Genomic DNA, 121,896 nt, shown 5'->3' with positions numbered 1-121,896 from the left:
GAGCGCGCGCTGAAATAAAAAAGACAGTGTTTGTGGGACCTGTATTCAATTAGAAAAACCAGACACAGCTCAAACAAGTGCGTGCTGACTAACAGTTATTCTTTTGATAAAGTCAGAACATTAGCAGCGTCATCAACGGAGCTTTCGTACGGTGCTTTTACTGTTAACAAATGAACAACTCTGAGAGTAAAAAATCTGTCTGAGTGTGATGATTTGTCAGCAATAAATGGTTTTTTTGAATAAAGATAAATTTTATGCAAAGAGATTTCAGGTTTCAGCAGCGCGGGTGGATTCCTGTAAAAATTTTGGTGGAGATGTATGTATACAGAAAAGTGTTGACGCCTGACATAGCATTAAAACAAATTTCTCAGCTCTACGTTTTATGAAATAAAACAGTACTCTCAAAAATTTAATTATTACCACTCAAAAACAAAAATATTTGATTCTGACTTGTCAATCTCGGCTTTTTATAATTGTATAGTTGTATATTGACGTATATTGACACATTGGCTAAACTGTATGGAGTGCCACTTAAAAATAAAAATAAATATTTATAATAGATAATTATTACATTTTAAAAAGTGTGTTTATCTGTCATTTTGAAAAGTGAATATTTATTTTTATTTTTTATTTAATATATTGATAATTGTCATTTTGAAAAGTGAATATTTATTTTTATTTTTTATTTAATATATTGATAATTGATTTTATTTTTAAATGGCACTCCAAGTCCTCCATAAAACTGTACATTTGGATGAAACACACACACATATACATATATAGGGTCATGAAAATGATCCTCTAATTGTACATTCATATTGGCTATTTGATCAGAAAATGTTGAGATTTGGCTTGGAATATCAAGCAGCCTTAATACCCCTCTCGGATGCAGCAGAACGGCAGACTAATAAAATAAGAAATATGGTGCAGCAAAATTTAGGGCAGCAGTACTTCATTAATGACATTCAATAAAGACAGTAAAAATTGACAAAGACGAGCCTAGCCAGCAGGCTGCCAGTTTCACCAGTGAGTATTATTTTACGAGCTTTTGCCATGATTTATTAAGCCATTGTGGCCGCAGGTTCTTTTTCCACTAAAAATAGAGCGGAAGGCTCTGGGCGAAAGAATCTGTAAAGCAATGATGTCAATGACCAACTATTCTGTTGATTCCAATATCGTCAGCAGGATGCCACATTATGCATACGTGTTTACATACAGTATATTCAGTACGCATGCTTTACTGAAGATAAAATAACGACTGCAGTTCTCAGGTCAAAACCCACAGTCACGGGTTCCTGTGGAGCAAAGAAACTGCAGTGAGCACTGTGGTATTTACCAGCAGACTGTTTTCTCTGAGAAAAAGACTGTGACCTTCAGGGACGTGCTTAACACTATTGGGAGCACATTTTCTGAATTCAGTTCTCGAAGAGGAGACAGATAAGGACAACATCAATTCAAACCTCTACATACTGAGCGAAAGTTGAACTTGCAATCTTTTCATTGAACACCTAGACAGCGATCAGTAAGTATGGAGAACGTTTCAACTAGTAATGCAGTGCAGAAGCAGAAAGAATAAAGGCGCATTCACTCACACAATTTCATGCTCAGATTTGCAGCACCAAAGTGTCCCAGAGTCATTCGTTTTCAAGGAGAGCTGGCGATTTCTAGAGCTTGACTTTTTGTGAAGTATGGACTGGTTTTAGGAAGGCCTCTGGGGCATGCAATATAGTGTACAAGTCATACATTATGCGGTCATATAGAAGTGGTGATTTTAAAAATGTTGCTAAAGCGTCATGTGTGTGAATATGTGAAAAAGAGCAAGCAGGATGACATTCAAAATCTCATACAGCTAAGTAAATGACAATTTGCATTTTTGGCTGAATGTTATCCACTCATTCCTCTTGTCCAATCAGAAGACAATACATGTTAAAAATCTGCAGCACCAAAGCTTCCTGAAGTCTTTAGTTTACAAAGACAATTGGGGATTTGCAGAGCTCGACTTTTTTGCAATGTGATGCCTGTAAATGGGAGTCATCAAAACTGCAGGCAGGGTTTAAGAAGGCCTTTGGGACATGGCATATAGCGCAAGTTGTACAGAGTGCTGTTATGACATTTTTAAGATGCTTTTGCCACCTTTTTTAAGTTTGAAAGTGTCAGTCACAATTCATTGTAAATACACAAAAAGACAAACCAGGAGAATCCTGAAAATCACACAATTTACATTTTTGGGTGAATCTTAGCCACTCATTCCTTTTGTCCAATTGGAAGGCATGTTTAAAGATTGTTCAAGATTTGCAGCCCCAAACCTTCCAGATGTCATTAATTTTCAATGCTAATTAGCAATCTCCCAAGTTTTACTTTTTTTAAATGAATGGACTATAAATGGGAGCCATCAAAAGTGTGGACAAGGTTTAGAGAGGCCTTTGGGACATGGAATATAGCATATGACTTATGAATTTTATAAGACTTATGAGTCTTATGAAACATTTATTATGCTTTTGCAACCTTTTACAAGCATCAGTGACCATTCAGTGTAAATAAATGAAAAAAGCAACCAGGGAGACATTCAAAATCTCATATGGGTAAATAAAATTACAGAATTTGCATTTTTGCGGGGGATCTTTACCACTCATTCCTCTCGTCCAATCATAAGACACCAGATTCTAGGCGAGATATAAAAAGTCATGTCATGGATTGCTTGAAACATCATGTGCTTTGTTTGTCCTTTTTCTTTTACAGCCTCTTTACTGCCCTCTAATGTTTTTATTTGTCCTACCCCCTCCTCCATGCCTATCACGCCATCCGCCATCCGTCTTTTCAAAACCACTACTCTATAAATCTGAGACGAACCTGTCATATTTCTCCTTCACTCGTCTCTGTGCTAGCTGCCAGGACTTGTTAACATTATGTGTCTCACAGTGCATGTAAAGCACACAACGTGCTGTTTACTGCACGTTAAGTGAGTCTATCAAATATCATCCCAAGTCAAAGGAAACTGCAGAGCAGCATCTCCATAACTTCCTAATGCGAAACTTGGGGGAGGGAAAGGACATGAAACCAACAGGATATTAACTCGAACTGTCAAATAAATGCATGAAATTAGGGTATTCCAATGACAATATAGCAAAGGAACCTGTTTTGCAATCGTAAGACTTTCTGAAGGTGGTTATGAAGCTCGCAGTTATAAAATGTTACATTGAACTCGTTGAGTTTTCTCACCAACTCAGCCTGAAGTCGTACAATGAGCTCGTCTCTCTCCTTCAGCTGCTGTTGCAGGATCTGGTTCTCTTCTCTCCCAGGATCCTGCACACAAAGCACACACAAACACGGTTTAAAAAAAAAAAAAAAGTCAATCTGCGTTATTCAAGCTATCGCCCCAGTTTGAATCTACAGCCTCGTGTGTGGGTGTAAAACTGCTGCGGTTGAGAGGTGGAGGTGTGCTTTCTGTGCCGTGGTTTCAGTCTCCTCTATAAACTTCACCTGAACTAGCAGGCACTTTCCCACGACCTTGTGCTGTCAGCATTTATTATGTGAGGCTGGGGGAGGGGAGGGAGGGACTTTAGCTTCAAGGGCAGCAGAGGAGAACAGAGAGGCAGGGGAGCAGAATATGGCCTCCACAAATGACTGAAAAGAACCGCTGGCCCCAAAAACGACATCTCTCCTTTAAAAGAAGCGCTCGATGGAGATGAGACAGCGCTGGCATGAGGTACCCGGACACAATATGCATGAGTCACGAAACCTTCATGAGAGATCAGGGAAGGGGATTATGGTCTTCAATGCCACATACTTGGAGACATCGTTGTTCAAAGCTCTCTGGCTTTGGCTTGAATGAGCTCCTTTTGTCAACATTACATAAACATCTCAAGGGAGCTGTTTTCAATCTTTGATGCTTCTCTGTAAAGGAAACTAATTTCTGCCTGGAGATGATGATGACATACAGTACAAAGCGACTAAACTAGAATCATACAGTACTTATACATTTTTTTTTTTTTTTTATGAACTGCTGCAACCCCATCAGCAAGGCTCAAGTATCTCTTCATCGCTACCAAACCGAAACATGTTCCTTTGACCTCAAATACTGGATTTCATTTAGCTGTATAATAATGGCCATTAATTATCATTAATATTACAATACCATTTTAAATTGCCATTATCACAATGAGTCACTTCTGAACTAAAAGCAATCAATTACTGTTGGTGAAAAACATACTCACCAAGTCTGCTACCATTCAAAGGTTTCAAATCGCTATGAAATTTATATCTTTGTGTAATTTATGCTTTTATCTGCTAAAGTTAGTGTTCATTTTAGCCATTTTTAATTTAGTCTTTTAAATTAGTCTTATTCCTGTTTCAAATAAAATTAGGCTGTTGAGTAAGTGCATTTATTCAGCAACCACATTCGCAAACAAAACAGTCAAGATCTCATGACAGAACAGACAGGCTGAATGAAACTTTCGTTTAATCTGAACATCTCACATGGACATCACTAAACTTCAGCTTAGTTTGTCTGTGTTTATGGATCATCGTTGGGCTTCCACAATGAAGAGCTAGCGCGTGTGCATGGTTGCCAGATTGCAAAAATTTTGCAGAACACCATGCAGAAATAAATATCTTTTAACAGAGAAGCTCTGATTTGGGGATTTGAACTCTTTATATCTGGCAACCGCACACATGAAAGCTTGCGTAGTAGAGGCGTCTACCGCAGTCCCAAATAATATTTTGTCCACTTTTTTTTCTCAACAAAAATAAAAAGAAATTTTTGAAAACTCCTGCCAGGGTGAAGATTTTCAAAAATTCCGGATGCAGTTTTATCGTGTAGACAGTGAAAGAGAGATTTTGGCTTGTGATTTTGGAGCATGCGCTGTTATCTCCGCCTACTGGAAACTTTTTCAGGCTTCTGATTGGCCAACATGGCTTTACAGTTGAGATTATATCGCCACCTGTTGGCTTGGTATGCTCTTGAAAGTGCTTCATAGCATGCTTTTGCGTTTTCATGTGGACGAAGATTTTTTAAAAAACGGAAGAAGGAAAAAATATATATAAAATATATTATAAAAATACCCGTGTACATGTGACAACATTAGCTAAATTTTGCCTTAAGCACAACCTTAAGAAAAAAAACAATAAGCACATTCTTAAGAAATGTGTTTGGGAATACAAAATATTCATAACTTTTTTCCCAAGTTAAAAATAATTAGAAAATAACAGTTAATGACACCAAAATAAAATGTATTCTTAAAGGGATAGTTCACCTAAAAAAAATGACAATTCTGTCATCATTTACTCACCTTCAAGTTGTTCCAAACCTGTAGGAGCTTCTTTCTTCAGCTGAGCAAAAAAATATATTTTGAATAAACTAAACAGTTGACAGTAGCCATCAACTTCCACAGTATTTTTTTTTTCATACTATGGAAATCAATGGCTACCGCCAACTCTTTGGTTAACAACATTCCTCAAAATATCTTCTTCTGTACTCAGCCCTTCTGCCCTTTCATTCAATTTTCATTTTTGGGTGAACTATCACTTTAAGAATGTTTTGTGAATATGGCCTCTGGTCTTAAAGAATCTTCCACTTGCAGCAAAGGCAGAACTTCAGCCTTCTAACAGACAGTTTCTTAACAGATGTTTAAGAGAAGTTTCTTTGTTTCTTTCTTCCCACAGAAATTTTCTAACTGTTTACCATTGAGTCCTTAAATCTGTTGCCCAATCTACCTTTTTCTTCTTATTTGCCAGTTTCAGAATTATTTTTTTTTAAACACTGCCTAAAGGCCAGTAGAATCTAAGAATCTCACTGAAATTCACTGTTACAACTGAAGCTGAAGTTTAGTGTGCACTGTTCAATGAAGCATCCAGCTGAGCACCAACAAGTTTTTTTGTTTTTTTAACTACAGACTGAAGCAAGGCCATTCACTTCTATCTTTGTCCTGGTTAGATAGTCTGCGTTCTTCTGTCGAGACAGCAGTGCATGAAACAGTGTTCATCCAAAATTTTTAGAGATATGAATTTTTGTTTATGCATTTTAAAACCCTTGACTTTGACATTTGAAAGACACTGTGCAATTTCCACACTTCATTAAGCAGCACAAACATTTTCAACAGTGTCTCAAACACCAAAATGTACTTTTGACTGTATTTATTAAATGCTACATCGGCTGAACAGAAGCATTAGTTTCTTTCAGCAACACAAAAAAGTCTTTATGATGCCAAACCTTTCAATGGTACTGTATGAATATACACTTTCAATCAAAAGTTTAGGGTGCATAAGAATTTCAGCTCTTATGCTCACCAACCTAGGATTTATCAAAAATACAGTAAATATTGTGAATATTAAAATTTAAATACTCGGTTTCATTTGTTTATAATAAAATATGTTATTACATTAACATTTTTAAAACAAAGCTTACTGACACCAAACTTTGTAGCATACATAAAATAAAGTAATTAAAAATTAATAATTAATCATTAAAAAAATACAAAAAAGGTCATGTCCTGAGCAATGCATGCAGTAAACAGGCAGAATGTAACCTCCAAATCCCTGCCTGTGGGGAATATTTAATTATAACTTAATTATAGAGGTTTAACAAGAGGCATTTTATCTGTACAGTGCCATGGAGGACCTCTAGAGAGGCGTTTGGTCACAGTTGCATACGCACACACGGATACATAACACACAGGACAGAGAGCTGGGTCTCTACCCCGTGATATAAAGCTGCATTTGAGTGGCTCCTCCATCTGTCTGTCCTAGATTAAATACTTGAGGCAAGAAGAGGACGAAGGACCTAATAAATGAGAATGTCCTACTATCACAGAGCCCTGATCATAAAAGGCAACACTTAACATTGTAGCAAACGATGCAGTCAAAGAAATAATGCTTTGTCACCAAGAATGCGGTGTGCATTCTGTTTATCAGTCTCATTTCATGCTGCAAATAACCTAGTGGTAGGTCTGGGCTATATATATTGAATATTCGCTTTCCTAAAGACAACATCATTTGGTTAGTTTTGCAATCCTTCCAAAGACAGAGACATTTCAATAGTATTAAACTTCAGTCACAGGACAATGTTAGAGCTGCTATTCTATGTTCAATTCATTCCCGTGAATCAATTCAATTTGATTCAAATTAAATGCTTTAGTAATAATTTACAGTACGAGTAGGTAAATACTGGTATGGTTTATTGCTACAGAGTATTGTTGTCCATCTGTCAATCCATTTTCGAGGGGATGCTGAAGCCTTATATATTTTTTATTGGTTCTAAATAAATTATTAAATATCACTGTTTCTCAATTCAATTTATTGAAGAAAGTGAGGAAAAATGCCTTAATTCTGGTCAGTTATTATTATTATTATTATTATAATAATGACTTTTTTTTACTGTATTTTACATTACTCTGACTTTCATCGGCTACCATGACTGTATGGTCAAAAATATAATTCCACCAAATGGGAAGGAAAAAAAAAAAAAAATATATTTCAAGGTAATATACAAAAAAAAATTAAAAATTTAAGATATTTCAAAGGTAATACACACACACACAAAATCAAGATATTTCAAGGTAATATACACAAAAAAAATCAAGATATTTCAAGGTAATATACACACTACCATTTACCAATTTGTGATCATTAAGAAAGAAAGAAATATTTTTATTCAGGACGGACTAATTAAATTGATCAAGAATGACAAAAATATTAAGCAGAACTGATTTTACATTAATAATAATAATAGGAAATGTTTGTTGAGCATTGGAATAATTCTAATATGATGATTTCATCAGCATATTAGAATGATTTCTGAAGGATCATGTGACACTGAAGACTGGAGTAATGGCTCATGAAAATTATGCTATGCCATCACAGGAATAAACTATATTTTAAAATATATTAAATTATATAACAGTTACTCTAAACGGTAATAATATTTTACAATATTACTATTTATACTGTATATATACAAATAATTGGAGCCTTGGTGAGCATAAGAGACTTTTAAAAAATATTTTAATTTGGTAGTGTATGTTCTTATGTATTTGTCATCAAACGGCTAATTTTTTGCCATATCGCCCTACCTGACTGTTTCATTACCAAGAATGGTACAAGATTAGAGAAGTGCAGTCTTTCACAGATGTACTTTAACGGTAGGCATAAAATGAGTAAATGTGATAGATGTCCTCAGTTATTCCTGTATAAGGAGGTTTGTGATGTTATAAGCTCAGAGTGGCGGGTGCAACTACACCCGCTTAACAAGAAGTTATTAATGCGCAGCTGACAGGGACACCAGGACGAATGACTTTGGAACCCCAGTCCAAGCTCATTTTCCCAGGGTGCAGAGCAAGAGGCTCCATTATTCCCCTAACCGACATCACACTCTCGCCGCAGGAGAACGCTTTTCACAGGCTCTTATTATTAAGAAGGTGGGGATAACAAATGTTTGGTGAGAGAAGTTTTCTGTTAAAAGTAGGACGTCAAGTGACACAGTTCCGTCTCAGGTGGGTTCTAGGGCTTTATTTTTAAAATCTGGAATTTTTTCCTTTTTTTAACGGAATGAATCGGGACAAGTCCCACCCCTCTCCTGTCAGTTGAACACAATGTCAGAATGCATGGGGTCCTATTCTAAGCATCTCCCGCTGCGTGGCGCTAGGCTACGGATGAGCCGGAATGTCACGTGATTCGCTGCCGCAACCGTCGCTTCTGTTAGCACTCCATGTAGGTCAGTAAGGAGGACAGAGAAAGACGCAGACCTCGTTTCCACTTCGCAATATTTTGAGGCCGAAAAAAAAAAAGTCCTGATGAAAAAACTAAATCCTCTTCATACAAAATTATAAACAGTTCCCAATGACAGTCGTAGCCCATCTCCACAAGATTAGGGGACATAACCAAATAATCTCATCAAGATAGTGGGAAAATTGTATTGATGGTGGAGGAAAAGCTTGAATGAAAAGAGTAGAGTGTGTTTAGGAGAGGCACAATGGAGTTAGAAAATGAACTACATAAAAATGGAGAGACGTCTGTCTCTATGCAGGCCTTTAGCACTGTCGTTATGTTTAATCTACAGGCTTTGAAATCTTTTTCTCAAGCTTTTCAAATCAAAGTGTGACCCGGCAATAACACAAAGAAAGCAGCGCATCCACGTTATTAATGGAAAAGAAACACATTTTGACAAAACTGATTGCGGGCAATTACCTTAAAGGGGAGTGACTTCTCACTGCAGGGGCTTATGGGTAGAGAGTGAAGGCTGCTGGCAGGACTGATCTCAGTGCTCTGAAAGGCAAAGATCAGACATCTTAATATTTAATGATAACATGAAAAGAAAATAACTACTGAAAAAAAAGACTAAAATAATATTCTGCTCATCTCACTCTGAACTAGTTGCCTCTGAGATTACTACACTTGCCAGTCCTATAAAGTTTGGCTGTGACCCACACACAGCCAAAGACTTCAAAATATAATTTGCGCTCATTGCTTCACCAATTTCATGAACAAGAAAATACTAAGTGTGCTAAGAAAACTGTCATAAATTCAACTTTTTAATGTACTATTGTTAATTTAAGTTTGCTCATGTACATTTATAATACATTTACTAATATTAATTTAAACAACTTAAAATGTTCAAACGTTTATTTAGAAATTAATATTAATCAAGCTCAATAAATGCTTTAAAATAATTTTTCCTTGTTCATGATACCTAATGCACAAATTGTACCACACTGTTATTACTCTAAAACTCACTAACGAAACACACTGGGAAATTAGCTCATGTCATACATATTAGGTAATTATCCCATCCAAACAGAGGAGCAGACAGCCCTGTCCTCTCTGGGCTGTAGCCTCAAACGCTTTTCTCCATCACATTACTGCTGTCTCTTCCCCATATTAATGTGAGGAAGAGAGATGCAGACGCAATGACACTGTTAGAGACGCAGAACACTTTAGTCTGAGTAGAGCGGCGTGCAGACAAAATATTGAGACATAAAAAGAGTACCATAAAAATGTTAACTCCTTAAAATTTTGGCCAAAGAGAAAGAAAGAAAGAAAGAAAGAAAGAAAGAAAGAAAGAAAAGAAAGAAGAAAGAGGAGAAAGAAAAAGATATGCAAAAGAAAGAAAGAAAGCACTGATAAAGCGGACGATAAAAATGTTAACTCCTTAAAATTTTGGCCAAAATAAAAAACCAAACAGAACCAAAAGAAAAGAAAAGAAAACAAAATAAAATTAACTTATATGGGTCATATTATGCCCTTTTTACAAGATGTAGTACAAGTCTCAGGCATGACCAGAATGTATCTAAAGCTTCAGCTCAAAATACAGCGCAGAACATTTATTAGTCCATGCTGTAAATACCCCTTTTTGGATGGAAGCAAAAACATGTTTTCGTGTGTGTCTGTGCCTTTACAGCTTGTGCCTCAGTTACTACAGCAACAATAAACAATGTTTAGTTTTAATTATCATTCATATTGCGCTCGTCAATTGTCAAATACTTACAAAGTTGTTTCAAAAACACAAAAAGTTCACACAAACACAGCTCCATTATGTCTGCCCTGGGCGGGAATTATTTAAATTAGAAATATTGTGATGTGTACGTTCCCGAAAAAAAAAAAAAAAAAAAAAAAAAAAAAAAAAACTAAGGACTGTAATTGACTGTACAAGTTCTCTGTGATGTACATCTGCATAAAAAATAATCTTTTTTAAAGCAGCACTTAAAACAAAACAAAAAAAATATAACTTCAAGCAATAAAATAAAATAAAATAAAGTAGGAGTGCATCTCTGAGGCAATGCTTTCTTTCTTAAAGCAGCACTATTTATGAGTGTGTGGAGGGCCCCCGTGACATTCAGTTATTCCACCAGCAGGGAGGGGAAAAAAATACCAGGAAAATGAGGTGACTATAATCAACTAGTTTCAATGGGTCTATAAATTTCAAACAAGGTGCAATATCACAAAAATTACAATGTAATTTTAGTAAATGCTTCGCAGCAAATGTGAATGAATTTTAAGCAGCATTTCAGACTCCATAATTATTAAAAGATTCAAGACTGATCCAGCATGTGCTGCTTTTGATTAATGGGTTTTCTACGCCTGCATTTAAAGTACAAGGAGAGGACAAGAAAACTGTAATGAAAAGTGCAAGCATATTGAGGTTATCAAGGTATGAAAGCAAAAGCAAGACAAACGTTTCACTAATGCAGATTCAAACAAGATTCAGTGCATTCAAACAAAAACTGCTAAACGACAAAACACCACAGTTACAATTATTTTCTGAAAAATGCAAAACAGTCCCTTAGGAATTTACCCTGTTCAATGTTTAAAAAAAAAAATCTCCTCACAAAATAAAAAAAAAAAAACAAATGTTAAAATGGCTACATCTCAGCTGATTTTGCTGGTGGGAAACGCAATAGTTATGTAAATGAAACAGGCAGGACGCACAAAAAAAAAAAATAAATAAATAAAAAAAAACAATGCCAGTTTAATCCACGAAGGATGCCATGCCAGGTTCTGAATGCCAGTAGGCACAACAGTACATAATGTTCAAAGGTATAACAGCTATTCAATTCCTATTATAGGAACTAAGTGTGAGCGGAAATAATAATAATAATAATAATAATAATAAATATGTCTGAGAGGTTAGACGCTCTTGATTTAGGCTCTGAAAACAGTCTATAGCTTTCCTATTATAGGAACTAAGTGTGAGCGGACAATCTATGTACCTTTCACATATTTACTTCTTAACATTTGGTTAAATCAAAACCTCTCTGAACATTCTAAACCAGCATCCTCACTGCGCTGCCCTGAATTAGTCAGGAGCAAGGAATAAAAATTCCAAAAGACACATGAAGAAACAAAAAATAGGCTGTGCATAAACTCATTGGTCAAGCAAATAAGACCCACCGCAGAAATGCCCAAGTCATTGTGATTCTTGTTACAATGTAGTTTACAAATGCTGAAGGAAGATGGCTAATTTACATGTTAATGAGAACAGTCAGTAAAGAGGCCAAAGAACTTCCTATTCAATATTCATGTTCCCCCGCTGTGCGATGTTATTTGGACTTTCACCGAGGAAAATGATTGTTATTGTGAGGGAATGTAAAACAGAGTTCATGCAGCTACTACTTGGGGAAAGTGGAATGGAAATGAGGTTGTTCTGGTCAATAAATTAAGTTGGGTTAGCATTATTAACTGTAAGGGATAAAACCAAAAGTTTTTTTTATTATTATTATTATTATAACTGTGGTGAATTCAAAGAGCATTCAAATAAATTCCCATATTTTTACCATAACAGACACTCCAAATAATGTTCTGAAAAATGGGAACGCAATATTAAAGTTCTATACTATTTTTTTTCTAAATAAATAATTAAATCACAAAGAAATTAATCATTTTAAATTCTACAAGTGAATTTACAGATCACAACACCAAAAGTGAATATCCATTTTGAGATTTCTTATAAATGACATTTAAGAAAGTCATATTATTAGTGTTTTTAAAAATACAAAAAATATTAAAAGAAAAAAAAAATAACTGGAGTGAAATGCATAAAAATTAGGGGAAAATGAGCATGCACTATAAATATACAATATCAACTGATATAAATATCAATAGAAATAGAAATAAAATATGGGTTTGTAAACAATATGGCATCAATAAGTCTCTACAAAAAAAAATTAAATATACAAAAATAAAAAAGCACATCCACAAGGTATTTGGATACTTTAGTTGCACATAAAAAAAAAAATCTGCAAACAAATGATGTACCTGTACAGTAGTAGTCTAGCTGTAACATTTTACTGGCTGAACAAATAAACACTCTGACACTCTTTTCCTCCTCTCACAGCCTTGTTTTCATTCGTGTCACATTAAGTATAGTTTCTACTCTAACCAAGGTCTATATACTGACTGAATATGTCTCTTCTGAGTATGAGATCCTCCTGGTGTTCGCCCTGAACGATGAGGCATGAAACAGCCAGGGTACGGAGAGCTCTTCTACCTGTTCTAATGTACTCGTGATGAAGGCCATGGCAGCTTCATGAATCAACTGTCAGGGTGGAACATTACCTCATGCAGGGTCCTGCGTAACCGCAGCAGAAGCGTTTTTACCGCTGTGCAGTCCGCTTGCATCAGCCTGAACGGCAACGCTTCCAACCCGGGCAAAGGTTCATCATCACAAGACAGACAGAGGGACATCGGTCGCTGCTCCCTGGAACGATAAAAAGAAAACAATTTCCGTGAGCAAGAAACAGTCTGAGATTTAGGGTCATGTAACCAGAAATCCCACTAAAAAAAGGATTTCCAACTTATACTGGCAAATGAATGTGCATTCAATGTAATTTACCAGCATTTAATGCAATAATACCATTTTCTATCCTGTTCTCCTCTGATTGCGATTTAAACTGGAATTAAATGTAAATAACCTCATTTTGTCTATTGTTTGCATTGTGCAGATTTCTGCGCAAATGAACAGATCAATCATTCATGTAGAGAATGGGATGAAATTAAACTTGATGAGAAGCACTTCTTAAAGACTGAAAGGCAAAGGTTCAGAGTGGAGAAAAGCCCCTCGAGAGACACTTGAGAGGATAGTTGTACCCTCTTCATCAGGCCTTTCATTGGGTCTAAGTGGATCCTAATCTATACATAAGAAATTACAAAACATTACTTGTTCCAATCTACTGAGATCTTGACTGAATGACACAGCATCTATATCAGGGGAATTATATGACGGGGAAAAATTTATTTTCCAAGGATGAAGTACACAAAATCAAAGACTTACCACCCAAAGGTAAGGCAATATCTTTTCTTATCTTAAGAAAAAAGCTCTTACGCTCTTCATTTTTGAAAGAACAAAAGCGCACTGTATATCAACGGCGTAAATCAAAGTTATCTTCAAAGGAAGCACAGGGTATTTGGACCGATAAAAAAAATCTCTTATTGAGAATCCCACACAAAACATGAAGAGAAGCCTCTTGCTAATTACGACTCTGATTCTGCTCAACAGAAAGATCACATTGGAGCTCCAGACTTGTCTTTATACGTTTCTGGGCTTCAGATCGAATTTAATTCAAGGTGCTTCGGATATAATTAAGTATTTATTCTTTTTAAAAGAACACCGATAATAGAAGATCAAAAGGAACCTTAGAGTTTTTGATTAGAATTAAGCATTGATTTCTGGGAACCCCTCCAACGAGAGCGATGCAGAGTCCGTAACACAGTCAGGCTACCAAACAAACGTCTGACACTTTTGTTGTCGTTTTTCATTACCACACTGTTTATTTCAGGGCCTTTGTGTTTAGTGTCCTTGGAGCTGCAAGAAGAAATGAAATTTCACTTTGCCACTGCATGGCAGGTTACAAGCTTTCCATTTCACACTTGTCAATTAATATCACGTTCTGAAACATCCTCTCTGAAAAATGGGAATATTTTTTCTTGTTTCTCAATCCATAGCATCAACTGGTAAAACACTTACTATGCATCCTCAAGGAACATATAAACTGTTTCTGCTTTGTGAATTTACAAACGATTTCATAAATGGCTTGGGTTGCTAAATGCCTCAGAAAGCATAGACACAATCCTGACTTATTCATGATCTTCACGCTGAGACATGGCATAGGAGAAGGTGTTCTTATTCAACATATTCATTAAAATATTAAAGCCAGTATAACTCAGTGTCTGCACAGAAAGCCAACAGCAACAGCACACTTCATTCTTTGTTTTTGCCTGTGAGAACCGACTATGGCACCTAACGGATTCCTCTAATACTGTATCTTACTGTGAGTCAACTGATGCATTTGTCAAAGCACGGCATGGAAAATCGATCATTCCACACATGAATTATAAAAGCAGAATTATGGAAACACTATGCTTATTACTTAAAAAGGAAATCAGACTGAGCACTGCAGAAGTGTGTAGAGTATATTGTACCTTAACAATTCTAGATTTCTAGAGGCTTTTAACACTATTTTAACACCAGAACTCTTTGCCACTTTCAAGCAATTTCCAGACACATTAAAAACGTAGACCTCCAATAAACAGAACTGTCAGTGTCATTATTCTGTCTGGAAGGGGACGTCATTTACTTGAAAGAAGCGCTATGCATCAGTTAATTATAGATTCAATCATTAATTACAATTTTAGATGGCAGGGCCTCTGTGATTCGGCTTAAGTAGTGTGATTGCTACAATAACTAGAGTAATTTAAAGTTGTGAGGTGAATCTCACACTGTGACAACACTTAGCCTGTGAACATGCAAACAAAAATGAAGCCTCGCTTTTGACTGATATTTAGTCTGTACTTCCAATCCGATAGCCGTGGACCATCATGTTAATTTACAATAATAAATCACATGCAGCCTTTAAATTGCTGCATACGTAGGCAGCCCAAAAAGTTTTGGAACAAAGCCTGCACATTATTTATGATATCATACAAACCATTTACATTTAGTTGAGGCAATACTGTTATTTATCAGGTCTTGGGACACACTTTGCTCCGAGATGTACCTAAAAGCTGCTGACCTCAGGGACTTTTCATTGTGCTTCAGTTGCAGCTTTGTCTCAACTTTTACACTAACACACTTTAAAAAAATATTTAGCAGTTTAGTAGTTTCAAAGAATGATTTTAAGTTGACAAATTGAATTTGTTCATTCAGTTTAACATTTTAAGTTTTTACTGTCTCAACTAATTTGTAAGTTGACTGAACTAGAGTATTTGCCCCTCAACATAAATAAAAAAATAAAAAATGTTTCGCTAGATAAGACCCGTATTCCTCGGCTGGGATCGTGTTGAGCCCTTTGAAGCTGCAATTTGGACCTTCAACCCATTGGTTCCCACTGAAGTCCATTATATGGAGAAAAATCATGGAATGTTTTCCTCAAAAACCTTAATTTCTTTGCAACTGAAGAAAGAAAGAAATGAACATCTTGGATGACATGGAGTGAGTAAATTATAAATTATATAAATTATAAATTTTTATTCTGGAAGTGAACTAAACCTTTAATTTAACCATTTAAACTTTTTAGGTAATTTTTATAAGAGACTACATGTTGCTGAGTAAACCTAAATTTGAAAGTTTACTGAATCCTCTTGATTGCTTGAATAATTTGATACAACAAAACAACATTAGATTTAAAATCTTTAATTCTTAGAACAAAATATTAGTTGAAACAACAAAATCACTATCTTTGTAATAACTGAAAATCGAAGTTTCAATGAGCTCAAAATTTTAAGGCAAGTGCAGTAACACCTACCTATTTCACTTTAATCATTAAAGGGGTCATCGGATGCCCATTTTCCACAAGCTGATATAAATACTTAGGTTAAAAATTAAAATCACAAAACACATTTTCACTAAAACCCCTAAATGGTAGTGTAAAATAACAACCTTTTTACCCTGACAAAAACAGCTCTTTTCAGAGCAAGCAGTTTTGTAGCATTTTTCTTTAAATGTTAATGAGCTCTGCTGACCCCGCCCCTCTCTTCCGAACCACTCTCTGAGGGACTGTTTACTTTAGGCGCATTCATCGTGAAACTTGCTAATTAGCACAATATTAGGAAAGGCGATTTTCAAGGATTCATTAAAAAACCTTATAAATACTAACAACTTCTGTTGGTGAAGCTGGACCACGAATGATTCACACAAACACAGAGGCATCCCTTCAAAAACAAATAAAATCCACTGTGTCTTCAGCGGCTCAGATGTCGGGAATAATTGACGACCCAGCGACTGTCAACCAAACTATCGTGGGAGGGGCCTTTCTCCATTTTGGTGGTGAAACAATGGCGGACTGATGACAGCTCACTCAGGGCGGGTCTAGGGTAAGACACCAGTCTAGACTGTGCTGAAACACCACTGTCAACCAAACTATCGTGGGAGGGGCCTTTCTCCATTTTAAAAAGGGGAAATTATTTAACGAGATTAAAAAAAAACAACACTGGGTGGATTTTTATCATTATAGGGTGGTTGTGTACACACACTGACTACACACATTTCAATTCAAACAACTTGCACCACCCCACCACACCCTTTAAGTCACCTGCACCACCCCACTACATATCACTTTTCACTTCTGCCCATGATCTGATTTTGCCCCTGCAAACACCGTCACCTAGTCTGATCTTTTATGCATATGACCTCTACTTAGCAGGTTGACGTCCCCCCCGTGTGTGCTCTCATTTAGATGCTTCATGTTATTTTAAGTTTTTGAGAGGCAGAGCACCAGAGTTCTGTACTGGCATCTGTCAGATGTAAAAGACTCCCTCAGATGAGTCAGTGTTCTGTGTTACACCTATTAGCACAATTTTCTCATCAGGCCATTAGCATCCTCATTAGCATTAGGCAAGACTGGCCCTTTGTTCTTTTAATTGCATTTTAATTTTGCACTAGAGGAGCAAAGTCCCGCCTATGTTCACAGTTGCACAGACATGTATTTGGAAACTGGTGATCTGAATGCTTGGCTTCCAGGAGCAGGGTTCAGATCAGAGAAATGCTCACTGTCCGTCCTAGTATAGTTATTATTGTAATGTGAGTGATCCAAAAACGTGTGCCCTTTTTCTGCTGGCAAAACAAGATACAGAGATGGACTGCTGTAAACACTGAGAGAGTCCATAAGATGGATTCATCTTTGATGTGATCATCAGAGAGAGAGATAAAAGTGAAAAGTCAAAAGAGGTATTAAATGAATGTAAATGATCTTCCCTACCAGCCAAAGACAAATTTTCACACTAGGTGTGGGAGGTATGACCAAAATCTTTTATCACAGTATGAGTAATTTTATATCATGTTAACGGTATCATTCACAATATAGTTATGTTTCCTAGAAATACCCCCACTAATTTGTTATTAATTTATTTTAAAATGTAATATATGGAAAAATTATTATTATTATTATTAACAATGTTAAAATGCTACATTTATTTGTGAATTCTTGAAATTATTTTTGATAATTTGAAAAGAACAGCATTTATCTGAAATAGATTTTTTTTGTCACTTTTAAAGCAATTTAATCATCCTTGCTGAATAAAATTAATTGTATGTTTGTTTGGTTTTTTTTTTTTGCTTATTTATAATAAAAGTAAGTTAAAACCAATTACATTATATTACAATATTACAATATATTGTGCTATATTGGTATCAGCCATTAAAAAAAAAAAAAACTAACATCAAACTAACATTGCATATTAAACAGACCACTCAGTTCTTCATGCCATTGGAAATTTTATTTATTTTGACAAACAAATACAGACTACAACAAATTGATCAAGTCCTATGAATGCAAGGATTTCTGGCAGCAATACTAGAAGTCAACAGTTTTTCACACTGCCATCAACCATCTCCATCAAACTCATTTTTGAGCTTTGACTCATTTTTATTACGATGGCTAGCTTCAGGCCAGGATCAGCTACCTCGGCGATGACATCATCTCTGTTTGCTTGTTTACTCTGAACTTTTCAACCCCAAACATCTGAAAAGCTTAAATGTGTTAATTCTGATCATTATGTGACGTCCCTTGTGGCTTAATTGTGGTTTATTCATTTCTAGCAGGGAATTAAGCGATGATGTCAGAGCGAACGTGGTAGTGGTTGCAGGCGGTTTGTTGACATTAAAGCAATGTTTCTGGTTGATCAAATATTAATGCCTTTAGAAGAGTAGTCATTTGTTGAATGTCTTCCATGAATGAGCTTCATTTAAAATTGAAAAATTCGTTGGACATTTAACGTTAAATCTTTGTTTCTCCCCTCTAAAAACATTAATAGCTCAAGCTTTAAGAGATTTTCATTTTCTATTAGAAGGTATCGATCCTTACTGTAGAAGAAAATTACAGTCAACATGTCATAAAGGCCTCAAAAAATCCTTTTGCCATTTATGACTAAGAGAAACACTTGTGTTTTTACATTTCATGGCTTGTGGATGCACATCAGGAGAAGAGGCGGTCAGCTTTACAAAGACTGTGAGTCCAGTGAGTGATGTCACAAGCTTCCTTGCTACGTGTGACAACAATCGAATCTGCCGCTGAGACTCAGCCAGATCCCTAGGAGACTTTCTCCAAGCCAGATCTCTCTCTCTCTCTCTCTCTCTCTCTCTCTCACACACACACACACACACACACTGTGGAGAAATCAACATGACGCCACAACTGAGAGTGTGATCAAACACACTGCACACTTCAGAAAAAAAAAATCCCCACATCTGACTGGATCTCAGTAATTAGTTATGCTCAAAATAAAAGTCTAGCGCTCCTTTTGTCACACCCGCGTTTCCTTGAAAGTCCTCTCTCACTCTCTTTCTTTGAATCACCTTGACAGACTTAGGTAAGGAGACTGGGAAAGTAGCACAAGGCCAGACATGCTGCCTTCTGTTGTGGAGGACCACAGCTTGCGGAGAGCTGAGGAGTCTGCCCCCTGCTGAAGCAAACCTGCTCCTGAAGGACATGAGGAAAAGAGAGCGAGAGAAAGAAAGAACCCAGCTGGTCGTGAGCTTTGCGTCTCAGCATTTCAGTGCTTTCTCTGTCTCTGTCTCTGGGCTTAAGGTGCACTCAGTAAGTTGCTGTTTACATTTTGCAGGCTCTTCATCTCTGTGTACTTTATGTTTGTGCTTTATAAAAAAAGCTCTGTAAGACCTCTTTAGAATATAAACATGATTATTAATATTTATATTAACATCAACACCAACACTACTACTAACATATAATAATAAAAATAGTACACATTTTCACTGTTGTTGGAATTATTATTTACTGTCATCATTATTGACATGTAGTAGTAGTAGTAGTAGTAGTAGTAGTAGTAGTGGTGGTAATAATAATAATAATAATAATAATAATATTTTAGTAGTAGCTGTTTTTGTTGTTGTTAAATATTAATATCATTATTAATAACAACAACAACAACAATCATGATTACATTATTTAGAGGTTTTCCAGAACTCCAGAGATTCCAGAGATGGTGCTTTACAAATAACATGAAATGTATATTATAATCATTCAATAATAATAATAATAATAATAATAATAATAATAATAATAATAATAATAATAATAATAATAATAAATGTGGTGTAATAATTATGTACAATTCAATACTGACAATTATTTTTAATTATATTTTATTACAATTATATGGATTAACCATAAATAAATTATTTATAATATTAATCATAATATATATTGGGTAACATTTTACAATAAGGTTCCTTTAGTTTATGTTTTTATTAATCTTTGTTAATGTTAGTGAAAATACAGTCATTCATTGTTAGTTCATGTTAGTGCACAGTTCATTAAATAATGTTAACAAGCACAACTTTTGATTTTAATAATGCATTAGTAAATGCTGAAATTAACATTAACAATCATTGCTGTAGAAGTTTTGTTCATGCTAAGTTCATGTTAACTAAAGTAGTTAACTAATGAACCTTATTGTAAAGTGTTACAAATAAATTGTAATAGTTGCAGTAGAAGAACTTTAATATAGAGCTGTTCAGTTTAGGCCTAAATCCAGCAGACAATTAGGATGTTCTCTAATTCCCGAGTTCCCAGAGGGACTGCTTATGGGTTTTAATAAATACCGTTTTAACTTATGAGTAAAATATCTGTGATTTACATGACTTGAAGAGATGTTCATGTTTAGTTCTACAACCTGAATTGCATATTACAAATGGTTGTCTATAAGATCAGTTTATATGTTAATATGTTCACATAATGGTAGTGAGCAATCCTTATTTTACTATTTTATTGATCAAAAGTATCTATTCTAACTCATTATGAATTCTAAGTCTTAGTCTAAGTCACTAAGTCTTCAATCTATCAAGTCACTTTAAAAAAAAAAAAAAAATAAAAAAAAGTTGTTCATTTCTTCACGTGAAACTTTTAATGAGAAAAAAAATGACTGAGTGCACCTCTAAAGAAAAGACGAACAAAATATGATTTGGAGAACACGTACAAGAAAACTGAATGGTTCTTATGAACAATTAGATTTTTTTCCTCCTAGACGACCTTGCTGTTAGCATTACTAAATCAGATCAAACTGCAACAGAATTAGTTATTTTGTTCCTCACAAACTTAAAAAATAAAAAAAGAATATGGTTAAGGATTTCAGTTTCCCTTAATTTAAACTGTGACTCTCTCTGTGTGCAAACTGTATAAGAGAAAACCAATTACAAACCTTTACACTGTCTTTGGCAGCACTTCTAAGGTGGACTGAGATCTTTTTTCATCTGTTCCTATAACTTTTCTGCCTCCCTTCACAGAGCAAAACTCTTCCTTCTGCCTCTCGTCAGAGCTGTAAAATGGGCTAACGCTGCGTCACTGAGCGAGAAAAACATAACACGAGCTGCCGTGCATCAGTCTCGCTGATGGCTGATGCGTTTTCCACACCAACAGCCCAGATTTCGCCTTGGGATAATATATCTTGTCACTTAGTCAGGGTGTAAGATTATAGCCCATCAAACAGTGCATCCTCAACTCTAGCTGAGCTGACTCGCAGCAGAAAACAGGCCTCCCAGCCACTGTCCATTAAATACATCTATACTAGCTGACACCTCCCCACCATAATGACACTATACCGCAATCCCATGCATCTTTGAAGCCGTTTCTCTCCAGTCTTCTGAATGATGAATCTGACAAACATGAGAAAAAGCCAACTACTTTGCTTCTTTTGAGTTTCATTATTTTCAACTCTGTGTGAATTATTAGACGCTAAGAGCAAAAAAAGGATAGTTCACCCAAAAATGAAAGTTTGTGATTATTTACTCACCCTTGTGTTGTTCCAAAGCAGTATGCTGCCTTTATGGAAAACATTATTTTTCCATACAACAATAGTTCACGGTGATTACGGCAGGCAGAGCTCCAGTAAATAAAAGAAAACTCCACGACTGGTGCGCTGTATTCTTCAGAATCCATATCATAGCTTTGTGTGAGGAACAGATTGAAATTTAAGTCATTACTCACACGCTCAGATGCATGTCATACCCAAATGTGATGCATCCAAACATACTGTTGTTCAAAAAAGTTTGGGATTTGTAAGATTTTATGTTATGCTCCCTCCATTTATTTAATTAAAAATGTATAGTAATATTTTGATATATCCCAATTTAAAATAACTGTTTTCTATTTTAATTTATTTTAAAATCTAATTTATAACTGTGATGGCAAAGTTGAATTTTCAGCAGCCATTACTTTGGTCTTCAGTGTCACACGATCCTTCAAAACTTATTCTAATATTATTCTGTTTGCGTGCTAAAGAGAGACGTATAGATTAAGGCGCAGTGGAAGGAAAATTTTCCAGTAAAGAATAACCTACATTTCAAGCGATTTCTCACACAAATCTATCATACAGCTTCAGAAGACTCAAAATAGTGTGAACAAGTCATATGGACTACTTCTGTCTTTTATAGGTTTTTTTTTTTTTTTTTTCCATTCTTTTGGTTTTAGAACACAATGAACTGTTGTTTAGTTAATAAAAAAAACTTAAAGATACTAAAGACTGTAGACTGTCTGATGATGAAAAGCACAAACCCTTATCAATAACAGGGTCAGACAATCATAGCACAAATTGTAAGATCTTAAACATGCTGAGAACCGAACAGTCCTGGGGTACCATAAATTTAGCACAATAAATTTAGACAGAACTTCCTCAGATGCAGTATAAACCAAAATAAAACTGCCTTGCAGGGCTACTCAGTTATCTCATTCAAAACTGTGTCAAAGATATCAAGACAAGGTCATTCAATCACCACCTGCTGACAAACTGAAAATACGCTTTCTAGAAGCAGCATGGCTTTTATGAGGCATTCGCTAGCTCAAAATATACTACAAAATTTCATGTAACACTGTAGGTTTGGAAAAGTACCTCTCATACACTTTCAGCAATGTAAGGTAATATTTGGCACTGCAGTGTCACATTTAAACATTGAAACTTCTACTTGTGCAGAAAACCAATACAGGACCTATTACAAGTAGTTGACATGTAGTAGGTTGGGAACATTGTGTAATAATTTCAAAATAAACCTGCTCTATTTTGGGGCATGCTCTAAAAACTGTACAAATGATTATAAGGTCAGGAAATGTATTCAATTTTCTAGGCTAATTTCCATGCTAATATAATTTGCTCTGTGTCCACATGGGATTTATCCAGTTTTGAAATGACTCTCCTGTCATTACCCTTGAGGATAAAACTGCCAGTCAGAGAAGACTGAGTTTGAGAGAATGTTATCAAATCATACCAACTGTTGGCGCAGTCGATGCTCATATCAATACATCAGAGAAACTTTGATAGTTTAGGGAACAAGATGCAAAGCAGTGGATGAAGTAGGATTCGCATCCACTGAGAACACAACTGTATAAATTAGTTTAATCTCACATCAACAGTGTCATGACTGTATTTCTTGGCTTGCTAGTTTGCGATCGCTGTAGTTTACTTGGTACTCTGTGAATTCATTTCATCAAAATGCTTCAAATCTGGCTAAAGCTGTGCTTGTGTTTAACATAGTAGGACAATCCCTCAAATGAGTACTGATGCTCCAAAATGAAAATTCTTAGAATAGTGCAATATACTTATACCACACAGAGAGAGGGTGCAAATCTCTGGAAACTAGGCAAAAACTTAATTGCATCAATGTATCATCCATCCTTATTTACATGATGGATGATGATGACATGCTTGCTGCTTTTTTGTACGTCAAAGATTCTGTTACTAAATGTTATTTTCTTTTCAAACTTGCAGCCAAAATTTCCAGAGTATGTTATTTTAAATGCTACTAAATGTTTATTTATAAATATTTCTTAGCTTTCCCTTGCATATATTCATATCATATGTCAAACTGAAGCACAGATCACTTGAATGACATTCGTTCTTCTGTGGAACACAAAAGATGATATTTGGTGTATGGACCAACAACAACCAAAAAAAAAAACATTTTAGGAATTATCATCTTTTTTTAAGAACCGAAATTATTTTATAAAAGAGATGATTTAGAATAAATATGATTTATAATGTCTCTGTACTGCAGTGTCGACTCATTTTTGAAAATTTTAAAATGTTTTCGAACATTCTCATATGCTCACCAAGACGTTGGTGGGCATGTATTTGATCAAACTTACAGCAATACTGTAAAATATTATTACAATTTTAAATAATTGTTTTCTATTTGAATACATTTTAAAATGTAATTTATTCCTGTAATGCCAAAGGTGATTTTTCAGCAGCCATTACTCCAGCCTTCAGCCTTCACAAGATCCTTCAGAAATCATCCTAATATGCTGATCTGGTGCTCAAGAAACATTTCTTATTAATATCAATGATGAAAACAATTCTGCTGCTTAATATTTTTGTGGAAACAGTGATACTTTTTTGATGAATAGAAAGTTCAAAAGAACAGCATTTATTTGAAATATATATTTTTGTAACATTGTAAATGCCTTTTACAGACACTTTTGATGAATGCACTACATCCTTGCTGAATAAAAGTACTAATTTATTTAAAAAAAGATAAAAGATTAAAAGATTAAAAAAAAAAAAAATTCTAATATCCATTTCTTGTAGTGCTGGTGAAAATGTTGGCAGGCAAGTAACAATCTGAACTACAAGTCTGACTGGGCTAGCAGAAAAATCCTTCTTGTTGAGCTCTGCAAATCTGTTCAGAATGGGCATGTAGCATTATCTCCCGTCGAAACATTAATGTGTACCGTGCATTTGTAAAATTAAGAGTATGCAGATAAATTGCAGTGAGGAAAAGATACCTGAGAGGGGGCTCCTTGGGCTCTCTTCCAGGGGTCCTGTCGGTGGTGGCCTCCAGGGGTGAGGGCAGCAGGTTGAGGCATGATGCAAAGGATTGACTGGAATCCTCCCGTGAGGCTGTAACAGCAAATTAAAGAGGTGAAAACAAGCTTCAAATTTCTTTATTCCCTGAAATAAGGTTTTCATTTATATTTGTAAGATTTTTGTACAACAAACAAAATTTTGTACATTGTTGGGTTGCCAATTGTCCAATGTGTAATCTGAGTCCTGAAGCAAAACCAGGTGAGAAACAATGATCTAATTATAGTTCATGCCAAAATTACTGCATGCATAGGCGCTGCAATATTTACTTCTTTTGCAAAAAAATAAATAAAAACTGCTTCGGTAAATATCAGCATTGACATTCACAGTGTTTATCTGTCTAGAGGCTTTGCCTGTGGTGCATGTTAACGTGTAGCATCACATGTGCTGATGTAAGTCCTCCCCAAATATCAGAACATTTGGAAATTTATGACGACGACATGACTAATTCATAATTGTATTTGTGCATAACTTCATGGTGTAATATTTTACAAGGTATTAAAATCTGAAGACTTGCCCATGTCTTCTTCAGCTAAAGCTGTGGGGAATAAGGTCTCATCTCTTTTATCTACGGCAAAAAGAATTTCTTCAAATGATGCAGCTATTATAAGGATATGTAATTACTATAACAAGATATTCAGAGATTTAACAGCATGAATATGAATGAGAGATAAACGCCACAATACATGTTAAAGAGTTCAGAATCTTCAACATGTATTGTGGTGTTTATCTCTCAGAAAAAAATATTTTTATCTCGAGAAAGAGTTTATCTCTCGCAAAAAGAAGAGAGCAACTGGAGTCTGGTAAAAACATACCATGGTGAGGTCGCTGGTCATCAGAGAGGTCGAGATCCAGCATCAGGTCATCCTCATCCAACTCAGATGAGCCAAGGTTATTCAAAACATCCTGGAAAAGAGAGAAAAGCTATCATGCAAGGGCCAAAATAAAACATTTTTGCTAAGGAGAGCTCTATGAGTATGGCTCTGGGTCCATTTTACATTCCATGCCATACTTCACCAACAAATGGTGTTATGTAGTTTCAGATACGTAATTAATTTATAGTTAAAGAATATAGTAAATATACATTTATAGTATGTGTTATTCTCAGTTCTTGCTGCAAATAAATTACATATTTTTATAAATATATGAATGTATTATACATTTATTTTAAATGTATTATTCATGATTTATTTACTTTAAATATTTTAAAGTACATAGTTTAGTTAAAAAATACAAATATTTTAATGGCCTCTGCATATATTTTATAAATACATACATCAATCATTTGTTTGCGAAGCAAAAATGGTAAAAATGAGGACCAGTAAACATTTTATGACCTGGCCAATAGAAAAAAGAAATGTCCTTACTGTTAAGACCTGGTTTCCATACAAGATTGATATTTTACTAGTTATGACATATTTAGAATCCAATGTAAAGTCTCTACTTTGCAGTTAAAAGCGACTAATGACTTTCTTAAATTCAGCACAAACCTCTAGCTGTGTGTCATGGTCTCTTTATTAAAGCAAGATGACAAAAGAGGATTAATTTGACTCAAAGACTCCTCCACAGCAACCTTTCTACACATTCAACTGAACAGCACAAAATAGAAAAAAAAAAAGAAAAAAAAAAATACACTGTGCACTCAGGAAGCAGAAAACCTGTATATCGCTCAAACCAAAGTGTCACACTGCCATCTTGTGCCCAGCATGAAAAAACACCTTAAGATTGAAAGCTAAAAGTAAAATAAACAAATACTAGGCCTACTAATAATAAAACAGGGTTGTTTATTCTAGCACACATGCCGGACTCAGCAAAGCTCTAATATGGAGTATTTCAAGCTTATTCTATTTTAAAGTGTATGTAAAAGACAAAAAGGCAAAAAACCACCTATTATGTCCTATTAAAGTGGAAAAGCAGAGCTCTGTGGCTAATTAAGCAAGACAAGAACAAAGGAGTGGATAGTGCATCAGAACAGAAAAATGCCTTAACTTTGACTTTGTTAGAAATTAAAGGGTCGCTGGGCACCTAATTAAGACTCTCAGGATATGAAACGGCCTGGCCTTTATCTCTGTGAAATATTATGATGTCAAATGACAAAATGAACATAATGCATCACTACGGTTACAATCTCAGTAAGAACATAATATTGATGAAGTGAATGGCCTTATTCAGTGACCTGTTCAGACAGCTTATTTAGATATATTAAAGAAGACCAGTGTCATGGTTCATAAATGTCCTTGTGAACATAAACGGCCGAACACAGGTTGGTTTTGTGCATAAGCATGCAAACTGTCTCAATCAACAAGGTCACTAATCACAGACGAAGATATTGACAACAGAAGCACAAATGACAAAAACTACAATTTTTACCCTCGATAAAAATGTCTGCATCAGATTGATTTTTCTGATCTTTTCATGTCAGTCTTTCTGAGGATTTTTCTGAGAAGATAACAGAGAGCTTTGACATTTAGTGTGACTCCCTCTCCATCTCCCGATATTCAGATTGATTTTTCCTGATCTTTTCATGTCACTTAAAAAAAAAAGAATCAGGAGAAAACATGCTTTGCTTATTAACGAAATATCCTGTGGCCCTCGACAAAAAAAGACAAAACAGTTCAATGGCAATGTAACAACTTTTCCTCCCTTTGTATTTCAGAAATCACTTAAAAAAAAAAGAATAACCTGTGAGAAAATAAACACAGAAACACTATTTGAGAAGGCCATCTAACAGGTTACACATTAGCAGGTTATGCAAAGATACAACCAGGAAATGGCCTGAGCTGAACTCAGGGCGCCCACACTTAAAGTCCATTGCAAGACGTTAAGAACATCTTGAGCCTCTTGGTACAGTAGTGAGATATGTTTACGCATTGCATCGCACCGCGCAACAAACAAAAACATAAAACCATGTCTGTATTTGTGATTGGAGAAACGCAGTTGCAAATCCTTTAAATATGTAAACGTACTTACAGTCTGTGATCTACACTGCTCAAAACTCACGTTTAAATCATCAGTTGCAAATCCTTTAAATATGTAAACGTACTTACAGTCTGTGAGTCAGAACAGCCGGCATTGTGGTCTACTCTCTCAGGATCAGGAATCAGTCCTCCGTAAAATCCACTGCACACATCTGGATATTTGGGTTGAACTGTTCCGGAACAGTGTTGTAAATACAACTTTACAACTGATTTCTAGTTGTGTCCTCTTTTGGAATGCCAAACAAAAAATTTTTCGCTTTCACAACCAAACACACAGCGTCTTCACAACATGGCGGCTGCGGTGGCAGCAACAATAAAGTTACGCCTTCTTTATTTGCGTGAACATTTGGGTGGCGTTACGCAAATCTTCCCACATCGTGATGTAGAGATGTGGGGGCGTGTTTAAACGAGGCGTTTTAGGAGGGCGTGAACGAGTCTAAACTTTCATAAAGAATATCTCTTTGGATTTGAGACTTTAGTCTTTGCAACTTTACAGATCTTCTTTATGCACCAAGAGCTTGTAACACTCCAAAGAGAAAGGAAAAATTTAAATTGCATCATATGACCCCTTTAAATGGTTTAAAAAAGAAAATCTCGCCATCTTATTTGAGGAGATCTTTTTTTATTATTATTATTAGTATAGCCAACACAACTCAGATAAGCTCATTTCATCTTTACATTTAGTTTGCCTTTGTCATCCTCTAACGCTTACCTAAAATAATCTTTAAGAACAAAAATGTAATAACACTGTTGAATTATTTTTAGCAAATTTGGTTTGTACAGGTTTCAATAACATTGCAAAGACAACCTCAATTAAAGAAATACCAGCTAATTTCAACTCTAGGCCACAACATATTGAGCAAAATAAGGCCTGATTCAATAAAGCAGCTTTCTTATAAGTGCAACTCAGGTCCTTTAGGCACATTCCACTAACTAGCACTGGGTGCTGCCAAATGTTTTATTCATCGGCAAGACCAAAGTCTACTGCTGTACAATATGAAGGTTGATTGCAAGCTAAAAACAATTAGGCTGTATCAAACAAGAACCATCTTGATGCAAATGAAGCAGCAAAACGCAAAACAAAATTACCAAATGACACTTATGATTTACAAGTGTGTTGGCCAAAGATTACAGAAATGGTAAACTACTGTAGTTCCTCAAATGTGAATGTTTGAAGAACACAGTGAGCAGTAACTGGCATGCTTCCCCTGAGAGTAGTGAGAGGACCACAATTTCTGACTGTGACAATGGAATACTTCCCTTTTCCTGCCTGTCTTTGTGTTTACATAAAAAGTTATGTGAGTCATCCCCATAAAAAATATGTTAATTAGTATTTACATTCTTTGGTGATTACAGACTCAGCCTAGAAAAATCTGAAGAAAAAAAAACAACAACTTTATAACAGAATCTCCACACACACAATATCTTTTTTAAGAGGGCTTAAAGGGGTCCTATTATGCTCTTTTACAAAGTCTTGATCTCTCATACTAAGTTGTTCTGAAAAAAATTCACATATTTTACTTTAAATGAAGGCACTCCTTCTGAAACACATATTTTACTTTATTACAACACCTCTCTCCCAAGTCTGGCATGAACGGCTCGAATAGTTCCTGTATCAAATGAAGGCACTCCTTCTGAAATACGAAATGGGCTGTGATTGGTTAGCTGGGTCAGTGTGTGCTTTGATTGGCAACATTCGGCGCCTGGTCGGGAAATTTCATGCACCTTACCATAGTTTCTGCTGTGAGCTTCAATGTAAATATTGCATCAAAATCAAATCAATTTGAGCATGATTTAAACCTGGATGACTGTAACCACTCTAAGTTCGTCTGCCTTGGGAAAGCTAGCGTGTCTCCGACATAGTGATAACACTGGTTGCCTTCTCTAGTGCAGCTCAACCAGGTGTCATCCCATTCATCGGAAAATATGCATTGTAGTCCAAACGAGTCGTTCATTGTAGTTTTTGAAAAGTGATTTCTGTTAAATAAAATATCCCTGTTTGAATTGGACTTTGAGCTTTGTAACTGCAGATCTTTTTTATGCTCAAAAAGCAACATTACAGACTAACTAAAGTTGAAAAAGCATAATAGGACCCCAAAAAAAAAAAAATTAGTAAGCAACAATCTTCTAAAAAAAAACAACAATAAAAAAACAATTTTTTAAAATAATAACAAATATCACCATTCTTAATTCCAAATTTCATTTAAAAAAATGACGCACACTTCAGTAAGCGAGTGAGTTATTAGACCAATTCATACAAAACAACTTTTAAGTTTGGGACATGTTTGAGACTGATTCATTAAGAAACGAGTCATTCACAAATCGGACATCAGGGAGTATAATGTTCATTGTTCCGTGCACCTTGCACAACACATAATGTTGCCCATTCTCTGAACTTGACTGCAGAACGACTGCACCGTAGAAGATGATTTTCCTTCAACAAATCTGTTTCATCTGGCAACTAAAATGTAGGCTCACATATACATTTATCTTTATCTGGCATCGCTTCAAGAATACAAGATTGTGGATGCTCAAAGTCACCCAAAAAATACAACATGTTTCCTAAGATTTCTGTTGACAAACCTGCTCAGACACGCTGCCTTCAGGACGTAGTCTCATCCAAGAACAACTGCCAAACAGGATAATGTAAATGGAAAGGCCAGGTCAGCCTAGCCACAGTAAAGGTAACCCTCACTCACAAATTTTGCACGGCACATGACTTGATGACAAATTAGCAGTGGCACCTTAGCAAGCATTAAAGAACAATAACACAGGATGTGGCGTTTTCCTCCGCTACGCTGGAAAACAAGAGCAATTACTTTGGCCTCAAGCTGTGCAGGTGCAGGCTACATTATACAGAAGCCAAACTAAGCCTTTATAACTTTGTAGGAACTAGCCAAACGTATGAGCCATTGTTTTACATTACTAATTGCTTTCCTGTAAGGGTTTTGTCTACACAGTGTAAAATCTTTATCTGTCAGCCCTATAACACCAATGACTGACACCAGCTAAATATAGTCCCAACTAACTACTACCATTCAAATGTTTGGGGTCAATAAGGTTTTTTCCTTGAAGGAAATTATAGTATTATTCAGCAAGAACGCATTAAATGATTTAAAAGTGACATTTATAATAATTACAAAAGATTTCTATTTCAAAGAAATGCTGCTTTTTTGAACTTTCTAATCGTCAAAGAATCCTGTATTACGGTTTTTACAAAATATTAAGCAGCACAACTTTGGGAACATTGATAATTTAAGGAACATTTCTTGATCACCAAATTAATATATTAGAATGACTTCTGAAGAATCATGTGACACTGAAGACTGGAGTAATGGCTGCTGAAAATTCAGCTTTGCCATCACAGGAATAAATTACAATATATTAAAATAGAAAAAATATATTAAAATATTATTGCAATTTAAAATAATTCTATTTCACAATATTGCTGTTTTTGTATTTTTGATAAAATTAATGCAGTCTTAATGAGCATAAGAGGCATTTTAAAAGCATTACAAAATTTAACAACCCCCTAAACTTTTAAATAATAGTGTACATTTATCAGTAGTGGGACATTAGTTTAGCTTTTTTCAAATCAGTGTAAATTTTCAAGCAGAAAGCCACTCTCAGAAAAAAAAGGTACAAAAGCTGTCCCTGGGGTGGTACCTTTTCAAAAGGTACACTTTTGTACATTTTAGGTACTAAAATGTACACTTTAAGTACTTATATGTATCTTTAAGGTATACATATGGACTCTTTAGGTACAAAGTTGTGCCTTTTGAAAAGGTACCACCCAAGCGACAACTTTTGTACTTTTTTCTTGTTTACTATCCTATATATTTTCAGCATTGGAGCATTCAAACAGAGACACAAGTTTTAAATATTTGAAAGTGTTTTAGCATGCTGAAAGTGTGCAGTACAAAAAGTCCCTTTCAATGAAAGTCTTTTCACTTGGCAGCCATATTTGCAATGCCTCCAGGCAGCTATTTTGGGTGTCCTATCGACTTGAATGGGGAAATCCTGAAATCTCAAAAACTGTTTGCCACATTCACATTAAAAAAAAAAAAAAAATAAAAATAAAATAAATAAATAAATAAATAAATAATTAAATAATTAAATAAATATATAATATAATAATATAATATATAATATATATATATATAAAATATATAATATATATATATATATATATATATATATATTTTTTTTTTTTTTTTTTTTTATTAAACAAATTTTGAGATAAACTACATTTTTCTTCTCATGCTGAAATAGCATTATAAAAAGCTTGTATTTCTGGTTGGCCCATTCAGTGCGCCTATGCAGTCAGTCCCAAGTGTTGGTCTCAGGACAATGACTGTTTCTATGGCAACCGGAGCTTCTAATGGCAGCTGCAGGGATGTCATGATTTTACCAATTGACAACTGGCTCTCTTATATAGAAGGCGGTATTTGTTACACTTCGGTCCTGGAGGGCCACTGTCCTGCAGAGTTTAGCTCCAACCCTAATTAAACACACCTGAACAAGGCAATCAGTGTTTTCTGGATTACTAGATAGATACAGGCAGGTGAGTTTTTATGAGGGCTGAAGCTAAACTCTGCAGGATAGTGGCCCTCCAGGACTGGAGCTGCCTATCCCTGCCATAATGCATATTGCATTTCGTCTGATTCATAGTAATAGGAGTGCACAGTCTTTATATATCTGAGGTCTTTGGTAGTAATTTAGCATTCTAACAGTTAGCACTGTATATATATATATTTGTTCTCACTGAAAAGACCACTACAGGAATTAAAGAACTGCTTGTGCTCCACCGCCTTTAACAAACTTCAACACAATCACTGTTGGACTTCAAATGGCCTGCTGTGAACAGTGCTCCTGTTATTACGCATAATCCACAGGTTCATTGTGGGGTCCTGTGGAGAGATTAAAGGACAGGATTTTTCTGTAGTCTGCTTTTAATAAACAGATGGTGGCTTTAATAAATACTTGCAAAACAAAAAGCCTCAAACTGTTTTATGTTGTGAACTAGATATTTCACAATCACAATATTTCTAAGTTGCATCACACAAAACTGCTTCTCGCACAGTAGCTCAGTTTTTGAGGACAGACTGTTCTAGGTTGATTCACAGCAGTGCCATTCTTTTCCATTTCGTAATTATTGATTTAACTGCATTCCATGGCATATATTTAATGACTTGGAAATGTTCTTATATCTTTCACCTGCTTTGGGCTTTTTAATTACTTTTCAGAGTAGATTTGATTGTACTTTTTTCTTCAGGTCTAGGTTCTGCCACAATACTGACTCCACAGAATCTGGACCTTCTAAGTAAATGTGTATTTATACTACAATCAGTTGAAGAATATCTTGTCCAGCCTTTTCAGTATAATGAATGTTATGAGTACTGGGGCTATTATTATATAGTTAGGTCCATATATATTTGGACACACTGTAACTGCATCGAAACGAGCAACCAGTATATCAGGGCTATTCAATTAGCTTCATTTGAGGGCCGGATTATCATATTGAAAATATGAAGGGGACCAAGTGGGTGGGGGGTCTATAAAATCAGAAATTAAACTGAAATTTATATTCAGCAGTAAAATTTACAAATGTAACATCTATAAAAGGATAACATTAAGGCTGTCAATAAATTAATAACACATTTTTCAGTAATTAATCACAATTAATTGCATATTAATATATTTATATTATCATAATTTCACATTGAACCTCCAAATTAATGTAGAAACAACAAATATAGCATATTTTCAATATGGGTTTAATGGCATCTTTATTATTAATGAAGGCAAGTTTTATTGATACCAATACTGCTACTGATGTTTCGATCAAATGCATTTTTCCCTCAATTTTTGACATTAACTATAGCCATTTAAAGTTACAATATAACCGAAAGACATTATTATTAACATGTAATAGGCTCTGAAAAATATATAACCAATTTTAATTTAAATTACAACAATCTTCACACAAACTACCAACTGTATATGCATAAACTATATAGATTAGTTTTCATTCAAGCTACAAAGGTTGATCAGCGAGCAGAGAACGTGATTACCTTTTTTTTTTTTTGATTTACATCAAAGACAGACAGATTGCAGCAGGTTTCTCTTTTAAACCAGATACACATGATGCACATCTGACACACTTTTTCATTTCTCCCAACTATTTATGGTAATTTCGGACTTATGGTGATTTAAGGCCATGTTTACAAGGTCATTTGCCAAAACATTTTGCCATAATTGTTCTGTTTTTGTCCATGAAAGCACATTTGTCCACTAGAGTTGACACACAAGTGCTCGCCAACATTTCTATCTATTGATGTTGTGGTCTCCGATAGATTGCTGTTGTTGTCTCTTCCTTTTCTTTTTCAGCTATGAAACAACGGCCTGGGCCAGTGTTGCCACCTTGTGGACAAACAACTCAAAGTCCAAAAACAACTCAAGGTGTATGTGTGACCTGCACATTCTCTTCTCTAGGCCGGATGAAGATGATTGGCAGGCCACCAATTGAATAGCCCTGCAGTACATGATTCAGAAATACTTTCTTTGTCTCACTGTTATTTTACTGAATTCGGTTTTTTTTTTAATTAGTTTTTATATTTGTTTTTTCTCTATAATAACTCAAATTTCAATAATCCCTTTGAAGATTCAATTCCGCAAAACAACATAACTGAGGATTAATAACATTTTTTAGGCACACTACGTTCAGGCACTGAAATCTTCTACAGAGGGAAAGTGACCCATGGATACTGGCCCTGCTGACCTGCTGGGTAAAATGGTGTGAGAGGATTTGTCTGTTTAATTAAGCACTGCGATTATATCACTGGGAGGGAATTTAATCCCTTGGAAAGACGCAGTGAGAATCTACATCAATGGTTTTACAAGACAGTCCTGTATTTTGAAAATGCGAGCTTGAGCAAAGGAATCGCATTATACTTACCATGCTGCCCAGTTTGGAAGATGAGGAAGTGGTTCTCTGCTTGGATAAATTGTTGCCCTCCATGCAGTGAGGATCCCTGAGGTTGAGATGAAGTCTGGGTCCTCCTGCACCCTCAGAGGCTGACCGCAGACGTCTATCCATGCGCATCACCTCATGGTACGGGCTCACACTGCTGCACATGGACACTGTAAAGGATACAAACACAGATTAAAAAATCATAATGAATTATATCCCTCAAAACAAACAGCTGCTGGCCAACAGTTCTGAGTTATGAAGCAGTGGAGAATAACAATTACAAAACTTTGTAATTCACTGTATTTGATTACACACACACCCCCACATACATACATACATACATACATATATATACAGTATATAAATACTCAAGATATACACTTTATATATTTATGTTACAATAAAGTATCATGGAAGATACACATGAATTGCTTTAAACTGCAACTGTGAATTGCACTTCTATGGAAACCAGTATTCAAATGTAGTGGAAAAAATAAATATGGAAACACCTTGTTACCAAGTTTCCTCGCTTAAAATTAATTATTACAATTTCAACAGTATCTCACTGTACGTACAGAGATAGATCTCAATGGACATTAATTTAGGCTGTAGGTCACAATCTAAAGAATATTTGAAACATATAGCAAAGACATTAAATACACAATGAAAAAGTGTTAAGCCTAAATGACAACTCATCCACTGCATTAGATTTGCATAAAATAAGTTTAGTTAGGTTATCTCTTAACCTAGGGTAGATATTAAAATCTAAACAACATGGATAGGTAAAACAGTCTAACAAGGAGTCATTAGTTATGTTTCAGTACTGTATTACAGTATCATCATAAATGCTTTAATCCTGGATCCTACTGACACAAATACTCACAAGCAAACAAAAAATACTGATATTCAATGAAAGCCCAAAACCTACACAGTCACAAGAAAAACTGCATAAAAAGACACAATAACAGTGATTACTGTAAATATATTCACAAGGGAAAAAAACATGCAAAACATAAACTGGCTCAAATTTCCAGCATATCTAAATTAAACAAAAAGGGTTAATTGGTATAATTGTTTTGCCAAAATAATCTGCTGCCAGCATATTAAAAAACAGACCTGACTGTATCCAGTCATCTTTCCTCCTATTTAAAGATAAGCAAGTATAACTAAAAACATCTTAATAACCTTATAAAGAGCTTAATCATTTACATGAATATTAATAAATGACCCCAAACCTGTAATTGTAAATGAAACCACTGAGTGTAGAGCTCACTCTCTCCTGCAAGAGGATCCATAGTAAAGCCAATATCAGGTCAGACTCACCACTACAGGAAATTCAATATAGCAGAGCCGGTTAGTTTCCCATAAACCTCTAAGCCACAGGCATTCTGGAGTGAAAGCACTCAAAAGGTAAAAGTATAGTTTACAGAAAGGAAAATCACAGGTTATATGAAAACTACAGCCAAACTGGAGCAAAAAAGCATTGTTTGTAAAGGGAGGGGTGAATCTTTTTAAACAAATATATATATATAAAGTTCCCAGTTTTTGTTTGCATGGATAAAAATACTAGTTTAAGCTTTCAGCAGTTCCGGAGCTGTGAAGATCAGTTACACCTTCAGTTTAAGGTTACATGTTATGCAGCGCTTTTATAGGTTATTACATGAGGGCTTAAATGTCAGTTTTAAAACACAAATATGATAATTAACTATAAAACAGATTAATTCATAACAAATAATAAATAATGTAGCATTAATACTATCTGATGTCTGACATCTCTTCAACATTAACTGACTTCTCAATTTGCTGATTGGTCAATCACAGTATTTTGCATTTCAATATTTTGTATACTGACCCACTACACAATATAATTGACTGTTGTTGCCATAAAAAATGTTTCTGCATATATGTGCTATATCCATGTATATTCTCTCTCTCTGAGGTCCATTCTCTTATAATAAATACATTTCAGGTCACATCATCAATACTTCAGGCCTAGCCTATTTTTTTATTTGTACTTTTTTTATTTTTTTATTTTTTATTTTTTTATTTTTATTTTTGGTGTAGATAGTCTGCTCACGTCATTCTGATTTACGATGTATTAAAACATTGTGAAGACAATTAATTTGGTTGTCATGTTTAAAACCAATTTAACCAGAAAAAAAATAACTTCACAAATACCTGTAGTACCCAACTTTTTTCCGTTGTTTTTTCCCACCCAAAAATGTAAAATTTCAAGCTGCGCAAAACATGTGCAAAATATGATTGTGGTTTTGTGCAGCTTGTCAGTGAACAATGGCTCTGTGTAGTAAATGCTGCTCCCTGTGAAAGCACACACGTGATGAAGATTTACCGCTGATTACAAAACCGGCTTTACTGACAAGATGTGCATTAAATATTGCATGCGATTTATCATGCAGCCCTAATAGCCTCTCTATAAACAAACAAAGCAGCAACTGAGTTCACTGACATTACCTGTGTGCGGCTTTCTCGGGTGACTTGGCCTGGTCTCTAGTTTGCTCAGGCCTAATCTTCCTGCCTGCTGGATGAGCACAGTGTTCCTAGACCGCCTTTCACGGCCGTCTGGGTTGGAGCTGCTATCCTCACTCAGTTCTGGAGCTTGCTCAAACTCACTGGTCTCTGACTGGTCAGGGTTAGGATTAGCATTAGGGTTAGTATAAGAGTTCAGCTCTTTCACTGTCTGCAGCGTTACTGGTTCCGTATGGGCAGTGGTGCTCTCACACTGTGTGTTGGCTGTGTGGCAGGTATCTGGCAGTAAGTGGTTTTCCGTGCTGGCCTGGGCTGGGGAGAAGGGCACCTCCGAGGGAGAAACAGCTTGGTTAAATTTTTCAGGTGGAGCAGCTGGACTGGGGGCTGGCAAAGCATCCACTTCTGAGACAGAGTCTTCAGTGACGGGAACAAAATCGGATGGTGTTATTGCCGTGGTGCGGTCTTCTGAGATAATGGGCGACTGTAGAGAACTCTCAGCCAGTTCTCCAGGCCAGGAACCTGGGGTACCAGTTTTAGGATGATCTTCCACACCATCCTGACCTTTACCCTGGTCTGGGACATTGGACAAGTTCTTAGAAAACCTTTGGTGAGCTGATAAGGACTTGGGCAGCAGCTGCTTCTTATGCTTGGAAGACCTCTTGCTGCTCACATCATCAAGGAACCCTGAATCATCTCCCTCCTTGGTCCTTGAGCTGATGCAATTAATAAACATGCTGCGGTTGGCGGACACTTTCTCAAGGTTTTCTGTCTGAGATCGGGCGATCTTCTTCTTATGTCCGCCAAATCCGAATGAATGCCGTGTCTTTGAGATGGAACCATCTTGAAAGGTGACCTCAGATCCCTGGCTGTGATTGTCCAGGCTGAGCTGGGTCGGGTCGCTGTTCCTCTTGCAGTGGAAGCTGAGGGACGGTGTGCGGAACAGGCTGCGCCGTTTGCCTGTGCTGCTGGAACTGGAATTCGTGCTGGAGGGAGAGGAAGTGTGGACACCATTGCCAACACCACCGGACGAAGGTGAGGAGGGGAGCGAGTCCTGCCTCTTTCGCACACTACGTCTAAAGATGGGCAGCCTGGAGACCAGGGTGGAGCGGCGTGTCCCTGATTCGCCCATTAAGATCGAGCACCAGATCAGACACCCTGCAAACAGGTAAAAAGACAGACTCAGAATTTGCATCACGGCCTTAAAAAGGAGACACAATCAGGATTGGAAATGACCACCGGCCAAATAATTTTGGTAATTTTGGCTTCTCTACAAGGCAACATGTCTTGCATCTGAGAAGAAATTCTGTTATTTAGAAACAAAAACAAACTCTTGAGGAACCAGTTTGTTAATAGTTTGATAAACAGGTGAAGAGAAAGTTGGTAAGAAACACAGGAGCCTTCACTAGTTCACCATCTTTGTTTAACAGTTCTAATAACTAAAAGACAAATGCAGTAACACTTTTCATACTTCAAGCTATGCTGCTCTATATCCAGTTTGTATGTCATATACACTGCGTACTATATGTAAAATGAGCATTACCTGGTCTTTAAGAAAAATATGATTCCCAGTGAGCACAGGCTTACTAGATTACTGTTAGTTACAGTGTTTACTAACCTTTTATTCTTGTTAACAATTTCGTTAAGAATACTACATACTTTAATCAAAATAAATCTGTGAAAAATACTATGATTGATTACAGAATCAAGAAGTTTACATCTAAAGTGTAAATCTGTTTATTTAACAAATCATTATATTATTTTATTTATTTAACAAATTAATTTTTTTTTAATCAAACTAAATATTACACTTTTCTTACAATCGTAATATATCTAATATGTAAAAATATGTGATCCAAGGTAGGATCCCAACCAGGTAAAGAAAAAACTATTACAAATTTAAAGGACTGCATGTTCACTTGATTTTGACATTTGCACAATTCCAAATATGTCTAATTTGTTATATTCTCATTCATCATTATTCTTAGTATTTTAGTGGAAAAGGGGGAAAAAAAAAAAAATAGTACAACAACTTGAACGGTAATCTAAAATGGGTTCGTAAAAAAAATAATAGCAGACACAGACCTATTATTTTAAAGAGCTCAGAGTCCACTTGTCAGCCATGGTGTCCTCGTTGGCCTTAAATGTTGGGAAAATGTCAATTAAAATACTGTATCAATCTACTAATTAATTGGCTGCTAAAAATCTGAAAGGTTGGTAAAATTCTGCATTCTCTGTGTCTAATAGGCAAAAAATACAATTATTTCCCACCATAGCCACAATGATTTAGATTCACAAGGGAAAAACCCAGGAGAGCTGCATTACTGTTTGCTGAGCACATTTAATTACAGCACATTAAGCATACTGTGCTGACCTTATGCCAATACTGTACTGTACTAAAAGCACAGTTAATCAGGTGTTCCCTCTGACAAATTTACAAAACATGTACCCTTGTTGTGACAGTTGGAGATACACCCTTGACATCGCTACTTAGCTTGCTAGACCTGACATGTTTTAATTATTAACATTGGCAGCAGTATACAGCACACTTAATTATTTTCAAGTATTTAGCATAATAATCATGACAATGCCAATGTCGTAATAAACAACAGACCAACTCATGAAACTTATGCTAGTTAAAATTATGGCACGCAAGCTATAACAATAAGGGTTTTTTGGGAAACAAGTAGTCTACATTACATTTGGCATGAAGAACATTTAGAAATATTAAACGCTAGCAAAAATTTAATTCGAAGTTATTTAAATGGCATAAAATTTAACGCGAAACTATGCCAATAGTGAATATCCATAAAGTGTGAAAATCTATGAATCAAAGCAAAAAGGCCCATAACCAGCAATCTGATGTATTCTGGCTGTATAAACAGCATTTTGGGACATCATACGCGCGTAGATCATATTTGGGAATCGCAGCACTGCTACAGAGCTCCAAAAATGCTATTTAGGTGTCTCGCTATGTTTTGAGACACAGCAATTGCGCAATACAGACCTATTATTATATATACCCTTCATATCAGAAGCTGCACTGATGGACACACGGCGTCAAGAAACGCGGAGTAACCAATAAAACGGCGACATTTAACGTTACAGCAGCCGCCTGCTACAAGCGCTCTGTCTGAAGGAACAGCTCCGCACACAAACATTACCTTGAGATGAAACCTCTGTTTACAACCCGATGATATTCCCTTCGCCGTCAGACAGTTGAGCGTGAAGCCAAATTGCTCGTGGCATCACATCCGGCGACTTTCACTTTAAAGCGCTAAATTCTCCTGTCAGGATCCTGGCTCTCGCTCTCGCTAAATCCACCTCAAGTGACGTGGAATGTGCTCGCGCTTTGCTTCCGCGTTTCCGCCTCTGAGAATGACGCAAGGTACCTGCGTGAGCGTCATTTAAAGACGGCACACAGGTGCAGTAGCCCTGGGATAGTCAAATAAAAGAGTGTAATCACACATTTGTCTGTATCATTATTGAAACTCCATGCATATGTAAAAATGGTTTCAGTCTATAAATAGCTTTTCACTTTATTGCAGAATTTTGTGACGGCTAAAATGTAAACGCAGAAATTCTATTAGAGCATGTAATATTAATAAAAGTACTATCAATTTGTCAGTGAAGTGGCAAACTTTTCATCTTGATTTGTTTGTTTATTTTATTTTTATTATACTCTGGCACCATTTAATTTTAATTCTTTGCAGAAATTAGATCTATTTTGGTATAGATTTATTTTGGTGTTGTTTATGTTAATATGATATAATATTTTTATTTTATTTTTAAGGTCACCGCAGACATAACATCTTCAGGAGCACGTGAGGCGGTCGTTGTTTAGGCTACTAAAGTATTTATGATGTATTTATGATTATATATGTAACAACGCAGAATAAATGTCGATCAGTTGTTTGGAAGGAATCAATAGGGCATTTTTAACACATCTAGACCACTGTAGCGTATATATATAAAACGGTCTATTTTAATTATATATATATATATATATATATATAGTCTTCTATAATTCTAAGAGAAAAATATATATATATATATATAAAATTTAAACGGTCCACCAAATAGTCTTCTATAATTCTAAGAGAAAAATATCTAACTCATTAGCCAGGAAATACAAAAGTGCATGAGTTAAATCCGGTAAAATGTCACGTTTTACAACGTATAGCTTTAGCCTGAATCCCATAACATCGCTGGGCTAAAATTCCTCCACAGCCTGCTGCAATTCTTTGGAATTCCACGTGATGTCTCTGTTGCTACAAAATTGAGCTTCTAACAATGCATGTTTCTGAAAAAGTAAGCAATTACGTTTGAGAAGCAGCAAATGTTTATGGCATTAGAGACTTCATTGGTTATTCATTTAAGATAACATTGAGTCTAAAAGCAATAGTTCAGACAGAAATTAATAGATTTTTAGGCAGAATCACGTGCTCAGTTAACATGCAGTGTCATTGAATGGAAAAAAGATGCAATTGATCTGAATTCAATTCTTGTCCGTTCTGTGTAAATGTAATCCTATACGCAATGTAATCCTATAAGCAGTGACGTACATTTCGTCTAACAGTAAATCTGTTTTATATTGCACTGACTGCAAATACCTATATTATTTTTATACAGACTTCTATAGTACATTGACAATGTAAACACTTGATGAGAGAGAAGAGAAACGGTATTTCGATTCCTCTGTATGTCTGCACAAATGGTGGCATTGACAAATAAAAAAAAACCTTGAAACCTTGACGCCTAAAGTAGCCCATTTCCAACACTGACTTGGCAACACTGATTGATGTAAAAGAGGAAAGCAGGGATTTGGACCAAAGCACTGTGAGGTAAGGGAGGGCGGGGGAGACTCAAAATGTTTCTAAACTTAAAACGAATTTTTGCCCCGTTTGCGTTTGTGTTGTTTACAACTTACATAGTTATTTAAAGTAGGCTATAAAACCTTATTTACAATGCACAGAGTGGTTTTTAATCATATTTTTAGGGGGGACAACCCTCTTTATGTAATTAGTGCAAAGGCTTGTGCACAAAAAAAGTGAAATCCCTTTCAGTCGGTCTCTCTCTTCTCATACACATCATGTCTCTCCTTATGATTAGCATCATCTCTGTGTTCAGTGTTTGGGCCGTGCTTACACTAAAGCTAAAGGTTTCGACCACTGATCTAAGGCAAGCATGTGGTGGTCTGGTCGGACAACACTGCGACAATTGCATACATCAACCACCTGGGCAGTGTTTGCATGTCACAACTTACCTGCCATCTCTTATTGAGCGCAACCAGGAGGAATTCAGAGATTTTTCACCGGCTCTGGTGAATACAATTACGCAGGCCAGGAACCCCTCTACAAGTCAGCTGTATGAAGAAGTGGTGCATTTTCGTGAACTGGTGCTCTTCCCACAGGAAGGATCCTCAGAGATGTGGCATCGGTCCCGTGCTATCCTTCCTCCTAGAGGGCCTGGACAGGCACTTGTCTGCTTCAGCACTTAAGGTGTATGTGGCTGCGATTGCAGGGAATCACAACACTATAGATGGCAGATCGGTAGGGAAGCACAACCTGGTTATAAGATTCCTAAGAGGCATTCAGAGGTTGCATCCTCCAAGGCTGTGCCTTATCCCATCTCTCAGTGGTCTTTCAGTGGAACTCACTATTAGAATCCATTGAGAGCTAGTATCCCTTGAGTGACCTTTGTTTTCTTGGCAGCTCTTCTGGTTGTTGGAGAGTGAGGTCATAAGTCTTGGACATTGGCAGGTTATGAGGAGGAGAGGTGCATTTGGTCGTGACACGAGGCTTGTCAACATATGCGTCCCCGTGGTCTCGTAAAGCAGTTCAGCAGCTGTGCCGTTTAGTATAGAGAACCAAAATTATAAAACTGAAAGGGAACATCTCAGTTACGTATGGAAACCCTCGTTCCCTGATGGAGGGAACGGAGACATTGTGTCCCAAATACATCAAATATACATTAAAAAATCTGCTCAGATTTTTATGTGAATATAATTTTGAATGAAATACTCAATTAAAAAATTTCAACACAAAATCTGCTCAGATTTTTATGTGAATATTAAAGTGATTTGAATGTTCAATGAGAAATTTTGAATGCAATCGAGAAAGTGACGTTAGACTGCGTCACTACGTGTGTCACTCATGGCAGCACTAATAAACCCAATCTGAATTAACTCAGCTTGTGTGTGTCTGAGGGCTGATTCATTCAATTCCAGACTAATATGTGCATTATAACGACTTTTTCCTTCTTTGCCTCCATTTTGTCATCATACAAAAGAAATCTAATAATGTTCTTGTTTTTTATATATTTAATGCGTTTCTGATTACTCATATGTAGCCAAAGATGCATGCTTGGGTGTATTATTCAAGGAAATGGATTTGTTATCTATATTACCCAGAAAAGTGGATTGGTAAATGCTCTCAGAAACAATAAAAATATGACTTACAGGAACAGTTCACTCAGAAATGAAAATTCTGTCATTATGTACTTAACCTAATGATGTTAAACCATAACTTTATTTTCTCTGAACATGAAAAGAGAAATTTGTTAGAATGTGCTGGTTCTTTTTTTCACCCATCCAGTTTTAAATGAAAAAAAAGAAGAAAAAAAAAATCATAGTAATGGTCCAAAATATGTGCTTTACTTCAACCCTTCAGGAGCAATACATCAGGAACAGACTTAAAATTATTATAAAATCTATTTAAATCTTTAAATCTACTTTTCTCATTAACACACCTAGAGCATGTGACAAGATTTTAAGTTAATAACTTACATTTCAAAATTGTTCTGTAACTCATAGTGAATATAGCACACAGGACTTTTTACTTTCAATTTTATGATATTTTTATATTTTTTTAGAAGCTGAAAAGATTTATTCCCCATTCATGGCAATTGCATGGAAAAGAGGAACTTTAAAATATCTCCTTTTATGTTCCAAAGATGAAAGAAAATATGGTTTTGGATGTGGGTGAGTAAATAATGACGGAATTTTCATTACTGGGTAAAATTCTCTGGGATATTGCCCTGAAAGTGTTATTTTCAGAATCAGCTTCATTCAACTCCTCTTTTACATGACCTCTATCTTTTCTGCCTTTTATTTCTTGTTCTGGGTCTGAGACTCTACATACTTCCATTATCATCCATTATCTGATATTATAAAAGGGCTCTCGCTAGCTTTCCTCTTAAACATTTTAATACTAATAATTACCATTTCAATATCTGGCTTTGAATGTCTTTCTGTTGTTTCTTTGACTAATGCTTGCAGTTTCTTTCCCTGAAAATGGTTTTATCAGTGTATTAGCTTTGAAATGACACGGTGATGCGGACAGTTTCAAGAGGCAGTTGCTATGAGACAGATGATAGTGGCACTGCAGCAAGCATTATAAGTGTGCTGTGACAGAGACAAGAATAATGTAGCACTCAAGAAAGTGACCACTGAACTTGATGTAGTTGGACAAAGCTCAAAGGAGGGATCTTTTATCCCTCCCATATGCACTCTTTGATGGACTTGAAAAAATCTTTTTATAATGTTTTTCAAAATGTCTATTTCTGTGTTATTTAACTGTCCCTTTAAACTATATGTGAACCCTAAAAATTAGATGCAGGTAAGAAGTGTACTGTAATATGCGTCATTTAACACAGTGAATGAAAAAAATAATGCCAACACTGATATTTCGTTTAAAATCAACAAATTTAAAATCCACTTTTAATGTTAAAACACTATGTGCCAAAAACACACAATGTAGTTTTGCATGACCATTTTCACCCTCTCTGTGTATTTTAACTGTCTTATAAATTTCATGACACAAACTGATGAATCAGCCTGAAATTATCAGAGACCTTATTAAAAATAAACCTTAGTGTGTTCACGTATTCAGATATACCTGTTCAGATCTGTTTGAAGTCAGTAAGATATGAGATCTCTCTGACAAAATAGAAAGAAATTTTATTTTTGTCTGATATAACTCATTATCTACCAGTTATTTAAGATACCAGTCATATAATAAACCATTAACAGTCATGCACATAGTATCTGACTCTTCTTTCTAATTTCAGTTTGTGTATATGCACATACAGTATAATATACACATATAATAACCACTGCAGCCCCCTAAGCGTTTACAGTTCCTTCTTGCTGTGCTGTAAGACCCTTTGATTTCTTGTCCATTAGTGTCATGTTTTCCATCATCCAGTCCTTCAGTGTCACAAACACAGTCCTCTAATGGATTGTGAACTGTAAGGTAAAAGCAGAAAGCTGTTTTCACTCTGTTAAACACTGAGGTATTTTTTCCCCCTTTTACAGCATCATAGGTCAGATTGCATGCCTCTTCACTGCAGTATAAATAAACAAGGATTATCTAAATTAAAAAAAAAGTCAAAACAATATCAAAATAATTTACCGCTTCTCTGTGCATGAGAACTGTCTGTTATTTTTAGAAAGTAAATGTTGTTGAACAAAATATTTGTTTCACAAATTTGAATTATGTACATTTATTATTTAAATACAATATTTACAGTTAAAAATAAAAATGTATAGCATGCAGCCCTAGTATCGAGTGTATTATAGCTGATCTATCATCCCAAACACTTCTTTATCTTGATGCTTGGTTTCTATGAAGAAAACTTCATTTTGTCTTTTCCTTTTTGTTTAATTTGAATTTTCTTGATAAGGAACTCGACCCTTCTCCCCTCTTGAGCCTGAAAGAAAGAAGCTGCTACTTTCCTCCGAATGCGTCGCGCATAGACCTCCAGCGGCAGCAGGGTGTAGCTGAACAGATAGAGGAACACCAGCATCGTCACTACACTTGGGTTCAGTTTACTGGATTGGGCCCTCACACACATTTGGATCAGAGGGTATTAGGGCTGTGTAAGTTCTGTTGAAGTCTACCTGACAGTCTGAGCTAAAGATACAGATGTCCAATTCTGCTCCAACCTGAGATGATTAGAAAGATAAAGGGGAAGAGAAGAACTCTTACTTCAACCCTTCAGGAGCAATACATCAGGAACAGACTTAAAATTATTATAAAATCTATTTAAAATCTTTAAATCTACTTTTCTCATTAACACACCTAGAGCATGTGACAAGATTTTAAGTTAAATAACTTACATTTCAAAATTGTTCTGTAACTCATAGTGAATATAGCACACAGGACTTTTTACTTTCAATTTTATGATATTTTTATATTTTTTTAGAAGCTGAAAAAAGATTTATTCCCCATTCATGGCAATTGCATGGGAAAAGAGGAACTTTAAAATATCTCCTTTTATGTTCCAAAGATGAAAGAAAATATGGTTTTGGATGTGGGTGAGTAAATAATGACGGAATTTTCATTACTGGTAAAATTCTCTGGGATATTGCCCTGAAAGTGTTATTTTCAGAATCAGCTTCATTCAACTCCTCTTTTACATGACCTCTATCTTTTTCTGCCTTTATTTCTTGTTCTGGGTCTGAGACTCTACATACTTCCATTATCATCCATTATCTGATATTATAAAAGGGCTCTCTCGCTAGCTTTCCTCTTAAACATTTTAATACTAATAATTACCATTTCAATATCTGGCTTTGAATGTCTTTCTGTTGTTTCTTTGACTAATGCTTGCAGTTTCTTTCCCTGAAAATGGTTTTTATCAGTGTATTAGCTTTGAAATGACACGGTGATGCGGACAGTTTCAAGAGGCAGTTGCTATGAGACAGATGATAGTGGCACTGCAGCAAAGCATTATAAGTGTGCTGTGACAGAGACAAGAATAATGTAGCACTCAAGAAAGTGACCACTGAACTTGATGTAGTTGGACAAAGCTACAAAGTAAGGATCTTTATCCCTCCCATATGCACTCTTTGATGGACTTGAAAAAATCTTTTTATAATGTTTTTCAAAATGTCTATTTCTGTGTTATTTAACTGTCCCTTTAAACTATATGTGAACCCTAAAAATTAGATGCAGGTAAGAAGTGTACTGTAATATGCGTCATTTAACACAGTGAATGAAAAAAAATAATGCCAACACTGATATTTCGTTTAAAATCAACAAATTTAAAAATCCACTTTTAATGTTAAAACACTATGTGCCAAAAAACACACAATGTAGTTTTGCATGACCATTTTTCACCCTCTCTGTGTATTTTTAACTGTCTTATAAATTTCATGACACAAACTGATGAATCAGCCTGAAATTATCAGAGACCTTATTAAAAATAAACCTTAGTGTGTTCACGTATTCAGATATACCTGTTCAGATCTGTTTGAAGTCAGTAAGATATGAGATCTCTCTCACAAAATAGAAAGAAATTTTATTTTTGTCTGATATAACTCATTATCTACCAGTTATTTAAGATACCAGTCATATAATAAACCATTAACAGTCATGCACATAGTATCTGACTCTTCTTTCTAATTTCAGTTTGTGTATATGCACATACAGTATAATATACACATATAATAACCACTGCAGCCCCCTATGCATTTACACTTCCTTCTTGCTGTGCTGTAAGACCCTTTGATTTCTTGTCCATTAGTGTCATGTTTCCATCATCCAGTCCCTCCAGTGTCACAAACACAGTCCTCTAATGGATTGTGAACTGTAAGGTAAAAGCAGAAAGCTGTTTTCACTCTGTTAAACACTGAGGTATTTTTTCCCCCTTTTACAGCATCATAGGTCAGATTGCATGCCTCTTCACTGCAGTATAAATAAACAAGGATTATCTAAATTAAAAACAAAAGTCAAAACAATATCAAAATAATTTACCGCTTCTCTGTGCATGAGAACTGTCTGTTATTTTGAGAAAGTAAATGTTGTTGAACAAAATATTTGTTTCACAAATTTGAATTATGTACATTTATTATTTAAATACAATATTTACAGTTCAAATAAAAATGTATAGCATGCAGCCTAGTATCGAGTGTATTATAGCTGATCTATCATCCCAAACACTTCTTTATCTTGATGCTTGGTTTCTATGAAGAAAACTTCATTTTGTCTTTCTTTTTGTTTAATTTGTATTTTCTTGATAAGGAACTCGACCCTTCTCCCCTCTTGAGCCTGAAAGAAAGAAGCTGCTACTTTCCTCCGAATGCGTCGCGCATAGACCTCCAGCGGCAGCAGGGTGTAGCTGAACAGATAGAGGAACACCAGCATCGTCACTACACTTGGGTTCAGTTTACTGGATTGGGCCTCACACACATTTGGATCAGAGGGTATTAGGGCTGTGTAAGTTCTGCTGAGGTCTACCTGACAGTCTGAGCTAAAGATACAGATGTCCAATTCTGCTCCAACCTGAGATGATTGGAAAGATAAAGGGGAAGAGAAGAAAGAATCGTTATTATTTTTCACAATTGTGAACACTAGCCTTTTTAATTTATCTGAGTGTTTTAATTTTTGGAAACTTCTGCTTTAATTTTAAATGAAAATTCTGCCATCATTTATTCTACGTCAAGTTGTTCCAAACCTGTATGCATTACTTTCTTCTGTTGGACACAAAGGATGATATTTTGAAGAATGTTGGTATCCAAACAGTTAGTCACTGACTTCATAGTATGAAAAAAAAGTCTGTTTGACTTTGACTTACAGTTTACTTTGACTTTTCATTGTTTACTTATACTTTTGTACAAACCCCGATTCCAAAAAAGTTGGGACACTGTACAAATTGTGAATAAAAACAGAATGCAATTATGTGGAAGTTTCAAATTTCAATATTTTATTCAGAATACAACATAGATGACATTTCAAACGTTTAAACTGAGAAAATGTATAATTTTAAGGGAAAAATAAGTTGATTTTAAATTTCATGGCATCAACACATCTCAAAAAAAGTTGGGACAAGGCCATGTTCACCACTGCGTGGCATCCCCTCTTCTTTTTAAAACAGTCTGCAAACGTCTGGGGACTGAGGAGACAAGTTGCTCAAGTTTAGGAATAGGAATGTTGTCCCATTCTTGTCTAATACAGGCTTCTAGTTGCTCAACTGTCTTAGGTCTTCTTTGTCGCATCTTCCTCTTTATGATGCGGCAAATGTTTTCTATGGGTGAAAGATCTGGCCTACAGGCTGGCCATTTCAGTACCCGGATCCTTCTTCTACACAGCCATGATGTTGTAATTGATGCAGTATGTGGTCTGGCATTGTCATGTTGGAAAATGAAAGGTCTTCCCTGAAAGAGACGACGGATGGGAGCATATGTTGTTCTAGAACTTGGATATACCTTTCAGCATTGATGGTGCTCTTCCAGATTTGTAAGCTGCCCATGCCACACGCACTCATGCAACCCCATACCATCAGAGATGCAGGCTTCTGAACTGAGCGCTGATAACAACTTAGGTTGTCCTTGTCCTCTTTAGTCCGGATGACATGGCATCCCAGTTTTCCAAAAAGAACTTCAAATTTTTATTCGTCTGACCACAGAAAAGTTTTCCACTTTGCCACAATCCATTTTAAATGAGCCTTGGCCCAGAGAAAACATCTGCACTTCTGGATCATGTTTAGATATGGCTTCTTTTTTGACATATAGAGTTGTAGCCGGCAACAACTAATGGCACAGTGGATTGTGTTCACCAACAATGTTTTCTGGAAGTATTCCTGGGCCCATGTTGTGATTTCCATTACAGTTGCATTCCTGTATGTGATGCAGTGCTGTCTAAGGGCCCGAAGATCACGGGCATCCAGTATGGTTTTCCAGCCTCGACACTTACGCACAGAGATTGTTCCAGATTCTCTGAATCTTTGGATGATATTATGCACTGTAGATGATGATAACTTCAAACTCTTTGCAATTTTTCTCTGAGAAACTCCTTTGCTCAAGTATTTTTCTTCGCCGCAGCATTGGGGGAATTGGTGATCCTCTGCCCATCTTGACTTCTGAGAGACACTGCCACACTGAGAGGCTCTTTTTATACCCAATCATGTTGCCAGTTGACCTTATAGGTTGCAAATTGGTCCTCCAGCTGTTCCTTATATGTACATTTCACTTTTCCGGCCTCTTATTGCTACCTGTCCCAACTTTTTTGGAATGTATAGCTCTCATGAAATCAAAAATGAGCCAATATTTGGCATGACTTTTCAAAATGTCTCACTTTCAACATTTGATATGTTATCTACATTCTATTGTGAATAAAATATAAGTTTATGAGATTTGTAAATTATTCCATTACTTTTTTACTCACAATTTGTACAGTGTCCCAACTTTTTTGGAATCGGGCTTGTACATTAGTATAAATTTAAAGCAATGCTTATTCTACATTAGCAGATGCTTTTATCCAAAGCGAATTACAAATGAGGAACAATAGCAATAGGTCAAAGACTCATTTCTTGGAGTTACATTTCGTCAGGATATCTGTAAGGAGAAATTGGTGGAGTGGATTACCTTGAAGTTGATGTTGATGCCGATGTTGGTGGATGGCATGTTTGAAATCCAAGGAACACCTAATTTCACCAAGTAATACAAGAAATGGTCCAGCACTATCAAAGAGATTGTCAATAGCAGATACAGAGTGATCACCACTGCTGGAGCCAGACATTTGAAAAGTTCTTTTTGAGTTATTCTGAAACTGGTGGAGTTTACTCCATTTTTCACATCCTTTGCTTCAACCACAATCCCTTTTTCAGCTCCTTTCTTCCTGAGCCCACCTGTGATATAAGTGTTGTCAAATCTTACAGACGTCAGATAAGACCGAAGGTACATGACAGACTCTGTGAACAAATACAGAACAAAAACAGCAGCAAAGATTCTGCTGAATAGCAGCTTCAGGTCCTGTACTTGACTTTTAACTTCAGAAAAATCCTCCTGCACTCGCTGACTCAACAAATGCAACCGTCCCTTCACTTCTGAGACATTAATATGTGTGGTGTGTTTAAAAATCACACAGCATTTGCAATAAACTCTCATATTTACTCTCTTCGGCTCTTCTGACTATATTGTCCTTAATGATGTTGATGAGCTCTGAGCTGCTTAGGAGACTTTGAGAGAGTTTTTCTGATGCGCATTTCACAACATGTGTGAGAGTTGCAATGTTGGCAGCAATGTTGGGTAGGACGTACAGCACTATGATCATCATGGATGTGGACAAAAGCAGTTTACGGCCTTGTCGGGTGAACAATGTTGGGAAGATTAGAGTGAAGGCACATCGGAATGGATGGATGAGAGATGACAGGATAAACACAGCTATTGTCACGACACGCACACAAACAGGTAGATCCAATTGCAGTATGTTTTATTAGGATAATCCAAGTCTCATTATCAGCCAGGCAAAGGTCACAATCCAGGTAAGCAGTCCAGAAACAAGAAACATAAACATCCAAGAACCACGACAAACCAGGGTGACATTCAACAAGGACTCCGTAACAATGACAGAAACAACCAGGGTATTTAAAGACAGGTGCAAACAAGGTAAGTGGTGACAGCTGAACACAATGAACAGTGATGAACAGATAAGGCTAGTGGGAAATGTAGTTCTGAAGAAGGTGACAATAAGGGGAAGTGAGACCCCTAGTGGCCACCCAGGGAGACACAGAACAGACACCGTGACACTACCCCCCTCTAAGGAGCAGCTTCCAGATGCTCCTCAGAACAAAATAAACACAAAACAAAGAGACCAGGAGGGAGGTGGACTGGTGGAGGCAGAACAGGGGGAGGGATGGCGGGCCAGGCCCGTGTAGGGGAACCGGGACCGGCAGCGATGGCTCCCCTGGTAGCCCAGGTGGCTTGGTCAGATCAGGGGGCCATGGTGGACCCGAAAGTTCAGGGGACCACGAGGGACCAGGCAGTTCAGGTGGCCACGGTGGACCCGAAAGTTCAGGGGACCACGAGGGACCAGGCCGTTCAGGTGGCCACGGTGGACCCGAAAGTTCAGGGGACCACGAGGGGCCAGGCAGTTCAGGTGGCCACGGTGGATCAGTCCATTCTCGTTGTGCAGACGGCCAGGGAGGAATTCGCCATTTGAGTGGCCCGAACGGAACCTGCCAATCGGGGAGCCAGTAAGGAGCAGGCTGTGGCGATGGCCCGGTCACGGCATTGGGAACGGCATCGGGAACGGCCTCAGACAAGGGCACCGCCTCGGGAACGGCCTTGGACACGGGTATCGCCTCCAGAACCATCTCGGGCCCCGCATCGGCCTCCGGAACAGCATCGGCCACCGCCTCGGGAATGGCCTCAGGAACGGCATCGGACCAGGACACCGCCTCGGGAACGACCTCGGCATCGGGCACCGCCTCGGGAACGGTCTCAGGAACGGCATTGGACAAGGACCCCGCCTCGGGAACGGCCTCGGGCACGGCCTCGGGAACGGCCTCGGGCTCGACCTCGGACAAGGACACCGCCTCGGGAACAGCCTCGGGCTCGACTTCGGGCACCGCCTCGGGAACGGCCTCGGCCTCGGGCACCGCCTCGGGAACGGCCTCGGCCTCGGGCACCGCCTCGGGAACGGCCTCGGCCTCGGGCACCGCCTCGGGAACGGCCTCGGCCTCGGGCACCGCCTCGGGAACGGCCTCGGGAACGGCCTTGGACAAGGACACCGCCTCGGGAATGACCTCTGCATCGGGCACCACCTCAGGAACGACCTCGGCCTGCGCATCGGCCACCGCCTCGGGAACGACCTCGGCCTGCGCATCGGGCCACCGCCTCGGGCACCGCCTCGGTCTCTGGAAGCAACTCGGGCACCACCTCGGTCTCTGGAACAACATCGGGCACCGCCTCGACCTGCGGAACGGCATCGGGCACCGCTTCAGGAACAACCTCGGCCTGCGCATCGGGCACCGCCTCGGGAACGACCTCGGCCTGCGCATCGGGCACCGCCTCGGTCTCTGGAACCAATTCGGGCACCGCCTCGGTCTCTGGAACAACATCGGGCACCGCCTCGACCTGCGGAACAGCATCGGGCACCGCTTCGGCATCGGCCACCGCCTCGGCCTCCGGAACAGCAGCATGCACCGCCTCGGCATCGGGCACAGCCTCGGGCACCGCCTCGGCATCGGGCCCAGCCTCGGCATCGGGCACAGCCTCGGCATCGGGCACAGCCTCGACCTGCGGAACGGCATCGGTCACTGCCTCGGCATCGGCATCGGGCACCGCCTCGGCATCGGGAACCGCCTCGACCTTCAGAACAACATCGGGCCCCGCCTCGACCTCCAGAATGGCATCGGGCACCGCCTCGACCTCCAGAATGGCATCGGGCACCGCCTCGACCTCCAGAACCACATCGGGCACCGCTTCGGCATCAGGCACCGCTTCGGGAACCTTGGACACGTCCACCTGGACGACAGCGGCCTGCTCGGGAACGTCCTCCTGGACGGCAGCGGCCTGCTCGGGAACGTCCTCCTGGACGCCAGCGGCCTGCTCGGGAACGTCCTCCTGGACGGGAGCGGCCTGCTCGGGAACGTCCTCCTGGACGGCAGCGGCCTGCTCGGGAACGTCCTCCTGGACGGCAGCGGCCTGCTCGGGAACGTCCTCCGGGCCTTGAGGAACGGCTGAGGCCTGTCTCCTCCTCCTGCGGCCTCTATGATGGCGTGCCGGTGGCTCCTTGACGGAAGACTCAGGGGTTGAGTCAACCATCTTGTCTGCCAACACAGGTGTAGATTCGACCATCCTGTGCAGTGGTGCTGGGCTGGCGGTCATCTCGTGCTGTGGTGCTGGGCTGGCGGCCATCTTGTGCTGTGGCGCTGGGCTGGCGGCCATCTTGTGCTGTGGTGCTGAACTGGTGACCATCTTGGGCATTGGCGCTGGCTCAGCGGCCGTGATGTAAACACTCCTGGGACACTCTGGGATCTGGCACATCCTGGAAAAGTAACTTAATACTGTCTCCGCGGCCATCTTGGGCTGTGGCGCAGGGCTGGCGGCCATCTTGTGCTGTGGCGCTGGGCTGGCGGACATCTTGTGCTTCAGCGCTGGGCTGGCGGCCATCTTGTCTGGAGACTCAAGTGTGGTTGATGTATCCCACTGAGCACGATGGCACAGGTAACGGGTAAACCCCCAAAAGTCTAGGATCTCCAGCCCCTTCATCTCCCATTGAGGCAAAGGGTCATCCAGACAATTGTTAAAAAAGTCCTTCAGTGCTGCATCATTATAACCCAACCCGACCGCCATGGTCCAAAACAATTGCGCCAGGCCACCCACCTCACTCCCCCTTTGACGAAGGGTGGTTAAGTTCCGGAGTCTCCCCCTCCGTTCCTCCATGGTGGCTGGGGAACGGATTCGAAATCCCACACCGCTGGATCTAGGCATCACGGAGTCCTTCTGTCACGACACGCACACAAACAGGTAGATCCAATTGCAGTATGTTTTATTAGGATAATCCAAGTCTCATTATCAGCCAGGCAAAGGTCACAATCCAGGTAAGCAGTCCAGAAACAAGAAAAATACACAACATCCAAGAACCACGACAAACCAGGGTGACATTCAACAAGGACTCCGTAACAATGATAGAAACAACCAGGGTATTTAAAGACAGGTGCAAACAAGGTAAGTGGTGACAGCTGAACACAATGAACAGTGATGAACAGATAAGGCTAGTGGGAAATGTAGTTCTGAAGAAGGTGACAATAAGGGGAAGTGAGACCCCTAGTGGCCACCCAGGGAGACTATAACAAATTTCTAGTCAGCTTTTTCCATTAAAAGTGAATGGTGACTATGACTGTCAAACAAAATTTTCTATAAACAACAAATCAAACAAAGTCATATGAGAACCACTAACAAAGTCATATTGACAAATTTTTGCAAGATACTTTTTATGGCTTATGGTTAAATTTTTTGTTCTTTTTGGAGCTTTACAGCCTTTGGTCCCCATCTACTTGGTCCCCATCTAATTGATATAGTATCAGCAATAGCAAAATCAACACCTACGTATTTATTAAATGTAGTGCAATAATATATCTCAGTATTTACATGAGAATACTGTAAAATAAAGTGTTATCACTTAACTAATACATAGCCTTCTTCCACTGGGTCTGCTTCTTGCTCAATTATGGTGCTAAGCGTCTCTGTTTGGAACCATATTTATTTTATAATTGCAGAAATACTGACATACCTGAAGGACGAAATAGAGAGATTGTAGTTTCTTAAAGGCATCATTACTATTGGTTAAAGGAGGCTGCTGGGATCATGGATTTATCTCAACATTGAAAGGTCGGTCCTCATCATAGCAGAACTGGTAAGCTTCATATTGAGCTTGGCACAGAAGACACACATATTTATATTCATTCAATCCTATGACTCTGAGCTGGGTGCTGAACACACATGCACACTGACTCATTCGGTTGCTCAGATTCACATGAATCCCAAATACCGGTAACACTGCACAGCCTCTAACATGGTCACTTACACAACACCACGTGGCATGGCAGAAAAAAAAAAAAACAATACTGCTCTTTTCATGGAAGATGGAAAGCATTTGTTTAAAAGGGAAGTCTGTAAATAATGTGCTTGCTGGTTTCAAGTAGTTTTCATAAAACAAGTACAGACTTCTGTGCTTTCACGTTACCATCTCCAACAATCCCACACTGTATTTTCTCCTGTTCTGTAATAGCAGTGGACATTTTTTTTATACTGATTAATTAATATGGATTTGAGTATTAAATCTGTCAGTGGGTCTGTTTAGAGGATCACCAATAACTCTAGATAATCTTGTTGGATCAAAGCTTTAATTGGGATTTATGGATAATGAGCACAAGATCATAACAGAAATGTTACATAATTAATAATTATAGCATACATTGCATAAATACAACTAATTTACAACATTAATACAAATGACAACACAACACATTTACAATCTAAAGAAACAGATGCAGAGGATACTTTATTAACAATGTTAAGAGTTCCATAATAGATTTTAAAATCTTGAAATTAACATGCTTCCTACCAGTTCAAATCTACATATATAAACATAACATATTTTTTAAACATTTTTAAAATTCCTGCCCCAAATTAGTGAAGCGGCATCAAGGCACATGAGGGCAGTGCTGAGTAGGAAGTGAGGTCATGATAGTCTTGATCCATCCACAGTGGGAATTCCTCAGTTAAACAATTTTTCCATTTCTTTTTAGTCTTATATCTACAGTATTTACAGAATCTGGATTGAATAGGAGTCCATATTCGTCTCTGTAGTTGTTTTCTAGCCTGTCATATTCATAGTTGCTATAGTATATGTAGCCACAGATGCTGAGGAAGCATTTAAAGGTCTCGCCCAATCGGGGTATGTGTGCAGATTGAACATATGAAGACCCCATGTGTTCATGGCCAGAGACACACAAAGAATTCCCAGGATGTTCATCACAAACCCCGTTTTCACCTGTGAACATTATACACGTCTTATTCTGCAACTGAAAACAACTTCTGTGTGCTCGGATGTAATGTGTTTTTGTAGTTGTTTTCTCACCATATCTTTGACCATCAGGTGTCCGGAGGCAAAGGCAATTGAGTTTGGAGGTGTGGACACAGGAAGCATGAAAGCGTAAGAGCAACCAGTTGTTGCTGGGATCATGAAGTACAGTGGGTTGACTTTCACATGGATGGCCTGAAAATAAAGTGTTTGGTGGATATAACGTCTATGAAATCATAGAATCATATATGTTTAATATTGGGACATTTAAGTCACACTAAAAAATTTATGGAAATTATAACATTAGATAAAATATCAAATTAAGCGGCATCTTTAAATACATAAAGATGATGAAAGATTTTTAAGTTTTTTTTTTTTTATTGTTTTTATTTGGCTTGAGATTTATAACAATTTTAAATATAAAATTCTTAATTAAAAAAAATATATATTTAAAATAAATGTCACTTCTTTTGATGGTAATGGTAGGTAATGTGTCAAAATTTGAATGCTCATGTTTGAGGTCAGTAAGACTTTTTTTATGTAATAAATTACAACTTTTATTTAGCAAGGAGGCATTTAATTGATCAAAAGTAAAAACATTTCCTCAGTAAAGACTCAGCTTTGCCATCAGAAGAATTAATTCAATTTTAAAATATTAAAATAGAAAGCATTTTTAAATTACAGTAATATTTGTGAAAGTGACATGACATGTAGTCAAGCATTGTGTCCCATACTCAGAATTTGTGCTCTGCATTTAACCCATTCAATTCCACACACACACACACACAGAGAGAGAGAGAGAGAGCAGTGGGCAACCATTTTTGCTGTGGTGCCCGGGGAGCAGTTGGGGGTTTGGTGCCTTGCCTAGGGGTCTCACCTCAGTGGGGGTATTGAAGAGAGCACAGTACATTCACTCCCCCCACCTACAATCCCTACCGGTACTGAGACTCAAACCCGGGGCCTTTGGGTTACAAGTCTGACTCTCTAACCATCAGGCCATGACTGCCCAATGTTTCCAGTAATACTTCACACTAGTACTATTTTTACTCTATTTTTAATCAAATAAATGCAGCCATTGTGAGCTTAAAATACTTCTTATGCTTCTATACAGTGTATATACAGTATGTTATGCAATACATTTGTCCATACCAGTTCAGCGATGACAGGGAGGAAGATAATGATGGTGGCCATGTTACTGGCGATTTCAGTGAAGCAGGCGATGAAGGCTGTGATGAGGATAACTGCGACAGAAGGAGGGACCTGGGTGAGAGGCTGCAGGTGCTTTCCTATCCATACTGCTAACCCTGACTCCTATTGCCAAAAAAAACCCTTTAAGTCAGAGTAATAGGGTTTACACAATTTAACATTGTTTTTCAGTAAATAATCAAAAGATTGACTAAATTAGGACATTTTAGGTACCAATTACAATTTGAACTTTCAGCCATGCTATGTCAAGTTCCAGCTTGTATTTCAGTCCAAAAAGTGAAAAGCAGATAATGAGGTACCTCACAGCCTTTGGCCATTGCAAATCCACCACCCAGCAGTAAAATAATATTCCACGGCACGCACTCTTGAGCTTTTCTCCATGACAACAGGGGCACATATGGTGTATTTGAGGCTGGAGATATAAAGATAGAAATGAAAATTAATTATGACCTCAAGCTGACTGACCATATCAAGGGCAAATCATATGTGAAAGAAAGATTTAAGGTTGTAAACAGATATTCACTTTGGAGGGGATCAAGGGTTGCTAATTAAAAAAATAAATAAAAAGATTATTGAAATACCCATATTGATCAGCAATTAATCTGAATGATCCTGTACTAATACACAAACATATTAAATATTCATAAACACTACACTGAGTTCAAGGCAGTTTCATTCTACAGCTCACTCAACATTCATGTTGTTGCACAAAACGTCTACAGGAAATGCTGTGTTTTTGACAACTGAATTTGATTACATCTTTTGAACTGCACCAGAAAAGAAAATTGATTTGGAACAGGCTGAGAACAAAATTCAAATGACAGGAGATGAAATGTAGATCTTTACTTCATTTGATTGCTACAAAAAATGGTAAATGTGGACTCCAGAATGTCTGGTGCTGCTACTTCACAGCTCTCAATTTAAAATACCGCCTGTGAGTTAGACAGCATATTACAGCATATTACAATATTCATGTTTTACATGTGGTCTAGAATTAATAACTTAATGTGCACCGTTAAAAAATTCGAATAAATATGAAAAAAAGAACTCACAATACAGGCCTAACACTGAAAGCCAACGTGGTTTCAGAAAATTGGTTCAATATTCACTTCATTACTATTACTATGATGACTCAACCTCTAAAGTTCAGCCCAAAAATCTATATTTGTCAAACATTAATGCACTGAGCCAAAAATACAACATCACAAATAAACACAAAGCCATGTAGAAGACATCTCAGCAAATAGTGACAATAATTTTTCTGTTGCTCATCTGGCCTAAACAGCACCGATGTTCTGGGTTCAATTTCCAAGAAAACTACAGTGAATGTAACTTGCTTTGGATTAAAAGCCTCTGCCAAATGTATAAATGTAAACTGTACACTGCTGTTCAACATCAAGAATCCGATTAAAATTGCAGAAATACAAATATATAATTTTATTTGAGCACACACAATACACTCTTTAAAATAAAGGTTCCAAAAGGGGGTTTTCACAGCGATACCACAGAAGAACTATCTTCTGCTTTTTTCTACCATAGAAGAACTATCTTCCCCAAATAACCTTTTAGTGAACAATTCTTAAAAAAGTGTGTTCTTCTTAGTGTGAAGAACATTTTAACAATCTTGAAGAACCTTTTTTCACCATAAAAAAAAAACTTTTGTGCACAGTATGTTGAAGGTTATTCATGGAATTATTTGGATGCCAATAAAGACCCTTTATTTATCACTTTATTATTTTACAGAACTTCTAATAATCCAACTAGAAATTATACAACCAAACCAGTCACTAAATGTTTTTAATCCAAAAGATTTTTGCAAAGTAGATTAATAAAAAATTAGCAAACATATTTTTCTGAATTAAGACAAAAGATACAGTATGTACAGTATGTGATGTGTGATTTGTTTGAGATTATTATAATCTCTCTGCACACAGTTCTTTGCTGGATTTCTCTTAGACATGCTGATCTGAATCATTAACATTCCTCATCTTATTCAACATTAACCGCACTCAGACATGCTCTAGAAACCTCTTTGACTGGCAGAATAAACTGTGTTGCTGGAAAGTTACTGTGGTAACGGAATGCAGTGACAAGATTTATCCTGCCAAAAAAATCACAACACAAAACAGTGTCCCATTTTACCAAATTCAAGTCTAATACAACCCTATTATGTCTTTGGGCCCTGATTTATTATATAAAATTAATAATATTGATTGATTGTGGAGTTTGTTCAAATTAACATTTATAATTCCATAGCTCTCAGATGTTGTAAGACCACAAACAGAAAATCAATAAACCACCCACTGACCTCTTGAATCGAACCACCAGTGGAGAGAAGGACGCTGGGATGGAAAGAAAAAGAGGATGGAGATGATGATGACTCCAGTTACTGCATCAGAAACGTAGCTGAAAGGAGATAAACACAGAAACATGTAGGGAGAAGCAATAAGTGTTGCTAGTGTTACCTTCAGTGTTGCTTTTTCGAGCTCCAGTAAACAACAATGAGGCAAAGTTATTCAGTGTGACCTTCAAATGGTAAATAATAGGAAAAGCTGTTCTACTGTTTTAAATTGTTCAGCTGAGACTTCATACTTATAGAGTCCAAGACCACTTATGCTACTAGGATGCATACTTACTGTATGAACCATAGCTTTCTATCCAAATATCAAAATATGCATACTTCCATAATACTGTACATAGTAGGCAAAAAATACTATGCTATGTCCAAATTCACAGTGTTTATAAAACATACCCTGACCTGCTACTTTCTTTGAGATTCTAAAGTGTGCATTTAATGACTCTTTACTATCCCATGAGGACATGTAAGAGAATTTGTGAATAGAACATGTTTTTGTTTTGATTTAACAGCCGCAGTGTGCAGGATATGGGCAGGATATGGGCAGCTTTCACAGGTCTTTCAGGGTCCACTCCCCGCCCTCCCCCAATCTCCCCGCTTCTCCACAGGGATAGGATGACTTTTTAAGAACCTGTGGAAACCCTGTAGAAAACTCAGTCACTCATACTTTGCCATTAAATAATATACAGCTGCAGATAAGATGTGTTGTGTGAATGAAAATGACGTCAAAACAATTGTGCAGACAAGATATTAATTTAAGCAGTAATCCTGATTTTTTATCTCAGCATATTAATATGAACCACTGAATAAATATAATTGCCATAACCCTGCTAACCGATTCATCATCTCATGTTCAGAAACAGCATGCTTTCAATCATATTCCTCTCATCTAGAGATGTTGAATCACCCTTTGAGCCCACCCACTGCACACATTATTCTGTTCTCTCTATGTTTTGTCTTTAAGTTGTGGGTTTGTCTTGGTGTCTTGGGTGACTCGAGGTGAACTGCGATCCTGCAGATAGAGAAACATCAGCTCTGTGGAGGACGCAGATCAACTAGTCCATATTTTTGAACCTCTCTGTATAAGTGCATTAGTGTAATGGACCAAAAAAAAGTGAGAGGAGGAAGCCTTTATTTCTAGATACACTTATTTGCATATGTACAGACTTTTACTTTTAAAGTAAAAACCTACTTAAACATAGTGTGTGTGTGTATCTATCTATCTATCTATCTATCTATCTATCTCTCTCTCTATATATATATATATATATATATATATATATATATATATATATATATATAATAATCCGTTCTTAATTAATATGTATTTTTGAATCAAATTTTTCAAAAACGAATTAAAGTAACTCCTAATTGCATACATTTTTCATCTTGAAGAATAAATCAAATCCTGATGAGAGAGGTTTGTTGTAGCACATATGAAATGCATTTGACATTTACATAGAAGTATAAATATAGTGCCATTGTGTTGGTCTGATTGTATTAGATATTAAATTATGACAACCAGCATTCAAACATTGTCTTTATTGCTGTGAGAGAAGACAAATTATACCGATTATTATTTTAGTGAATAATGTTGTTAAAAGAATGTTTTATGAAGTTGTTTGTTTTTAGTCCCTTTGGAATTTTACATATATTTCTTAGAGATAAATTGTATTGATAAAGGTCATTCATGAATCAACACCCTATAAACTGAAAACTGCTATTCTAAAGATATGATCTGAAGATATAACGAAATGCAGTCAGAATATAACAGTTTTGATCTTGCAATCATCTGAAATGAATTTTTCATGTAAAATGTGACACTCAAAATGCCTCCGTTATTTTTCAATACCTGCCTGTCACTGTGTGGCTTACCCTTTGTTGAAGAAAGTCGACCATCCTGTTATAAACTTTGGATCTCGTGTGAACAGAAGGACGGCAAAAAGTATGAAGAAGAAAGCGATAGATACTTCTGCAAATCTAGAAGCCAAAAAGATTATATTGTAACTCAATTATTGTCGAAAAGAAAGAAACAGAAAGTGTTTTTGAAATGTTGAAATGCTCCACAATTTACTTTATTGGGCCCAGTTTCTTGTAGTCTTCATCAATAACTGCTGTTGCTTTTGCTTCTGTGGCTTCCCGTTCATCATGTTTGCTAATACAAAGCCTGAGAAAAAACAGACACATTTATGAGATATAATATAGTTCAGGGGTTTTCAAACTGGGGTTTAAGAAAAAAAAAAGTTGTAAAAGAGTAAAAACTAAAATAAATAGACAATAAAAATAAGATTAAACTAACTAAATAAACAAATTTGAAAAAAGTAAATAAACATTAAATAATAAAAAAGTGCATTAGTGAGTATAAAATTGAAATATATAATATTACATAAATATATATATAAAAAAATCTTCAGGTTATCTTAAGGGTTTGTTTATTTATTTATTTATTTATTTACTAGTTTTACTATAGCAGTATAATACCATCCATTTTTTTTCTATATATATTTAAAGAAGAAACCAATCCAATGTATTGTTGACATTTAAGGCTTAATACTATAGAAAACCAATAAAGGTTTTTCAAGAGTGTTTTCAGCTTGTTTATTTTCATATAACAATATATGGCATGCAGTTGCTTCAAACAATGTTATAAATGTAAATGTCAAATTCAATGTAAATTGTGATAATCGTAATTAATAACCGCAAATACAATTTCAAGGAAATAATTGACAATTATGATTTTTGTCATAATTGTGCAGCCCTAGCCTGTGGAAAAAAAATAATTAAAAACCCCTAAAAAATAAAACTTTCAATTTCCTCAAAATCAATTATAGACTGTGTACTTACCGTGTATTGAGTCCACCATAGAGGAAAGCAATCCAGATCCATCCCAGAATGAGGAAGAGAAGCATGAGCGGAAAGGCGAAGACAAACCATGACCCAAAGTTTATGAGGTCACATTCAGGGAAGTAGCTACAGACACAAACATGCAACACATTTCTGCTCCGCCAATGAAAACAGTTTAAAAACCCCACAGCAGAATTGCAAGTACCTGAGAAATTTGCAGGTGTTTAGTTTCTGAATAAAAACTAACTGAATTCAAACTAATCATTTGAATAAATGATTCAATGACTCACTCATTAAGGTGTTAACTTGTTGCCAACTACTGGCATTTTGATGAAATTTGCAGAAATATTTACTGCAAAAAAAATTACTAATGTATTAGGGCTAACTTTAAGCAGACCTTATATATACACTCACCTAAAGGATTATTAGGAACACCATACTAATACTGTGTTTGACCCCCTTTCGCCTTCAGAACTGCCTTAATTCTACGTGGCATTGATTCAACAAGGTGCTGAAAGCATTCTTTAGAAATGTTGGCCCATACTGATAGGATAGCATCTTGCAGTTGGTGGAGATTTGTGGGATGCACATCCAGGGCATGAAACTCCCGTTCCACCACATCCCAAAGATGCTCTATTGGGTTGAGAATCTGGTGACTGTGGGGGCCATTTTAGTACAGTGAACTCATTGTCATGTTCAAGAAACCAATTTGAAATGATTTGAGCTTTGTGACATGGTTCATTATCCTGCTGGAAGTAGCCATCAGAGGATGGGTACATGGGTGGTCATAAAGGGATGGACATGGTCAGAAACAATGCTCAGGTAGGCCGTGGTATTTAAACGATGCCCAATTGGCACTAAGGGGCCTAAAGTGTGCCAAGAAAACATCCCCCACACCATTACACCACCACACCACAGCCTGCACAGTGGTAACAAGGCATGATGGGATACATGTTCTCATTCTGTTTATGCCAAATTCTGACTCTACCATCTGAATGTCACAACAGAAATCGAGACTCATCAGACCAGGCAACATTTTTCCAGTCTTCAACCGTCCAATTTTGGTGAGCTCGTGCAAATTGCAGCCTCTTTTTCCTATTAGTAGTGGAGATGAGTGGTACCCGGTGGGGTCTTCTGCTGTTGTAGCCCATCCGCCTCAAGGTTGTGCGTGTTGTGGCTTCACAAATGCTTTGCTGCATACCTCGGTTGTAACAAGTGGTTATTTCAGTCAAAGTTGCTCTTCTATCAGCTTGAATCAGTCGGCCCATTCTCCTCTGACCTCTAGCATCAACAAGGCATTTTTCGCCCACAGGACTGCCGCATACTGGATGTTTTTCCCTTTTCACACCATTCTTTGTAAACCCTAGAAATGGTTGTGCGTGAAAATCCCAGTAACTGAGCAGATTGTGAAATACTCAGACCGGCCCATCTGGCACTAACAACCATGCCACGCTCAAAATTGCTTAAATCACCTTTCTTTCCCATTCTGACATTCAGTTTGGAGTTCAGGAGATTGTCTTGACCAGGACCACACCCATAAATGCATTGAAGCAACTGCCATGTGATTGGTTGATTAGATAATTGCATTAATGAGAAATTGAACAGGTGTTCCTAATAATCCTTTAGGTGAGTGTGTATTTTTATATATATAATATATATATATATAATATATATATAATATATATATATATATATATATATATATATATATATATATATATATATATATATATTAAATGCTGCCTTGATCGACCTTTTCTTACAGAACCAGATTAATTATTATTTTAAATTGTAATTATTTCTTTTTTTATTTTTTTTATTCTAATACATTTTTTTTTTTTTTCATTTAAAGGTCAAAGCAAAATGAAAAATCTTACTGGTGATAATATCAGCTGTAAAACATACTTTGTGTAACTTCAGCGCTGCTTTTGTCTCCGGTTTTTGTCTAGCCATTATAAGACAAGACATTCTAAGCTGATTAAACATCAGTGATGAATTATGGTAAATGATTGGAGCCTGTTTCTGAAAGAGTTACTGAGGGAAATAATTCCCAACCTGATTGTGGAAACACATTCAGATTACATTCACAAAGCTTCATTTAATTGCATCTAAAGTATGCAAGAAACTAAAACAAATATACAGTACACTGCATGAATATCTCAGTGAGTAAGTTTTTATTTGAGATGTACTGCTCACCTTTGGGTTTTTTTCACAGAGAATCAACCCCCTAAAATGTTAAAGGTTGAACCACACTGCACTGTTTTGATTTCAGCAAAACAGTACATACCTTTGATCTCTCACTTCATGACATTTATGAATTATATGTGTAAGCCAAACTTAAGTACAATCGGTTCAGTCTGAGGTCTCCAGGAGGATTCATGTTTAACTCCACTCCTAAACATAACATCACAGTGGCATGAATGAGATTGTACGAATTCATACAAATTAGCCACCAATTCACTAAAACTTAAAACAGTTACACATTGCCATGAGATTGTGTTGGCTTATCCAGCCAAGAAAACTATATAATGAGGTTAATTGCTTTTGTGTTTATCTCTCGCTCTGTTTCTCTGATTCAAGACTCACATTTTTGGCTTATAATGCATCATTTACATGCAAGTCATGAACAAACAAGCTCAACAGCTGCAATAAATTACATCCACTAAATGTGCTCTTCAGTCTTTTCACACAGCAGGTGCTATACTTTCAGACCCATTTGTGCTCAATCTTTTCACCAATGGCAGCATAGTCAGACACTCAGCTACATTTTATGTAGATACAGGATTTATTTATTTTTCCCCTTCAAACCAATTTGAATAAACAGAATTATTTGGAAAGAAAAGTTATGACACAATTCACTTCTGCTGAGCCAGAACTTAGGTGAGCTCCGCAGCAGACTTCTACAGGACAGTCAAATCGGCTTTATGTCACAAAATATTGCGGACTCAAAGGAAGACTGTGAGGGTTTAGGGAGGAATTTGTTTTTAAAGGTTCCTCCTTTAACACTGTAGACTTGATCTTAAAATATTTTTTCATCATAAATTAATCATAATCTGTTTAGAAATAAACATGTACATTAAAATTCTCAGTTTAATCTACAAAACTGATAATGTCACATCTCATGCAACGTCTTTGATAAAAAATCGATTATTCTGAAAATTTAAAACATTTGTCTAGCCTGGGAAACTTGCTTTAATGTAGCTTGGATTTGGGGCATCTCAAACTCTCTGTTCCTCCTGAGTGGAAATCAAATTATGTTCTGTTCTTGTTGTTGTTGTTGGTGACCTAATTACTTGACTAAACAGCTTTTCCAAAGGCCTGTGCCATCCAAAATTCCTGTTAGCATGCATTAGTTGAAACAGTGCAGTAAATGTTCCAAGCACAAACAGCTGAACTGCCAGATGACTGTTTAACACTGTTTTCACATGTAGGATTGTGCGTCACGTATAAAGCTTTATATGAAGGTGGACTACAAGAATTCATACACTAGACTAAATGAGCCATGAATATACTTTTGTACTACACCTTTCATTAGCACAAAGACAAATGAAGTCTATCCAGTGGTAATGAGAAATGAAATGTTATTCATGTTAATGTTTAAATAAAGCTAATGGACTAATTGCACTGATTTAATTATGTGAACTGAAGCCTGAACTGAATACAGCCTCTCATCTTTGATATTTTTTCATCAAGGCAGATAATAGAGCTGACTGCAGAATGGAGATGACAGCACCATGGTGTCATCCAGCATTGATATTGACATGAATAATTGCTAATGCTGCCTGTACAGTATTGTACTGTCCAACACTTTTAAAATACATGATTTTCTATGACTTTCCATTCATGCATGAATACTGAATGAGATTTTTTTTTTTAACTAATACTACACACATTGCACTGTCAGTCTTGCCAATTAAATATTTTAGAGCTGAGCATAAGTGTTTTAGAAATGGCATATTCATTATAGCTATAACATTAATGACTGCGTTTCTGTCTTCAGAAAATGTCCACATCTCTTCCATAAGGACTTAAAGTACTTTTTATTGTCATTCGTTTATAGTTCTTTCGCTGTACTGTACCTACATGTCTAGCCTGCACTCTTCAGTGCAATTTGGAACTTTGTATTGCAGCAATTTTCATGTTATTGCATCCTTAAGATGAGTTACTTACATTGTATCTCTCAGAAGAAGGTTAAATTTGATAAAAGCATCCAGTAAATGAATGTAGCTGAATAAAAGAATGAATGCAAAAGTATTACTGTGGTCATTTACCATGACAACCATGGAAAAATGGTATACCTCTTTAGCTGACCCACCAAGATCAGATTAGGGGCAGTGCCAGTGAGGGTTGCAGTTCCTCCGATGCTTGCAGAATAAGGTATACAAATCAGAAATCCTTTCCACACCTTCATCTGGTATTGAGCCTCTCTTCTGGCTTCTTCCAGATTCTTTTGCTCTGATCTATCTGTCCAGTCCGGTCTGTGAGATTACAGAGGGGACAGAATCTCTTAATAATAATTCAGACTTTATTGTTTAGGAGTATGAAAGGATGATCTAAATAGTTCTCATATTCATATTCGCAAGAACATTCATGTCCACATGGGCATTTGGCTCAGAAAATTCAGCTATGCTAAACTTAAAATCCAATAATTGGGTCTAGATTATCTATAATATTTACATTTGTTGCTGCAATTACTGCAAGAACTTTAAAGATGATGTTTGACTTTTAATGGTAAATTTATATCAAATCTTGAAGATCAATGTGTTTGATCTTTGCTTGTTTGCTTGTTCAAAGATAGTCAGAGATGAATTCTTCTCACTTACCTGTCCTCTGTGGCCAGCATCTGTTTTTCAAAATGCAGCACATGCATCTTCACCTGAGAATCACCTGCAATGGAATGTTTACTTTTTTAATTACAATTAATTAATTTTTAAAATGAAGAAGAAGCATTCTCAGTCTCTTTACACATTAAAGGAATCTTGACAGACAGCAAAAGTGCTTTGTTGGAAAAATTCAGTTCTGAGTTCTTTGTTCAGGTTGTACATTATATTTTCATGTGTACAGGTTGATTTCACACACAAACAAATTCTCAAACCAAATAAATCATTGATAATATGCCTATGTCATGATTGCATTCAATACAAATGTTAAATGTAAAGACTTTAATTTCCTAATTAGCTTGTAACACACACAATATGCATTTCTCCAAACCAACCCTCTGGATCACTCTTGTCCTTGCAGTTCTCTTTTAGAGTTTCCACATTCCCAAAAAGGCTTTCCAGTATGGCATTAGCAATGGGTAGCATCATGGCTGTTGTGGCTGTATTACTCAACCACATTGACAAGAAAGAGGAAGTGATCATCATGCCTAAAATCAGCCTGGAGAGGAAAGAAAGACAAGTAGAGCCAAACCAAATAAACTATTATGCAACCGTTCCTACAATAACTAGTCCATTAAAATGTGATCATATTCTCAGTACACCCTCTATTCACATTGTAAAGCAGAGAACATTATAATCAGTGCTAAATCTGTGTCAGATGGTACAGCTTAAAAATGTATAAATACATTCAGTTTTAAAGTATAGAAACACATTCAGTTTTGAGTAAATGAACATACTTTCATTGCACTTTTTGCACCAGTGCATACTTTCAGGCACCTCTTGTAATGTTCACAATAGGTCATCTCAGCTAACATTGTCTGTGTTTACCTTCTACAATTACTAAAACTTAAGACTGGAGATTAAAATATCTCCTAATTTCAATCTTTCTCACCAGGCAGGTTTCACTCCGACGATCTTCAGCCTGAGGGCTACGCGGCGATGGAGACCCCACTCCTCTATAGCAGACGCCATAACTAAACCACTCAGGAACAAGAAGTTAGTCTCAAGGAAGTACTGCACACAGACCTTCTTAGAAGGCAGGATTCCCATGGTGGGGAAGAGGCACACAGGAAGCATGGCAGTCACTGCCAACGGGAGTGCTTCGGTACACCAGTACACCGCCATCAGCAGCACCACATACAAACATTTGCCGTCTCCTGATAAAGAAACAGATTGATGTGTATTAAATATGATAAATCAAGTGGAATTATTTACATTTACAAGTCCTCCATTGTTGTACTGACACACCACATACACTTTCTGAAACCTTTGGAAGGCACTGTGAAATATGGCATTTGCAAATAAATGAAGCTGAACATTTTCAGTTACTTTTTGAGCCACTTTGCAGTTACTTTTAACTAACTCATTCTTAATTCATTATTAACCAGATCATTCTTAGTGGATGTATGAGGTGTAGAGTGTAGTGTTTACTAATCACATTCAATATAAATATGTATGACAAACAAAAGGTTTTTCCTTCAGTTTGGACAATACATCTGTTTATCATTCAAAACATCACAAAAAAAAAATGTATTTTCACAAAAACATTTATTTAAAAAAAAGTCAAATTTTGCCAAAAGCAAAGACATTAAGGATGCTTTGTTGCTATGTGTATTTAGCTTATATTTGAAATAAAACAGCGCATCCTTGTGGCACGGAGGACACAGAAGAGCATACACAGTATTCAGTGATAATGAGAGACACAGAGGAGACCGTTTACAAAGGAATTATTGAATAAATTCGTTATTTTTGTTTTCTTTGCTTATAAAAGGTGTTCCCGTCGCTTCATATAACCCAGATTGCACGTCTGATGGCAGATGGGAGTATTCTGAAGACGACTTTCATACCTTTTATGGACCTTGACACTGTTATTTACTTGACAGTCTATGGGACAGTCACAGGCCTCCAGGTTTTCATCCAAAATATCTTAAATTGTGTCCCAAAGATGAACAGAGCTTTTATGGGTTTGGAATGACATGGGGGTAAGTGGTTAATGACAAAATTTTCATTTTGGGGTGGAGTATCCCTTTAAGAAACACATGCTAATGTATGGAGTCAAAACAGGGCCACATATATTCGGGAAAAAAAATTAAGTTTTGCAAAAGAAAAAAAAGTATTGTGAGAAAAAAAAGGAACCTTGCAAACAAAAATAAAGTATTGAAACATAAATAAAACAGAGCAAAGACAATTATTTTGCAACACATATTTATTTATTTGAAACGCTCCGTTTATTTTGCATTTCAGTCAAGTTCAAGCTCGCAATACTGTTTTTTTCCTTTTCCCTTTGCGCTTCACGTTTCTACGTGTTTCAATTTCTGGCACTGTTTTGACATGGGGTAGAGTCAAGGAATGGGGTCGTGCACAACAGGCCTGGGCATTATTATGTCATCTGCCTGAGATGCAGATCACAACTGATCCAGGCACCATTGCTGAGCAGAAGCATGCAGGTGGATCATTTCCTTTTATTCACTAGCATTAAAATGTGCATGGTTTCATTTTATTAACTATATGTGTATTAATAGCGTTTGCTCAAGTTAGAAATCAGTGAACGTTGTGATTTTATTAGCCAAAGGCTACTTGCTAACGTGAACTGTCTGAAATACCAGCATCTGTTGTTTATTTCTCTCAGTGTGCACACTTATATACTGTTGATGGGTTCTGTTGTTTACATTTACGTTTATATAATTATTTTTGTCCACACTGCTCATTCCATTTAAATCTTTCCTGCACACATTCATACCTCTCCGGCCAGGATATGGCTCTAATTCTTCTTTTTTGGTCTTTATTGTATTTACTGACCTAATTTCTTTGATCAAACTTCTCATTTCATGATTAGCACTGCATTAAAAATAAACTCTCATGAAAATACCCCAGACAGCTTGAAGAACACAGATTTTTATTGTGTGATTTTTATTTTTATGTTTATTGTCTTGGATGTTTCATCAGTCATCACATCTCTGGTATTATCAAAGACTTCGATTTTATTCAGTAGCAGCAATAGCAGATGCCTTTGTCCATGTTAGGAATTTCCTGGAACATCATGAGTTTCATTACTTTTATGAGTCTCACTTGTGGGTTTTCTGTGTGACGGCGCCCTCCAGTGTCGAGTGTAAATGAAACAGACATTACTGGAGAGTGTTTAGTGCTCCATGGGTAAAAATTGAATAGTCTAAATAGACAGTGAATGTATGAAAATCCATAAAACATTTCTTCAAATATGCACACTTTTGGACTGAAAGCCCTGGGGGACGTTATTTAGTCAAGCACTTTCATTAGATTTTACAGGAGTTTTTTTCTTAATGGATGTGGCTGTGGCTCATATTTCAGATTGAAGGTTTCATTTTTCATTTACATAACTCCTGATATAAATTAGGAAAATACTGTCACTGTAAGATTAGACCTTTTTAATGACGTGTAGTTTGTCAAATTAATTACATTCTTTAACATTAAAACTAGCAACTTTTTTATGCTGTTAATACACATTTTAATACTATAAAAGTGTGCACATTGAGAGAAATAAACAACAGATGCTGTTATTTCAGACAGTTCACGTTAAGTAACCTACGGCTAATAAAATCACAACGTTCACTGATTTCAAACTTGAGCAAATGCTGTTAATACATATATAGTTAATAAAACGAAACCATGCACGTTTTAATGCTACAGAATAAAAGCTAATAATCCTCCAATAAACCAAAAAACATTGAAAGCACCTCCGCACCATCTTGCAGTGCCAATCAATAAGCCCCCATCCCTTCAAAGGGTTTGCCCTCCGGAGTGAGAGCTTCGAAGGGTTGAAGGGTGTAGTGGACCAAACAACTGTTTCTCGGAGTGCCCTTCTGCGTCATCATCACGTGCCCACACGGAGCCACCGTCATCATGCAAAGGATCATGGGAACCCGAAGTGTCCATCAGTTATACCCTTCGAAATCCTTCATTCCGAAGGGCCTTTTAAGTGGCCAGTTTAGAGCACTTCGGTTTGGAACGACCCTTCAATATGGCGGCCATGATGGTTTTCACTCCGAAGTGCCCTTCGGAGGGCGATATGTCCCGTTTGGAACGCACCGGGTGCCTGGATCAGTTGTGATCTGCCTCTCAAGCCGATGACGTAATATGCCCTTGACTCCACCCCCATGTCACCACAGTGGCAGAAATTGAAACACACAAAAACGTGAACCGCAAAGGGAAAAAAAACAGTATCCCAAGCTCAAACTTGAATGAAACGCAAAATAAAAGGAGCGTTGCAAATAAATCAGTAGCTATGGCCATGGAAAAGATATGTTCAAAATAATTGCCTTTGTTTTATGTACACTGAAAAAAAAATTCATTTATCCAATTAAAAAGATTTAGGGTAATGATTCACGTCTATATTTTTTTAACTTGAGCCAATGAAAAATAAATAACTTAACCTTAGGGCAAACTATTTATTTTTCAATGGCTCAAGTTTAAAAATATAGATGTGAATCATTACCCTAATTTTTTTTTAATTGGATGAATGAAACTTTTTTTTTCAGTGTAGTATGATTCTTATTTTTGTTTGCAGGGCTTCTTTTTTTCTCACAATACTTTTTTTTTCTTGTGCAATTCTATATTTTTGTTTGAAAGCACCATATTTATTTATTTATTTATTTTCAATACTTTATTTTCTTTTGCAAAACTTAAATTATTTTGCCAATATATGTGGCCCTGTTTTGACTCTATACTAATGGTCTTATTACTGAAAAACCATGTTCGGTCATTATCAGCATACATTTACAATATTTTAATCAACTGGTTGGCACAATTAGGCTGCTTTAACTCATATTTAATCATCCTCTGGGTTCAAAAGGCCAAAGCAGCAGCTGACTGATTTTAACAACGTTTTACCTTTGGTGGCGGAACGAGGAGAAGCGGGAGCAGCAGTAGCGGGGCGAGCATCAGGATGAGCTGTTTGCGCGCGCTCCACAGCTTCCTGGAAAAACTTGCAGGATCCATAGCGGCTCAAAACCCGTTTCCTTCCCTCTGTCTTTGCACTAGGGAAGGCTGCGGCTCTGGCGCTTGGTCTCCAACTTTATTACTTTTGCTTTATTTTTGTCACAGCGGGAGAAGATTAACTATTGGCTTACTCGTTAACTCCTTTAAAGACCCCTCGACTTCAGCCTTTAACGTGAGTCGGTCTACAGCGCCAGCAAAGATGAAGCGCAAAGTGTTCTACACAGACTACACAGAAAGAGTAAGCTTTATAAAGTATACTCTGTTAACTAAAGAAGTGTTTGCAAACCGAAAATACTGGCAATGTGTGGCAGTTCAACGGTTATAGGTCCCGCGTGCTGATGATGCTGTTGACTTAACATGTCATATCCTTAAGATCAGTATAATTATTATATATTTTATATTATGTGTATTTTGGTTTCCAGTTAGTTATAATATTAGGCTACGTAGTATTAACTTGATCCTTTTAGTTTACTATTATTTGGTAATAAATAATAAAATGAGTAAATACTAATCTACTTAGCCAAATCTATTGTGGACCTTAAAATATACTGATAATAACTCTCATGCCAATGTTGGAGCTTTAAAACTGTGATGTGATGAATCAAAGTTCGGAATAAGTGGCCTAAACCTAAACCTTAAATGATATTTGTATATTGTATCAGCAGGGTAAATACACAAAAGACAAATCAAAATAAAACATGCTGTAAAAATTAACTATACAACATAAAATGCAACAAAACACCCTAATGTACATAAATGAAAAATATGAAGCAATGTATCTATTTAAATAAAGTATGATAAAATACGCAGGGAATTCTGGGAACTATTTTTCTGTTTTGTTTTCTTGTTTTGAAGCACATTAAGTGCAGTTGGAATTTAGTAATTTATTGTTCTTCTGCAAGCTCACAATTTGCTAGGCTTTTTTTATTATTATTGCTTAAGATTTTCATTTTTATGAGTTCTTTTTATTAATGATAAAAGCCATGATGCTGTCCAATAGCCTGTAGAGAGGAAGAACTTTAGACAGATATCACATACCTCATTCATTTTTTTAATGAAACATGCATAAATCTTAATTTAATACTCATTCCCAGGAAACACACTGACCCAAACCTCTGCTCCTGGGGCTGTTATGACATTCTGATAATGGGTACCAGAATACACACTTTTTTTTTTTTAAATTTAGTTTCACTTATAGTCTTTACATGGTAAAATGGTGGTATGCACCCATTGCATCCTGCCACAAGCAATACAAGAACAAATAAACTGTCTGACCCTATAATTTACAAAAATACTTACTTCAGCTGACACAGCTCCTGTTGGCAGCAGTTTTGCATAAAGAAGATTCAGATATTTTTTGTGTCATATCTGGTCCTGTACAGCTCAGCAATTCTGTTTAATGCTGCTTAAAGGGCTGTAGCATGTGTTTGAAACTCAGATAGGTTACAATTAAATAAATGAATAATTGATTACTGATTTTCTCTGTTGCTACATAGATTATTGACTCTATAAGTATTAATTAGCTAAAAAAAGTTGTCCTTCCCTGGAAATATATCAATAACTATCTGGTATAGTGAGCACATTTTCTTTTAAACCCTCAGTGATTAACTGCAACTAATTTATAGAAAAAAAAATCCTCTCATCTTTTGCACTCAGCCTCTAAAAGCGCGCGCGCACACACAAGCTCTCCATCCAGTCTCTCGCTACCCTTCTCGTTCTCCAGTGGCTTTTTATCCGTTCTCTACACGCCAATTACGGCAAACAGACACAGGTGTTTATCATTTCGCACTTGACCTATTTACTCACTGCTCGTCTCCCAACTCACTCTGCAGACCTCACTGAACCACACCCCCCTCGCCACATGAATATATTATATATTAAAGGGGTCATATGATGCGATTTCAAGTTTTCCTTTCACTTTGGAGTGTAACAAGCTCTTGGTGCGTAAAGAAAATCTGTAAAGTTGCAAAGACTAAAGTCTCAAATCCAGAGAGATATTCTTTATAAAAGTTAAGACTTGCCAAGCCATCCTAAAATGCCTCATTTAAACACGCCCCACATCTGCGTCATGATGTGGGAAGATTTGCATAACACTGCCCAAATGTTCATGCAAAGAAAGAAAGTATAACTTTTATTCTTGCTGTTGCTGCCGGTGCCATGTTGTGGAGACGGTGTGTTTCGTTGTGAAAGCGAAAATACTTTGTTTGGCCTTCCAAAAGAGGACGATATCCACTTCGTCATGCCTCGAGCTGATCCGTGCTGGTCGATGAGGAAATACATGAACTTTGTGCTGTGTATCGCCGAAACGGCTTTGACCGTGGATGAAGCGGAGTCCAACCCGTGGTCGCCACATTTGTCCTTCATCGAATCCGCCAGCCGCGCCATTCTCTAACCCCCAGGCCGTTCCTGACTCAAGCCCCCCAGTGTGTGACACATTTTATGGAGGACTGTTTCCTGAACCTGCAGACTAGCTACAATGGGTCTGTGCTCAAAGGCTGTTCTGTAAAGTGGCGCAGTTCCAACTTTGCAAGGACAGTCTGGCGCTTCTGACTCACAGCCTGTAAGTACATGTTTTATATTTAAAGAATTTGCCATTAATGATTAGGCCTGGACTATTATTCATATATTCGTTTGGTGGGTTTGCATTCGATTTTCAATTTTGAGATTTGAATATTCTTTTTTTTTTTTCGAACACCTGGCATCCCCCACAAAACGGTTCTCATTCATGCTTGAATATGAATCACCCATGAGTGAACATCATGAACATCATAATTCAGTTCATCTGGAAGAGATTACAAAAATGCAGAAGACCTCAGCTGTGAGGGAGCACTTTAAATTGAGGGAGGACAAAGGCAGTGTGCCAAATATGCGATTTGAAACTGGCCTACCACAACAGAACATCAAGATTGAAAAACCACCTGAGTTTTGTAAGTAGTAAGCCTATAGTATATTGTTGGTGTAAAAAAAAAACCCTGCTTTTATCCGACATGTTAATCAGTAATTTTACAAAACGTGCACTTAATTTGCTTGAAAAATACTTGGGAATATGTCATAAAAAAAATAAAAATAAAAAAACGTACAGTAGCCCACCCTAATAAATATTTGTCTATATTAAAAGTATTGCTCTTAACAGACCTGTGTGTTTTGTATCACTAGTGCAGTGTCTGTTCTGCTGGCGTGAGGTGCGCCGCTTCTGGCTCACGCTGTTCTGTAGTTTATTAAAAGTTTATTCATTCTGAATGTGTCGTGTGTCCATATTGCACCAAAATGCCACACTCTTTTGTGCTAGCAGCAACCCACACCTGCCACACGTGAAGTCGATTGGATGAAAGGTTCTCCACATAATAAGAATGCAAACAGACAGACAGACACACTGATGGTGCGTTCAAGACAACAACAAACCATACCAGTGGGGAGCTCGGGATTTTCTTTAACCACCAAAATATCCTAAATACCAGTGGGGAGCTCGGGATTTTCTTTAAGCCCCGATCTGTACGAGTTGGGGGCGTGTCAAGTGATTAACATGGCGAAATCAATGCATGCAACGTCTGTAGTTGACAGTACATTTTAATTGAATTTCAATGTTTACTAGTCTATAAACTGTCATTTATCATGATCATCATTAATCTTGTTATAAGCAGCAAGTTAATGAATTACAACTAAAAATCCTAACATTTGTGCACCTTTAGACGAGAAATGGTTTGATTCGCAACATTGCACATGGCTTTAAAAAAAAAATTTATCTCTCCGTTTAGCATTTTTCTATAAGCAGAGTTATTAAACCTTGCTGTAATTTCTTGCTATTCATTAAAAGAAGGTACAGCGCCATCTTCCTCCGACGAAACTGACTTGAACGCACCTCACGTCGTCAGCACGACTTCCCTCCTCGTACATACGAAATTCCCAGGAGGACTTGAACGCACCATGAGATAACTGCCTTTATTACACCGTGTCTACACCGGATGCAGTTGTCGTGTCGCCCCACGCCACAACAGCTAAACTCTGTCTAAACTGGACACAAAGCAACCGTTGAAATCATTTTAAATTTGTGTCAGTAGGTCATAAATAGAACGCAGCAGCATTTTTCAGCCGCGTGCACCGCATCCAGTGTAGACAGCATAATAGGTTCTATTGTATTTTTTCGTGCCGCGCAGCTTGCGTCCGGTATGGACACGTGTTAGAGAGAAGAATATGTTCAGCCCCCTCCCTCCGAAGCTTCAAATACTCAGTGTTGATTACTACCGAGGCTTCGAAGCTCAAAAAATGGTATTCGGACCAGCCCTACTGATGATTCAAACGTGAGTTTTGAGCAGTGTACAGTAGTGCTTGTTGTTTGTCGTTTCTCAGATCACAAATGCAGACATGGTTTTATGTTTACTCAGCGCAATATGCAACGCAACGGCTAAAAACACATGCAACAAATGCCTCGTTTGTAATGGGTTTTATTGGTTTTGTCGTGTCGCGCCGGGACACAGGGCAACACAGTATATAAAGGGGCTTAACTTTTCAGTCAAAAGCTTGAGGTATTCGGCCAATCCCAATGCACTGGATAGCTGGCCAATCAGCGTATACCTCGCTTTTCAGACCGATGAGGTTTGTAAAAATCAAAGCATTTCAGAAAGGCGGGGTGTAGAGTAGAACAATAATGTACAGTATGTGGAAAATAATGTGTTTTTTTAACCTTAAATCACATAAACACATTGCATTACACCAAATAGACAACATAATTTTCTTTTTAGCAACGTAATATGACCCCTTTAATATATTAGAATAGAACAATGCTTTTCTTTTTTAGGGAATCAGCCTACAGATAGTTTATCTGTGCATAATAAGCTGAATTCTTTATTTAACATGGAAAAAAATAATCAGCTTTAAGGCTTTTACACAAACATTCCCCTCCCATATTCTTAATCCAATATCAATCTGTCAAACTGACCAACAATTGCAGAGTGAGTTCTCAAGCACTTTGATATATGCTGAGCCTCAAGGCTTTGACAGGGTTTTTTTGTTTGTTTGTTTGTTTGTTTGTTTTAATTGCATTGTATAGTCTCTTGGTATATGATTACTAAATTAATGATAAATGTTGCTTGGAATTACGAGAAATGTTTACTTTCTAACCAGCAAAAACTTATTACTTTAATCTAATATTGCATCTCTCATCCTTTGGTAGCAAAACAGAAGCAACAACAAACACACAGTTAAAAGACAGACAGTGTAAAACATTACAAACAGCATATATAAGGTGCACATATTAGTACATTCGTTGCTTATGCAACTAGTGGTGAGCTGTGTTTAGACGTGAATGGACTGAATCTGACAGTAAATTGAGGTTGAATGCAAAAGATAAAGAAACATTCTTTTTAGAATATAAGCGAATGAGCACATGTGCTCCAAGAAAGACCTTGTGGAAAGGATGTGCTGAGTTTTGATTATAGACCCCCATGTTACCATCATAATTTTCTCTTATTAGACTTCAAAGACCCTTCTAGCCAGTATTTCATTTGTTTGATTAAGAATATAAAAACTTCTACTGATTTAATCTGCTGGGGAGAAATTCATAGAAACCCACTGCAGAGAAAAGCGGATGAGAAGAGGAGGAGAAATATGATTCCATTTCATGTTAGCTTTGCTTTCTTAGAAAAACAATGACATTTTCTTTAAATGTCACTGTCATGGCTCTCTTCATATTTACACAAATCAACATCGATTTTTCTCTAAAGGGCACATATGATATGAAAACAGGTCATATTTAAGATCAGGTTATGCATCCTCAAGCATTATTAAGATAGTATCTGGAAAATGTATGTGGTCTGCAACTCTTATTACATTTGTGGTCTGTTATCATTGTTAAAAATATATATATATTTTCTTGAAATAAAATAAACAAACAAAAATAAATTGGTCTTTGTTTAGTATGTTGTTGAATCATTAAAATAACTAAAACTAAATCAATTTTAATAAAAAAAAATGTAATAAAAACTGTAGACATAAAAAATAAAAAATGACAAAGCAAAACTTTCACTAAAATAAAAATATGAAAATAAAATCTAATTCAAAACATCAACAAAAAAAATCTGTATTCTTGCATATCAATGAGACTAAAATAACACTGGTCTTTAAAAAATGAATGGTTAGAGTCTGGTGCTTAATTTTAATGTCAAATTCTCATTTGCCCCATGTACTGCACCTACACCCTCTAGTGGACAAATGATCAACACTGTTTGATCTCCCATCAGTGATATGTGCTCATTAAAATAAAACTGCTTGAGAAATTTGACCAAATTAAAAATGTAAGTTTGTGTGCGTATGAGGACATGTAAAATACTGTACATTTCACTGTTGGATAGTTCATAGCAATAATTTGGAAGTAATATCAGTAATATCTTTAAAGGCTCAGTGAAATAAAGCACATGCACTGCTGTTTAAACTGCTTAAATGTCTTTTAAAGTAAAGGCGATTTGTGTGAGAACAATGTCTCAAGCGGATTTAATTCACAAAGCACATTTAATATTGTCTTTGCGGATGTGTTTTGAAGGTTTGTGTGTGGGCACAGGCCAAGGGTTATGGAACTAACTAATAATGCAAAGAGACTGTTGAATACACCCACGTATATTTGAGACTTCATGCAAAAACCTTTGTAAAGTCTGTTTCAGGGTGTGAGAACTGTGGCACTGTTTTAGCAAACACACACTGCAACACTTTTCATCATTTTATTTATTGTTGGGCTCATTTCATACACCTACAAACATACAAGTGTACATTTAGCCAAAATATTTTATATTTAGGGAAGCATTTTTAATAGGGGGTAAATTCTTGTTATATTTAATAATGTTATTGTTGTTTTATTACACAGTGTAAATGTGATTAAAATGATGCAGACATCGCAGGTAAACAGCCACAGCTAATCTTCTTATGAATGATGCGACAGCTGTCAGAGCGGGTTAATATTGTGAAATTGTGTAATATGGGTAACGTCAGAGGGATTTTATTTCTAATTCTTAATAGCTTACACAGTGCAAGAGTGTATGAAAACAAGAAACAATTGGTCTCTCTTGACGAAGCCATTCAGGTTTAAAAAGACTCAGACTAGAACAAAAATAAGCCATACTTTTTTTTTTTTTTTTTTTTAAAGAACATTTCTTAAGAGACCTTAATGGAATAGCTCACATGAAAATTTGCTGAAAAAGCACTCACCCTCAGGCCATCCAAAATGTAGAAGAGTTTGTTTCTTCATCAGAACAGATTTCTAGGAATGTAGCATTACATCACCTGCTCACCAAATAGATACTCTGCAGGGAATGGATGCCATCAGATTAGAATAAGAGTCCAAACAGCTGATAAAAACATCACAATATTTGTTTAGAACTGTTTTTGCTTGTAAACCATGCTTGATCTGTGCATATTTCATTCTGATGGCACCAATTCACTGCAGAGGATCCATTGGGGAGCAAGTGATGTAAAGCTAAATTTCTCCAAATCTGTTCCGATGAAGAAACAAACTAGTCTACATTTTGGATAGCCTGAGGGCGAGGACATTTTTACCAAATTTTCATTTTTGGGTGAACTGTTCCTTTAACTCTGAAACTTAGTTGTAATTCCAAAAGTATAGCAGTTACCGAAACCAAGCACATCTTTGGAGAGTGAATATGTTGTTATACATTATGGCACTGTGGGCATAAGTAAAACCCCAAAGGAGTCCTGTCCATGAGCTATTCATGTCCCCAGGAGACAAAAGCTGTACTGTGCACTTTATGAGTCAGAGAGAGGTGCAAGTCAAGGTGATTTGATTAAGACAGGAATGGACTCCTGAGCAAAGGTTATATTCCTCCTCACAGCTACATGCTCTGACAGGTATGCAATGATGAACAGGAATTTACATGGCTGAGAATTACAGTAAATGGCTTTTTTGCTTTTAAAGGTGATTTTTGATGCCCCAATAGTGTCCTGTCATTCGTCCAATATTTAATAGCAAAACGTTATAAGAAACTGGAACTAAATTTCCAATGAACTCTGAAAACTCAGAATTCAAAACATTCAAAAACATTACAAAAAATTATTATTAATTACAACAATATTTCATCACCTATTAAGTGTATTTGCAATGATTTAATTAAAAATGTTTAATTAATTATTAAGGCATGCAATAAATGCTATCAATGTTTAAATACTAAAATTATATATAAATATATGTTTTCTTGTTACAGTAATGAGAATGACTCTGTATTTTGCATTGCAGTAATGAGAATTTGGGTGTAAATTAGTTTAATTTTCCTTTTGTAAAACATCATTTCTTTTTAAGGTGACCAGGACACCTCTTTGTGAGATTCGCTGCATCCAAGGGGGCGAGCACTAAGATTAACTGTAGTTTGAATCTGATTTTGTATTCCACAGTCAATGTAGTAAACTAACTCCAATGTGCATTATGTTGAATTAGGTTCACTGCCTGTGGAATACAAACTGTGTTTAAACACCATCAGTATTCTTTAACAGTATTCATTACATATTCTGTTTACATATTCAAAAGTTGCTGAGGCTGGTATGTCCTTGATTTAGCCATTGGAAAGGATAATCAAAATGTCCAAAAAAACAACTAATTTCTCATTCCAAAGCTCCATTCATTCTGACTGAATCACTGTATATTGGTTTGATGGTCAGGTTAATTTGTTTACAAAAACAGCATTCTTCCATCTTAGAAATATTGCCAAGCTACAGAACATGTTACCTGTTTCTGATGCAGAAAAGCTAGTTCATGCATTCATGACCAGACCGGACTATTGTCATGCACTGCTATTTGGTTTTCCTGCATTTTCAATAAACAAGCTACAGGTAGTCCAAATGCAGCTGCTAGAGTCCTTACAAGATCAAGAAAATATGACAATATTACCCTAATTTTACAGTTCTGTATCAATTACAAAATATTGCTACTTACTTATAAGGCCCTAAGTGGTTTAGCTCCTGCGTACCTAACCTGTCTTATATCACACTACAATCCATCACGCTCCCTAAGGTCTAAAACTCTTGACTTTTGATAGTACCTAGGATAGCAATGTCCTCTAAATGAGCTTTTCGCATTTGGCTCCCAAACTCTGAAACAGCCTTCCTGAAAATGTTTGAGATTCAGACACACTCTCTCTTGTTTAAATCTAGTTTAAAGACACATCTCATAAGCCAAGCATTCACAAAATGTATCCCATAACCTTGTACTCCAGTTATATCTGGTCAAATATACATGATCATTCTTTACTTTGTTTGGACACATTATAATTTTTTTGCCTGGTTTGAACAGCAATATGCAAATTTTTCTCTGTTTGCTTTTCTGTTTCTGCCACATGATGGGAACCCTGAGGTAACTACACAAGCTTCAGTCTGGATCCAGCCCTAACGAAGATCTGAGAAGAGAAAGTTCTGAAGACCAACACCTGAGAAGAGAAGACACCAAAAACTCATACAACCTCAGATTGAATACATCACACATACAAAACTATAACATTTTCCTAGATGTCTGATCGCAACATATAATCATTGCTGTTAAATGTGTTCACCGTTTGTTTGAATGCATGTCATTAACTAGCTGCATGAATTTTTCTGTACATTTCTGCCATATGGACATCACCTTGACATAGTCACCACTGATAAGCTACTGCTATATGTGCCAACTTTCATTTTCTGTAAAGCTGCTTTGCAACGAATTGTATATTGAAAAGCACTATACAAATAAATGTGAATTTAATTTAATTACGTCAATTTAACATGCTTCATCTCTACTATCAGCAATACTACTCTTAGATTAACTGATAAATTTAGCTTTTGTTTTTTCCCTGTGTTTCCTGAGAAGGCACCAAATGGAGTCAGATGTATTGATAAATGATTATCTGCTGGAGTGTGAACCAAGCACGATGTGAAACAGTCTGGTCTAGAACTTTTCATGAAGTCACTGAAGCAGGTGATGAGGTGTGAAAAAATCAATCGATATCCTCTGGGAATAGACTCATCACACAGACCCACACTAAAATCCTTCTCACATTCACACATACGCACACCCACAGAAATATATGATCAAACTCAGTTATTCCCTTCATATACAGTAGGTTTCTGTAATTTTTTTTTTTTTTTGTGGCATTACACGCATTGTAATGCATTTCTCTCCTTAAGGTTTCACAATTAAAGACTTGTGTCAAAGAAAAAAAAATACATATACATATATATGTGTATATATATATATGTATATATATATATATATATATATATGTGTATATATATATATGTATATATACATATATGCAATATATATGTATATATATTGCATATAATATAGATAATATATATTATTCTGTATATAGATATATATTACTGTATATATGTATATATATATATATATATATATATATATACATATATAGCTATATATATATATATATATATATATATATATATACACACACACACACACACACACAAGTTACCCTGGATACTGCTGCATGGAATGAGAGAACAGATATCTTTCTCAAGTGCAGAAAATGACTGTACAGTTCTTCAAGGACGTCTTTATCACAGCGAGCTGTAAAATCAAGTGATTACAGAATTCTTCCATGCAATAGCTCAAAAATTTAAATTTGATTTGGAACAGATTTAAAGAATTTTAGCTCAACAAATGGATCTATTACAGTGAATGGGTACCACCAGAATTAGTCCAAACAGATGATTACAGTAATCCACAAATAATCAACGTCTCCAGTCCATAAATTAACATCTTGTGAATTGAAAAACTGCATGCTTGTTATAAACAAATCCATCAAGGCATTTTAACTTTAAAACATAGTTTCTGGTCAAAATTTTAGTCAAAATCATAATCCATAATAACTTTCATTAAAAAAAAGATATCAAAATCCACCGACAAACGGTGCTTGATTTCTCTCATGATTCAGACTAGATGACTTTTTCCATTGGAGAAAGCAATATTATAGACTCATATTTTAGCCAGATTGAAGCAGCAGTTTGAAGCTAATAACATCTCCATGATGGGTTTATTTATTACAAACATACAGATTTTCAGATCACAAGATGTTTATTGATGTTTTTGAGTCATGTGGATTACTTGTGGATTATTGTGATGTTTTTATCAGCTATTTGAACTCTCATTTTGATGGCACACATTCAGTGCAGAGGATCCATTGGTGTTGTTCTGATGATAAAAAAAAAAATACACACACAACTTGGATGGCATGAGGGTGAGTAAATTTTTCACAAATTAAAATTTTTGGGTGAACCATTCCACATTCTAGAACATGATTTAAGTTTGGTTCACACCAAACGAGTTTTTGTGGTTAACAGCACAGCTTTTATTTCTGTGTAAACATGGACTGAACTGGTGTATTTAACGTTGCTTGGGCATACACCTTGTTTTTAAAATTGCATGTCAAATTAAAAGAATGTCAGTCTTTAAATCACTTTGTAGCATGTTTTACTACTTAAACATGCTCTAGGTGTATGTATTTGTCCCTTGCAAGGTGATTCGTACATGAACACCACATTTTTAAGATGCTGTGTCAAGTAAAAATAAGTTTTAAATGCTTTTCAGACATATAGTGCTTTACAGCTTGTATGTTGTCATATTTAACCAACAAAATGACATATAAAGATGACATCTATGCACCACAGTGTATGAGCATTAGAAGTTTAATATAAAATCTAAACAATAATAAAAATCTAAGTGTGACAGATTTAGATCAAAGAAAGCACACACCTGTTGCCCTGCACTATGTGTGTGTGTGTGTGTGTGTGTGTGTGTGTGTGTGTTTATGTACTCACAGCTTTCATTTAAAATCTTAAGCAAACACACAGAGAAGGAGGAGGCTGCATCTGCTGACGTACAGACAGTGGCTGTGAGAGAGTCTGTTTTCTCCGAGCCTCTGAATCACAGAGCATTTCTACAGAAGCATATCCAACAAACAGAGGAGCAGCAGAGCATTTTTGAAGCCAAAATTGGGAGAACTGCAACACCTGATTTGTTAACTACACCTGCAGCTTTCAGATTCCTTTATTATTTAGTCCAGTTTTTTTACTCTTTATCATTTTTTTCTGCTTGAATTTTTTTCCTTTCCTCTGTAATTTCCATCCCTCATCTGCTGTCTGTTCTTCCCCATCTCTTTATCTTCACAATTCCCGATGAACGACTCATACCTGCAGTTTCTTAAAGGGCAGAAACCTGCAAACAGCACGTCTTTGCCTCCTAATGGCAGCATGGTTGATCCTCCAGCAGGGGCGCTGTGCGAGCAGGTTCAGATCCAGGCGGAGGTTTTTCTCACCTTGGGTATTGTGAGTCTTCTGGAGAACATCCTCGTCATCTTGGCCGTGGTCAAAAACAAGAACCTTCACTCTCCGATGTATTTTTTCCTGTGCAGCCTGGCTGCTGCGGACATGTTGGTGAGTGTATCCAACTCTTTGGAGACCATTGTCATTGCTGTACTAAACAGTCGCCTTTTGGTGGCCAGTGACCATTTTGTGCGTTTGATGGACAATGTGTTTGATTCAATGATCTGCATTTCTCTCGTGGCATCAATCTGCAACCTCTTGGCGATTGCTGTCGACCGCTACGTCACGATCTTCTACGCCTTACGCTACCACAGCATAGTGACCGTACGCAGAGCATTGGTGGCCATCGCTGTGATCTGGTTGGTGTGTGTGGTTTGTGGAATCGTCTTCATAGTGTACTCAGAGAGCAAGACCGTGATTGTTTGTCTAATCACAATGTTCTTTGCCATGTTGGTGCTCATGGCCACTCTCTACGTACACATGTTTCTTCTCGCCAGACTTCACGTCCAGAGAATCGCAGCATTACCCCCAGCAGCAGCTGCAGCCGGCAACCCAGCCCCGCGTCAGCGCAGCTGCATGAAGGGAGCTGTGACCATCTCCATCCTCCTCGGCGTGTTTGTGTGTTGCTGGGCTCCGTTTTTCCTCCACCTCATTCTGCTGGTGTCCTGTCCGCACCATGCGCTCTGCCTCTGCTACATGTCTCACTTCACCACGTACCTGGTCCTCATTATGTGCAACTCTGTGATTGACCCCCTCATCTACGCCTGCCGCAGTCTGGAAATGAGGAAGACTTTTAAGGAGATACTCTGCTGTTTTGGCTGTCAACCTCCACTTTAGATGAATGTCTGATCTGAAAGGAGACTGAGTGTGCAAACAAGATGTTTACCTTGATGTAAGATGCCAAAGTGTGGTGCTCATAATGATATTACATATCTAGAGAGGAGGATACGGTCAAAAGCAGACACATAGAATTCAGAAAAATTGGACTATAAATTTGTCGAGCACTAGGAAAGATTTGGAAAGCTCAGATGCTGCAAGAAAATCAGAGAAATGAAGGGTAGATTGAATTGCTTGCTGAAAGAGCAGACCAATTATGTGTTAGTCGAGTGCAGCTGGGTCTGACAATAAATGACAACCTTGAAATAAATGGATTTTAGGATTCAACAAAATAAAAAAATACACTATGATTAACATTAATATGAAATATATGAAATTCTGCATTATTTCTAGGTGAGAATTCAAATGAGTCAGTTGGTGACATTGATCATTTGAGTGTGTTTTCAGTGAAGTAGACAATCTCTTGGTACTTTGTAACTGCTTTACGTTTTGTTGAATTGGTGGTAAATTTGTATGATCTCATTTGAGCGTTTTCGATTTGCTTATGCCCCACCGATGGTTAGGTTCAAGGATGGATGTTTATGCTTACTATTTTTCTAAAAATTAAACGTTTTTGTGCCAATCAAATTGTCATGAATCACTGAAACTGTTAATTTGGTTGTTTAAGCATATGCTCTTTGGATTATCTCAACTGCATAAATTTGTGCAAAACGTGTATATAATATATTTTAGGTATCTGTGACAGTGTTCAGGTCATTTTGGTGTGTAAATGCCTCTGTTCAAAGCTGCTGAAGTGGAGCAACAATATGCCGTCAAACTCAACCCAACTGCTGCAGTCATCATGTGTTGATCATTTAGCTGTCTAAGTCTCAAATTTCTCTATATTTGCCTTTCAGTGGTGGAATGTCTCCCCATTTATTTTTTGTCAGACTTAAGACAGCAATACCCAACTAAACATTTCAGTTCAAACACCAAATATCCCTCTTGTTTTTTTTTTTGTTTGTTTTTTTTTGTCTTTTTTTTTTTTTTTTTTTATTCAGAAGTGGAAAAAAAGTGAGGTGGATAAGATTAGAAAGACCACAAACCAGAATTCAAACTCAGGTCGCCCAAAGCACAACTTCGCTGGGTGTCAGAGCACTACCCACATGTTGGCTCTGAACAGTTATCCCTCTTATTCCATTAAATAGCTAAATAGTTTAGCTTTTCTATAGTGGTTTGAGTTTGATATTCTGCTTATTTAGCTGACCTACAGTATATTGACTCTCACTGCAATGTTATCAGGACTGTGCTTGCACTCTATGAACACTTTTAGCACATCAGCTTTAGCACTTCACTTGTATCTGTGAACACAAACTCCAGCGAGTATCTGCAAAAATAAAAAATAAAAACATGTAAAATAAAAGGGTTTAGCTTAAACACAGCATGTGTTCTGTTTTTTTTCATGTGGGATATATGAATGCCAGTTTATTGCCTCCATAAAAAAAGTGTGTGTGGATCTGTGTGATTTTTCAGATCAGATTCAAATTCTCTTCCTTCTCACCACAAATGCTTTTAATGCAGAGTTCTATCATATCTGCATTTAATTTGAACTGTAAAGTGAACAGTGGGATGAACAAAGATAAAAAATAAAAAAAAATCCAAGGCTATCCTCAGTCATTGCAAGTAATCTACTTTATATAAGCTTTAAATGTCAATATTGGTATATTATTCTCCCAGAGTACTTTTGTCATAGAAAAATCTTAAATTTTTAACTTTTAATGTTGCTCCCGCTCCAAAAAATAATTAAATAACTTTGTTGTGAGTCTTAGTTTGCCAGAAGAACTCTATATATTGTCCTGCATGAACACTTCATGCCGCTCAAAAATGAGAGAAAAAAAAAAACTAAATAAAATGAGAAAAGTTGTTAAAGTCCTTCCTTAATGATCCATTAATGGTGACCTGTATGAATGCACATACAGTAGAATTCATAAAACATTCAATTATGAAGAACTGCCCAATGAGCAGTTATAGGTTGGATTAAAATCTGTGTCCCTCCCCAAGCGTATTTTAGAAAGAACTAAAATATAAATTCATGGGAAATTTATAAATGACACATACAGTACCATGATTTAGCCTGTTCTGGATCCATTGAAGCATATGTATTTAGAAATACCAAATAAATAGAAAGAACTGGCTGTGAACCTTCATTTGGCAGATAGTTTTATCAATCAAACCCATGATCCTGCTATTGCTTGTTATTACTGCTAAAGCTAGAGGGGAAAACAAGAAAGTAACAGGACAGGAATGTTTATCACTTATCAATGAGGCCAGTAGCTAGTGACGTTAATGTACAACCCCTTCACACTTTCTAGACCTTAATTGTTGTAGTCCTGAAGGGAAAACGGGCTGAATCCAGTGATTCACATGATGTCTTGGGGTTTAGCATGTGTAATTGGCATCCTTTATGCTATGATGCAAACCCCAAAGCAAATATATGACTGATAACCACAGGGGTCAATAATGGCACAAAACGCTGGACTTTTTGTGCTATGTATTCTGTGGCTTTAACGTAAAACACACCTCCACTGCATGACAGGGGGAAGGTCATTGGGTACCTACACACATCAGCAATGTTACTGAATACATGAGAGTTGGCAGAAATCCTATGGCAGTGATCTGAGAGCTTCTCACCAGGAAAGAAATATCGGAGAACGCATATGAATGAGTCATTACTGTGTGCTTTGGGGCCGCCTGCAGCTAAATGAAAGATTAAAGTTTGTTTAAAAAAAGGAAAAAATATCACAGTGAGATCACTTACTTACTTAGTACCTGGAAAACCATCAGCCCACTGTCTACAATGTGTCACGAGAATGTGAGTTCGTTCAGCACTCAAGGGGTCAGTTGACATTTCTCTCCCTCTCTCGGTTCTCTGCTTTCTGACATTTCTGAGATCCGAAATCTCTTTATTTATTTATTTATTTTTTTTACTCTTCAGAAGGAAGCAAACCATCAAATTAAACAGTTGCTTTGTCTGTTTGAGCTTTGTGGAAAAAAATTATTTTCTGATTCAAAGTTTTTGGGCACAGTTCTATTTGCCGGTACATGGTATTGAAAAAAAAAAAAGTAAGAAACAACCGGATTTGTTGGGGGGGGCATAGGACTACCTTGAATGAAGCCAGAATGAATGTGGATTTGCTAAAAACAATATCTAAACAGCTTTATGTAGGGTGACAACCCTTCTTCTTTTTCCATAAACAAGTCTGGCCGAGATTTCTAAATTGCTTAAAATGTCCGGGTTTTGGCTTTGTTTTTCTCGTTTTCATGAAGGTAATGACTGAAAAGTAGTTTGACCAATAGCATGCAGTCATTGTACATAATCGACCAGTTGTAGCATATGAGAAGGTGGGATCTATAGAAAACGGCCAAAGCAATGCAAATATAATAATATAGTGTATGAGAACTGTAAAGAGCAGGTCAATAGGAAAACAAAGCCAAAACCAGGACATTTTAGGCTATTTAGAAATCCTGCAGGACGTGTTCTCTAAAAAATTATTTACTAGCTATTTGGGTGGTGTCAAAAGAAAATGAAAAGCTGTTTCAGATGACGTTCTTTTAATTTGTGTAAAGATTATAAAGGTAAATTTTCCCCCTTTGATACACATCCACCAATGAATTGTTCATATTCTTTCGTTTTTTAATCATATTATTTTTGCCCTCATCTACATAAAATATTGAAGTAAATACAGGGCTGCTGCTGGTCAAATAGGTGCCCTAAGCAGGGCTGTATTGTTGTGCCCCCCTCCCTCAAATATTATGGAAGTAAAGGAGAAAAAAAAAACACCTATTATAGGGGTCAAAATAGAACGTTAATAAAATATAAGAGTATATAATTAAATCAATTTTATTATTTAAAAGTTACAAATCTAGACAGTTACCTATGGCTATGATTTTATTAATACAGTTGTCTGATTGATTTTATAGTCTCAACCATTCAGAAATCATGCTAAAGAAAATTAAGCAGTTTTACTACGAAAAAACCATAAACAATTTTTAAAATTTTTAAGATTTCCAACCACCAAAAAACAAAAAAAACCAAAAAAGACAACAAAATTCAAATTTAACACTCCTGAAATGTATATATGACTCCCTCCATTTTGTGGATAAAATAACACTTTCAAAAGTGTGAAATATGTACATTACTCACAGAGTACATTTTAACACTAAAAGGGTTTATTTGTCAATCCAGCAGATGTGTGATATTTGAATTAAATGTTTGGTCAATAGCCTATTAAACAAGGTTTTTTATCATCCTGTAAGTGTAGCAGCAGCAATTACATCGTCTTTGACTCCGTTTGCCGGCATTTTAAAAAGCATGTAATGTACATAATTGTTTATTTTGTATGACATTATGTATTTTAACAGTGTTATTCAATGAAACTATATAATTATTAATTAACCAATCATTATTGCCTCATTATTTTATATAATGCAATTTAAGACATTGGAAAGGCTATTTTTGGCTTAGGTCTGTTTTTATAACCACAAAAAAAAAATACTGAAAAGTTTTACAGTCATACAGTCATCCTAGTTGACTGCAGAGTATGAACCGAATGACACTCTGACTCAGCATTTATATCTTTATCAAATCTGCTTCTATGGTTCTATCTCAACCAATCATAATGCATATTCAACACATGTGTCCATTTAAGGTATCCAACTTTGTCCCCTAGACGCGTTTCTCAGTATTTAATGCAAATTATTTTCTAAGAAGCTAGGTATAAAATAGTTTCTCGTCTCACACTTGTCTTGCTCCTTCACACACACACACACACACACACACACATTAAATAGATTTCCTGTTATCTCTCAGCTCATCGAAAACTCAAGCATACTGAAACTGAAGCACTCAGAGACAGTCTAAAGAACACTCTTTAGTACAGTGAAGCAAATAATACAGAAAATACCTTTTCCTCTACAACAAACTAAATGAGAAAATGAAACATACAAAAGGTATTCGGTGACTCAATTTAACTTGCCTGTTGTACATGTCAGCACGAGCAATGCCATGTGGTGTTTTTCCAAACACATTTTGGGAACACATCATCATGGGAACGATTCATGCAGAATGAGAGGTATGCATGAGCCCCACCGCAAGGTTCAGTTTCATTTGCAATATGTTTATTATAGGTGTTTTCCAGAGGGGGGTAAGACACTGGGGTTGCAGATTGCTCTGGCCTGCTGTCACCACCATCAACATCATTTGATTGACTTGGGAGCAGGACTGGGGAGAGGGTAGATGTCTGAGCGTCAAGAGACTCTTGGATTCTTGGTAGGGGGAAAAGCGTCTTTCCTCGCCTTCCCATTCAACTGACAGTCCTAATCTCCTTAACCTCTGCTGGTAGAATAACCACACTAATAGTGTTAAGGGTACCAATTACCATATGAGGATATAATACAACGTCTTCTGACCCTACATTAACTACTAGGATGTACACTGTAACACGGGTTACTGCAATCAGCGATGGAGAGGCCAACAACCTGGCTGGTAGCCCAGTCCCTGGGGGCTCAAACAAGACAGGATGTCCAGCACACTTGACGGAACAAGTAGTGGGCACAAACTTCATGGTACCACCAGGAGCTCTGCAAACTCGGTGGGTATTAGTTTTCCGACTGCCGAACCAAAGGACTAGGAGCACCTCCTCGAGGAGGCACACCCGAGGATGACTGGGACTGAGGAGTGACCCTCTCACCATCACAGTCTCGGGCATAATGGCTGGGTTTTTGACAGCGCCTACAAATAACTGAACCTGCACGATGGGAAGATCCCTGGCTGCGCTGGTACTGTAATGTTGCAAAATTCTGGGTAAACTGATTTAATTGTCTATGCTGCTGTTTCAAAGGCTCCTTCAACTCAACGAGTTCTGAGCTAGACCCAAAACTAGCAGTTGATACATTTTTCTGAACCCCACACTGGAACACATATGCAAAGGATACTGACTAGCTACAGTCCCGACTACCCACTGACACTCCCATCTAATAGCCTCCCTATGATATCCAACAGATTAGAGTCTGGTTTTTCATGAACAAAATGCTTGAGTTCTCTAAGGAGAGCAGTGTCAAAAATGTACTCCACAAATTGATCACGTAGTAGAATCTCTGTGTTAGGCATATCATGGGGGGCATTCTTTTTAACCCTTTCCATTAAACACAGTAATGCATGTGAAAACTCCTGCAATGACTCCCATTCCTGTTGTTTTCGGGAAAAGAACGCTTCCTGTAAAGCGACATAGGACTGAGAACATCCATAAAGTTCCTGTAAGATGGCAAGAACCTTTAGGGGTCTTCCCTTTCCTCTCGCGACCGATATTTAATCTCCTCTTTCGCTTCCCCCTCTAAATGATCATACACAAAGAAGGCTCGATCAACCGAAGATAAATGATGGGCACATACACTCACCTCTACTTCCTCTACCCATTCCCGTAAACTTAAACCACCCCTGCCATTAAATAGCGGGCAACGCCTTTCTCTAGGGAGGTACACCAAGCTTTCAGTGGTAGGGATACTACCAGAAGAAACACTAAGGGGCAAGGCATTACTGCTAGAGGGGCCCACCACTGCTACTTGGCAAAGGTGTGCTTTATCTGCCTCCAACCGGGCTATCAGCTCCTGCAACTGTTACAAGTCCTCTGTCATCACGACTGGAAGAGAAAAAAAAAAAAAAAAAAAAAAAAATACACCCCTACCCAACCCTGATGGAGCCTACTGCAGTTTTGTCTCTCAGTATTCAATTTCAAATTCAGGCACAATCTTTACCTAAAATTTGCAATAGTAGCCCACTAAGCCACCCAGGGACTTTCACCCCAGGATATAAACAACCACTCCACAATACAGATTTGGTCTACCCAGAAATGACTGAGATGCTTCTGCCAGTTAAAATCAATGTTATTACATCAAAAAGAATTTGTTTAAAAAAGGGGGGGGGGCACAATTCACAAGGGGACGTGTTCGATACAGATACCTTTTTAAATACCTACAAACAAACAAAAAGAGATACTAATTAAATGTATATTATGTTAACTAGGGGCAGAACAAATGAAAACAACAAGAATCACATAGAGGAAAAACAAAGAAAACAACAACAAAAAGCTGAAAGCACCACCTGGGTCGCTGAGAGCACTTACATGGAGAAAATCCTAAACCACCCCAACAGACAATCCCTCACGCTCTATTGTTCTCCACTGTAGGTTCCCCAAGAGGTTGGGGGGGCCCCACAGCACCCCAAAGAATAATTGAGTATCAAAGAAAACGACTGACAAGGAAATACAATCAAAAATATATAGTAATAAAAAAGAAAAAAGAAAAGGAAAGCAAACAATCGACAAAACAAAGAATGTGACTAGCAGCCAGTCCAAATAATCAAAACAAATCAAGGTCGAATAAAGAAAACGCAAAATAATTTAATAAAACCACGGCAAACAACCGACATAGAGACAAAATAATCAAAACAAAATCGAATAAAGTCAACGCAGTCACGTACGCCCGGCTGCCAAATAGAGACCAGCAGCGCAGTCTGGGTCCGTACGCCTCTACGACCCGCTGGACATAAGCCGATAGGCCAGAGGCATCATGCCCATTCAAACAGGGAGCACGTGCCCCCTCATGACAACAACACAGTAATACATTTGATACAATCATACCGGTGTGAGTAAAACGTTATTGCGGTGCATCATCAGCTGCTAAATTCAAATCTGCATTTGTGCTTTTGGCTGGCGCTGAACCAGAGCGCCATGTATCAAAACTTGTTTTAAACTAGCCTATATAATGGTTATTTTATTTTTCTCACACTTAAATACACATACTGTAGTAGCTACTAGCAAAAATCATCTCTTTTTGCATTGCGCCTTTTAACTACTCACACACGATTCTGTTGAGCTCATGAATGAAATGACCAATCAAGCGTTCAGTCACCGCTGAGTGCGGCGTCTGCTGACTGCACTCTCATCTCATCGCCAATTCTCTCATCATAATTAGCAGAGTGCAGATGTGTGTAAGATCAGGTAAGAGATTAATTTCACAGCTTAGGGAGTTTTTGAGAGTGTTTCAACTTGCGCAAGGCTTAAGTCAGTGATTATGTTATTTGTATTGTAAATGTAAATGTTCTTTGCTCGCTTCTGTACAATGGGAAATTTTCTGCACAATGAAGGCATTATAATAAGTGGCTTACAATGTTTTTTATTAAATTCACGTTAAATACTAAGACAGTTGTATTAAAAAATATTTTAATACGACTGACAGGTGCCCCCACAAAAATACTAAGTGCATGACGGCTTAGCATTTAAAATAAATATTGTTTGCAACCAATGGCACTGGTAAATTAGGTAGCCTATGGTAAATATAAATATATATATATATATGTGATAAATATATATATATATATATATATATATATGTGTGTGTGTGTGTGTGTGTGTGTGTGTGGTGTGTGTGTGTGTGTGTGTGTGTGTGTGTGTGTGTGTGTGTGTGTGTGTGTGTGGTAAATATGGTAAATTAGGCAAATTAGGCCTAGGCCTATATTGTGCTGTATTTTTAAAACAGAATGGAAAGACTGAAGAAGCATGCGCCAACTCAACTAAATAGCCTACACAAAATCCTGGCGGTGCATATCCAAAAAATAGCTCATAGGTCAAAAAACAAATAGCTAGATCCGGGTTTTTTGATCTACAGTACATATAAAATGGGGACCATCTGCACTGTAAAAAATAAGTTGAAATGGCAAAATCTCAAAATTACTTTTTGCAGAGATCAATAAAACAATCATATTAGGCTCATTACTCCCACCCACATTAACTTTAGCCTTAAACACTGTTATAATTATGAGGGGGGTCCTTGGAAAATCTTCTCCCCTGTAAGGGGCCCCTGGTTTCAATAAGTTTAAAAACCCCTGCATTAAGTAGGCTACATTTTCATTAATGCCCACAATGAGTCAACAGAAGAGGGAGCTACTGCGTCACTAATCGAGTGAATTAAAGACATAGCTTCGAGTTTACTGCCATCGTGTACTGGCCAATACCTTAATTATCTTTCCTCCAGTGGAAAATATGTAAATAGTTAGATTTTGCTATGTGTGAGCTATACAAGGAACTGGTGCAAAACACATTAGAGACCTGAGCACGAATATAACACGAAGTAACAATATGTTGCAAATGCTGTCAGTAAAGTTTTGAACCTGTGATATTTCTTTAAGCGAAGTAATCTGCAGATGACATTGGTCTTGGAGAAGTGTTTTGCCAACTAAATCCTTTTTTCTAATATAGATATGGCCTGGAGAAAGTAACTGAGCAGGTGGATTTAGAGGGATTGGTCCTGGGTTTTAATGCTCTCAGAACTGGCCTTCACTGAGAGGGAATATAGCCTGCTGGAAAAGAAAGTGGTCAGGCGTGTTTTTTCACATTTCTGGAGCAATAGATTTCTGAGGGAAGGGAGCTGGCAGCTGCTGATCCTCTCAGCACATCACATAAAGCGTCTGCTTGTGTGCAGTGATGTAAAGCTGGATTATAAAAATTTACCAGAGGAGTTTTTGGTTGATTTCTTTGCTGTTGCAGACACGTTATGCCCATAGTCATGTAATATCCAAGCCATCTCACATACATGCACGCAGGACTCAGCATTAAATTTTCTAATTCTAATCTTAACCATCAAATAAACCACATGGCCAAAAGCAGTGCATCTATGTAAAATAAGGTATATGTCATTTTTCTTGTGGGGATAAGAGTGAGAAAAAGTTTGAGAGTAAATGATGACACCTTTCAGTCCATCATCACATAAAGCTCTCATATGAGGCTTCAGAAGTCATAGAATATAGTACAGACCACTATAGTGCTTCTGCTTTTTTTGAGGTTGACAGACTTGGCAACTGTAAAAACCTGTGGAAATTCTTCATACACTCTAAAAATCAGCACGAGGTGATGGGAATCAACATGTCTTTTATGCTATTGCTGTAAAGGTCCCCTTAACCTGTTGTTCAGATTTTATACACACGAGTCACTTCCTCAATTAGAGTATCAGTACACTTCCATGATGGCTGTCTCAAACTGTCTCTTTGCATTAAGTTGTTATCCTTAATCTTAGTCATACCATGGAATACACTTTATGGGCAAAAGCACAGTACACCTATTTTAGGATGACCTCATAAGAAGTTTTTCTGAAAATTTGCGTCCATGAAGCAAACCAATTTTCACACACAACAAAAACAAAAAAAACCAAAAACATTTAAAAAACCTTAAAAAATGGACAAAACCTTATAACTGGCCAGTTTAAAGCAGTAATACGGATACAAATGCATATTAGTTTGAATATTGTAAAACTATTACAATTTGCTTTAGTAAATTAAAATAAAAAATGCTGAATACTATAAATGTATATACATACAAGAATAACACTAGTAAGACGAATCCATAATGAATTATTAAATGATTAAGTGTATTAAATGAGGATTATGCACCAGAACAGTTTTCAATCTGCATAGTTCCTCCAAAAATAATAATAAAAAAAAAAGTTTAAGAAAATGTTCTGCCCTTTCACGCCCTTATGACAGCAATCCCATTTTGGAAATAAATAACAGATATAAAGTATCAGTTCCTCAGAGTATCATGATTCATAGATAAATTCACAGATTAATTATTAAAATGTTAAATTACTAAACCAAAAAAAATTGCAAAATGTAAGGAATGTCCACTCTGCAAACAAACAAGGTGATGATAAACAGTGGTTGTACTTAAGTCTGTCTTCTTTGAAGTTTTATGAGCTTCTTGAAAACCTGAGAACAGAAATATGTAATTACCTTTGTAGTTTAGAAATAGTTTTTCACAAGCTAGGATCAGACTTCCTGCGTCAATTTTTGCAATTACTCCTTAGTGTTCTCTTTAAGAGCATTTGTCATTTAAACTTGTTACTTCCCTGTCTGTGTTTAGCTACATGTATTCTAATGCTTTGCTGAACCTATACCATAACTTCTAATAATTCAAATAAAATGCTCAGAATATAGGAGATAAATCTGGTACATTTAGAAATACTTACACATATGGAAACGGCACTGAGGATGAGTTTACTCAAAGCGAGTCCTATACAACCCCACAGGACAAAAAGCACTGAATAGTCATTCACATGAGGCAATGGGATGCTAATGTTTGGCCATGATCCATTAATAAACTTGGTGGAGAAATCAAAGATGATGGGTGAAGCTGTTGATACACAATCTAGGGAGACAAATGCAGCTACATTATCTAACCAGAAATGATCTTCAACAAGTGAATTATGCACATAAATGACTAAAATAAAGCAAAACCATATTGTTTGTCTGCATTTGAAATTGACAGCCATATGTATTTAGACACAGGAAACTAAACCAAAATGTACAGTACTCTGTATAACATTTTATGCCAAATATGAATTTGTTCATTTTCACAGTTGTTTATTAATATATGAAATACCTGAGATATTAAGTCTAACCCCATTTTGACAGTTCTTTCCTCCAGCTTTGGCTTTAATTAAACACGTGTATACCCCAGAATCAGCAGGAGCAACTTTCCTTAAGAGCAAAGCTGTGTTTTTATCCAGCAACACAGAATGGTTGTGTTTGTCAGTCTGGATGCCATTTTCTGACTTTTTGAGAACTTAAAAAGAAAAAAAAAAACAACAAAAAATAAAAAAAAAAAAAAAATAATAAAAAATAAAAAAAATAAGAAGATAAAAAGAAAAAGAAAAAAATAACAGTGAGTACATATAACTGCGGATTGCAGCAAAAAGGTCATGAAAATTAATTGCGCCTCAACTTCCTTTCCTTTAAATATAAGAGTCGAGTTGTGAAGTTGTCATTTACTGTGTTGAGAGCACATACTACTAAAATACGCTTCTTTTGTGATCACATTCACTAATTTAAGAAATCTTTGAGATCATTCATGCACTCAGATTACATAGTCAAATTTACATTCATTTTAAATGTGACCACATAAATTCATTAATTTAATTTGATTTAATAGTTAATTAAAATAAGTAAATTATTATAATTACTACTATCATTATTGTTATACATATTTATAAAAGTTTTTTTTATTATTAATACTAATTATTTTTATATGGAAATGTTTGTAAAATTGGATGTGAATAAAGAATTAAGAGGAATGAGTGTACAGGAAAATAATGTGTGTCAGCATGTTTCCTGCTTAAAGCCAAAGACATTAAAAACCGTTCACATAGAACGCATTTTAGATTCCACTACGCTGCTTTTCCATTGTTTTTATGTAAACCAGACACAGGTGTTTGATCGTTGAGCGCGGGTCTTGCGTCTTTTGCTTCTAAAAAGTGTTTGTGCTAAAAAAGCACAAGTGTTTTTTTTTTTTCCCCATTCTTTTTTCTTTTGTTTTCTCCATTACACTGCTCCGCGTCACGGGTTTTTAAACGTTAAATGCATTGTATAAATAAACCATAAACTGATTTTAACTCAAGCCATGCGGTCATGTCTGCAGACACTTGAACATATGCGAGGTGTTCGTCAAATCAGCATCACCAAATGTTTGAGAAAGTCAGAATGACGTAAACATGACAAACAGAACATGGCTTCAGTGGTCATCTGAGATTTGATCAATGGACATGGCTCACCTTGTACCACGTAATAGAGGTGTAGTTCTGACAGTTTTGAAGGAAAGTACAGTGCAAAGAAAACTAATCTATGCAACAAACCTAAAAACAGAAATTATGAGGCGCCTCAAAAGACATAAATAAAAATACTACAATAAACACAAATAGAGGAAAAAAATAAAGAAAAAAAAAAATACACCAACAGCACAAAGATCCTGACGTACGCTTTGCTTGTTTGGTTGAATAGTCAGCTATAGAGATACTACATTATTCCGTGAAATGTCTGTTATACTGTTGCCATTTATTGCATTTAAATTATAACAAATATTGGAATTTTTATGACCTTCTACACCCTTTATAATTAGGCCTAATTAAGTAGTGAGTAAAAAATAAGAGTAAAATGGAGAAAAAGAACTCACCAAACACAATCACGCGGATCATTATCGTGCTAGTGAAATGCGTGGTGCTCATTTCCTGCCAAGTTGGCTGCTTTCCACGGTTCTTATGAATCACATAACATTTTGATTCTGTGAGAAATCTCCACAGAAAAAACTGTGGGTTTAACAGTGCCCTATATTTGTTTCTCTTGCGTTTAAGCCTTTAGATCAGTACGTGGTTCTCAAACTTTTTAAGCCAAGTACCACCTCAGAAAAGATTTGGCTCTCGAAGTACCACCATAAAGCCCCGTTCGCACCAAGAACGATAACGATTTTAGCCTTCACACCTGCGAACTATATCATCTGTTTATTTTAAGCGCACGTGCGTCTGTCGCTTTAAATTCTCGAGCTCGTTATAGCAGGATGGATTCTGATTGGCTGTCAATGTTTGTATCGTTTATCAGCTCGAAAAAAAAAATCGTTCGGAAAATGATTCCAACCATATCGTTTCTCTGTACCTTCAACTTTATAGCTGTGGTGTGGACTCTGCTGTTCATTAATACTGAGAACGATTTTTAGATCCATATCTTTATCGTTATCTTTATAGTTATTGTGCATGGTGTGAACGGGCCTTAATGACCAACATTAAAATACAGCAGCGCAATGCACAGTTAAACATTTACACATTGTAAATGCACAGTTTATTCTACATCCAGGTAAATAAAAAAACTTAAATAATTATTAAATTATAATATATTGTACTTAAAATTTAAACAAAAACTGTGCAGTACTTAAATGTAAAAAAAATAAAATAATAATCTTTAAGTACAGTTTTAAAAGACAAAAACATTTACGTACAGAACAGATTTTATTTCACTTTTAAGTGGAAAAAACATTTAGCGTAGCGCCATTTTGGCAATTCTGAGCTGTACGCTGGCGGTGTACGTTCTTCTGTATCAGCTGTGCCACAAGGATACGTTTTTTACGTGTATTTACGCATTGGTTTGAAAGCAAACAGCACATCAGCACAGCGCAGCTGACACAGAAGAGCGTACGACGCCTGCATACAGCCAAAGTCCCTTTAAGGCAAGTGATGTCACTCGGCGTCCATCTTTGAAACGCCTCTCGGGCATCCAAGTGCAGCTCCTATCTCTTTGAATGGGGAAACATCAAATTCTACAAAACTGTTCACTAGGGTTGCGATTAAATTTCATATTTGAAATCACCAAATAAATCTGATAACAACTGTGTCATAAATGTTATTTTGCTCAAATAACATTATAAAAAGCTTATTATTTATGCAAGATCAGCCAGTGTGCATGCGCAGTCCTGAGCACACGTCTCAGAACGCTGACTGTTTCTATAGCAACCGGGATGCTTCTAACGGCAGCTGCAGTGATGCGCTGACTTTACGATTAGCGATTGGCTCCTTCATTCAGAAGGCGGGGCTTCCTGCGATTGAGCAGCCATATTGAGAGTTGCATTTTTCCCCATTCAAAACTATATGAGTGACATGTCTTGGGTATTCTATAGTCTTTGGTACAGCTCAGAATTGCCAAAATGGCGCTATGCTGATTTGGAGAGACACAGAGGAAAGGAATTGTTGAATAAAGTTGTTATTCTTGTTTTCTTCGTGTACAAGAAGTATTCTCAACACTTCATAACGTTACAGTTGAATCACTGATGGCAGAGGGACTATTCTGACGATGCGTTCATACTTTCCTGGACCTTGACACTGTTATTTATTTGGTAGTTTATGGGACAGTCTCAAGCCTCCCTGTTTTCATCCAAAATATCTTAAATTGTGTTCCAAAGACGAACAAAGCTTTTACATTCTTGTAAGGTGGAGTAACCCTTTTATGTCATCTTTGTCACGACACGCACACAAACAGGTAGATCCAATTGCAGTATGTTTTATTAGGATAATCCAAATCTCATGGTCAGCCAGGATCTTTTTACACATAGCTAATCCAAATCTCGCTGGTCAGCCAGGCAAGTCACTCTGGCTAAAACAACTAGCACACATCCGTATACAGTACCAGCTAGTCACAGGGTGACCATTCCAAGGCCGTGACAATGTACAAACCTATTTAAATAAGCGAACTGTTCATGTATACCAGTGAGTGTAATTGGTCAAAAAACACATTTCTAAACAAAGAGACCTCTACACCCAGTGGTCAGACACAGAGGTCCGTGTACCACCCCCCCTCTAAGGAGCATCTTGGTTGAGATGCCATCAAAAGGCGAGGCGAGGTGGACTGGTCAACAGTGGGTACGAGTGTCCCGTGTGGTGAACTGGGAGGGCGAGTGAATAGCTCCCCAAGTGTCAGTTTTCAGCAATCAGGGGGCCATTGTGACCATGAAAGTTAGACTAGACCACTGCGCCAATCCAGCATTTCAAAGTGGCCCATGGTGGATTATGGGCCAGGCAGTTCGCTCTGCATCTAAATATGTATGTTTTACGACAATGCCAATATGAAAAACGTTGGCCAGGCCCCGAGGCATTGGGATAATAACAAGGAGCACCGCCTTTCAGTCAGAACAATACCGCCTCGGGACAATGAACGGCATCGGACAGACACAACAGACCGCCCTCCGGATGGGACGAGACTCGCATGGGCAGAATTCTCAGAACGTCAAGTCAGGATCTGGCCTCAGGGAACGGCTTGCATCTTATTGGGAGACCCCGCTGCAGCCTCGTTTCCCCTACATTGAGTGCAGCGGTCTTGGTTGTGGGGACCGCACGACCTTTTTCCAGATGTCACTGGACATTTCTGTGGGCACCCACGCCTGCGGAAACCGACTGTCAGGAATGGCCTCAGAAAATTGGATCGGGAACGACCTCATTTTGCCTCATTTCATCTTGCCTCGGATGTAAGGAATGTCTGATCGGTAACCCGCACCTCGGAACATCGGGCACCGCGGGAATGGCCATCGGACGGCATGACAGAGCGCCTGCTTTCGGACACGGGCAACCGCGCCTGGGAATGGCTTCAGGACAGGCATCGGAACCTCGGATCGACGCTCTACAACGGGAACAGCGGCATCCTGCACCGCCTCGGGAACGGCCTCGAATGGGAAGTCTGCATTATATTCAGGATTCGCGACCGCCTCTCGGAACACGCATCGGGCAACCGCTGGACAATGGGCAAGGAAGCCTCGTTCACGGCCTCGGAATTCAGCTGTCATACTCGGCATCGGGCACAAGCCTCGGCATTTCAGCCTTGCACATCGGGCACCGACCTCGGCATGGGAACAACCTAACCCCTCTAGAATTAAAACCGGTCTCTGGCACCGTCTCTGGCAACAGCATCGTAATACGGGACCCCGCCATCGGCTTATCTGCACCGCGCTCGGCATCGGCAACCGCCTCGCATTCGTTGTATAGACAATGCTCGGCAACGGGCACCGCCTCGGGCACCGCCTCGGGCACCGCCGTTGCACCGCCCGCATTCGCATCCTGGCATCGGGGCACCGCTAATACGCCTCGGCCACGCACCGCACTCGGGCATCGGGCTACGGCCCCTACCGCCAAAAAACAACAACAGTACCGCTGTCGGGCACACCCTCGGGCAACAGGCACCGACCTCGGCCAACTCATACCGCCTCGGCATCGGGCACCTGCCATCGGCATCGGGCACCCGCATCGGGCACCGCGGCCACCGCATCGCATCCGGAACAAACTGCGCTATCGATCGGAACATCTTGTTCAACCATTCATCGGGTGAACTCGCGATCATATTGTTCACACTCGCATCGGGTCGGCATGAATCCAGCATCGGGCACCGCCTCGGGCATCGCCATCGCAATCGGGGCACCGCCTCAGCAATATTCATGGGCACGCCTCGCGCCTCGGCATCCTCGGGCAACTATAATCCGAGCACCGCCTCGGCATCGGGCACCGCATCGGGCACCGCCTCGGCTTGCATCGCGGGGACAAGCCTCGGCCCATCGGGCACCGGGCATCGACAGCTCGGCATCGGGCACCGCCTCGGCATCTTGACATTGCATCGGGAACCGCCTCGGCATCGGTCACCGCACTGACCGCCTCCGCACGGCACACCGGCCTCGGGCACCGCCTCGCTCGTCATCGGGCACCGCCTCGGCATTCGGGGACCGCATCGGGCAACCCGCCCACGCTCGCATCGGGCACCGCATCGGGCACCGCCTCGATTCGGCCATCGGGCACCGCATCGGGCACCGCCTCGCATCGGACATTGCAATCGGAAAGGGCACCGCCTCGGCAATCGGAGCACCGCCATCGGGCAACCGCCTCGGCATCGGGCACCGCATCGGGCACCGCATCGGCATTGCCTCGGCATCGGGCCATTTCGGCCGCATCGGCATCGGGGCACCGCATCGGGAACCGCCTCGGCATCGGGCACCGCATCGGAGAAGGCATCGGGCACCCCTCGGCATTCGGGCACCGCATAATCGTGCACCGTCAATCGGCATCGGCACCGCCATCGGCATCGGGGACGGGCACCGAGCCTCGGCATCGGACATTGCATCGGGAACCGCCTCGGGCACCCGCCTCGGCATCGGGGACCAGCCTGGGACTCGCCTCGGCACCGCCACCGCATCGGGCACCGCCGGCATCGGGCACCGCCTCGGCCACCGCCTCGGCATCGGGCACCCCTCGGCATCGGGAACCGCCTCGGCATCGGGCACCGCATCGGGAACCGCCTCGCATCGGGCAATCGGAACCGCCTCGGCATCGGGCACCGCATCGGCATCGGGCACCGCCTCGGCATCGGACATTGCATCGGGAACCGCCTCGGCACCGCCCTCGGCATCGGGGACCGCCTCGGGGCACCGCCTCGGCATCGGGGACCGCCTCATCGGGCACCCGCCTCGGCATCGGGCACCGCCTTTCGTGCATAGCATCGGGAACCGCTTCTGTCTCGGCCACCTTCTCGGCATTGCATTCGGGCTCGGCATCGGGCACCGCCTCGGGAACGGCCTCGGGCACCGCCTCGGGAACCTTGGACACCTCCACCTGGACGACCGCGGCCTGCTCGGGAACGTCCTCCTGGACGGCAGCGGCCTGCTCGGGAACTTCCTCATGGACGGCAGCGGCCTGCTCGGGAACGTCCTCCTGGACGGCAGCGGCCTGCTCGGGAAATCCTCCGGGCTTTGAGGAACGGCTGACGCCTGTCTCCTCCTCCTGGCGGCCTCTATGATGACGTGCCGGTGGCTCCTTGACGGAAGACTCAGGCGTTGAGTCAACGATCTTTTGTCTGCCAACACAGGTGTAGATTCGACCCTCCTGTGCAGTGGTGCTGGGCTGGTGGTCATCTCGTGCTGTGGTGCTGGGCTGGCGGCCATCTTGTGCTGTGGCGCTGGGCTGGCGGCCATCTTGTGCTGTGGTGCTGAACTGGCGGCCATCTTGTGCTGTGGCGCCGGGCTGGCGGCCATCTTGTGCTGTGGCGCTGGGTTGGCGGCCATCTGTGCTGTGGCGCTGGGCTGGCGGCCCTCTTCTCTGGAGACACAGGTGTGGTCGAAGTATCCCATTGAGCACGATGGCACAGGTAATGGGTAAACCCCCAAAAGTCTAGGATCTCCAGCCCCTTCATCTCCCATTGAGGTAAAGGGTCATCCAGACAGTTGTTAAAAAAGTCCTTCAGTGCTGCATCGTTATAACCCATCCCGACCGCCATGGTCCAAAACAATTGCGCCAGGCCACCCACCTCACTCCCCCTTTGACGAAGGGTGGTTAAGTTCCGGAATCTCCCCCTCCGTTCCTCCATGGTGGCTGGGGAACCGATTCGAAATCCCACACCGCTGGATCTAGGCATGACGGAGTCCTTCTGTCACGACACGCGCACAAAACAGGTAGATCCAATTGCAGTATGTTTTATTAGGATAATCCAAATCTCATGGTCAGCCAGGCAAAGGTCACAATCCAGGTAAGCAGTCCAGAAACAAGAAACATACACAACATCCGAAACACGAGAAACCAGGGAACCAGGAAAACACAGGGTGACATTCAACAAGGACTCCGTGACAATGACAGAACAACCGGGGTATTTATACACAAGGAAATGACAATGCTAACGGGGAATTGGCTGAGTGCAATGATTGATAACCACGGACAGCTGAGTGCAATGAGCAGTGATGAAACAGACAAGAACATGGGAAATGCAGTTCTAAAGTGGAGTGACGATAAGGGGAAGTGAGACCTCTAGTGGCCACCCAGGGAGACACAGAACAGACACCGTGACAATCTTGTGCAAGTATCTCTGGCTAAAACTAGCTAACGTTACAGCTAGTGAGTCCATGCTATTACAAACCTAAATAGCGAACTGTTCTCACATCATGTACAGTGTTGGTCAAAAACACATAAACAAAGGTCTACATTTTAGAGGTTGTGGTTAGAGCTCTTGGCTGAGTGCATCAGAAAAGAAGACAACAACGAAGGTGTGCTGCTGTAGCGTCAAGTTTTCGCAAGTTATTACACAATCACCTGGATTATTATGCATCTAAATATGTATGTTACAATTATGAAAACGTTTTTATAATAAATTTCAGTCAGAACAATACTGGACAATGATGTAATCTGCAGAATTTAGACTTCAATAATGAGACTACAGTGTTTCCCATACATTGAGTGCAGCGGTTTTTATATCACTGCATTTCTGAAGGAAACCGACTGTCTTCAGAAAATTGGATGTCATTTTCATTTCATCTTGCATGTAATGTCTGATAAAGCAGCGTTTGTGAGCAGAGCGCTGCTTTGTGTACAGCTGTTACCAGGGAAACCTCGATCTCTACAACTCCAACAGCGCCTCCTGCTGGCAGAGAATGAATTTGCATATATATTCAGTGCGAGTCTGTGGGAAACACTGGACAATGGTATAAATAAATTCAGCTGTATAACTGTTTCATTGCAATTCATGTTGTAATGTTAGAATTAAACAACAATAAACGTAATATATGCACTTATCTGTACATAGTAAATGCAGTTATTTTTAAGCGGTTGTTGACATCCTGTCTAAAACATGATTTAGCCAAAAAAACAACAACAGTAATGTTACCACTCTAATTGTCTTGCAATATTCGTGCGTGCTAAGGTTCTGCGCGATCCTCTTGTTCAATATTCTCCGGGTCTGAATCCAGCTCAAATTGATAAGGCAATATCGACGCCATCCTTAACTATACCAGAGCAGATGGAACTTGCTGCTTTGGCAAGGGGCGTGGCGGTACTGAAACACCGTCTAAGCTTTTCGCCAATCACAACACATTTCATTTTTCGGAAAGGCGGGCCTTCATCAAACCCGGAACTAATTGAGCCATTTGTGCCAGGCTGTGGAGAAAGGTATTGTAATAATGTAAATTAGGGAGAAAATAATGTGTTTTTCGAACCACCAAGCATGAGAGCATGTTCTAGTACGCCCCCAAAATCTTTGTAAAAGCACAAATTGGACCCCTTTTACCATTTCCGATGTGGTCTGTGCATTTTTGCAGCATGTTTCTGTCTTTGGTTGTGTTGTGAGAATTTGTAGCACGTGTGTTGTCAAATTGATGAAGGTGTTTTCTTAATTTGCTGGTGTTTTTTTCTATTTGCATGTGTTTTTCATTTGCAGCACACTGAACTCTCTCGGCCACTGTATTTACTCATCTTTCTAAATAGCACTGTCCATTAGCGACACTAATCTTTAAAGAGAGAGATACAAGTGAAAACACATGCTATGATTGGCTTGTCATGGAAATTATGTCCGCCTATTATGTTCTTGTCATCACTGATTGGTTGATTACCCCATCAATGCAATTATACCTGCCTGGTGGAAATGCGAATTTAAACTGCGAATTTAAAGCTATGTCCGAATTTGACACTTTCACACTTTCACACATTCACTAATCTCTATATAGTGCACAGCAGTTGAGATTCCTCACGTTTGTAATTTAGCGTGCTATCAGATGCCTTCAATAACGTACACAGCTGCTGGTTAAGTGGAGTTCTCAGCAGAGTGGTGTGCTTGTATACTAATATTATTAAACTATTTTACAAGAACGACGTGAAAAGAGCATGCACAGCTGTTGTTTATATTGCTGTGTTAAGCCTGTGGAAGTAATGTTAGCTGCAGTAAGGGACTATTATAGTTTTGTTCAATATTTTCCAATGACAATTTTATGATTGGTTTATAAAGGCTACTACAAACAACTTTTTCCCATTTTTATCACAGAATAAGGCAGGAAATATATTTTATAGTTTCTATACTAAATGATATGTCAACCAGTACTGGATATATTTTATTTATTAATTACCTGGAGATAACACGCATAAACCAAATATTTTCGCAACCGTGTCTATTGTCGTTTCATCAGTAAAAACATTTCTGCTTTTTATGCAGCTCAGCTACAGCGATAGCCAGATGCTTTTGTCCAAATTTCCCTAATATTACTTCTGTGAGTCTGTTTTGGACCTTCTGTGCAAGAGCACCCTCCGGCTTCGAGTATGAATGAAACACACACTGCATGAGAATGTTCCGCGCTCCTGTTGTTCACATCTTCTCATTCTGGATACAAATAAAACATCAGGTCTTGCATAGACTATTGATACTGTCTCTTTGAATTTAAATCTCGATTTAAATCTAGAAACCTCTATGTGAACACACCTGCCCGAATAAAGGGACAAATTTACATTTTATTAAAATTAAATATTTATTTAATATAAAAAAATGCAGCTAACATTGTTCTACACACAACAATATAAACAAAGGTGCCTGTTCTCTTTTGTTCTTGGTGTTTGACTGAGAAAAGTTTAAAGGGTGTCGAGGTGTCTTGTCTTTTTTATGTTATCTGACTAAAAAAATTTTTTCTTTTACAACAGCAACAGTAGTGTTTACAACAGCAAAACCATCTTACCCTGTAAACCTTAGTAATAATAATAATAATAATAATAATAATAATAATAATAATAATTCAGTTTCTAATTCCAGAGTAATTAAGAGGTGCAAAGAAAACATGCTTTAACTTTTTTTTATTATTTAATGAATTTTTGCAGACATATAAAAATGTATTACATCAGTTAAAAATTAGATAAAGTGTCTGACTGACATTCTTTTAAACTTTTAAACTTAAAATGGTCTTTTCTGTTCTGTGTTTCTTTTACAAAATTGTGTCACGGCATTTGCTGCTGTATCAGTACAGAAGCATCTGTTTCGATACACTTATCAGCAAGGAGCACAGCCCTATTTAAAGCCTTGTTCCATGTGCCCCTTTTATATTTTGAGCACGTGCCCCTCCAAAGGTCTCTGCACGGCCCTGTGAATGTAGGCTATTTATATGTCATATGCACATTTGCATTATTTTTTAATAAACTCAGTGCTCTTTATATACAAATATATAGCCTAATGTCATGGTTTATGTCAAATGGTAATGCAAGATGAATTTATACAGTATATGACAGAAAAAAAACACTCCTTTGGTGTTATAATAATTTGCTTAATTATACAGGTTTTAGTACACACGTTATTTAAAACACACACACACACAAACACACACACACACACACACACACTGGTATTCCTGTCATTATGGGGACATTCCGTAGGCATTATGGTTTTTATACTGTACAAACTGTATTATCTATCCCCTTACCCTCAACCTACCCCTCACACAAAACTTAATGCATATTTACAAGAGAGGTTGACCTATGGCTGTACCACACTGGCCAATACCGATTAATCAACCGATAGTTGATGTTGTTTTTTTGTTTTTTTGTTTTTTTAGTGCTTTATTATTGCTTTGCTACTCTCCTATTAAAAAAAAAAAAAAAAAAAAAAAAACTCCCTTAAATAAATAAATACAAAATTTAATTAAATGTTAACATTTGATCAAGTTAAGTTCATAGTTCAAATTTATGTTATTTAACCATTTCATAGTAAATGTTGAAATTAACACACTCTAACAAGTAAAGTGTTACCATTTCATATAAACAGATGGCCATCCATATCTACACAATGCTATATTGAAATTGCAAAGGGTGAATTAAGGGTGATTAGGACATACGATCAAATGGGACAGAATAACTATACAGAATTTATTTTCTCACCTAATGAGTGAAAATAAAAACTTTTTTTGCTGAGCCCTAGCTGTAAGACCAAATAATTAACCCCCCATTCCCCCAACATCATGAAATCATGTAGGTGCACGGCACAAGCATCAAACATGAAGTTGAACGTGAAATGCATGAAATGTGGAAAATTTACTGTGTTCCTATGTCATAGCTACTATATTATAAAAAACTTTTGATGAAAACGATAGGGACTTTGTGTTCCTATCACCTAAATGTTAATACATTACCAAAATGTAAATAAATATAAAAAACCTAAATGTTAATACATTACCAAAATGTATTTATTTATTTATATTGGCTCAGTTTAAAAAAAAAAAAAAAAAAAGTGTATGTCACACATCCTTTCATTATAACATAACATTGTTTCCTCCTTAAATGGGTAGTTAACATCTTCAGTATTACAGAAATGTATCATGTGTTGGGCTGATGTTTTTAATTTATGGCAAGAAACATTGCCCAATATGCAACGACTATACCCCATGCTTCCAGCGAGAGCCAAACAGTACGCACAATAGTCAGGGCCACATTAAGACCTCACTGGGCCCCAGGGCTAGGGCTTACTGCAGCCCCCGTATATATTGTAGTCAATGGGGACCAGAAACTTTCTGGTTACAAACTGTCTTCAAAATATCTTCTTTTATCTTGAGGAGAACATAAAAATTCATACAGGTTTAAAACAACTTGAGACTGAGTAAATGATGACAGTAGGTGGCTGAACTATCCCTTTAAGATCTTATCTATGCCAGGATCACATATAGCCTACTACTACTCATGTTATCTTTAACTACTAACGTTCATTTAAGACACAAATGACTGTTTATGAGTATACTCGCAAAGATGGGCATTTTGGTGCACAACTATGTGTATTTGAACGTTTAAGCACAAGGTGCAAAAAATAACTATCAGGGTGAAACCGTCTTATCGCGCGCGCTGCGCTACCAAAATGAATTCTGCTCCTCTGCTTAATGTCCCTGAACAGTGTAAAATGTTAAAGGATAAGCTTACATCATGACACACAAAATGACTGACATATTTCTACCAAGTTATCTCCCAACCCTTGAGTGAATATGTAGGCCCAATCCCAATTTTTCCCCTTAGCCCTTCCCCTTTCCCCTACCCCTCCGTTTCGCGCGATTCAAGGGCCAGACAGCCCTTCAAATGAAGATTTTTCAGGACCACACTCCAAACGAAGGGGTATGAATTATCTTGGCAACATGGCTGCCTGAGCGAACAAAAAGACACATAAATGTAAGAAAAATTTTGCCATTAATAAAGATTTTAACGAAAAGTAATCATTTGTTTTATGTTACATTCAATCGTGAGTTCATATTAACGGTCATGTTACTCAGAGAAATGTTTGCAAAACATCGCAAATATTGGCTAACGTCATATCATTATAGAATGTACAATAGTACCACAACATATTTTCTTGTCTGATCAGGGCGATAACCACAGTAGACATTGAGGGGGCTAGTCCCCCCAATAATTAGAAATCGCTAAACCCTGTTCTCAAATATTGAGAGAGAGAGAGAGAGAGAGAGATGAAAGTTGCGTGTATGCCGTCTGTGCGTTTCTCTTTTTAGAGTCTGTTTACTTAAAAACAGCGATTATATCCTCTTGTTGCTGGAAAATATAATGTAGCGATTCCGTATTTAAGCTGTATTTAATAAAAGTCGTGGGGCAGTGTTGACAAGTTTCTTTTCTCCTAGATGTGTGAGCTGCGCGATTTCCGAAATGTGTGTGTCAGTAAGCAGCGCATTAATACAGAACGGTAATTAAAGGCTCTAATGCACACCAGCACACCAGTATATGTGTGTATTGTAGGAGCTAGACTACGTATGACGACGTCCGACGGCATAGTAGTGGTGTCCCAATTCTTAGGGGAATATTTTTACCCCTAACCCTTAACACTCAGTTTCAAGGGACAAGGGGAAGGGGTAGGCAGAGGGGTAGGGGAAGGGGAAGGGGTATAAAATAGAATTGGAATTTGGCCGGATAGTTTGTTCAAACACAAAACTCAATAGGCCTATACATCCATCAAGTTAATAGTCAAACTAACCTAAAATCTTGATTGTTGAATATATATCCGTAGGTGAAAATATGATCTATATAAATGATTTATAAATAAATCTTAATCTGTATTGTATGAACAAAATTTATAACATATTTATAACCCTTAAGATCCATAAAGTACATACATTTGCTACAGACAAAATACATAGCCTACAATTATTACACGGCTCTGTGGAATACTTGATTCTGATTGGTCAATCGCGCCATCCAGTGGTTTGTTATTCCAAGATAACAACTACCATATTGACCCTGCGTTCCATTCGGAAGGGCTCATCTCTATGCCCTAATCCCTTCAAAGGGTTTACCCTCTGGAGTGAGAGCTTTGGAGGGTTGAAGGGTTGTGTTGGACCAAACAACTGTTTCTTAAAGTGCCCTTCTGCGTCATCATCACGTGCCCACATGTACCCACCGTCATCATGGAAAGAATCTGCGCAAAGGATCATGGGAGGCCGAATTGTCCATCAGTTGTATTCTTCAAAATCCTTCATTCCGAAGGGCCCTTTGAAGTGGGCCATTTTGAGCACTTTGGTTTAGAACGACCCTTCAATATGGCGGCCAAGATTGTTTTCATGAAGTGCCCTTCAGAGGCCGAAATGTCCCGTTTGGAACGCACTGACAATAACACACCGCTTATCTGGGTTCTACGAGTTATCTTGACCGGTACTACTTATGCTTAATGAGTCACTCCGCTATCATTGACTGTCTGGCACCATCTTGTAACTGTAAAAAACGTAACCACCGCGTGTTACAATGGAAGACATTAATTTCAACATATATGGTAAAAACAAATATTTTTAGCCGTGTAATAAGCGGCCTGTCTCAGAATAAACCCCTTCAGGCTGATACAAGACCCCTCCGCTTCGCGTCGGTGTCCTGATCACCCTGTCGGGTTTATTCTGAAATGACAACTGGCTGGATGTACATTATCCCTTATTTATAAAGTATGAGGGAAAAAATGTTCAAACAAACAAAATGCAACAGTGTGCAGCTGTGGCACAGGCCTAATAAACTGCAACCCTCCATGACTCTCCTTTCCCTCAACTATAATGAACAGCCCTCATTATAGCCTGTCCCTCTTCCCCTATAATAAACCATCCATAAAAAGTTTTTCAGAATAGCAAAACCACACAGAAATAAAACGGATCCTATCAAAACAATCTAATGGTGCGAACAACCTTGTAAATCTTTACAGGAATGGACTGTTTTAACTTGGCTAATGGATGTGTAAAACTATAACAACCCCATCAGCTTTTTGTGAATCTCAATCTTTCCAGCTTGACCTTCCAGTCTTGCTTCCCCTTACTTCCTGTTTTCTTCTTAGTGTTCCAAATATGACTCGATCACACACCTGTGAAAGGAAATTTTATATCAGCCAAGCTTCAAAAGCACTGAAACACACGAAAAAAAAACATGCAATTCTCCCACATTCTCCTAGCAGTGAGCGTGTGGTTTGTCATTTGAATAATCTCTGAAATCTAAAGGATTGTCAGTCTTTATAGCAAAACAGTTATGTGGTAAAAAAAATGTAAAAGCTGAAGTGCACAGACAGCTGCAAAATTGTGTTTTCTACAACACCATCACAGAATTCTGCAGAAAAAAAAAAAACAACAACCATTATTTCCTGTGAAAGCTACCGTGCAAAATCTTTGTTGGGGGGGCATGTAAGTGAGGGGGATTCGTGTGAAGCTTATGGGCCTCATCGTCTCTGTTTCCTGTTATGCAACAGTTTCTGAAGAAACTCAATGCAAAAAATAAAATATTTTTACTGACGGTCTGTGAGGTGCATGTTTAAATATGCAGACAGCGTATTATAGGACCAGCACTTTGTAATTGAGAATTAGGCAAGAAACACTTTGAAGGGTAGTGGCATAACCATAAAATGCCTAAAATTTCTAGATTAAATATCTAAATGATAGTTTTGTCAACTTTTAGGAGTACTGTAACATATTAGATGGACTCAAAACAGACATGAAGTGTGTCTCATTTTGAAGGCTGCAGCCTCTGGAGGTCGCATTTGTTGGCCACATTTCAGAAAAGTAACCGTTTCATTGCAAAGAAAGAAATGTCAGATTTCCGATAATTTACTCAGCACAAAGAATAACAGATCATTTTATAACTGTTACTTTTATGAAATGAGACATCCAAAGATGTATGTGGCTGACAAATTGCAACCTCTTAAAGATGCAGGCTTCAAAATGAGACACAGCTCGTGTCTGTTTTGAGGCCATGTTTATGACACATGAATGGACTGAAAGATACATTTGTTACTTTCTGAGTCTTCAACATTGTTTAAAAAAGTCAAATGTTGTGCTTTTTTCCACACTATACATAATCTAATGAAAACAGATATTTTGGCCTTTACTGTATGGAATAAAAAAAGGCTACTTTATTTTTTCAAATTAAAATCATCAAAAACATTCTTCAAAATCTTGCAGAGTGACTTTATTTCTCACTAGTGTGGCTTTATACTTTAGAATTTGACTTTATTATAAACAGGCTTCAAAAGATTGAGGTCAGTAAAATCTTCGAATGTTTTTTTTTTTTTTTTTGGAAAGTCTTGTATACTCACAGAAGCTGCATTTATTTAATCAAAAATACAGTACGAACTGTAATAGTGTGAAATATTATTAAAGTGTAGAGTAACTTTTAGTTTTCTATTTTATTATATTTTAAAATGTAATTTGTTCCTGTGACGACAAAGCTGTATTTTCAGCAGCAATTCCTCCAGTCTTCAGTGTCACATGATCCTTCAGAATCAGAATTTATTCTAATATGCTGAGTTGCTGCTCAAGAAACATTTCTTATTATTATCAATGTTGAAAACAGTTGCAAAACGGATAACAACTCTGTGGAAAATGTAATATGTTTTTCAGGATTCTCTGATGAATAATATAAACAGCATTTATTTGAAATAGAAATGTTTTACAAATGTCTTTACTGTCACTTTTGATCTAAATATAAGTAATGATTTCTTTAAAAAAAATAATAAACACTTAATGGCCCCAAATTTTTGAACAGTAATTTAAAATGGTCTGAATATCAAGTGAGCAAGCACTAATTTAATTTGTTTGATGTTTGTGTGAAAAATACAGTGCAGTTTGTTTCCTGGAAATCTTTGGGTCTTTGATTGACTGATTGGGACTGATATTATACTCACCCCCACAGTTATAATGCAAAGAATGACTTTGGTCACGCTGATAAAAGAAAAGCCAATGACAGCCCAGGGAACAGTTAATTCTGCTACAGTAGGACAAGAATCAGAAGGGGTCATGGTGTTGATGGGATAAACTGTGCTCACATTTAAACATTCTGAAAATTAAGAAAAACATTATGTGTTTAATGGGATACTTAGTTTTCTGAGATCATGCATGGAATTATAAATATATTAAGAGGTTTAATCATAGGTATGCACTTTAAGATGCTAGAGTAGTTTTGATGACACTAACATAAAGAATATTAATATCCAACAGATTTTATGGAGAATGAACTAGAATGACCGGGATCTAAATTACCTGAGATATTCAATCCAATTAAAGAATGGTCATTTCGACCTCCAACCTCTGCAGCCAGGTAGCATTTATATTCTCCAGAGTCTGAAGACTGCACATTATGTAACACCAGGGTCTCTTTATTTTCCAGAGAAACAGATGTTATGTTATTATAGTATGTATATTCTTCTTTTTTCCTCTTGATGATAGGAAAACTCTAGAAAAGAAAGACATGGATTTGTTAGGGGATTTTGTTGTGGTGCGGTGTTTTCTGGTTGGACAGACCAACCAGGTCAAATGACGAAAGGTATGCCTCTGAGGTGCAGAGGATGCTACTTATCAAAAGAAATGCTTTGTTTGCTGGCTAACCATCACTTTGCATGCAGATTTCTTTTTTTTTTTTTACTTTCAAAATCCTTTACACAAAGAAAATAAAACTGAAACTGCACAACCATTGCAATAATGTCATTTAAGTCAATCAGTTACAACAAAGGTAGCTCACCTCTTTTTTATACCACATTACGTAACGGTAAGTGCTAGTTCGGTCAGTAGCTTTACAAGGAAGTCTGATGGTATCATTACAGTTACCCGTAATAAAGTCCATGTCTTTTGATGTCCCACAGTGCAATGCTGTCATTGCAAACAATAGCAATTCTGCAAAGAGAAACACATAATGAAAAGTAAATGTTAATCTAAAAGTGCATATTACATATACACAATCTATCTATTTAAATAATAATTCACATGAACAAAAATGCTCTGTTTTAAAGTATTGGGGTGAAAAAACGGCTCCCTAATGTGGCATTCAGCACTTACATATTTTTTTTTTATATTCGCTGTCATCAAAGCAATACTGTATATCATTCAGTTCAGGTTGAAACTGGCACTATTTTCATGTCTCTCATATCATAGCATGAAGTCAGTTTTTTTTTTTTTTTTTTTTTTTTTTTTTTTTTTACATGCAACTGGCACAACTTTGTGAATGTGTTATCAATTGTAGTACAATTTAATGGATAGTTCACCCAAAAATGAAAATTTGTTATCATTTGCTCACCCCCAAGAAGAATCTTGGTAACCAAACAGTTGATGGAACCACATTGACTTCCATAGTATATTACACTTTGTGGAAGTTAATGTGAAAGTCAAAGTCAACTAGCAGCTGTTTGGTTACCAACATTATTCAAGTGTTCAACAGAAGAAAAAATGGTGAATAAAGATGTGATTAGTGAACTATCCCTTTAACATTACTATAATATTTTGTTGCAGTCTTTGTTGAAATGTCCAGCTGACTGCATTATCCCTTATATTGATACAGCAAGGATGATGTAGGCATATAATTTTGTTGACTATATGATTCTAATTTTAAATTATTGTCCCAGCACATGTTAAAACTTTTACCTTATGTTCTATTTTCAACCTTACACTATATCTTAGCAGTCAATAGAGACAACACACACAAAAAATGCATAGGCTGGAGTCAAATGAGGTATTAATATAATAAATCACCTACAACAGTGCATACTGTAGGTCAAACAAGAAAAAATATTAGTGTTCTAGTGATTTAGACAATAATATTCATAAAAAGATGGATTTTTATTTTAAGTATAGTTGTATATATAGTATTTAAAAGCTTTAAATTACCATGCAACATCATTCACAGACCCGAAAGCTTGTTCAAAATAATGATATTTGAAGAAAAAGAGCAGGAGTGCAGATTGTCTTGAACTCTATCCTCAAACTCATTTGTCTATTTAAAAGAACAGAGAAGTTACGAAAAGAGAAGAAGACTAAAGTGAATGAAAATATTTTCACTTGTGTGTCTCTATTTCAGCCATATATAAGGTGTCAGACTAAATGAAATATACAGGAAGCACTCGAAATTACCACACGAACAAATTTCTGTGAACCTTATGCTTAAATTAAATTATAATATCAGGATTAGTAGCTTAGTTAATTCTGAAAGAGGAACGTTTGACCATTAAGCTTCAATGAGTTAAAAGTCAATTGTTATTAAAGTTAACATAGTCTGATATTTTGTTGTTGTTAATAAAGTCTGATATTTGCTTACCTGAAATCTTCAGATTTCTCATTCTGAGTTCTTTACAGTGGGTAAAACACAGCCATCAGTGATTACGGGTAACAGCTGTTTATTATCGCTTTTAAAACATCGGAAATTAAGCGTCATCCGTCTAACACGAGTGAGAGGTGTAAAAATTCACGCGTGTAAATCCTGCCCTCTGGTGTGAGTGACATGATGATGAACAGAAGCTCCTAAAACAACATAAAAAATGAGAAATGACTTAAATCATTTTTAAAATAAGTTTTAAAGTCAAACATTGACTTTCATGCTATGCAGATTTGACAAAATAGGATGGATAATTTAAATATGTGGCAGAATCAAAAACAGTAGGCTACTAGTATATCGAGAGAGAGAGAGAGAGAGAGAGAGAGAGAGAGAGAGAGAGAAAGAAAAGCTCGAATTTGCCTATGTAAGATATTTTTGGTCTAGAGTTTGAGAGCAACATTTTTATGTGATTAATGATATTATTATTACAAAAATAATAACTTAATAGTCCAATAAATAATACATTAGTTTAAAAACAAGTTGTCGTTAATTATTCATTTGTTAACTGCAACAGCGTTCTAATTATCCTTATTAAAATAATGCACTTTCAGATAAAGTTGTCTGAATTATACAACAACATTTCTAACAATATTAAATGATAAAACATACACAAATAAATACAAGAACATTAGTATCTACACACACATAAATATGCATATGCATAGATATTTTAATATCTAAAATTAAAGCTGATTCTCTCTCATTAATTCACTTCACATATACAGTTTCATTTTGATTTGACTTCACATAAAATTGTATCTTTCTGTTATGTTCATAATGCTTAATTTTCTATACTAAAACACTTTTATTTAGGCCTGCTCATATTAAAGATGAATAGAAACGCAGCCTTTTAATGTTACCACTGTAAGCCACTGAAAGTTCTTGTTTAAACTTAAATTTTAAATGACTATTTAATGCAGGGAAACTGCTTCCTTGAGATTCATAAATATGTTTGCACTATTGCTCGCGTAATATAGGCATATTTGGCATGTTTGACAAGTCTAATTTCTGGTAAATATAATGTGAAATAAAAAAGGAAATACTGACAACTGCTGCACACAAAAGAGCAAAGTGGAAAAATGAGTGTTTTTCAGAGTTAATATTTTCACAGTTTAAGGTGACTGGAAAAAGCAACTCTAATTTGCGTCACTCATTGGTGTACTGTTTTACCGAGTATGCGCTTGTGGTTTATAGAAGGTTACAGTCATCATTATGTTACAATAACAAATGTTATCTGTGGTCTTTTGAATGTATTACTTAAACACATCGCAAAAATGCTCTGTTTTACAAGTATTGGGGTGAAAAAAAAACGGCTCCCTAATCTGGCATTCAGCACTTCATTTTTTTTTAATATTCACTGTCATCAAAGCAATACTGTATCATTCAGTTCAGGTTGAAACCGGCACTATTTTCATGTCTCTCATATCATAGCATGAATTTTTTTTTTTTTTTTGTTTTTTTTTTTTTGGAGCCACAATCTTGTGAATGTGTTATCAATTGTAGTACAATTAAATGGATAGTTCACTGAAGGTTGAATGTATTACTTAAACACATTCGCAATGTAAGTTAATTTTTGCTCATAAAGACTGACATGAAGGAGCCACCTGCTCCTGTTGTGGAACTTACAAATATTAAAAATATATATATATATATATTCTTCTCCTGTTTCTCTCTCACTCACTTTGTCTTGCTCTTTTGAAGTCTTTGTTTTCCTTTGAGTCCCATTTGCAGTCACAAATGGCTGAATCACAGAGCTGTAAAGCTGCTCTTCCAGAGCAGTAAATAAGGCGTCTGTGAAAGTGGTTGACGGTGGACTTGCTTTTCCTCAGTCCGGAACTCAACCCTCTCCTCTCTCTGGACGCAGAGATCCTCCTGCCCGTAATTGACCGTATGACATGCTCTTCTCCATCCTGTTGTTCTTCATGTTGGGGATCCCCTACTTTTTTTCCTTTTTCTTCCCTCCTCTCCCTCTCCTCTTTTGTCCCACTGTTTGTTCGAGTCTTACTTGCTGACAGGATAGTGAGGGATCAGGATATTAATAGGAGGCTGTATGAATAGGAAGAGGAAGACACAGCAAAAAGGTTGTGATTACGCCATCTGGATTAAACAATGCCTGGGCTACTTCAGGACGGACACAATAAATGAGAGGACAGCAGAGGGAAGTGAGAAAGGAGGAGACTCTGCTTCATGCAGAAAACTATGCATACTGGAATCTATACAGAGATTCAAGTTTGTAGCTCGGCCTTTATTAACCCAAAGTTTCAGCATCTGTTTGTTAAATGTTGTGCAAAATACTGCATACTGTATCTCCACACTGAAAAGTGACATACACATCATATGTGTGCATATGCATTTAAAAATCAAGGTTCAGAGAGTTTTGCATATTTGAGCAACAGTCTTTAGCTGTCTGTCAAAGTATATGCAACACACTCTTATGTGAATTTGTAACTATTTTATGCTTTGGTAAATTAGTGGCATTTTTACGATCTCATTTGTACATTTTTGTACAATCTGCTTACGCCCCACTTACAGTTCGGTTTAATTACATTGCTTTGTTTTTAAAAACTGAATGTGACAAAAAATAATACAAAATAGGAACCTGTGTCTTTCGGAGCATGCACAAAATGTCAAAGCCAATCGCAGTCTGATCTGGCCAGTTGCATGAACATAGTCACAAGAATATCAAAGTCTTTCATTCTACCAATTTAGCAATAATGTGACATTCCCAGAATGCAGTGCGTCATGAATAAATTAGCCATTTTTTGTTTTATTTTGCTGTTTCTGTTAACACTTTAGTTACTTGTTTTGTAGTGCTTAAGTATATCTTTTTATGTAAAATTATGGCAACTCATACAAAACTTCACCACACAGCAAGGAAAACACCCCGTCCCTTTGATCACTTACAAAAAGTTATAATTTCATTACAGTAATGTACAATATTGCCATATATAATGAAGGTTACAAATTACGATTACATTTATGAGTCCATCATGATTAGCATATTCTATGGATATAGTATAGTTCAAGAAATACTATAGTATAGTACAGAAAATTATCTTGTTTTAACTGATGTTACTGTAGAAATTTGAAAACATAAAATAAATTACTGTTTTACAAGATACTGCTTTTGACTTTTTATGAATTTGGCATCTGGATACCAGTGAGATGTTCAACTACTATTCACTAGTTGAGTACACTTTCAAAACAAAATAAAAAACAACTGTCACAGTGTCAGTACCCTAAGGTACAAAAACTAAAAGGTACATCTTAATACCTTATTTACCCCTAAATGGTACATAACAGTGCCTTAAAATACATATTAGTATTTTAAAAGTACATATTAGTACCTAAAGTGTACATATTAGTTTATTTTGAAAGGGTACTGCTACAGTGACAATTTTGTATCTTTTTCTAAGAGATATGTCTATGTACAAGTAAATGTATGGAAAGACAGAAGAGACTGAATAAGTTAAACAAGAATTAATTAAAGAATAAACTCCGAAAAACTTGAAATGCATTAGTACCACTAATGTTTAGTTTACAACATTTGTTTGCAGGTTCCTTAGAAATGTTTTGGTAGTCATGGAGATATCGGCTTATATGTTATTCATTTTGACTATCCAGTCATCGATGTGCATATGTTTCTGTGTGGGTATGTGTTTTGTGCAGTCCGCAGCAAGTCCCTGAGGTTATTAGCAGTCACAGCTGTGTGTGTGTATGTGTGTGTGTGTGTGTGTGTGTGTGTGTGTGTGTGTGTGTGTGTGTGTGTGTGTGTGTGCTAAACACAAACACAAGTGAGCTTGTTCAGAGCACTCTTTCTGGCATCTGATTGAGGATTTCCTCTAGATGATCGTTACCTCTGCACACACACACACACACACACACACACACACACATAAAGGAATGCCCCAAATGTTCCATCAATACACAGCAGAGTCTCAAAGCCTCAACAGCTGGGCGATTTTCCCATGCGAAAACACAGAACAAAAATGCACTCATACTGAGACACACACACACACACACCAGTGACATAATAAACAGTTCAGTTTGACAATAACAAATTCCTTTATCAGATAGATATTATGTGAATGAGAAATAAAAAATAATTTAGGATTTTTCTTTTGATTGATTTTGAATTGCATGACTATGATTTTGAATTAATAGATTTTGCTGATATATGTGCATGTTGAAAGTCTTAAAGATATAAAGTTTCAAGGCATTATTCTGGCTTTGATACCGTCGCCCTGGACTGTGTGTGTGTGTGTGTGTGTGTGTGTGTGTGTGTGTGTGTATCTGTGTGCTGTGCTGTGTTTTGGCTGAGCTGCTTCCACTGACCCAGTTTTGTTATGGTCCTTATTAAAAATACTTTGATGATGCTTGATGGTGATGATGATAATTATAATGGCCTGTCTCCCTCTGCACACCTCCTGCTGTGTGGGTGTCTTATTGTTTGATTGTTTTCTTTCGGAAGCATCGCTAGCACGATACCGAATCTGACCCCTCACCCCGAGTCAATTAATGTCTGGGAGGGTCACATCTTCTGCTTGACTGCATTCCACGCTGATAGCTGTTTACATTGAGAGCGTTTACATTGTCCAGCAATTCCCAACTCAGGGAATTCCGCTTCCAGACTCCTGAACACAGAACAAAAACAATAAGTGTGTGTGAGTGAGAGACTGGGAATGTGAGGCAACAAGCGTGTGTATTAATGATGCTTCCCACCCACCAACACAGACCCCATCCCCGAATCTGATCCACCTTGTCCCTCCTCCCCATCACCAGCAAAGCCCGACTCCCGTACCAGGAAACAGCTTTGTAATCACTTTTATCTTCCTCCCCAAAGGGGTTCTGGGCCACCACAACAGGCACCCCATACTAAAGTATTTGAAATTATTTTAAAAACCTACTTTTATATATTCTATTCTCTAGACTTTCTAGGTCAATAATTATCAAAAAAAAAAAAAAGTTTTGCATTTGGACAGCTATAAACTGGTTATTTTATAATATGTTGTTTACCTTGTGTACCCAAAGTGTACCTAAAATCTTTAAAAAAAAAAGGGGCCATAATGTCTCTCAGAACTGTGTAAAATTATGTATAATCTCATTCTAATAAAACATGCAAAATTTAAGAGAGATTGGGCAAGAAACAAGAAAAAAATAACACTATAATAGTTTAAAAGGTTAA

General features: G+C 37.4%; 4 protein-coding genes and 1 pseudogene across 8 annotated transcripts; 1 reads left to right on the top strand and 4 right to left on the bottom strand.

Moving 5' to 3' along the window:
• Positions 1-250: 250 nt before the first annotated feature.
• LOC109078652 (serine-rich coiled-coil domain-containing protein 1-like) lies at positions 251-40,621 on the bottom strand. 2 transcript variants are annotated; one of them, XM_042762404.1, is made up of 10 exons: positions 40,392-40,621; positions 37,216-38,385; positions 34,729-34,913; positions 25,608-25,698; positions 25,310-25,360; positions 24,714-24,828; positions 13,045-13,186; positions 9,181-9,258; positions 3,220-3,303; positions 251-294 (listed from the first exon to the last, which is right to left on the bottom strand). In XM_042762404.1, exons 2-10 carry the CDS (start codon positions 38,357-38,359, stop codon positions 268-270), a joined length of 1,917 nt encoding a protein of 638 aa, XP_042618338.1. In that variant the 5' UTR covers positions 38,360-38,385; positions 40,392-40,621; the 3' UTR covers positions 251-267. The 2 variants fall into 2 exon arrangements, with proteins under 2 accessions (XP_042618338.1, XP_042618339.1); XM_042762405.1 differs by lacking the exon at positions 25,310-25,360.
• Positions 40,622-48,062: 7,441 nt separating this feature from the next.
• Positions 48,063-55,010, bottom strand: LOC122145999 (annotated as a pseudogene).
• Positions 55,011-55,854: 844 nt separating this feature from the next.
• LOC109049306 (solute carrier family 13 member 3-like) lies at positions 55,855-98,641 on the bottom strand. 3 transcript variants are annotated; one of them, XM_042762402.1, is made up of 13 exons: positions 98,589-98,641; positions 68,722-68,986; positions 68,165-68,328; positions 67,773-67,836; positions 67,248-67,427; positions 62,950-63,075; positions 62,180-62,272; positions 61,981-62,085; positions 60,058-60,155; positions 58,049-58,161; positions 57,693-57,854; positions 56,601-56,738; positions 55,855-56,513 (listed from the first exon to the last, which is right to left on the bottom strand). In XM_042762402.1, exons 2-13 carry the CDS (start codon positions 68,952-68,954, stop codon positions 56,337-56,339), a joined length of 1,653 nt encoding a protein of 550 aa, XP_042618336.1. In that variant the 5' UTR covers positions 68,955-68,986; positions 98,589-98,641; the 3' UTR covers positions 55,855-56,336. The 3 variants fall into 3 exon arrangements, with proteins under 3 accessions (XP_042618336.1, XP_042618335.1, XP_042618337.1); XM_042762401.1 differs by lacking the exon at positions 98,589-98,641 and adding an exon at positions 72,696-72,969; XM_042762403.1 differs by lacking the exons at positions 62,950-63,075; positions 98,589-98,641 and adding an exon at positions 72,696-72,969 and having other exon boundaries at positions 62,180-62,260.
• Positions 84,666-86,242, top strand: LOC109049497 (melanocortin receptor 3-like). The gene has a single exon (XM_019067178.2). The coding sequence runs from the start codon at positions 84,969-84,971 to the stop codon at positions 85,950-85,952; it is 984 nt and encodes a 327-aa protein (XP_018922723.1). The 5' UTR covers positions 84,666-84,968; the 3' UTR covers positions 85,953-86,242.
• Positions 98,642-111,166: 12,525 nt separating the features above from the next.
• On the bottom strand, positions 111,167-118,679 carry LOC109048248. 2 transcript variants are annotated; one of them, XM_019065937.2, is made up of 7 exons: positions 118,393-118,679; positions 116,655-116,857; positions 116,228-116,333; positions 115,089-115,240; positions 114,611-114,803; positions 114,256-114,407; positions 111,167-112,446 (listed from the first exon to the last, which is right to left on the bottom strand). In XM_019065937.2, exons 3-7 carry the CDS (start codon positions 116,238-116,240, stop codon positions 112,360-112,362), a joined length of 597 nt encoding a protein of 198 aa, XP_018921482.1. In that variant the 5' UTR covers positions 116,241-116,333; positions 116,655-116,857; positions 118,393-118,679; the 3' UTR covers positions 111,167-112,359. The 2 variants fall into 2 exon arrangements, with proteins under 2 accessions (XP_018921482.1, XP_018921481.1); XM_019065936.2 differs by lacking the exon at positions 116,228-116,333 and having other exon boundaries at positions 118,393-118,672.
• Positions 118,680-121,896: the final 3,217 nt, after the last annotated feature.

Source organism: Cyprinus carpio, chromosome A8 (assembly GCF_018340385.1).
Source record: "Cyprinus carpio isolate SPL01 chromosome A8, ASM1834038v1, whole genome shotgun sequence".
NCBI classification, from domain to species: Eukaryota; Metazoa; Chordata; class Actinopteri; order Cypriniformes; family Cyprinidae; genus Cyprinus; species Cyprinus carpio.
Note: the sequence above shows the minus strand (reverse complement) of the source record. Positions and strands in the feature narration are given on the sequence as shown.

Bases quoted from the DNA above. Each gene is read 5' to 3' on its own strand.
- LOC109078652 (XM_042762404.1), bottom strand. From the start codon at position 38,359: ATGGGCGAATCAGGGACACGCCGCTCCACCCTGGTCTCCAGGCTGCCC. The intron at 24,829-25,309 runs GCAAGTCTTCAG...TTGCTGTTACAG, and splicing joins TTTAGCTGAAGAAGACATGG to CCTCACGGGAGGATTCCAGT. The intron at 295-3,219 runs GTGAGAAAACTC...AAATTTTTACAG, and splicing joins TACGACTTCAGGCTGAGTTG to GAATCCACCCGCGCTGCTGA.
- LOC109049306 (XM_042762402.1), bottom strand. From the start codon at position 68,954: ATGGCGGTGTACTGGTGTACCGAAGCACTCCCGTTGGCAGTGACTGCC. The intron at 60,156-61,980 runs GTAAGCCACACA...ATCTCCTTTCAG, and splicing joins TCGACTTTCTTCAACAAAGG to CTACGTTTCTGATGCAGTAA. The intron at 57,855-58,048 runs GTACCTCATTAT...TTTTGGCAATAG, and splicing joins CAATGGCCAAAGGCTGTGAG to GAGTCAGGGTTAGCAGTATG.
- LOC109049497 (XM_019067178.2), top strand. From the start codon at position 84,969: ATGAACGACTCATACCTGCAGTTTCTTAAAGGGCAGAAACCTGCAAAC.
- LOC109048248 (XM_019065936.2), bottom strand. From the start codon at position 116,676: ATGAGAAATCTGAAGATTTCAG. The intron at 115,241-116,654 runs GTAAGCAAATAT...TTCTCTTTGCAG, and splicing joins GAGAAATCTGAAGATTTCAG to AATTGCTATTGTTTGCAATG. The intron at 114,804-115,088 runs GTGAGCTACCTT...TTTCTTTTCTAG, and splicing joins TAATGTGGTATAAAAAAGAG to AGTTTTCCTATCATCAAGAG.